Raw genomic sequence first — 107,713 nt, 5'->3', positions numbered from 1 at the left:
TAAATATGTAAATATGATGAATTGTTTCTCTTTGGAATTTCTGATTTCAGTTGACTTTAACTGGAACCTGATAAACGAATCTCTTAAGGGAAGACTCTTAGTTAGAAATAATTTTATTGAAGATTTTTTTAGCATTTCATTGCTGTAGATGACTGAATTTGGGTTGGGTTGTTTTCGTTTTTAATTTCTGCTTTGGTTATGCTGTGTGGTCAGAGGACATCTTGTGGGAGTGCATTCTCTCCTATCACTTGAGACCAAGTATTGAGCATAGATCATCAGGCTGTTTTGTTTTGTGTTTTTTTAACTTCTGGTGAAGTAAACATGCTTGTAGGTTCACATTCCAATGTACTTGATCATCAGAAGTACACATTTTGAGCAGAGTGTTCTTGCGTATTTCATTTGCAGACAGCTAATTTATAATTACCCTGAACAACTCTTCGGTGCTGCTGGTGTCATGGCTATTGAGCATGCAGATTTTGCAGGTGTGGAACGCCTAGCTCTTGTCACAGGTATGGAAAAAGACGTTAATTTCTAGTAAGTATAATTACCATTCTTGTATTTATTGAGCATTACTGTGCCATGAATTGTTGAGAATAAGAAACCTCTTAAAGAATAAGACTATATACTAAAGGGGAGGGGAAATCCGTACACCCACACACACTGAATTATACCTTTAATTTAGTTATATTTGTTTCAAGAATTGTGCTGCCATTGCTTGCATGTGGAGATCAGATGATAACTTTATAGAGGTGACTCTCCCCTCTTAACCATGTGAATCTTAATGGCAAGTGCCTTTACCTACCATCTTGCTGGCTGGTCCCATTATTATAACTGTAGGTAGTTTTCTCTTAGAAATGCTTGGTACTCAAAAGCTTCTCAGATTCTGGATTTTCGGGGATGTGAATGAAATATTTGATCATGCATAGTAAGATAACTTGGAATAAGACTCAATTCTAAACAATGAATTCATTTTTATTAGATACGAATGCCTCATAAACAGTGAAGATATTTTAGACAGTAGTTTGGGCCGACTTGCATTTTCACTGGTCCATTGCATTGACTCAGGATTTTCTACTTCTGTCATTTTCATTTTTAAAAAGTTGCACATTTATGTTTCAGTTTACGAATGTTTAAGGTGTGTACTAATTTATATATGTGCAAGGTTTGCCATGGCTGGAGAGTGTTGTAATATGAGCAGCAGGGCTGCATCCCCGGCACCCAGCCGCCCGCATGGCTAGCTTATTCCCCGAAATAATTACACAGAAACTGTATTCTTTTTTATATTTATTTATTATGTATACAATATTCTGTCTGTGTGTCTGCAGCCAGAAGAGGGCATCAGATCTCATTTCAGATGGTTGTGAGCCACCACGTGGTTGCTGGGAATTGAACTCAGGACCTTTGGAAGAGCAGGCAGTGCTCTTAACCTCTGAGCCATCTCTCCAGCCCCCAGAAACTGTATTCTTTTAAACACTGCCTGGCCCATTAGTTCCAGCCTCTTATTGGTTAGCTCTTACATATTGATCTAACCCATTTCTAATATTCTGTGTAGCCCCACGAGCTGGCTTACCAGGGAGGATCTTAACCTGCATCTGTCTGGAGTGGGAGAATCATGGCCACTCACTGACTCGGATTCTTTCTCCCAGCATTCTATTCTGTCTACTCCGCCTATCTAAATTCTACCCTATCAGAGGCCAAGCAGTTTCTTTATTAATTAACCAATGAAAGCAACAGATAGAAAGATGGCCCTCCTCCATCAGGAGAGTTCTTTTTGTTGTAGTGTTTCAAGACTAGTTCTTTCTCACAAATACAAAGACTTCACTTTCTAGGAGTATTCTAAACAAATTTATACTTAAAAGAGGTGTGTTGAGTCTTAACTAGTCTGTTTGTTTTGCTGAATATTTAAACTCTGCCCCGTGTGAGGTAAAGGTACAGTGACCGTTAGTGAAGACTTTGTGCCTTTCAGGGTGAGGGAAGTATGTGCCTTGTGCTTTAATTTAAACATAGCTTTTCTGAGTTTTTAACTTTCTGAATGGTAAAAATGTTTAAATAGGTGAATCAGTCCAGTAACAGCCTCAGACTCTCAGAGATCCGCCTGCTTCTGCCTTCCTGGTGCTGGAATTAAAGGTGTGCAGCACCATGCCCTATAATGTGTTTCTTTTCATAGGTGGTGAGATTGCCTCCACCTTTGATCACCCAGAGCTGGTGAAGCTTGGAAGCTGCAAACTAATTGAAGAAGTCATGATTGGAGAAGACAAACTTATCCACTTTTCTGGGGTTGCCCTTGGTGAGTTGACTGTAAATTTTGGCATCTTGAAGCAAAAGAAAGGTTACTGTGGTACTAAAATGCATTCTATAGGCTGGTGAGATGGCTGTGGGTGAAGGTGTGTGATGACCTCATTTCTTCTCTGGAACCCACATGGTAGGAGAGAGCCAGTTTCCACCTGAGTACCATGCACACATGTACCTCCCACACATACATACATACAAAGATTAATAATTGAGGTGCATATATGTTATAAGGACAAATATAAATTTTGAGAGGGCCTATTTTATGTTTTGTTCCAGTGTCTCAAAGTCTTAAGTTGTTACTTGCTGTGCCTTTTTGAAATGTGTACATTTAGTAGATTTTTCTTGATAACTTAGGACACTTATGAACATGGATTTTTGCAGAGAAAGCCTTGCATGGTGGAAGACATCGGCTACCAAAACCCAATCATAGTCATCACTTACATAAATAATGGAATGCAAATGGTTATGTGGTCTGTGACTAGGTGGTAACTAACTTCTGAATGTTATATTTAATGTTAGGTGAGGCTTGTACCATTGTACTTCGTGGTGCCACTCAGCAAATTTTGGATGAAGCGGAGAGGTCTTTGCATGATGCCCTTTGTGTTCTTGCCCAAACTGTGAAAGATCCTAGGACAGTGTATGGAGGAGGTGAGCGTTTGGTTCCTTGATGTGTAATGTGACTTACAAATGGATGTATTGGCTCTTGTAGAAACCAATCATGTTAGCCTTTGATTTTAAAATGACAGATCTTAGGGACGTCAGCAATTCATAGTTCTGGAGATAGCAGACCACATAATAGTTTTTGGATTTTAATTTATAGGTTGTTCTGAGATGGTGATGGCTCATGCTGTGGCAAAACTTGCCAGTAAAACACCAGGAAAAGAAGCTGTAGCAATGGAGTCTTTTGCTAAAGCCTTGAGAATGGTAACTATGAAAAGGGATCTAAACATAATTTTCATGGAGTTGATTATTTTAAACTGAGTATATATTCTGCCCTAGACAAAAAAAAAAATGACATTTTCCTTGCTTTTTGCAAAGCTGAAGTCGTTCACGGTGTTGTAGTATATTTTGATTGTACATTTTATGCTTGGTTACAAACAGTTATTAAGAAAGAGATAACCAGTTATGGTGTACTTATCCAGACAATGACTGGTCGTTGGTGGTTATTTCTCATTTTATATTGTAGCTGCCAACCATCATAGCTGACAATGCAGGCTATGACAGTGCGGATCTGGTGGCACAGCTCCGAGCTGCTCACAGTGAAGGACGCACAACTGCTGGGCTGGGTAAGAAGTCAAGTGAACTTTTGTAATCACTGTTAAAATTAATTTTCTTCAATTAAAGAAAATGTTTATACACACAAACCATACGTATGTAATGCACTTGGTCATATTCCCCTTCCCTTTGTTCTCTTAACACCTTAACTCTTCCACTGAACCCATGTTCCCAAAGCCCTTTCCCTGCTTACGTGGGAGGAGGGTTATTTACTTGCATAAAGGCACCTTATCGGAGACTATACCCTGAAGAATATAACATCCTTCTCCGGCAGCCATTAACGGCCTATAGGGATGGAGTTAACAGTTGTGCAGGTGGCTGCCGCTGCTGTGCCATCACAGGCACACTGTCCGTGTCACAGCACTCCTCATTACCTGTGACTCCTACACGTTCTACCCTGTTCTGCGGCGCTCAGACCTGCATGGTCTGTTGAGGCTGAGCACTCAGCAGGCATCATTTTCTTTCTTTTCTTTTCTTTTCTTTTTTTTTTGTGGTTTTTCTGTGGTTTTGGAGCCTGTCCTGGAACTAGCTCTTGTAGACCAGGCTGGTCTCGAAGGCATCATTTTCTGTACCTTCACCAGTTGTGAGTCTCTGTACTAACTGACATCCACTGCACACCGAAGCTTTTCTGACAGCACTAATCTGTACATACAAACAAACGTGTAGACGGCAATTGGACATCATGTTTGTTTAGCAAGGCAACAGTAGTCAGTTCCCTCATCATTCGTTCAATAGGATTTTTTCTTTTCTTGTTTTTGTCTGTGTGTGTGTCTGTGTTTTTACAATTTTTTTTTTTTTTGGTTTTTCGAGACAGGGTTTCTCTGTGGCTTTGGAGCCTGTCCTGGAACTAGCTCTTGTAGACCAGGCTGGTCTCGAACTCACAGAGATCCGCCTGCCTCTGCCTCCCGAGTGCTGGGATTAAAGGTGTGCGCCACCATCGCCCGGCTTGTTTTTACAATTCTTATGCTAACTGTATCAAAGGTGGCAGTGCTAATTTTTATGATTAATGCTTTAATTTTGTATTCATGGCATTGTTGTAAGAGGTATAAAACTTCTCAAAAGATTAAGAGTTTGGTATTAGGATGTGAGTAGAGCTTATATTCTTAAGTGTAAACTCTTAGAACACAGTGTTAGTTTCTAATTTCATAACAGTCCACAGCTTTGAATGGAAACCTCTAGTATATAAATAAAGTAGTTAACAAGCTAACACATGTGGGCCTGATGCCTGGAAGCCCTTGGAAGCCAAAAGGCAGGAGATCCCCTGCAGCTAGAGACTGTTGTGAACCTTAACATGGGTGCTGGGAATGAAACCAGGCTCCTCTGGAAGAGCAGTTAGTGTTAACGGCAGAGCCGTCTCTCCTGCTCCCCTTTTTGTTGGGTCATGGTTTCACTGTGTTGCCTTCTCTAGCTGGAGCTTGTTGTGTAGACCAGACCAGTATTGAGCTCAGTTCCATCTGCCTCCCAAGTGCTGGGATTAAAGGGTGTGTGTGTACACAACTGTGTGTTCACATTCCACAGTACCAGATAGAGAGGTCAGGACAACTTGAAGAAGTTGGCTCTCGGTCCTGAGGATCAAACTCGGTGATAATGCAGGACCATTACCTATTAAGCCATTTTGTTAACTGTCCCTGTAAAAGTTTTTGTTTGATATCATTGCCCTCTGTTAATATAGATCATTAGTATTGACTTCCTGTACTCCCAGTGTTGGGTATTTGTGTGTATGTGGTTTTTTTTTTTTTTTAAATATTTATTATGTATACAGTTAGCCAGAAGAGGGCACCAGACCTCATTACAGATGGTTGTAAGCCATCATGTGGTTGCTGGGAATTGAACTCAGGACCTTTGGAAGAGCAGGCAACGCTCTTAGCCACTGAGCCATCTCTCCAGCCCCTGTGTATGTGTTTTAAATACATGTGTGCCCATGGGCACATTAGAAGAAGATGTTGCTTTCCACCTTGAGTCAGGGTCTCACTGAAGGTTTCCATTTTTGCTAGACTGAATGGTCAGGGAGCTCTTGATGAAGACAACATTGCGTCTCTTCCCCCTTTCCTCCCAGTCCTGGTTTTAGAGGCACCTGGCAGCTGTGCCCAGATGTTCTGTGTGCATATTGGGGATTCAAACTCAGATCCTTAGTTTTTCAGTGTGCAAACATTCACCCACTGAATCATATCCTTAGCCCAATTAAAAAATTTTAGGTGTATGTGTGTGTGTTACGGGAGTGTATATACATGCACCCTGAGAGAACAGAAGAGGTTGTGAGCTGCCCAACATGGGTGATAGGAACTGAATTCAGGCCGTTTTCAAGAACAGCAATCGCTCTTAACCACTGAGTAATTTGAGCCAGCCCCTACAATTTAAAAAAAACACATTTTTGAAGGTTTTCTTTGAATGCTTTTGTATCTGCTGACCATGCCAGGTAGTTAGGTACAGCAACAGGCTTAGTTTTATTACAAGTTATTAGAGACGATTTAATACCTTAAACTGTAATACTTTTTCAGATATGAAGGAAGGTACCATCGGAGACATGGCAACACTGGGTATAACAGAGAGCTTCCAAGTGAAGCGACAGGTTCTTTTGAGTGCGGCTGAAGCAGCAGAGGTGATTCTTCGTGTGGACAACATCATCAAAGCAGCACCGAGGTACAAGAGCCCTTGGCATCCTTAGGAAAGCTTGTGTGAGACAAAATCAGGGTGCATTATTTACTTGATAACCAACCACATTTAAAGGAACTGTCAATTTTTAGTAGAGTATTGTGCAAATTATCTAAAATATGGGATCACAGGAACGAGGCATGGACAGCCAGGGACACAAGGGGATTGGAAGTCACAGAGCAGCCAGGCTTATGAAGGTATCAGGGAGCTGTGGCTGCCTGGTGTCCTTTTACCAGGGTGAGTTCATGTTTTGCTTGCTGTCCTGGATGCACTCCACGTAGATGCATGTGGGTGGTTCTGGTTTTAGAGGTAGTCCTGCTGTGTAACCTGGGCTGGATTCGGATTTAGAATGCGCTTCCCTGAGCTTCACGTGCTGAGATTATAGGTGGTTGCCCCCCACATGGCTCACACAGGCATTCTCAAACACCCACTTCACAGGGCCATACTCTAGAAACTTACATGAAGTGCATCTGTCTGTTTTGCATTGCTCTGTCAAAAAGTCTGATGGAAGGTACGAAGGATTTATTTGAGTTCACAAATTTAGAAGTTTCAGTTCATACTTAACTGGTTCTGTTGCTCTTGGGTGGGAGGAGAGGAATGCCAAGTAAACATGTTCACCAAGATGCCAGGTGAACGGAATACTTAGGAAGAACAACCTGCCAAAATGACAATAGGTCAAGGAACAGTAACTCTTTAAAAACTGGACTTCAGGGTTGGAGAGATGATCTGCTTGCAGTTAAGAGCATTGGCTGTTCTTCCAGAGAGAGGTCCTGAGTTTAATTCCCAGCTTACAACCATCTCTAATGGGATCTGGCGCCCTCTTCTGGCATAAAGGTGTACATGCACATAAGTGAATCCCTTAAAAAAATGGACTTCAGCATCATTGGTTTTGACACGGTGTTAGTGGAGTGGCAGAGATCAGACTCATTCTGTAGTAAGTTTAGAAAAGTCAAGGGGAAATGGGGTAGATTGTGGTTTTGAGGGCTCGTGTGAAAGCAAAGAGGGAGTGTGGGTGCCTGTGACATCCAGATAGCTAAGTGAAAGAGTTTAGAATTACGCTTAAAATTCTCTAATTTTGAAACTTGTGAGAATTCCTGGAGATGCTGGTTTACTGTCCCTGAATCTGACATACCAGGGATTTTTAAAATACTCACTGTATTTCCCCATTATATAATTTTGAAATGCATTGTGTGTACATATACGTATATACATGCATAGATGCATATACTTCGTTAAAATTTTTTACGAACAGATATGACGTTAAAGAGTTCACTGATATTCCTGCTATCTCTTTGCAAAAGATTCTTTTTTTAGATATTTATTTATTTATTATGTATACGATATTCTGTCTGTGTGTATGTCTGCAGGCCAGAAGAGGGCACCAGACCTCATTACAGATGGTTGTGAGCCACCATGTGGTTGCTGGGAATTGAACTCAGGACCTTTGGAAGAGCAATGCTCTTAACCACTGAGCCATCTCTCCAGCCCCTGCAAAAGATTCTTATAGCGCCAATGACTGTATGGTCGCCAGAGAATTCGAGATATAAGCCATGATCATTGGCATACCAAGTCATAGTCTACCCAGTCTCTAGCTTTTCTGTTGGCAGTTGTGCTCCTGAGTAGGTTGTCATCCAGAAGCCCTGTGTGTTGTCATTCTATGGCTTTGTTTAATGCTGTCTGGCTAATTTGGTAAACTTTCTTGGTACATAGATTACTCAAAAACATGAATAAAGCCAAGTGATAGTATATTATTGGGGAGACTGAGTCAGGAGGATTGCATGTTCAAGTCTAGTCTTAGGGTACGCAGCGAGATCTGGTCTTCAGAGGAAAAAAAATGGCAAGTGGTGGTGGTATTGCACACTTTTAATCCTAACACTCAGGAGGCAGAGGCCACTGGATCTCTGTCAGTTCAAGGCCAGCCTGGTCTATATAGCAAGTTCGAGGACAGTCAGAGCTATTACAAAAAAAGAAAAGAAAGCAAAAACTAGATTAATCCTTTTTGGAGAGTGAATGCTTATTAAGTTGGAGGTCAAGTCCCTGTGGGAAATGGAGCTACAAAGATTTTAGTAAACAAAGGTTCTAGCTCTATTTGTAGTCAGTGGAAAACTAGTTAAAACCATACTTTTCGTTCTTTACTTTTCTTATTTGTATGATTTTTTTCCTTATAGGAAACGTGTCCCTGATCACCACCCCTGCTAGGCATTCCCATTGGCTGTTGATCTCTGGACCAGTCCGTAGCAGAGTTGTATTTGAAAGACTCAACCTTTTAAAGAAGACTGTGGAATCGATGTGTCCATGATAGTTTGAATATTTAGCTGACCTTTTGTTTAAACATGGGTCTAATTTATTTGCTATTTCATTTTGCATACAATTCAGTTGACTTACAAGTTCATTTCTCATACTGTGTATTAAAATAAAAATCCAGTTATTAACTCTTAATGTCTTACAGATCTGTATATATTCTGCTGGAAATCTACTTAAAAGAAATGACTGTATTTCAGTGTGGAGGTGTTTCAGCTTAATCAATTATTGACCTATTCTTTTTTTTTTTTAATTTTTATTTATTTATTATTTATACAGTGTTCTGTCTGCATGCCAGAAGAGGGAACCAGATCAAATTACAGGTGGTTGTGAGCCACCATATGGTTGCTGGGAATTGAACTCAGGACCTCTGGAAGAGCAGCCAGTGCTCTTAACCTCTGAGCCATCTCTCCAGCCCCCTTGACCTATGAAATAATTATTTTATGAAATAATTATTTTGATTATGCCCCCCGTCAGATTTAAACATGGATACATTAGTCTTTTGGCTTTGTGGAGGGGGCCATGTATATACTCAGTCATGTATAGCTTTTACTGCATATTAATTTGGAGTGGAAGTGCCATAAGGTATAGTACCGATTTAATTCTATGTAAGTACCCTTTCCTACTTACATTTCTACTTCTGTTCAAGTTTGAAAAAGTAATATTTAGCTGTCCGCCTCTCTGATACCTTAATAGGATAACATTCTCTTAGATAATGGGTTCAGTTAAACTTCATTATGGTTGTTTTGTTAGGGTTTTTGTTTTGGTCCCCATGTGGAGTGGGGCGTCTAGACGAAGGCATCTGATGTCAGCCTGTGCATACAGATACACAGGAAGTTCCTGCTTTGGAGGCAGGGGATATGTGCATGAACATTGCTTATGTATGTGTGTCACATGCATGCCTGATGCCTCAGGAGGTCAGAAGAGGACATGAGATTCGCTGAAACAGCTAAGTGGTTGTCAAGCACTGTGGGTGCTGGGACCTGAACCCTGGTTCTCTGCAAAAGCAGTTGGTCACTTAGTATCTCCAGCTCCTGTGTCTGTATGTTAATACCTGGAGTCTGTTAGGGGCTGACAGGATGGTTCAGTGAGCAAAGGTGCTTGCTGTCACGCTGAAGGACCTCAGTTTAATCCCTGGAGCCCACATGGCAGAAGGAGAGGACCAAGTCCTCTGGCCTCCATGTGTGAGTGGTGCCCAGCCCCAAATAAATAAAATACAAATAAGGCGTGTCAAAGAGTTGTTAAATGATTAATGTCACTGCGTAGAAAATGGTAAAAGTTTAGAACCCAATAAGGCCACACTGACTTACCTTGTGTGGTTGACTCAATTCCATGAGGACTGAACTGCTAATGGTTTAACACAGGTGCTGGCAGGATGTCGGGAGAGAAATCTGTTCTCTTCCCAGACATCTCAGCATCTTCAACTCTGCGAGATGTGTTTCTAAGTTTTGTTTTGTTTTGGTACATTGGGGTTTTGCCTGTATGTATATCTGTGTGAGGATGCCACATCTCCTGGAACTGGAGTTAACAGACAGTTGTGAATTGCTGTGTAGATGCTGGGAATTGAACCCGGGTCCTTTGAAAGAGCAGTCAGGGTGGCCAGTGCTCTTAACCACTGAACCATCTCTCCAGCCCCCCTTAATTAAGGTCTATTTTTTAATTGTGTATGGGCATGTGTGTACTTGAGTGCAGGTGCCCATGGAGGCCAGAGGAGTTGGGTCCCCCTAGAACTGAAGTCACAGGTGGTTGACTTGGGTGCTGGGAACCAAACTCGGTCCCCTTAACCACTGACCTGTCTACCCAGTGGCCATTTTCTGTATATGTGCCTTGCTTCTTCCATGGCTATTCTAATGGATTTGAGCAATACTTCCCTTTCCTGTGACCTCAGCTGATGGATTCCTGCTGCTGCTGTCAGTAGTGTCTGGATTCCTGCGGCCTTTTGTTCTTTATTCTCCAGTCATACTCTTGTTAAACCCGCCAGCGCGCGCCCATCCATGGTGAATACAGCTTTTACATCATCTTCCTAAATTCCCATTGGTGCATTTTACACCTAGAAGTGGGAACTTCTGTAGATCACAGTTACTATAGAACTTTAAAGTTCTAGCACAGACAAGGAAGGCAAACAACTTAAATCCCTGATTTTATTAATTTGTGCGAGGCAGAAGCCGTGGAGGAGCACTGCGGACTGGCTTTCTTATGACTGCACCCAGAACCGCCAGCCCACGGTGGCACCTTCCCCAGTGAGCTGGGTCCTCCCACATCAACTATGAATCAAGAAAATGCCCCATAAGCTTGCTACGTGCCGATTTGGTGGGGCATTTTCTACGCTGAAGGTTCCCTCTTCCCAGATGACTAGCTCGCGTCACATTGACAGCAAACTAGCCAGCACAGGTTGGTACCACAAGTTCTGGAAGAGTGAGGACAGACCAGTGGTTAAGAACTTGTCTAGCTTCACCCCCGTTTAAGAGATGGTCTGTAAGAGATTTCCCCAGGCCTTGGAGTGTCCTGACTTAAAAATTCAGGGGTGAAATAGTTAATATTTGGTGCTGCAGCCATTCTTCCTGATTTTGCTGATCTTAGCATCTCCTGGACCCTCAGAAGAGTTAAAAGAAATGTAACTACCATATAAAAGTGATGGAAAACCTACAGTGCAAACATTTGTAGGCAGCAAAACAAACTTATGTTTGTTGGAAGCTTCCTGATTGAGAAGAAAACCATTTGGCTGCAGTCCAAATGTTGGTAATTTAACATTGGATGCAGTACAGTTACTGAGACTTCAGGTCAGTTAGCTTCAACTCAAGCCTGCAGCTTAACGCCGGGGAAAACAGGCCTGTCCATCTCCAGAGCAAAGACTGGTCAGAAAGCAATCTGTAAAGTGCTATAGCAGGGGCTTGGAAGGCAAATTCCTGTTTGCAAATTGTGTTTAGCATCAGCCGAGTATATGGCTTCAATCACCCTGAATAAGACTTTGGAAAACAAGTATAAATGTACATGATTAAAGGCATCTTTGGTAGTCTGATCACTGGGCTGCAGGTGTACTGCATGGGGAGGTGGTGACAGGGACCTCTGATTTAACCAGCAGAGTGGCTGGAAGGATTCTGTCATTTCAGAACCGTGCTTGAGAAAGGTCATAATCCTCCATAGCTCTAAAAGTTCAATATATATGGTTTGTCCAGGTAGGATGGCAATTTGTGTTCTTGTGTTTTGGAAAGGTTATTAGATCATCCATGGACAGCCGTTTAGAGTTTATGTATCTGTAATAAAGTCTCAGTTTACATACTTCCATAAATAATGCTCCAAATACCTAGTTTGTAGACTGTCAAAAGACCCTATGAACAAAAACCCAAACAAATTGTGATCAAAGGCCAGAACTTCTGTCTACACATAAGAGACTTTCAATTGACCTTCTCCCAGTCAAACTTCAAGAGCTTGTTTCAGTTGGACTTTTACATTCTACCTTGACATAGTATGACTCTCTGGAAGCATGGCTTTGCTCCCGAGGACAGCCTGGACTCTGCCGGAATCACACGGCTGCACTGGGAAGAGAGGCTTGACTTTCCAGATGACAGTAAACTGAGCAGACCTTAGGTCAGACCTTATAGGGGAAATGAGTGGAACCGGCCAAGATGGGAGGGGCCTCAGACTCTCTGTTGGCTTTCCTGTAGGTGCTGGAAAAGTGAGGTCTTTGTAACAACAGCTTTCTTTGAATCAAGACTGATGAGGTAGAGGTGTTCTTTTCAGGAGCCAAATTAGTAACAGTACGTTGACATTATTCATGGTAAAGAAATAGGTATGTGGGAGGGGCTAAAGACAGACCACCTGAGCACTCTGATAGTTTTTGTTTTCTTTATTTTAACAAATACCACCCTTGAAGCACTCACCAACCTCACGGCCAGCCATTTCTGCATAGTGGAAGAGGCCCAAGGCCCTGGCCCGTCTTCCTCTTCAGTGTTTCAAAGTAGCTTATTTGAAGAAGCCGCTTCAGGAGTGGCAATCACTGGCTTCCAGGCCCTGCAGTCCACACCTTCCCCTAGGAAGAGGTGCAGCGGACCGGAAATGGTTTCTTCTCAGTATTCCTTTACTTGAGATGATCCGGGACTCCTTCCACTCTAATGAGAGGTCTTCAGTTGGGCCATCGTTAACTGGCTTACAACTGAGGCTCCTCAGGAGCTGGGAGGAAGAAGGGGAGCCGGTGGCTCTTGACTCTCTTCCTGGGCCAGTGCATATCGCCTAGCTTTTCTGAGCTGAGGCTCTGGCGTCTCATCTGCCCATCTCCCAACACGGCGCACCCCTTTGCCCACCTTGGGGGCATTTCTGCAAGGATTGTGGTCATAGATGACCAGTTTCAGATTAGTCAAGTGAGCCAGGCTGGGGAAGTAGCGGATACTGTTCCGGTCCACGTCGATCACCTCCAGGAAGGGCATGCGAAGCAGCACAGGGGGGAAATCAGCAAGCTGGTTGCCTGAGAGCCAGATGGTCCTGAGCTCTCGTAGGCGCCGGAGCTGGCCGGGCAGCAGTCTTAGGGCGTTGGACCCCGCATGCAGGGTCCTAAGGAGGCTCAGCTCACACACCACATCGGGCAGCTGGGTGAGGCAGTTGTCCTCCAACCACAGGGTACGGAGGTTCTGGAGCAGGCTGAGCTCATCCGGAAGGTCACAGAGTTTGTTATTGCCCAGGTAGAGGATGCAGAGCTGTTTCAAGGTGCACACCACCCGGGGAAGGGCTTTGAAGTTGTTGAAATCCAAGGCCAGGATCTGCAGGTTCTGCAGCTGCGCAAGGTCTGGAGGCAGGCTCTGGAGGTGGTTGTCGCTCAAGTAGAGCTTTACCAGCTCGGTGAAGGAGCACACATGGAGTGGGAAGCGACGCAGCTGGCTCCCGCTCAGATCCACCATCCGGTCCAGCGGCATCTCCCGGAGGTCTCCCACCACGTAATTCTGGCAGCGGTCCGTGGGGATGAAGGCCACTAGGGCCCGGATGGTGTTCCCCATGTGGAGCCCGCCGCCGAGCGAGCCTCTGCCCACCACCTCTGCCAAGGAGTGGGGCCGGCTCAGCTGACTGCATTGGATCCTTTGTACCCTCCCTTTATAACACGGAATTCTGTGACAAAGGCCAGTCACTTTGACAGTGAAAAGTGCTCCTGATAGCGACTTGAGTGTCTGGTGACAGGCCCAACAGACAGGCAAGGTCTGGGAGGCCATACCCAACTCATATTTGCCTTTAATCACTTAAGCCCTTTGTCTACTCTTTCTTGATTATTTTTCCTAATGGTAAAATACTGCGACAAAGGTGGAGAAGTAGAAAATGAAAAAAATACCCATATTTCCACTATGTAGATACAACTACAAATATTTGAACATATAGTCCTCCTTTTTGCTACAAATGAATGTTTTTTTAATTACACGTGAATAAAAAATAATCACATCGTGGAGTAGTTTATACTTGCAGGTATAAAGTATACAATTATTTTAAATACTTGCATAGTACTCCTTATGCGCATACAGTGAGTTAAACAGTTCTTTACCCTGGAGCAACAGGTGACTTATAACGTGTGGCTATTATTAAGGCCCCTTGTAAATACAGATGAAAGAGAAACAGGCTTGGGAGATAGCTCACCTATCTTGGCAGAGAGCTTACCCAACACGACCAAGGCCGTTTCCATCCTGTTCCAAAAGCAACAACATACCACTAGGTTTTCTACGACACGTCTTTGAAGGTGTTGAGTCAAAGGTCTCCATCCTGGAGATATTTTCTCCCTGTCGCCAACAAATCCAAATCAGGTCCCATAATCAGAAGCAATGGCTTTCGGTTTGTAGTTTCTTGTTTCTATAGTCATTCCTACCACTTAACATCTTTCCACACGTTAAAAAGGCATCTGTGAGCCAGGCATGGCGGTGCACACCTCTAATGCCAGCTTGATTTACAGAGTGAGTTCCAGCGAGGGCTACACAGAGAAACCCTGTTTTGACTCCTCCCATCCCCTCCAAAAAGGCACGTTTGAGTTGGGAGTGTAACCAGCCCAATGTTAGAATGCTTGCCTAGCAGAAGTGAGGCCCTGGGATCTGTCTCCAGGACTGCCAAAACAAAGACAAAAAGAATTCCTTTTGAAAAAAAAAAAAAAAGAAGGGAAAGGGGAGGCAGACTAACCTTCTAAAGCATAGATTAATTAGAATATAACCTTAGAGCCCAGTGACACATGCCTTCAACCCCAGGACTCTGGAGGCAGAGGCGGGTTGATGCTCTGGTCTACAGAGCGAGTTCCAGGACAGTTTCCAAAGCTACACAGAGAAACTGTATCAAAAATAAAAAAACAAACAAAACAAAAATCAACACACACACACACACAGAGAGAGAGAGAGAGAGAGAGAGAGAGAGAGAGAGAGAGAGAGACTATAACCTTAGGGTGCAATGTGCCAGAAGCTTTTAAATGTCCATTAAAGCTCTGTGCCTGTTTTCTATAATAGTGTCCCATTTAAAAAAGCAGCGAAGACCCAGAACATTGCAAGGACTGTTCAAGAATGAAGTTGTAGTAGTTTGGTTTGTTTTTGTTTTCATGAAACTGAGTTTTCATGAGACTAAGTTTCTCCATGTTGTGTAGCCCTGGCTGTCCTGGATCTCACACTTTAGACCAGGTTGGTCTTGAACTCACAGAGCTCTGCCTGCCTTTGTCTGCTGAGTGCTGGGATTAAAGGCGTGTGCCACCATCACCCAGCTGGGTGTGGTACTATGTAATTGGCCCCTGTGAACTCATAGGGAGTGGCACTATTAGGAGGTGTGGCCTGGTTGGAGGAGGTGTGTCACTGTGGGCTTCGAGGTCTCCTATGCTCAAGCTACATTGAGCTCAGTTGCTTCTTGTTGCCTGTGTGCCAAGATGTAGGACTCTCAGCTCCTTCTCCAGCACTGTCTGCCTACATGCCACCATCTCCTGTTATGATGATAATGGACGAAACCTCCAAACTGTAAGCCAGCCCAATTAAAAGTTTTTCTTTATAAGAGTTATCATGGTCTTGGTGTCTCTTCACAGCAATAGAAACCTTAAAACTAAGACAGAAATTGGTACCAGGGACTGGGGCATTTCTGGGATAGGCCTGACCATGTTTTTCTTTGGAATATGGGCTAATATGACTTAGAAAGGTAACCGGACACTTTAAGTGCTGCTTAGTGGGCCGTACTAGAAAGAGCATGGGGGACGGTGGTGCTGAGTGTGGTTTGATGAACTGTGGGGGGCCTGGCTCGAGAGGTTTTGGAGGAAAAGAATTTTAATATGTTGCCCAGAGAGCATGCTTGTGGTATTTTGATCATTCCTGTGGTATTTTGATAATGGTATTGAATTGGTAAGGAATGTGGCTGCCTTTGGCCCTTGTCTGAAAACTCTGTCTCCAGATAAACTGAAGAGTTTTGGATTCTTCTACTGGCAGAGGAAATCTAAAAACAGCCTCGTGTAGACTCTGTCCTGTGCTTATTAGTGTTAGCTCGATTAAAGATCTGTAATGGGAAGGAGTATTCTGAGCAAGTGAAAATATAAAATGTACAATTTGGGGAGAAAAGGGTTTATTCGACCTATACTTCTATCTTACTCTTTGCTATTGAAGAAAATGGGGGCAGGATCCTCGAGGCAGGAGTTGATGCAGAGGCTATGGAGGGGAGCAGCTGCTTTCTTATAGAACCCAGGACCACCAGCCCAGGGATGGTACCATCCACCATGGGCTGGGCCCTCCCCAATTTACCACTAATTGAGACAATGCCCTACAGCTGGATCTTGTGGAGACGTTTCCTCAACTAACGCTCTTTCCTCTCTGATGAGTGTAGCTTGTGTCAAGTTGATACACGAAATGGAGGGCCCTCAAGTTCTGAACACTGGGGGCTAGAGAGATGGCCCAAAGGTTAAGAGCACTTGCAACCCTTTCAGAGGACCCCTGTTCCGTGTCAGTCCTCATATCTGAAGGCTCCAATTCCCTTAAAACTCCAGCTCTGGGGGGTCCAGCACTCTCTTGACCTCTGTGGGAACCTAGGTGTATGTGTGACCTCATACACACACACACACACACACACACAAGATTAAAAAATGTATTAAATTAAAAACAAAAATCCTGATTACTGAAAATAGAGGCAAAAGTGTTTAATGTCTCCCTGACATGACTCTTGGTTGTTTTTTTTGTTTGTTTGTTTGTTTTTTGAGACAGGGTTTCTCTGTGGTTTTGGAGCCTGTCCTGGAACTAGCTCTTGTAGACCAGGCTGGTCTCGAACTCACAGAGATCCGCCTGCCTCTGCCTCCCGAGTGCTGGGATTAAAGGCGTGCGCCACCACCGCCTGGCGACTCTTGGTTGTTAAACAGGAAACACCCTCCTTCAAACTCTTCCGCATCCACTGGCCATATGTTGTCACCTGGGGTGACTTTCGAAGCCAGCAAGTTTGTGGAAATCGCATGTTAAAGCTGGCAGCACTTTGGGTCATTCTGGCTTTCTGGATAAATTCTGGGAACAGAACGGTTTCCTCCCCATAACCCTGTGCCTCACTCAGCAACCCATTGAATCTGGGTGAGTGGAAAGCAAATTAATCACACCATTGAGATCTCACCCATTATATTACAGGTAAAGAAATAAATCTATATAAATTAATTTGAAAAGATACTTGGGAGAAGTTGGGAAGAAAGCAAGCTAGGTTCAGAATAATTTTTGTGATTTCCAGCTATGAAAAATATACATGCATCCTTGCGTGAGTAAATATTTCTGTTAAGTAGCAGTGATTGTTTGTACGAAATCTTCCTGGAGATTTAGGATGACATGGGGACATTAACTTTTCCATTTACACCCTTTTGTGCTTTTTTTTTTAAGGGCATATATTGAAATTAAAACTTGGCTGGGCATGATTCCACCTGCAATCCTTGGGAGGCTGAGGCAGAAGAACTTCTGCAGACTTAGGGCCAACCCAGACCCCAACATCAATGTCCAGCCAGTTCGGTGTACAGAGTGAGATCCCATCTAAAATAACAGTAAAAAAAAATAATAAAAATAATAATATGTAAAACCAATCCAGAAAACAAAGAATCCACCCCCACCAGCTTGCTTGCTGTTCAAGAGCAGCTGGGCTGGTGGTCGGGCCTTAATCTCACACCAGTGACCCCTGACCCTCCTCCGACACCTTCCCTGTAACTGAGCCGCAGAGCCACGGGCCGGGAGCATCCATGCCTGTGTTCTACAGGGTGGCGTGGGGACCCTGTCATCTCTCATTTCCTACGCGCAGGATTACAACCAAAGCCGGTGTTTTGGGCCTTGCCAACCTTTGAATGTCAAGGGCTCTTATCTTGAGCCCTCCCCTTGCTTTGTGTCTTGGTGCTATTAAAGCACATCATCTCTTGACAAGCGCTGCCTTCGGCCTCTATATTTAGCCTAGCCGGTGGTGACCACAAATGGTCATGAGGCAGCTTCCCCGTGGTCCCCAGAAGTGATAACAATAGAAATATGGCTACTGGCTGGTTTACTGAGCATCTGCTAGGTGCTGAGCACGGTGCCAGGTACTTAAGAATGGCAGATAAAATTCCTACACAGGATAAGTGCTTACTCCACTTCTTCTAGATGAAACACGTGGCTTTGTAATGACATCATATACTGATTAACTACTTACGCTCTGATACAGGGAACCGGGGGCAAACAATGGGGGCCCTATTTTACAGAGGGCACCATTTCACATCGGTAAGGAATCTGTCCTTGGAGTCTTTGTTCCGATACACAGGGCTTCTGTTCTGCACAGTTAACGCCAGCCCGAGTCAAGGTGGGTGGCTCAGCATAAGCCCCCGGCTTTGCAAGTAGCCGGACTGCTGGTGTGTGTCTCTCACCCGTGGTAATGGCTGCTGCCCTGACCCTCGGCTGTCTCTTTTGCAGAACAGGCTTTGTTTTGGCTTTACCCTGCTTATCTACATCACTAGCAGCTGAATCCAGGACCCCGAAGGAGGATTCATCGGTCCTTGTCCCGCCCCAGCTGAAAAGCAAGGCTGGAGCTGAGTTTTCAGATTCAGTCGCAGGGAGTGGATGTTTTCCAGCCCCATGATTTGATTCACGAAGTGAGGAATTCCCAAAATATGAGTTGTGTGCTGACAGCCAGAAAGATCTACATGTGCCCTCCAGGTCTGGCCTGGGGTCCCCGTCCTCTTCCCGCGACTGTCTGATCCTGGGCAGAGAATTTTTTTGCCCTTGTCTATGGGATCACTGCGAACAGTTTAACTAAAGCAGACTTAATTAAGATGGAATGTGTTCCCCAGAGCTGGGACACGAGTGCCTTTCTAAACAGTCTTGCAGCGTGAAGAGGTCTTGAAAGGGAGGTTTATGAGGTTAAGACTCCAAAAGAATCCAGTCACTTTCAGTGTGATAACTGTATTAGCAGTTAGAAGAATGACTCACACGAAAAAAATGTGTGTCCCTTTAAACGTCACCAGTAAACACTGAAATAAAAGCTCTCCATCTGGGGCTGGAGAGATGGCCCAGTGGTTAAGAGCATTGGCTGCTCTTCCAGAGGCCCTGAGTTCAATTCCCAGCACACATGGTGGCTCACACCATCTGTAATGGGATCCCATCTGTAATGAGATCTGGTGCCCTCTTCCGGTCTGACCTAAAGACACACATGCAGATAGAACATTATATACATAATAAATAAATCTTAAAAAAAAAAAAAAGCTCTCCATCCAAACAGAGCTCTTGCTGGACCGGCATTTGATTAGTTTGATTCTATGATTTCCCCACCCATCCACCCTTGATTTTCTGAGAGGGTTTCTCTGAGTTCTGGCTATCCTGGAACTCACCCTGTAGACCAGGCTGGCTGGCTGCGAACTCACAAAGATCCTCCTGCCTATATCTCCCCAGTGCTGGGGTTAAAGGTGTGCACCATCACTGCCCAACTGATTCTGTTTTTAGAAGTATTTAAAAACAAAAGACTTTATGTTTTTACTGTATTCTATAAGTTAGATTTTGATGAGTTCAGAGGGATATTACCATTTTCTGCTCACAAGGTGGCAGTAGAATTTAGTGTTGAGAGCAAAGACAGCGGCTACTAAATACATGATTTATGATGAATCTGGGTATTGCCGTGTAGCTTTGGGAGCTACATCTTTGAGCCATCTGATGTACTAGGGTCCTCTGAAAGAGCCACAAGTGCCTGTCGCTGCTGTGCCCTCTCTACAGTCTCTTGCGTTAACTAGTGGCAACTTTATTCCTCTAACAGACAGTTGGTAACATTTGAATACTTTTGTTTGGCTGGTTTTGATACAGGGTCATGAGTGCTATACAGGTTGGAGCAAAATGCCCAGGTTCAATTGTTCCTTTTATGGTCAGCCTCCCAAGTAGAGGAGACAGTGTTGGTTGTCATTGACATTGGTATTTATTGGGGAGGGCCAGAGATGCTACTGAATGTTCTACAGTGTGCCACACAAACCCTGCCCTGAACTAAGAATTAGGGAGCCCCAATGTTTCTTGTTCTCAGGTTGAGCACCCTTCGCTCTCTGTGCCAGCGTGAGCCAGTCCTCTTCCTGGGGACTGGATCACCAAGTAGATTAAACAGTCAGGATTTTATATTCTTCAATGGGACAAATTATTAATAATCTCAGGGAAGATTTTCTTTACATTTAATACAGTGATTGGAATGGTGTTGAAATACTCCTCATTCAACCAGCCTTGTAAGAATTTCTGGGCCAACAAAATGGCTCCGTGGATAAAGTTGTCTGCTGCACAAGCCTGGGTTCAATCTCTGGAGCCCAGGTCAAGATGTAAGGAGAGAACCAGCTCCACAGAGTTGTTCTTTGATTTCCACATGTGTGACATAGAGCTTCATGACTACCCCACATCTAGAATATAATGATAATCATGATGATGATGATGATGATAATACAAAGAATAAGAGAAGCAATATCAACATAATTTCCTTTGTTGCAACTGATTGTACTTGTGCAAGCATTTGATCCCAGCTAACTAGCACTCAGTAGCTACAGACAGAGGTTGAAGATCTTGAGTTCAAGGCCAGCTTGGGCCAGTTTGTCTTAAAGCATCACACAAATTTTTAAAAGAGAATTTCCTTTGCCAGTCTTGCTGTTTCTAAAGCTTCCTCATAAGTGGTGGGTTGATGGCTTCATATTGTGAAGGAAGCCTTGGGTTCTGGGAAGTTTGAATTGACTGTGCGTCTTACAAAGTGTCCCTTGTCTCTGTCTCATGAAGTCCTCCTTCTCTATTTCCCCCCACAGGATTTATTTAATACAACTTATATCTAGAAGGCATTATTACATTTTTTTTTTTTCGAGACAGGGTTTCTCTGTGGTTTTGGAGCCTGTCCCGGAACTAGCTCTTGTAGACCAGGCTGGTCTCGAACTCACAGAGATCCGCCTGCCTCTGCCTCCCGAGTGCTGGGATTAAAGGCGTGCGCCACCACCGCCCGGCGGCATTATTACATTTTGCACTGGAGAATGAACTCAGGGTCTTGGACATCTTAGTAAGCGCTTTACCACTGACCTAACTTTGGTGAAGCAGGGGCCCTGGAAGAGTTCATGGAATCTTTCCAGCTGTAGATATCCTCGCTCCGCACTTTTGCTTAGGGAATGTGTTATGTAGCAGGAAGACAAGGGAACAATTGTGTGACTGTTGTGAGTAGATTATAAGGCATCTGGGTGCATCTAGCTCGCAAATACCACAAACGAATGTGGACCCTTCAGAGTCTCAGTGTAAGCTAGCTGCCTTTTCATTTATCTATTGGGGAGGAGAGAGTTGCCATCAGTTCAATAGTACTCCACTTTAGGAGTCTGCTGGTTCTAGTCCTTGCTAAACACTGTCCACTTGAACTACCATCTAGGTGTGGGGTAGTGTAGTCGAAAGGGTCCTGGACTTGGAATCTGAAGATTTCTTTGAACTCTTTAAATTGCAGCATTTCCTTGTTTATCTTCCCGTGATGTCTTTCTCCTTATGTGGAGAGAAGAGGGTTGGATCTTGTGTCCCTAACAGTCACATGAAGCTTGGAAGTGTGAACCTCAGAGTTAACAAATGCAAGGCAAATTTTACCTGCAAATGGAAGGTCATGCTGGATAGTTTTATGTCCGCTTAACCCATGATGGGGTCATTGGGAAGGAGGGAGCCCCAGTTGAGAAAATACCCCTACAGATGGGACGGTAGGCAAGCTTGGAAAATGTCTTCTTAATTGTTATCAACAAGGGCCCAGTCTATTCTGTGTGGGGCCACCCATGGACCAGCGGTCCTGGGTCCTTTAAGAAAACAGGCTGAGCAAGCCAGGGGAAGCAAGCCAGTAAGCAGCATCTCTCCATGGCCTCTGCTTCAGCTCCTGCCTCCAGGTTCCTGCCCTGTTTGAGTTCCTGTCCTGACTTCCCTGAACAATGTTTTAGAAGTTGCTGAACAATGATTTAGAAGCCTAAGTCAAATGAACCTTTCCCTCCCCAAGTGGCTTTGGTCATGGTGTTGCATCAGCACAGTAGTAATCCTGACTAAGCTTAGAATAAGTGTGGGAGATGTCTTGATGATCAAGCTTGAGAAATACACTGTTGTTTGGATTTAATTCAGATTCTAGACCCTGAAGTTAAAATTAACAAAGTCGCAGCCCACTTTGGTTTTGCATACCTCCCTGCCACAAGACATTTAGAGGGACCGACATGACAAACAGAAAGGGACTGTGTGGGCTCTGTGCTCACAAAAGCTTGAGTTTTAACATCAACTCTGCACTTGACTAGGACCGGGGAACATCTCATAACTTTGGTTTCCTTATCTACCAAATTGGGCTTGGCCTAAGGTCATGAAGATAGTGGGTTCAAAGTATCTCACACACGGAAGCTATTTTGTGTTATTCTCCTTTTATTATTAGTGTTATCATCAGATGTGGGGAAGGGATTATTCCAGGAAATCACTGGATGCCCAAATGGCTGGGTCTGAGCCAACTCTTGGGGTGGTGTCTCTCATTCCTACAGCCTCCTAGCTTCCAGATTGGTTTCAGAAAATCTTAACGCTTCTCTGGTCAATGCTATACCCTTTTGTCTCATCACCTGTTCCCTACGGCCTCTCCTGGTTATGATGTAAAGGTGCATGATTTTCCTTTTAGTCTCTTGTAACATGATTAATAAAAACCCAGGGACTGATATTGGGGTTCAACTTGAAGGTCAGAAAAACAAAACAACCAGTCACTGGCTCTTACCTCTACCTCAGACCGAAATGGCGATCCTGCCTCCAAGAACCTCAGAATGAGACTGTGAGAGCTGTCTCCTTCCATTTTATATTCTTCTCTAGTGCTCAGATTAAAGGCATGCACCACCAGTCAGTTTCTGTGACAAACTAGAGTGGCTGCTGGGATTAAAGGTGTGTGTCACCACTGCCTGGTCTGTAAGGATGATCAGTGTGACTGTTTTACTCTCTAATCTTCAGGCAAGTTTTTATTTATTAATATACAAATGAAATATCACTATAGTCTCTGGTATAGTTTGGATTTGATGTGGTCTCTTAGAGGTTCATCATTAAGAGGTTGGTCACCAGCCTGTGGTGCTATTGTGGCGATGTAGGATCTTTAGGGACCTGAGACCTACTGGGAAGGTTAAGTTAATAGAGTACAAGCTCTGGAAAAGACTATCTCCAGTCTCTAACACTCTGTTTCTAGCTGGTCTTGCTTTTATTCACCATGGATGTTGTTAGGATGTTTTTTCTACACTGAAGGCCCAAAAGATATGGGACCAATATGTCACAGACTGAAACCTCTGAAACTCTGCTTAAATACACTTTTCTCCTTTAAACTGATTTTTCTTGAGCTGATTATCACAGCTACTATGTGGAGGCCCAAAAATGTGAGCCTGTTTCCACCTTGACCAAAGGTCAGAGAGTTTCAACTTACCTCTATTCCTTCAAGGTTATTGTGTTTCTACCTCAAACAAAGGTCCCACCTAGATTCAGTTCAGAGAGTTCTGGTCTCTCAAGGTTATTGTCAACAGGTGTGGCTAATATCCAGACCTTGTATTTCAGGATATTTCAGGAATAGAGAAGTAAGTAGATATCTTTCTTTCTTTCTTTCTTTTTTTTGTTTTTTGTTTTTTGTTTTTGTTTTTCGAGACAGGGTTTCTCTGTGGCTTTGGAGCCTGTCCTGGAACTAGCTCTGTAGACCAGACTGGTCTCGAACTCACAGAATCCGCCTGCCTCTGCCTCCCGAGTGCTGGGATTAAAGGCGTGTGCCACCATTAGATATGTTTCTACCTCAAACAAAAGTCTCAGGATCCAACTAAGGTTCCAGTTTCCTTAAGGAGATAACATTGGATTCCACTCAGGGAGTGGTTTGCCTACAGAATTTTTTAGTCTAGGGCATGAGCAGGACTTGTTTTGTTCTAGCAACAGACTGTTTAACTATAAATGTAGGCTGTGACTTTCAACTGGTCTGTTCATTCCCTTGTATCATGTTAATGCATTTTTTTTTTTTTAAATCTTACTCCTACCTTTTGGGGTCAGGGTATTTTAAGCAATTGGAAATTAAATGTGGGTGATTTCAGTATTCACTGGAACTTTCTCCTGTTACTATTCTATCTTTTCTGTTTTATTCTTTTTACATCTTTGTATTCTTTACTGATATTTCTAACCCCCATGCACCTACCCCGGCAAGTGCTATTTTTGTCGAGGCTGGTCCCCAACACCACAGAGAACTAGCATGGTTTCCTATATTGATGTTTGCTTCTTTTATAGCAAAATTTGTTTTCTATTGACTTTCAATGGTATTCTTAGAGAAGTTAGAAAGTTGCTACTATCTGAACAGTAAGTGTTATGGTTTAAGTAAAATCAGCGCTGTCCCCCTAGTGGCTGCAGCAGGCAGCAGGTCCTGAGACCATGGCAGGCCATGAAGGCAGAGATGCGCTATGTAGGGAAAGTGGGTATTTATTTAGTGGGTTATGAAAGGGAAGGGAAAGGGGAGAAGGGGGAAGAGGAGAGAGAGAGAGAGAGAGAGAGAGAGAGAGAGAGAGAGAGAGAGAGAAGAGAGAGAGAGAGGTGGGGGAAGGTAAGAAGTGGGGAGAGGGGAGAGAGGCAGAAGCTGCCTCTTCTGAGAGAGAGAGAGAGAGAGAGAGAGAGAGAGAGAGAGAGAGAGAGAGAGAGAAAGGAAGAGAGTTCAGACCAGAAGCAGAAGGAAGATCCACCTGCCTCGGTGGACAGGGTAGAGAGTAGGTGGTGCTTGTCTCTTAAAGGGACAGGACAGACCATTACATTTCCATCTCTTTTTTATAATAAAAAGGCGGGAGGCTAGGCACAACAGGTTAAAGGAATTGGGGTGACGGATTCTCAAGACTGTTTTCTGCTTATTTGTGGGCATCATCTTGGGGATGAACCTGAGAAAACTGGGTGCTGGTCACATCCTGGCATAGCTGGTATCTTTGTTCCTGTCTCTGTTTGTGGTATATAAATGTCTGGTGTCTCTTATACCTGTTTAAGGTTTTGGCAGAACAGAGGACAAAGTTAACTTTAAGAAAAAAAAAATATAGGACCAGGGAATTGAGAGGGGACTATCTGACCTGTTTAAGGTGGATCCTTCATTCGGCTCCCTAGAACTCACAAGAGTTCTTTGGGTTTGTGAAAACATAAGTTTATATCAGAATGACTGTGACAGATATTTTTTGCATAATGAAAGTATTTTTAAGACTATCGAAGAAGCGTGAGAGAGAAATTTGATTAACTTGTATTTGTCCTCACACCTTTATAACTTGTAGGATTTGTGTTTACTGAAATTTGTTCGGTGAGGTTGTCTTTTTAAACTGACAAAACCTCTCAACTGTCAAACTGCATCAGAGATCTTTGAGAAGGATCATGACACCAGTGAAATTACCTAGTGCAAGTGAGAAGGAAACACAGAACACGCAACAAACCCACTTAGGAGTTTATGGGGGGGGGGGGTGTATACAGGCCTGGTGAGGTCGATGCGCAGAGAGAGAGAGAGAGAGAGCTGAAGATGGAGCATCCAGCTTTTAAGGGCTGCCTAGTGCATGCACACAGGGGAATTACATGGTTATGTCATATGCAGATGACGGAGTGCATGCATCCCCCCAAGGGCTCACATAGCTGTGTCACACATAGGTGATGCAACCATGCCACACATGGGTCACACAAGAGGGCTTGTCCGCACATGTGTGACCCTGGAACCTGGAAGTGTCAGCCATATTGTGGCTGAAATCATAACAGTAAGTACCTTGCAATGTTCTATACTTCTCTCTCTTCCTGGGGCCTAAAGCCATGTTCCACAGAATTCCCTAGCTGACCCTTTTTTTCTTTTTGTTTGTTTGTTTGGTTTTTTTGGAGAGTGGTCCAGAAAACTTAGGACAAAACCTACCTGTTCCTTAATCAGAAGCATAGGCTTGGAAAGAACACCTCTGTCTAAAAATAGGGCGGCCAGAGTGGAGACTTCTCTGGCTGACAAGACCTTTCCTGGGGCTTTGTGATGAGCCTGCTGATAATGCTTTTTGTCCCCAGTGTCCAGATGAGTCACAGCTGCCTTTCTGGTCAGAAGGGCCTGGGGGTGCTGGCCGCAGGACACACTTCAGGTATTCGTCATCAATTAATTGCCACATTTGAGACAGGACAGTCTCCAGCAGCCCTGGATAGCAAGCTGCTGTGTATCATTAGTTTAACAACCTCCCTGTTCAGTGTTCTCTCTCTCTCTCTCATACACACACACATTTTTCTTTCTCTCTCTCTCTCTCATACACACACATTTTTCTTTTAAGTTAGTTCTATCAGAAGTTGGCCCTTCCACCCTTCTAGTACATCCTATGGCTTTTGAAAAGCATGTTATGGTATGTCACGCACCATTACGGTACCATACACAGTGCTGATGCCCTAACCCATCCTCCCCACTTCATCAATTACTCCCACCCGGCAACTGGTCTTCACTATCTCCATAGTCTTACCCTTTTAACAATATCATGCAGTTGGAATTTTAAAGGATGCCTGTCACTTTTTTTTAAAAAGATTTATTTATTATAGATTTATTTATTATATATACAACATTCCTTCCATGTATGCTCGCATGCCAGAAGAGGGCACCAGATCTCATTATAGATGGCTGTGAGCCACCATGTGGTTGCTGGGAATTGAACTCGGGACCTTTGGAAGAGCAGGCAGTGCTCTTAACCTCTGAGCCATCTCTCCAGCCCCCTGTCTGTCACTTTTCAGACTGGCCTTTTCCACTCAGAAATGTGATGTATGCCCCCTGCATGTTGTCTCCCAGCTTGATAGCTCATCAGTTCTCTCCCCTCCCTCACTTCCCCGCACTGAGTGGATACTGTTTGGATGTACCCACAGCTATTGATTCGCTCCCCTACGGAGTGGCATCCTAGCTACTTCCAAATTTTGGCAGTCACTAATAAAGCTGTTACAAACATAAATAGTCACCTGCCGGTATGTGTGCACATGTGTGTGTTTGTGTGTGTGTGTACATCAGTGTTTGATTTATTTGGGTAAATACTGAAGAACATGGATCGATGGATTGTACAGGAGTACAGTTGACTTTCAAAGGGCCTACCCATCTCCCAAACTCTCTTCTACAGTGGCTGTACCGTGTCCCCCCCAGCGCATACACTAAAATGGGATGATACAAAGATTGCCATGGCCCCTGTGCAGACTGGCCGTCCCATTCACATCCCCTCTAGCCCTGAGGGAGACCTTCAGACATTCCCCAACATTTGATGTGGTCGAGTGTTAGATTTTTGATCCTGTCTTTGCCGTTTACAAGGGTTTCATTGTTGTTTTAACGCTTGCGATTGAACCCAAGGCCTTTGTGCACACCAGGCAAGCGCTCTACCACACAGCTGCATACCAGCTTCTGATGATCTCAGCTGGGTCATTGACATGTCTTGGTTTCCCTAGTGTGTGAAACACAGAATCAGCAGCACCTCCATCCATTTCGAACAGGTCCAGTTTACACACACCTGATAAACATTATTATGACACAGGTTAGATGGAAACACTTGAGATTCTTGGCAAAAATGATGTTTGCTTTGGGCCTAGATCCCATGGTTATTTTTAATGACAATAGCTGACTTCATGCCATTCGCCACGCTGAGAGCTTTTTATACCACAGCATTTGAACACTCCCAGGTTGCTCTTTAGGTGCTAGTACCATCCTCTGCTTTCAGATGAAGATGAGAGGGCTAACACCTTGTGAAGGAAGAGGCTCTGGGACTGAGTTTCAGCATCATGGCTCCCCTCCATGTGGTCATAATTCTGCGTTGACTGTAGTGGAGTCCTTGCTGTGTTCCTGAGAAGCAGTTCAGGGAAAAGGGGAGCAGGCCAGCAGGAGGCAGGATCGGGAGAGCTCCCCAGGCTTACTTTTAGGTCTCAAGCCCAGGACAATAGGCTAACTGAGGTGTCTATTTAACTCATCAAAGCAGAAGTGGCTGTCTGGTTCTCCTAACATTACTCAGTCCCTACCTTTAGGGTAGAGGGGAGGGAATGCAAGCAACCCTAAGCTTCTCCATCACAGGGCTCAGCAAGCCCTGAGCCTGAGGCTTGGCAGTTTAGGAACTCCTGCTGGAAGTGATCCAGCCCCATGTCCTCAGCTGCCCTTTCTGGAACTCCTGCCTAAAGAGCAGCGCCTCAGACAGGCTCTGTGACCTGTCCCACATGACCTGCCCCAAACAATCTCCTTACTAACCCTGGCTCTCTCTGGGCAATGCCCCGAGGCAGGCTGGGATGCCAACGAAGGACTGGCATAAACTCCAGGTCAGGCTGCCCTGGATGTCCCAGGAAACACCTGCTGCTGGAAATGCGAATCTGTGAAATCAGAAAAGAACATGGGTCAAACGGGAGGTACTTGGTGGAAAGTATCTTTCTTGGGCTGGAGAGATGGCTCAGTGGTTAGGGGCACTGGCTGCTTTTCCAGAGGACTGGGTTCGATTCCCAGCATCCACACAGAAGCTCACAACTGTCTATAACTCCAGGCCCAGGAGACCCAGCATCCTCTTCTGCAGGCACCAGGCATGAATGTGGTACACATACATATAAACAGGTGAACTACTCATACACATAAAGCAAAATATTTTTAAGTATTTGAGAGGGGACTGGATGTTCAGAGGAGAGCAATCTGTGAAATGTGAACTTCAGGACGGCAAACTTCATAGAATTTGTGTCTGAGTAAGATTTTGAGTACACATTTGGATCGTGGTAATGGATCGTGGTTATCAACATCAAAACAATCACTACTGGATTGGGGATGGATGGCTTGGCTCCAATAGAGAAGGAAAGAAAGTTAGTCCTATGACCAGCAGGGGGCACTTCTGGCCCCGGGAGTCCACCATAGCTCATGCTTTTCTAGACTAGACCCTCAGTGTCCCATTCATGCCACGAACAGGATGGCGGAGTTGCCCATGCAGATCCTTGTACCTGGTTTAGATTCCAGAAGACACGGGATGGGACTGTGCACCCTGTGCTTGTGTTCTGGATGTCCCCGGCGACTTTGGCGAGCCAAGGAGTCTCAGAGTTTGTCTCTATCTGAGTTGTACTGCATGTTTTGCTGAGATGCAGCCTAGTGGGGTGTGCAAAAATTGCATGGGTAGGTGATTTTCACTTTGGGTAATGGAAGGTGGATCGCTACAGAGAATTGCCTGGAGGCTGGAGGCCAAATCTCAGGGTCCTGATGAGAAGGCTAAAGATAAATTTACCAAGAAGATGCGGAGATTTCTGTGTTTTGATCTAGAATAACACTAGCTTTCTGGGCAGCCCTTGGGATAATTCTGAGTCCAGTGATTGGACTTCTGTTGGCTCCACACTAAGCCAGTACCCATCGAGAGAGCTCAAACACAGGCATAGGCCTGCCTCTTCCATTTGGTACTTGTTGGCATTCAGTTTCTTCACCAACCTCTGGTCTCCCACCTCCTTTAGAAGCTTTTTTTTTTTTTAAATTTATTTATTTATTATGTATACAATGTTCTGTCTGTGTGTATGCCTGCAGGCCAGAAGAGGAGGGCACCAGACCTCATTACAGATGGTTGTGAGCCACCATGTGGTTGCTGGGAATTGAACTCAGGACCTTTGGAAGAACAGGCAATGTTCTTAACCACTGAGCCATCTCTACAGCCCCTAGAAGCTGTTTTCTAAGTAGTGAGTGGGTCAGGATTTTTTCTTTCCAAGCATTTCCCCTTTGTCCTAACATTGTACCAGCCTTAGCTTAGCTGCTTGTTCTCCCTTTGTGTACCGACCTGTGCAATAGCTTAGAAAAGTAGGACTGGCTTCAAAAGGTCCCCAGCATTTTAGGTCTACTCTTTGGAGTCCCTGTTTTCAGTGCCAGATGCTCTAGAACTGACTTCAGAGTGATGGGTGTAAATAGCACGGTGGCTCCTGGCTGTCCTGGTTCATGGCAAGAGACAGCCAGCCTGCTGGGTACCACGAACACCAGCTGTGACCCAGCTAACTTAAGTGAAAAGACTCGAGTTTCCCCAGTCAAAGTGACGCAGCCATGACATGCCGTTCCTGGGTTGTCTTTGACCCGATGTCTCTGCAAGGCCAGCTGCCAATAGGCCTGGACAGGAGGGCCTGTGTCTTAAATGGTTCCCACTGTCCTTGAGCCAGGGAGAGTAAAATGCTTATAACCCCAGCATTTAAGAGGTGGTAGCAAAGCTTTGAGTTTGAGGCAACTCTGGGCTACATAGCAAGTTACTGTCTCAAATGACCAAGAGCTTGAGATGTAGTTTCCTGGTAACACGTGTGAGGTAACATAGTTTTGCTCACTGGCCTCACAAAACACTTGCGCACAAGACATTAATAGATGCTTTGACAAGAATATAAGCAGCTAGGCAGTGGTGGTGCATGCCTTTAATCCCGGCACTCAGGAGAATCTCTGAGTTTGAGGCCAGTCTGGCCTACAGAGTTTCAGGATAGCCGGGGCTACAAGAGGAACCCTGTCTTTAAAAAAGCAATGTAAGCAAACAAAGGTCTGTACACTGAGCCAACTGACACGGGAGCCAAACAGGACTGGGGAGAAGGAAAGACACGGACATACTTGTGAACAGTATGTTATTCACTGACACCCTGAGAAGAGGGTGGTGCATCAGTGAGGGGTTTGGGACAGGGGCTTCCTGGGCCCTGGATGCTCAGTGTTGCTGTCTAATGCTTCACGGTGACTATGAGAGGAAGAGCAACAGCTGACGTCATTCAGGACATCCCGTGTCCTTCTCTTGCAAGTGCTGGGGAAATCCTTGCGTTTATCTTCAGTTGGGAGGTAAATGAATACTCTCCTATCCACTGGACCGAGCTTCTTCTACAAATCCCTTTCCATTAAAAAAAAAAAAAAAAGGCGAAAAACAAGTTTATCTAGATAAGAGCTATGAAAACTGGGCAGGGGGCTGGAACATTTGTCTGTTAATGATCTAGCAGTTTCTTAGGACAAATTATTTTTTATAATTAATTAATCAATTTATTTATTTATTAAATATTTCTGCCTCCTCCCCGCCACCGCCTCACATTTCCCTCCCCCTCCCCCAATCAAGTCCCCCTCCATCAGCCCTAAGAGCAATCAGGGTTCCCTGCCCTGTGGGAAGTCCAAGGACCACCCACCTCCATCCAGGTCTAGTAAGGTGAACATCCAAACTGCCTAGGCTCCCACCAAGCCAGTATGTGCAGTAGGATCAAAAACCCATTGCCATTGTTCTTGAGTTCTCAGTAGTCCTCATTGTCCGCTTTGTTCAGCGAGTTCGGTTTTGTCCCATGCTTTTTCAGACCAGGGCCAGCTGGCCTTGGTGAGTTCCCGATAGAACATCCCCATTGTCTCAGTGTGTGGGTGCACCCCTCGCGGTCCTGAGTTCCTTGCTCGTGCTCTCTCTTTAGGACAAATTCTTAACTAACATTTGGCCTACTAAGAACATGGCGTTTAAATGCTCTCCTACATAGCCATCCACAGAATTATTCGAGTGTGCGTGGGGATCAAATCCAATGTCTATTTGTTCTCTCGAGTTCTATTCTTTCTCTAGCTCCTCTCTAACCACTAATCTCTTTAATGGTTTCTGTTGTTTGTTTGTTTTTTAATCTGTACCTCCTTTTAGCCTAAATCAGGTTTTTATGCCTGGATGTTTGGGGTCAGACACCCGTGGAGTCTGTCCTGCGTGTCTCAGGGTGTTCAGCGACATCTCTGTCCTCTGTCACTGAGTGCCAGTAACACTTGTCACCACAAGTGATGAACAAAAATGTCTCTCAACACCGCCCAGTGCATCCTGGGTACAAGATCACAACTGGTTGAGAGTCACTAACCTAGACAAAGAACTTGGAACAGGACAGTATTTTTGCACAAAATCAATTTTAGAAATGTCTTGTGCCATCTCTCTTAAGCAAATTAGAGGCTCAGAGAAGAGGGTTCCATGGAACTATCATGGAACTATCAGATGGAACCCACCTAGGGCATGAGACAGATCTGGGCCCATTTTCTAAATTTATTTGGAAACAAAGAGGGTCAAACAAAAATTTAATCTCTGGTCTGAGTCAACTGAGTGTTTGTAGGGAATCCCCTTCATTTTGTATTTGCCACAGCCAGGGATGTGGGACAGCTGGAAGGAGGCTCAGAGCATGGTGAAGGATTCAAGCTTGATTACAGTTCTGAAGCTTTGCCAGTAGATTGGGGGTCTTTTGAATTTCGATAAGATTTGAAGTCAAAGAATCTTGGTATTGTTCAATTGGTTCTTTTAATTCAGTGGCTATATCAACGGGAAAACTATCCTAAAAATTCGGTTCACAAAACTAAGAAAAAAAATGTGGAAAAACTTGAGGTACCTGCCTGGGATGATTCAGTCAAAAAACAAACAAACCAAACAGTCACACAGAACAATCTGAGGTTCCCAACTTTTCTCTTTGACTCTAATAAAAACTAGAAAACCTTCTAGCGAACAGTTCATTTTGTACATGATGATTGAAAGGACATGGATCTGTTTAATTTTCTGCCGCCTGCCTTATTTATGTATGTATGTATGTATGTATTTATTTATTATGTATACAATATTCTGTCTGTGTGTATGCCTGCAGGCCAGAGGAGGGTACCAGACCTCATTACAGATGGTTGTGGGCCACCATGTGGTTGCTGGGAATTGAACTCAGGACCTTTGGAAGTGCAGGCAATGCTCTTAACCTCTGAGCCATCTCTCCAGCCCCTGCCTTTTTCTTTTCCAAAGTTTTTTTTTTTTTTTTTTTTTTTTTTTCTGTTTGCTCGTTTTGGTTTGGATTTTAGAGGTAAGATCTTGCTATATAGCCCCAGCTGGTCAAGAACACATCGTGTAGACCTGGTTGACTTTGACCTTTTAGTTCTGCCTCGGCCTCTTGAGTGCTGGGAGTACAGGCATGTGCCACCACACCTGACTTTGTTCGGGCTTTTGAAGCTACTCAGCGGCAATTCATAGATTTTTCTTAGTACTGATGGTAAGTTTTATATTTTTCCATTTCATGTTATAGTGATAAAGAATACATTTCTATGTTTTCTATCACTTGGCTGAACGAGGCTGAAAGTGAATGCCTGGAGTAATGGAAGCGAAGGACTGGCTAGACAAGACAGTAAAGAAGGGGAGAAGAGAGGCTGGGGAGATGGCTCAGAGGTTAAGAGCACTGGCTGCTCTTCCAGAGGTCCCAAGTTCAATTCCCAGCAACCACATGGTGGCTCACAACCATCTATGATGAAATATGGTGCTCTCTTCTGGTGTGTAGGCATACATGTAGGCAGAATGCTATATACATAATAAATACATAATTTTTTTTTAAAGAAGGGGGGAGGAAAACCAGAGGCTAGGCAGTTCTAAATGCTTGGACAGGAGAGGAACAGTTGGTGAGCTTTAACTGCATTAAAACTGAACCCCAGAGTCAGGGCAGAGCTGTCTCTAGGAGTAGGGAGGAAAAACACAAGGGCCAGGCTTCACTGTTCACCCTACCATGTAGATTATGTTAACACATGACTAGGATCAGGCTGTTCTTGGATTGGTCAAACCCTGAAGACAATGCCACAGAGACCTATGACTGTTTGTCTGAAAGGATTTTCTAGAGCTCAGGAGAAAATGATTCAGGCAGGTGAAAAAAATCAGGCACAAGAGAATAAATCCTTTTATTTTTGCAGCCTTGGCCATGCAGGATAAAGACTAGAATGGAAAATCTCCTCCTTTGGGCTCTTTGAGCAAGTCATAATTCAGTTTTCAGCGTGAGGAGAAAAATGGGACACCATCCCAAAATTTGAAGAAATATTGAATAACTTAGAGAATTCTCTGGAATGAGGGCGGATAAGAGATGCACAGGAATAGATAAATGAACACCTTCCCATTTCTCCATAAACTATTCTTCTGTGTAGAGTTGACAACTGAGGATTTAAGGATAAAAACTGATTATGCTTCAAAAACAGCTAAGTAGAAACTTATTTATACTTGAGCAAACAGAGCCAGAGGCAGATGGAGGGGACTTATATTGAAGCACTCAAAAAAAGTGTCTGAAGACAATGGTGACTGGGGAAAGGTTGGGACTCTGGTCTTTTAGAAACACCGTGGGGCTTGTGTCCATCTATCTGTCTGTCCGTGATGGTTTGTGGATTACAGCCCTTTCTTGGGCGCTAACGGTATGGACCAACGTAGAGAACCACTCACGTGCAGCACGTCTTCCGATAGCAAACCATTTTCGTCCTTGAAGAAAAGCCCCTGCTGAGAATCGAGGTCTTGTGTTAATGTGGTCGGTCACTGTAACCCAACACACCAGGACTCCAAAGCGGGGGAAGAAAAAAGAGGCTCCCGCCAGCTTCTACAGTGAAAGGAGAGGACCATGGCAAGGGCTCAAAGACATAAAGCTCTGCTCTCCTCTGTGACTGGAAACTGTTTTGGGCAGGGAGAATTCAGATAGGTTCCGAGGCTGAAGAGGTTTGGCACAAACCTGTGACTAGCCACCTTGGAGCGTCCTCTAGAATTTGGGGCAAATTGCTAGCAGATTCACAGCCTTACAGTGGCATGGTGAGGAAGTGTGAGCCCAGCTATGTGAGTTCAGGAAAATGAGTTCTCCATTGCTTCTAATTTCATCTTTAAAATGGCGCTAAGGGTATGTCGGTCCCATGGGAATCCTTCAAGGATTGGGAACTCACATGTGAAGCATTGAGACAGTCGACCAAGCCACATGTCAAGTTCCATTATATGACACATGGGTAAGATGGCACCCAGAAAGGCCACACTTTTCAAAGCCGGGAGCTTGCAAAACATAACGTAAGAACTTCTGAAAGGAAGCTGGCAACAGTGTGTTGTCATCACGCAGTCATGGACCCTGTAGTCCACTCAGCTCTAACATCCTACATCATATAAAACAACCCAGCAGACTCAGTAACTGGTCCCATGCTGTGGCATAATTGGGATGTTTTTGCTTAAGACTGTGTGTGAGTTCAATAGAGTGAAACCGTGTCATCCTTTTGGGGATGGAGCAGTTGGCTATGCGGATTTCAGACCCTCTTAGACTCAGTCTTCTCCAGTGTCCAAGACGAAAGAGCGGAAGCAGCAGGTCTGAGATGGTGGGTACCATCGGCACACACGCACCTCTTTCTGCAAGGCTGGGATGCGTTAGATTCCTGTACCGGGCTTTACCAATGTCTCGTAGTTTGAACACTGTGACAGAGAGTAAGCAACAGAGTTGAAAAGAGGAGATTTATATAACCTGGAAAGAGGGACAGATCAGAGTCACTGGAGGAGCTAGACTAAGGAAAAGGGCAGAAGAAAGATGGGAGAGAATAAAGATGAAGAGAGAAAAATGAAGACAATAGAAAGAGTCACAGAAGAGAGACAGAACTTTCTGATGCTCAGGATGCATAGGAGCTCAGGAAAGATGGCAACAATAGTTACAGAAAGTGTGGTTGCATGGGCAGGAAGCTTCGGTTAACAGCCCTAAGTAGAAAGGGTCTCTGGGCATGGCATGGTCTGCCTTGTCTCTGCAGCTAAAGAAAGAGAGGTGTGGGATGGAACCAGGAAAGAAATGGGACCTTTTGTGTCTGGGCCTTCGCTTCTAGAGGATTAGACTATGATCTGTATGGTCCTTTCCAAAGCTAAGCATGTATGGATGTATAAGCCATGAACATTTATATGAGATCCCATATTTGATTATGATAATTCATTTTGGGCCATACAACTTCCGTGAAAGTCCTTTGGCGTTAGACAATGTGGTTGCATTTGAGTTTTGCAGGACCATAATGCCCTTCAGAGTTCTAAGCTTGTACAGTATGATTATTTTTCTAAATACTGGCCAGCTCCTGGGGGCTGTCCCCAAGCTGGTACTGACAGCTATGTAGAGGAGGAAGGGGAGCTAGAACCAGGTCCTGGGGCGCTGCGGCGTTCCCTTAGGTGATTCTTCAGGGTGCTCGTTGTTAAACTCCAGGATGTCTGTTTCCTTAGTGTCCAAGTTTTCCATTAAGAACAGGATGTCAGGAGAGACCCCAGAGCTAGCCCTGGGACGGATTACGCTGGTCTCTGAGGATGTTCCCGTGTCAGGTAAGAGAGCTGCTCCGGGGCTCATAGGATCTGGACCTAAGTTTCCCAAGGAGGTGTGCCTGGACTCCCGTAACTCTGGAAGGCTCCACCTTTGGGGGAATCTGTCATCACACGGATCTTCCTCAAACGTAAACAAGTCTCCTTTAGTACTGGCTGAAGCAGCCTGGGGATTGCGGTCCCCAGATGGCGTCGCCTTCCCTGAGGGGTCTTCCTGCTGCTCCGTCCTGCTAGGTTGCACCCCAGTGAATTCGAGGCTCAAGATGGAGGCAGCAGAGTCCTGGTCATGGCTATCTGACGAGGACCCAGGTGCTTCAGCCGCTGTGATCAGGACCTCAGGGACCTGGGGAATTTTGGTAGGGGAGGCCCTCACACTGGACTGCGGGGTCAGGCTTTGCAAAGTGCTGGTGCGGCTGGTCTCCCTGATGGTGGACAGTTCGCCCATGCTGGAATGCAGTTTAGGGTTGCCCTCTAGGGAGTGGGATTGCTTCCGGGTGGGAGAGGCTCGGTGGGGATTTCTCGGAGGCACGTCCAACAGATCCCGAGCTGGGCTGGGCGGGAAGAACATGGAGCTGTCGCTGGCTTGCCTGCCGAAAGTCCTCCTCCTGGGGCTGCCGGGGTGCTCGTGGGTACTCAGGAAGCGCTTGACTCTCCTCATCACCGAGCGCCGGTGGCCGTGCTTCTCATAGTTCCATAGCCAGTCCTCCTCGGGGAACTCGGACCCGGACAGCCTGAAGCACGTGACAAAAGACAGAGTGGCGGCATGACTGAATTTTGGGCGGTCTCAAAGTTAAGAGGCCACTTACGGAGACTGCTATTTTACACACCCAAAGTGATAACCGAGGAATGTAAAAGGCAAGAATGTACGAGCACGTGTTCCATTAAGGATAAAGAGGCGACTTCGAACGTCTAGTAGACTCTAGGAAATTCCGCTGAATAGAAGTCCCCTCCCCCTTATCGCTGGGTGCTACATTCCAAGATCTCCAGTGGATTCCCAGACAGCACCAGACCATAGATGGTAACGCCCTTTCCACCTTAGCTAAACACGTACTAACCGCGCGGCTATCACTTTATTTATCTATTTAGAAACAGACTCTCCTGTATTCCAGCTCGCCTCAAACTTGCAATATTGCCTAGGATGAGTTAAACTTCTGGTCCTTTTCTCTCCACTTCCCATTTTGGGATTTATAGGCTGGTGCTACTGTACTTGGCTATGCGGCTATAACTTGCTTTTTAATTAATCTTTTAATTGTGCTGCCTGTGTGAAAGTGTGGGCACACATGTGCCATGGCATGCTTGTAGAATGACCTCTGGTGGGGGAGTCATTCTCTCCCTCCACCACGTGGGTCCCAGGGCTCCAACTCAGATCATTGGGCTTGCATGGCCAGTGCTCTTACCAGCTGAGCCATCTTGCCCATCCAGCCATAGCTTTGGTAGCATCAAGCATGTCAGCAAAACCAGCATGGGTTATTTTTCCATTCTTAACAATATCCTGAGTCGCATTCTTGTCCATATTTAAAAAACTTAGCATATTTTTTTTTATTAATCAAGGCTTTCATTTTTCACTCAAGGGAACATTTTACAGCTTCTCTTAGACACAGCCAGACACTACCAGCATCACTACTCTTGTGTGTTAAACAGATTCATAAATTAAGGTACCCCTGAGCACAAGCATTGGATGCAGCGCCTGTTGGTCGGAGGAGGACTGTGTTGGCTCGTAAGTGAGGGGCAGGTAGGGCAAGCACACAGATGCCCTGGATAAAGACGGATGCACAGCTCAGGTGAGAAAAAGCGTGATGGCTCATAATATAGCACACCGTTCAGAATGGCACGCGATTTAAAAATCTATGAACTGCTTGCTCCTGCAACCTTCTGCTTAATATTTTTGGACTATGGTTGAGTCTGTGTAACTGCAATCTGTGGAAATAAACCGGCAGAACAGAGGGGATTTCTGTACACTTAGAAAAAGGATGAAAATGAAAGAATAACACCATAACGTTAGGATGAAAATAGTTTTATCCATACGGATTCCCTCCCAGAGTGTTGGTGACTGGCAGGGCCCAGATCACACTTTGAAAATTACTGATCTAGGTACTTGAATGTTATTATGTTCTGTACAAAACCTGTGTTCTTTTGTTTTTACTAGAGTTGAAATAAAGACAGATTTCCCCAGGTCCCATCATTCCCCTCACTCTATAAAAAAATAATATGACATAGCTAATGGTATGGGAGGTCCTTCTGTCTATGTGTTGTTTTTATTGGTTAATGAATAAAGAACTGGCTTGGCCTATAGCATGGGAGGAGGAAGGCAGAGTTAGAGAGACGCCATGGAGCCACCAAGACAGATGCTGGGAATTTTACATAGTAAGCTACAGCCACGTGGCAATATACAGATTAATAGAAATGGGTTAAATTAATATGTAAGAGTTAGTTAATAAGAAGCTAGAGCTAACGGGCCAAGCAATGATTTAAATAATACAGTTTCTGTGTGATTATTTCGGGTCTGAGCAGCCGGGAACCAACAAGCAGCTCCTCCAACAAACAGCTAAACTCTAGAGACTGTCAGAACCAGTGGGACGGCTCAGTGGAATGAGTGCTTGCTTCATAAATCTGACAACCTGAATGTGACCCCAAGAATCCAAGCAAAGGTGAAAGGAGAGAACAGACCTATAAAGTTTCTTCTGACATCCACACCTGTGCCATTGCATATGCGACTTGGCATGTGTTCTCACCCTCCCCCACCCCATAAATGCAAAAGAGAGGGGACGCAAACGACAGCTAATGCTCATTTCACTATCATGATAAAGATGTCAGTTCATGTTGCTATTGTTACCAACACTTTATGGACAGGTTATTAAGGTCCGGGAGATTCACTGTGCCTGACTAGCAGGGAGGCCAATGCTTTCTGTTTACTTTCTCCTTTGGTATAAAACCTGCCACCCAGGTATCACACGACACGCTAGAGCCCAGAACTGAGACATGTCTCCTGAAAGCTCTGCATCTCTGCGACTCAGTTTGGACTTGAGAGGAGAAGTCTGCCTGCCATGGAAAGAAGATGCGGAGGTGGGCTGGACTCTCCCTGTGATTGGGGTCCCTGGTAGGTTTGAAGGATTTGCCGTGGCTAAGGATTTTCCACTGAAATGCTGACATTTAATGAGTTTACCCTTTTTAATCTCCTTCAAGGCTTAAATAAAATGAGCCAACAAGGCAACGAGGCCCCTTGGGCAGTGAGGTCTACTCCTTCCTCAGATTCCAGGGTTGTCCCACACCTCTGTCCACTTCAGCCTTAATGGGGGTTTGGACAACAACTTTTTTTTTTTTTTTGGTATTTCGAGACAGGGTTTCTCTGTGGTTTTGGAGTCTATCCTGGAACTAGCTCTTGTAGACCAGGCTGGTCTCGAACTCACAGAGATCCGCCTGCCTCTGCCTCCCGAGTGCAGGGATTAAAGGCGTGCGCCACCACCGCCCGGCTGGACAACAACTTAAACACTTGTCCTGAAATGCCAGTCGTTCATGCTGGCCTAGGGAGCATCAGCAACCCTGCTGTGCCAGTCCAGGGCTGGTGATCATATCCATGGTGACAAGATATCTTATGCCAGGCGCGTTTTCTGTGACATAAAGGAAAAGGCTGGTAGAACGCAGGTGGAACCAGGAAAGTGCAAAGAGAACCACCAAAAAAAAAAAAAATGTGTTTCTGTGGTTACGAATAAAAGATGCATGAGACGATCACCCAGCTAAATGTCCCGGGATGGTGCCCGATTACAGCCCCGTGCTGTTATTCTGAAGCCCAGCAGTGTCCTTGGCTACCGGATAGTCTCCTGACCCTCCCTCCAGAGCGGGTGCAGATCCTGTTACATCGCCTTGGGAGATGCAGACTCATGCTTCGGTGGCCCCAGTGACCCTGCTCATTGGGTTTCATTAGGTCAGCTCCCAGGACCTCATTAGTCACACTTCACAGCCATCTATTTAGCCGGGGAGGACACCATGGAGTGGCAAGCACAGTTGCTCACTAGGGCTGCCACGCTGGAGGTCCTCGGAGACGTGAGGTCAGGCTGGCACTTTCTCTTTATAGGACAGGCATATGCCCTCTACTTGGGACATTGACTATTTATTTTGGGTTGTCTCCCTTAACTACATATAAGGTACCCTACCTGGTAAGAGGGACATGGTCTTCTAGGGAAAAAAAAAAAACACAAAAAACATCTGTAGTAATATTATTTCAAAACTTTGTGACGCAGAAGGAAAAAGCAAACAAAATAAAAAAACTGGGCCAGCGAGATGGCTCAGTGGATAAAGGCATTTGCTGCCTATCTGGATTGAGTTTGAACTCTGGAACCTATGCGGTAGGAGAGAATAGGTATTGGTAACTTATCCTCTGATACTTTCCTGCCTCCTAAGACTGTGGTGTGGACACACGAGGTTCATCTGCTAGACTGTATTGCTAAATTTACCGAGCCTCTACATTGAAGAATCTGCTGCATCATAGACCTTATTACCTACAATTTTAAAGGAGGGAGATGGTATGCATACAAATATTTACGTTTGAAATGAAGTTTTGGTGCTGGCAAGTTTTCTACAGAGAACTCAAACTGCACAGATGAAGAAGGAATGGGGCATTCCATGCCAAAGCAGTGACTCAGACAAATGAGGTAGCGGGAATTAGCAAGCTTTTTAGTTGGTGGGAAATGGGATGGTGTTGGTCACGACTGGGATGATCATCTTGGGGTATGCTATGAGGGTTTGGACTTTGTCCTCCTGGCTGAAATTGTGTGGTTTGGAATTGCCTGCACGGGAAAGGCTACGTGAACAGCAGTGTCGATGAATGCATAGGGTACGAAACACGCTTTAGAAATGTCCCGCACTTCCAGCCTGAAGCTGGACCTTTGGAAGGACACTTGAGGTTTCACAAATCTCGTGATGAAGTAAGAAGTGTCCTCAGGTCTTTGTGCCAGGATGAAGCTGGAGCACAACTCCCCGGGGTTAGGGAATGAATGACCTTTCTTCTGAGTGCTGGCGCCAAAGACTGTCGCTGCCACTCAGCGCCTGTCCTCCTCTCTCTCACAGTCATGGTTTTCATGGGTTTTGATGTTCTTGTGTTTCTGATATATAGAAACTCAGCTTAAGAACAGAATGCCCTGAAGATCAAAGTGGATATCAAAAAACTGAGACAAAGCCCAGGGCACGTTAGGCTGTTCTTGATCTCACTATGCAGAGAGACTTCAAACTGAACCTCTTGCCTCCACCTCCCAAGTACGGGGATAACCCCATCACGCCTGGTTGATGGTGTGTGGGGCACCGAGCACACGGGCACCCTTGTTTAATTTTTAAAGTGTATTTTTAGTACATGCCAGAGGTGCAGAAATAGTAGCACTTAAACAATCATAGCCAGAGCCTTACAGGAGAGGACAGGAGCGCTCTCATTACGTGACCCTGTGTTTGGGACAGCCAGTTTGTGTTTTGGAACTCATTTGGACTGAGACAGATGGGTAGAGACAGGACATGCACGGGAACTGCCATGGAGCCACTAGATTCCAGAGGTGGAAAGGGAGCCTTGTTTCAACAGCAGGACGAATGACTCGGGGGGGGGGGGGGCTTGAGAGTCAGGATGCTGCTGCCCAGGCTGATACTAGCAGTGCATCGTCGGGAGACTCGCGGGGCTCTCCGTGACTTAGCATCACACACGGTAAACTGATAGTGGCGACATTTCCCCTGCCTTCCAGGATGCTTGGGGGATGAAAAGTTTGGCGTGCATCAGAGGGCTCTGAAGAACAGAAGGTCTGAAAAGGATCCTGCCAATCACTGGCAGCTCTCAGAAGCAGTCCCCAGGTGCCCGAGGAAGCGATAATGATCACCTGAAAGTCCTTTTTCTTCTTTGAAAGAGTTCTTTAAAAACTGTCACGGCAGCTGGGAGCTTCCCCAGACAGTTAAAAAACCTTGGCTAGGACTACTTAGCAGGTATTGAACAGTAACACCAGGGCATTGGGTGTGCGGGGAGTGGAAGGGCTGGCAGAAGCTGGGAATTTCAGGGATGGGACCCAGGGCTGACTGCATGGCAGGAGTTAGAGATGCAGATAGCACTGGTCCGCCCTGGCCTTTCAGCCTCGTGTCTGTGCCATTCGTTAGACACTGCTAACTCCATTAAGTCACCCATACAACACATGGGAAGGAGAAAGGTGTCCCATACAGTCTGCTTCTGAAAGAGAGAGGAAGGGTAGGAGGGAAAGCGTGCGGCGGGGCCGATGATGCTCGTTGGAGCTGTTTTCATATCCAGTGTTGAAAAAGGATGGATAGCAAAACCCAGTGTTTCAAAACATCTGTTGAACACCCACACACAAGACCATCAGCCACAGAGCTAAGGGTGAGCAGTGGGGACTGCTCAGAAGCCTGTTCAGGGTGCAGAACAGTCACACACACACACACACACACACACACACACACACACACACAACTATAACAAGGAAGAAGCAAGAGCCTGGCTTCCAAAGACCACATGACTTAGAAGACTTAATGTAGTTTTGTTTGTTTGTTTTTCAAATCAACTCTGTCCTCACTAGTGTAATGACGTCATTAATTACACAGCTGTCTACACTAGTGTAGTGATTTAATTAAGAACAGAGCTTCGGAAAGATGGAAGGACAAACCCCACCATGCTGACTATTCTTCGTCCACTTTCGAAGTGGTGTTTTGACAATTTAAATTCAAACAGCAAAAAGTCATCTTAACACAACTGATGCAAGGAGTGGAGAAGAATGATCTTAAATATGATGAGTTCTGCTTTTTTCATGTCAGCTTTATTATTTTAAATCTGCAGTGCTCTCAAAGTTGGGGGCTACACCGGCAAGAGCTGGTGATTTGCCTGAGTACCTGTCAGGGCACAGGCATGTGCAGAGGAACAGTTGAGACCTGGGCAACAGAGGTACCGAACCCATTAGAGTGGAACGCTCTTTATTTTTGACCTTACTTGTGGTAGAATGACAGTCAAAGCTGCAATTGCAGATTTACAAACAGACAAGTAACTTTCACGCTGAGCTGGGAGGCAAGGGGCTAAGGATTATGCAGACATTTCATTTTTTTTTTTTTTTTTTTTTTTTTTTTTTTTTTTTTTCGAGACAGGGTTTCTCTGTGGTTTTGGAGCCTGTCCTGGAACTAGCTCTTGTAGACCAGGCTGGTCTCGAACTCACAGAGATCCACCTGCCTCTGCCTCCCGAGTGCTGGGATTAAAGGCGTGCGCCACCACCGCCCGGCTATGCAGACATTTCAATGACCGGAATGTTATGACCACCCAGACTTCCCTCTGCTCCATTCTGGCGGACAGTTCCTAGGAGCAGAGGATCTTGGGAGGCATTTAGACTGGCAACTGCACTAGAGCCTTGACCTTCCCATCACCCTTTGTGGCCTATTTGAGAGTTCAGAGCAGGATTTATGACAAATTTGGTGTACCACACCTTCCCGAGGCATATCTAATTTCACGCTACCACTTAGACTACAGCCAAGCCCTCTCTCTGAGCACACTGTATTCTGTAGATGTTCTCTTGGAAAAGAGATCTGTGCCATGTACACCTCTGATACCATTTAAAGGTAAGGACTGAGCAGCAAGGTGACCCCACGCTGGCAGACAGAGAATCCCAAGCTCTAAAATGATGAACTTAGTGTACATCCATCTCCTTGGGAGACCTGCCTCTCCTGCCTTCCTGGTACAATTAAGGGGAAGAAAATCAATGTGCCAAGAGTACATTTTGTAGAAGTTAGTGACTTAGAAGTTGGGCTATTTTTAAGTGGTTCATAACACGAGCATGCAATCGTGTATACCAGACTATGTATTTTCTTATAAGGCTAAAATAAACTATTTGAGCATAGTGGACTAAGTAAGACAAGATTACTGAAATACCAGTCTGGAAATAAAAGATCTTACCTTTAGTAAGATCTTTGTTTGCTGCGATATGCGTTTTCATGTATTTGAACTAGTATAATCTATTGCACCATCTTGAATACTTTCTATATATTCAGTGCATGCGTGTATAGTTATACAGTGGGGATTATAGTATGGCAAACATGCTTAGAAGTTTTATCATACAGACAGGTAAGCAAGAGTCATCATTTTCAACACAGTGGTTTAGTTTCCCAGTACCCAATACATCTTAAATTCTTCCATTCCTAACTAGAAGGAATTCTTAGCAGCACACTGAGCTATTTTCCTCTCTATTTAATCATCTAAAAGTGAACTCACAGAAAGACGCGTTACTTGATTTTCCAAGCTGAGAAGCTCGCTAGGTGACCATGAACTCTGTGACTGAGAAGCTCGCTAGGTGACCATGAACTGTGACTGAGAAGGAACTGGGAAGGCCGACAGGGGCAAGCAGCAGGCAACTGCCCTTCATCAAGGCTGAGCAATAGGCTGGGGTAAGGAGGACCTTAATGGCCTGGAAGGATGGGCGGGTCCAGCCTCGGAAGCAAGCCTGTTTTACTGTGGGCATCCTTCTCTAGGCTGGTGGCCACCTACACAAGTCTCCAGGTGCCCGACTCTCTGTCATCGCTTACCACAACTCCTGACAACCCACTTTCAGGCATTCCTTGCTTTGACTTTTGAAGGGCTTTGAGCTTCAGACGCCCCTTCTGAAGGGGAGTGCCACGATTCATTACTTAAGAGGATTTGGAGTTGTCTGACCGAGAGCATAGCTTTACAGGATAGAGGTTAGATATCTGACGTGGGGAGTCAGGAGCCTGCGCAGTGCTGGAGCAGAGAGGGCACTCGGGCAACAATGGGGCATGCACTTGCTACACAACCACAGACCTGTACAAGGTAAAAGCCAGCCCACAAGACCTGTACAGGATAAAGCCAGCCTGAATTCTAGCACAAATGAAGGGGAGGTGTGCTTTTAAGGCCCTTCCCCTACTGTTGAGCTAGGAGAGAGAGAGACTTTTTTTTTTTTTTTTGAGGCTGTGGCCACTGACAGGTTTCCCATGTTCTACTGCGTATATTGGCAGCATTAATTAGATGTTGAAGGGAAGGGGGTGGGGAAAGCAGAAGGAGGAGAGGGAAAGAAAAAGAAATAATAATGAGGCTGGGAGATACATTTTTGGGGCGACATTGGGGGAAGTTGGAGAGGAAAATGGAAGGTGGATATGATCATATTTCATTGAACATATGTGTGGAACTCAGCTTAGAGATGGCCTCCAAGGTCATTCACAGCTGCCCCAGAAATGTGTATAACTGTGGGTAAAGGTACCTGCGGCATAAGCCAGATGACCTAAGTGACCTTGGAAACCCACACAGAGGCAGATTGAGAGAACTGACTGTACCAAGTTACCCTCTGACCTCCGGGTGCACAGCACGGCTCATGTCTCCTCTATCATATACATAGGCATACATAATACACATCATACATTTTTAAACGTTCTCCTAAATATCAAAGTTTAAAAAAAAAAAACCATGCTTACCCCATTTGGATTGTTGAGCCCAGAAATGAGGGTATGCAATAATCAGCCGCTGCCAGTGTGTAGGGGGGCCGAGCGGCAGAATCATCCCAATAAATATCCTTCTTCATCTTGGGCAGGCTCATGTGCATCTCATCGACAGCTAAGAGGGAGACCTAAAACCGTTGTCGTAGTGTTAGAGCAGCATAGATGGGTGGGGGGTTTGCGGCAGGCGGAAGCGAGCTTGAGAACTACGGGTCACTGAGCGAGTATACAAAGGCCCAAAGACAGACGTGCTACGGTGAGGCCGCCGCAGGAACATGTATGTGTTCTTCTCTGCTCAAAACCTCTGGGCAATGGTGTAAGTGGAGTGTGGAGCTGTCCAGTCTTCGTGCACCTCCTGGTCACCCTTTGTTTACATGCCCTGGCCTGGAGCTTCATGTCATCATCTGCAAGGTTCCTCTCTCTTGGTTTCTCAGTTACAGTATTGCCTTGGTGGCTCCCGGATAGCCGCCATTCAACACCATAGAGCACAGAGAGGTGGACGCTCTCAGTTCTCCCGACTATAACCGACAAACACACCTCTGTCTCCCACTACTTCTTGTATGCCCTATCTTCCTCTTCTCTCTCTCCTTCCTTCCTTCTTTGAAACAGGCTCTCAGCACGTATCTCAGGCCACCCTAGAACTTGTAATTCTTCTTTCCCAGGCTCCCAAGTGCTGAAATTACAGACTACGCCACCAGGCCTGGCTAAAGTAGTGTATCAACAGACCTGTATCACGGTGACAACCTCTCTGTCTTGGCTTAGGTAGAGTGACAAATAAACCATTAAGCCTCTGGGAATCCAGTTTTGACAGAGAGAGGGAAACATTATGCTTCTTCCCCGACAGACTGGCAGGGCTTCAAACAGATGGATGGGGTAAAGCCCTCAGACAGAGGTTCTGAAGGCAGCCCTCCCTAGAAAGAGAATTCCCTCATGCCTTTATGAGCCTTTATTAACAGCACTGCTTCGGGGTAAGGGGCTCCATTCATGGCTGCAGATGTGAGGAAGAAACCAATGCAGCCTCAGCTCCTACCTCACACAACTGATTACTGGGGTCTGGTGGGTTATGTTTAGGAATTCACAGTGGATTATGTCTGGATATCATTTTATGTCACTGTTAATCTCTCCCAATGACAAATCAAAGTAGGTAAGAAAATGAATTATAATATCGCTCTGTACTAAACGGAAGAGGACAGACGGTGCCAACAAAAATTCACAGAGAAAATCATCTTGACTTAATGGCGCTGGAAATGAGACCCAGGACATTTTAGGTTCCCGAAAGAAACAATGCAGTGCGTGATCAGCTTCTTCCATGATTGGCTAAAGTTCTCAGGTCCGGAGTTGGGCGGTGGTGGCGCACGCCTTTAATCCCAGCACTCGGGAGGCAGAGGCAGGCGGATCTCTGTGAGTTCGAGGCCAGCCTGGTCTACAAGAGCTAGTTCCAGGACAGGCTACACAGAGAAACCCTGTCTCGAAAATCCAAAATCAAAACAAACCAAAACAAAAAACCCTCACGCCCAGGAGCCTGTACCCAGAATCTATTACATGTGATTTATCGTTATTGATCACAGAGGACAGAAACGTTCCTCACCTGCAGGTTTCTGTCAATGCACCAGTTTGTTTCAAAATCATCATCGTCTTCACCAAAAGGGTTGATCAGTTGCTCGGCAACCTGCAGTCGAGAACACAGTGCGTGTGAAGACAGAGAAGGAATCTGAGGTTGACCCCTGCTTCAGCTATCCCTTCCATGTCACTTTTGTAATACACATCCTCCAGGGCAGCGGGCCGCTCTCCAGATATTGATCATCCAGAAAGCCCCTTCATGGGCATGCTCTCCAGATGGACCCGTCTGCTCATCTAGACAACGCTGCCTCACCCCAGGGAAGCCAGGAGCTTCGCGGAGCCAAAGGAAACTGAGTACTGAAGACCATTAACTACACGCAAGGCATATATTATATCATCTGAGCTTTTGAGAAGCCTGTAAAGGCCCAGTTGATAACATGAGGCTAAATGGCAATGAAGGACAAAACGATGAGACATGAACAATTATGCCCAATAGCCAGCTACGAGACATAACTGCTAAATGACTGCACCTGAGAGCTGGAACTGGAGGCTAGTTTAGTTTTACATTAAAGATTCACCCTTACCTAATAGTTCTGTTCTCCTTTGAACCATTTAGCCACTTTCTGACCATGACATCTAACTTTTGGTCTATACTAAATATTCATACCATGTTTTTGGATGGAATAGCCTTTTAAATGAGAGGCTTAGATGTCAAATATAACCTCTTTGAACAGTTTTCTTTTTTCTTTTCTTTTTTTTTTTAACTTGTGAATGTGTGTGTATGTGTGTGGTGGAGGGAGTATTGGTTCCAGATGGGAAGAAAATTTTTAAGTGAACAAAATAAAGGTATCGTTTGATTAGTTTCTAGATCCTGAGATCATTTGGTGAAAACTTTACCCATTTGGGGTTGGGGAGATGTCTCAGTGGGTAAGGATGCTTAAGCAGCAAACACAGGGGCCTGAGTTCAAACCCCCAACACCCAAGTGAAAAGCCAGGCGTGGGTATAGGGATGGATACAGGTAGACTCTGAGAATTCCTGGTCCAGGTAGCCTAGTGAAACGAGAAGCTTCCTATCGAGGAAAAACCCTGTCTCAAGGCAATATGGGAGGGAGGGAGGGAGGGAGGGAGGGAGGGAGGGAGGGAGGGAGGGAGGAAGAAGAAGAAGAAGAGAGAAGGAGGAGAAGGAAGAAGAGAAACTCTCAACTTTGTGCTTTGGCCTGTACATACATTCAGAAGGGTATATACCCTGCAAACTCACATGTGTATCACACACACACAGAGTCACATGAAATTAAAAATAAAGACCAAAGGCACTTTACCCTCTTGGCTTTCAGGATTTAAGTTAAACCACTAAGCTGCTATTTCCAACCTCCGGCGTGTATGAGACTCACTCCAGAGATTCAACAGGACAGAAATAAGCAAGCAAAACAAAAGAAAGCAAACTTCACCTCCAGTAAAACAGATACCTGGGTCCCTCCCCAGACACTCACACTCAGAGCGAGGCTGAGTTCAGGCGGCAGTAGGAGAACTTAGTGCATGGCCAGGGTGGAGAACCAGAGAACTGCAGAGGAGCTAGCTTGGATACAGGAGTCCTGCATTAGTGAGCCTCCTGGCAGTAGCTATGAAAGTCCTTCATTGTGTGGTGACAGGCTATCTTTTTTTTTTTTTGCTTTTTCAAGACAGGGTTTCTCTGTGGTTTTGGAGCCTGTCCTGGAACCAGGCTGGTCTCGAACTCACAGAGATCCGCCTGCCTCTGCCTCCCAAGTGCTGGGATTAAAGGCGTGTGCCACCACTGCCCGGCATTGCCTGGGGTTTTGCTTAAATGGAATAGGCCATTGTTTCAGTCCTGAAAATATTTTTGTTATGTTCATACTTTTCACATTTATTGCATCGGTCTTGTATATATTATTGCAGCCTGTATTTAGTAGTCATAATGACACATCTGTGTATTGAATATGTCATGAAGATGACTTTACTGGAGCACCATTTGCAGTAAGAAAAGTCAAGGTGTCTTTTCTACACTTTGGATAGACTTGTTCTTTGCAAATGGAGACACAGTCCACTTGCGTGGGAACGGCACTTTTATTACGCTGGCTTATCTTGAACAGGCCACACTTGTGTCTTTTCATGTTTGGCCTTTGAAAAACAGTTTACAGCCGGGCAGTGGTGGCGCATGCCTTTAATCCCAGCACTCGGGAGGCAGAGGCAGGTGGATCTCTGTGAGTTTGAGATCAGCCTGGCCTACAAGAGCTAGTTCCAGGACAGGCTCCTAAGCTACAGGGAAACTGTGTCTCAAAGGGGAAAAAAAAAAAGAAAGCAGTTTATAGAGGAAAGGAATTTAGACACTTCACCAAAAAAGGAGCCATGAACCTCTTTATGGCTCAGCCAAGCATTTTATATGCAAACAAAGCAGTCAGACAGTTACTGAGTTCTGCAGGATGAAGAGGGAAGAGACAAAACAAGCCAGAAAGGAACAGCATGACAGGAGAGTCGAGCATTTGGATCAACTGTGGCGACTGTATGTTGATAAAGTAAAGCCCATTTTTCCCTCTGAGAGAGTCAGCCATCTCTCTTGCTCTTTCTCACTCCGAGAAAGCGGGTAAAAAATACGAATCACTGTCATCTGCTTAAAAATATTTTTGCCATTTAAAGGACATGCTGCTCGACATTGGAGTATAATTTAAAGTGCCAACATACTTATGAAGCGTCAAACCAACAAGAGAACCAGTATTTGCAGGGGAATGTGTCCCAACCCTAGGGCCTGACCATAGGTTGCTGCTTTGGAAGGCCAAGTGGTTGGAAATTCTGTTTTGTTAGACTCCTTGAAAGTATTGCTGGGTTTCACTTTACTTGAGGAAACTGTTGCTTTTGACCTTTTTTTTTTTTTCCTGTCACATACTTCAAGGGGTGGAGAGTCAAGCTTCTGATATATACACACTGACATCTCAGAGGCTTGGGATTGGTGGCGGTCGGGGGAACAAACACGGTTCCATACACGTGACTGGATGAGCTGTCCTCACGGCTTTGGCATGCTTTTAGATTCCTGGTAAACTGCATGTCACTGCTAATCCTGATGTTTCTGCTTTTAATCCCGATGAGCTTCGTTTCTGAACATGGAATGTAGTTAACGCGTGGGACAGCTAGTGGAACTCAGGGGATTGCTTATGATTCACGGAGTGGAGCAGAACCGGGCTTCTATTACGGTATTAAAGCTCAGGTCTGCTCCCAAAGACTGATGTTTCCCCCGTCGTTTCCTCTGCCCAGCTGTGCCTAAAAACCAGCACGGGTGCAGCTGTTACTTTAATTACATTACTTCAGCCTAATGGGTGCACACAGAGACTTGAAGAAAAATCAATATCTGTGAGAGAAATGCCCTTCTCTTCTCTTCGCGTGATGAACTGCTGCACCCAAGCCTCTCTACCCAGAACTTTAATCTTGATGGAGAAGCAACCACATCTCTGAGCTATTACACCATCATGTCTACCTTTGAGTTATGCATGAATGATTTGCCAAAGACTCAACAGAAGAGAGTTTGGAACAAAGGGGGGTTCCAGCATGCCTTGAGCACCAAGACGGTGGACTACCTTGAGCCATCCCGCGTAGAAGAAGAACTGGAGGAGGGTGAATATCGGAATGTACAGATCTAAGTCATGGCCCGTGTAGCCTTTGGTGGGATCCAGGAACTGCCGTCCAATGAGGCACGCGAAGAAGAACGTGTAGACAGCAAGGGTGACAACCTGGGACAGAGGGAGACCCGAGGGAGGGGTCAGTGCTAGCTGCCCACAGAAACTATGCTGCGAAGTGGGCGGCGGGGGGGGGGGAGGGTGTGAAAGCCACATGCATGGGATGTGGGGCGATAACTCGGTCAATAACGTACTGGTAGCACACGCATGGGGCACCCGAGTCCTATTAGAAGCACCCGTATAAAACGACAGGAGTGGTGGCTTGTTCCTGTAACCCCAATTCTGGGGAAGGGGTGAAGATAAGTAGATCCTGGGGCCTCACTGGCCGGCAAGTTTAAATGAAAGATGGCACGTAATAGGTCTCAGTTAGCAATCTTATCTCTAAGTAAATAAATCAATAAAGTGAATGGCTTCAGAGGAGTGACACCCAAGATCGACCTCAGATTCCCACCCTCTGGTCCCCGCCACCACCACAATCACATGCACAGTATTTGGTACCTGTGTGTAAACCAGCGGAATGCCAACCCAGTCATAGCCAAATAAGAGGCTGCACCAGGAGCGGTACCGATTCATCTCCTAAGCCCAAAACATGAAAACACACTTTACTCAAACGATGACCACAGTTATAAACATGAGCTGGGATTCAGAACCCGGGCACGCTATTGATGAACATGGCAGTAAATGCTAAGGCCAACTTTGTAAGTTGTCCCCAAGGCTCCTCTGAAAGGAAAGTCCTGAGAATGAAAAAGGAAGCCAGGCATTTTAATCCCAGCACTGGGGAGGCAGGCGGAGCTCTGTGAGTTCGAGGCCAGCCTGCTCTACAGAGTGAGTTCCAAGATAGGCTCCAAAGCTACAGAGAAACCCTGTATCAAAAAACAACAACAGGAAAAAAAAAAAGAGTAAAAGAAAATGATACCATAGAGCGGTTTGTAAAAAGGAAAGAAAAATGATGAGGACATTTGGGCATAATTTTATAAATATAAAAATACAAATATTTGCCAGGCGGTGGTGGCGCACGCCTTTAATCCCAGCACTCGGGAGGCAGAGGCAGGTGGATCTCTGTGAGTTCGAGGCCAGCCTGGTCTACAAGAGCTAGTTCCAGGACAGGAACCAAAAAGCTACGGAGAAACCCTGTCTCGAAAATCCAAAAAAAAAAAAAAGCAAATATTTTCATAAATATTTTTACAAATCTTCTTATCTTCTTAAGAAAAGGTAGAATGTTATAAAGATAAACTTGTTTTTCTAATCCACACTCTTCAACGTATAGACTGCCCCCAAATGTTCAAAAGGAGCTAAGAAGGTTAATATTTAAAATAAGTAATTACTGGTTATTTTGGTATAAATTTGGCAAGCATTTTTTTATCTCCTTAAAAACATTCTTATGACAGATATTAGAAAAGACATATGAATACATGCTAAGCCTTCTGCCTAGCAAACTGGGACTTTAAAATGCTCCGATCGACAGAAAAATCTATCTGTAACAGGGAGGATGGAGAGTCATCGATCTCTTGCCTTATCCATATGAGACTGAATCTAATATTACCTCAATTTGGAAGCCATTTACTCATTTTAGCCTCATCCAAGCCAGAGACCATCAGGGCTGTCACAGCAGATTTTCCGCGTATACATTTCTCTGATGAATCCCGAGACCTTTTTCTTTAATTGTTTTTATTGAGCTATACATTTCCCCGCTCTCCTTCCTTCTTCTCCCCTTCTACCCTCTCCCGTGACCCCGATGCTCCCAATTTACTCAGGCAATCTTGTCTTTTATTCAGCAAGACATTGTTTTGTTCCCTGGAGCAACAAAAAGGCTGATTTAAGGTTAGAGTATTCAAATCTGGGTGGAAAGGTTAAAGTTTATTCTTCCTTAGGATTTTAGTCTGGGTGCTGGGGGTTCATCCCATCACCAAGAAAGAAAACTAAGAATTTTAATACAGAATCCTTACGCAAGCAGTCGCAAAGGCCTGTGGGCAATGTGCCTCTTCAGAGTCTTTGGCAATCCTGGCTTTACCATTTCCCTACAAGCCTCTCACAGAATATGCAGTGCCGACAGTAGACGCTTCCAAGGAGCCTGAGCTCACCTTGCTCACTCTCTGTTCAACACACTGTGGGTTTCCCACTGTCTTCCTAGCTCCGCAGAATCTGGAGTGATGAGGGCAGACCTCTGGTCTGACCTCTTACATCCAGGGTCCTGGAGTTCTAATTAGCATTTTCTCGTGGCTTACTAAATACTTACGGTCATCAATGATTGAAGGTCGACGCTGTCCCTGATTCTGCCTTCATTCCGGGCTTTGGTGGCAAGATTTCCAAACCAAATGAAGGGGACCCAGTATTTCAGATGTGGTGATTTGAGGTGGTCGAATAATTTCCTTTCGTCTGCTGTCATAAAACCTTTACACAAAATAACAAAAGGGATGTTATACACGCTTAGTTAAGCCTAATGCATTATCATAATTTTAGTATTCTGGGGTAGCGGAGGGTGCTAAAGAAATATTCTTGGCCGGGCGGTGGTGGCGCACGCCTTTAATCCCAGCACTTGGGAGGCAGAGGCAGGTGGATCTCTGTGAGTTCGAGACCAGCCTGGTCTACAAGAGCTAGCTCCAGGACCGGCTCCAAAACCACAGAGAAACCCTGTCTCGAAAAACCAAAAAAAAAAAAAATATTCTTGTCTCCAATGGTTTATATTTGTGCTAGAGATGAAGAGTTTTGCTCGAGTTGTGTGCATGGACATACACAAAATGCATACACATTGTATCTTGATATTTGAAGCAATGCATCATCTTGGCAATCTGATGATAAAGGTAAGAAAGGGGACACATGAGTCTGGGACACAGATTCTTAAAATGCGAGGCACAGCCCCCTTTGGGGTCACATAGCTGAATGTGGGTTGTGAACTATTGGTAACAGATTTTTGAACATACAATAACCACAAGTTAATTCAAGATCAAACGTATAATGAATCCGAGGTGTTGCTAGCCACATACACCCGTGCCATATCAAGTGACTCACTGTGCCTTGGTTCTGAACACACAACATGTGCACTTTGCACTGAGCGTAACTTGCTGCCACACAACACCGACAGACACGGCCTCGAGCATCTCGGCTCAGAGTTGAGACTATTTTGTGCTAGAAGTGGCAATGCCTTCACGAGCCACATAGAGCATTCTGCTCTTATGGAAACATAATGGTTTAATTACAGAAAGCAAAAACAATATTTTCCTATTTGAATGAACTGTATTACATTAGAGTGTTTGATTTTAAAATTGCCATTTGAATCGTTGATTTGTTTCATTTTTTTAAATGTTAAATAAATTTGTCTCTGGATTAGTACAGAATTTCCAATCATGCATTTCCTCCTGCATGGTTCCCACGGCTGTGCCTCCCGCCTTCTCCATCAGTATTTGAGATGGCCCTAGACATGCTTCTGCTGTTTTATGCTATATATTTATTAGAAGTGGCATTCTAATAAATTTGATGATTACAAAATCAGAATATCAATAACTCTGAAAAAAGCCAAAGATGTCATGCACTACCAAATATTTGACCAATAATTAATTATGCATATAAAAATAAATAAGCACATCGTCTCATTTATATGCAAGTTTGCTTTTCTTTGAAAGAAAACAATTTTACTTTATTTATATGGATGTTATCTGTGGGTATACATATGTATAGATGCGAGTTTGCATAGTGTCCAGATCCCATGGAACTGTAGTTACAAGTGCTTGTGAGCTCGTAGCAAGAGTTGTGCGTGATTCCCACGGCTGTGCCTCCCACCTTCTCCATCAGCATCCTTCTCCATTGCATGCCCTTCTGCGTGATTCCCACGGCTGTGCCTCTTGCCTTCTCTGTCAGCATCCTGCTCCATCGCATGCCCTTCTGCGAAGCCATCTCTCATTCCTCCTTCTCCCTCCCACGGATTTCTCTAATCTAAAGCTTCCATGGGGCCCTCTGTCTTGACGTGGAGTACAGTGACATTGTACATAAAGGAAAGGCAAGGACCACATTTGTCTTTTTAGTCCCCACGCTACTTTGCACAAATTTTTGAAACGTGTGCGATGAGCTCGGGTTTCCAGAGACCTCCCTGACCCTCAGCGTTTTCCTCTGTAATAATACCTGCTTTACGACGATGATACTGGGGCTAGACTCAGCGGTAGAGCGCTTGCCTATCATGTTGGAAGCCAGCATCGCACGTCAGAAAGGCACACGAGGTGGGGGGGGGTGTTACCTGAGATGCTAAACATACATGAAGAGTTTAGCACACTTAGTGCTGGGGAATAGTGTATCTTTGATGCTGTATCTGGGTCCCTCCTTCACTCCCCCTCTCCCCGCACAAGGAAAGGAGAGGAACAAGGTGGCAGGTTTATTTAATAAAAGAACATTGAAGGAGGTTTTATTCTTACTGTTTTTAATTATGTGTGTCCTTGCGTGTGTGTGCAGGTGCTCTCCAAAGCCAGAGGCGTCAGACACCCAGCCTCGTGGAATCGAGCACCTAATAGATTCTTGGATTTTACATTCATGGCTAGCCATTGTTGGATTAGTTGGAATATAGACGATAAGTTATTACAATAAATTCCCTATATATGTGTGAGTGTATATACATATATATGTATGTGTGTATGTATCTATGTGTGCATGTATATATATATATATATATATATATATATATATTCATTCCATAAATTAGTCTGTGACCCTAACTAATTTATTGTATGATGGAGATAATCTGCTTTTTCTTTTAAAAACGGGCTTACAGAGCATGACTAAATGCTATTATAGGAAGTTAGCCTCGGGTTATGAATATCTTTGTTCTGTAACCAGTGAAATTTTCCCTTCTTTGTGGAACATGTGTCTTGGGGCAACCTGGATCGGCGTTCCAAGGCCCTCACCACTCCTATTCGGCTCAAGAAACTGTCTCTTGTGTTTTATCAAACAGTTAACAGATGAACTTGGCTTTTCTTCACTTCGGGCATAAAGGCTTGCCACAGCTGTCCCTCCTTTAACTGGAAGCCTGTCTTAGCTACTCCATATCAATTGTCTGACACTTAGATTCTTGGGATTTAGAGTGCAATTCTAGAATCAAAAAAGAAAAAAAAAAAAGAAAGAAAGATGACCACACTTACAGACTGGCTGCAGTTTCTGTAATTTGGCCAGGGAACAACTTTGTGTCTGGCTATTTTTTATTCAGGATCACGTTGTGCTAGCAAGTCCTTTCTTGGCATCTAAGCAGAAAGTAAATATGCAGGACGAGGCCTTGGTTAGCGCCAGTGCTAAAGCCAGAGCCGGGCCCTGCACTCCGGGAAGGACATTTATGGATGGGAAGGCTCATGTAAAGGAAAGAAAGCTGGCAATTTTCAAGTTTTACCTCAGCCCAAAGGTATTGATAATTTAACAGGTTCTAGGGGAGATGAACGAAGCAGCAGAGCTTAGAGCATCGTCCCCGAGTACACAGACAGGATGATTCCAGGCATCGGAAGTCACCCGATTTCGGAAATCAAATTGATGGTCAATTGAGAGAAAAGGTCTAGACTGGGTGGTGGTTCAAATCCATTTAAGGGGTGCTAGTTATGAAGTGGAATGTTATCTTCATCAGCCTTTCGGGGCATTGTGGTAGGCACTGATGCCTTAAAATTTATAAAAATTTTATTCTCCTCACATCTAAGGCAAATTAATTACAGTTATTGCTGTGCTGTACTATAGTTTAATGGCATTACAAATTAATTGCAATTCGGCTGCTCTACCACCATCCTGTGGCCATACGTCTCTCTCCTTCAGGCCCTGCGTCTGGTTTGGCAAAGCTACTGCATCTACCTAGAACGTCTCTCACAATCTCTTTTCTTTCTGACTGGTTTAGCTCTGCCCAGTGATTTTCACATCATTTGTGTGCAAAACAACTTGAATATGTCTAATTATATTAGACTTATTAAATCATAATGTTCTTTAATATATCTAATCAGGGCAAGATACCCATATACCCATCCTTTGAGCGGGATGCTTGTACTGACTTCACTTGAGCTGTAGTTTGATGGAGCAGGATTTGCTAGAGGAAGGCAAATTTGTCATGCCCCTAAGCCAAAAGACTAATCAAATCCATTAGCAGGCAAGATCCCTGCCATCACAGATCTGCCGGCTGCAGAGTTGGCCTGTTTGTCCTCTGGTTGAAGCAGAGGCAGGTGCCTTTGGCCTTCCAGAGAGGCTCCGTTAGCAGAGGAACCACAGCTCCAAGCTCAAAGACAAGGGTGGGTGTGATGCCAGTTCTTCCTCTAAGAGAAAGCTGTGTTTTCAGCATCTTGGGACAACTTTTTCAAGCAGAGTTCAACGTCTCTGACTCATTTCCAAATGCATACAGCAGAGACAGCGCTTCAACTAGAGATGCCCTTTAAATACAATGGGAGAGGCTTAGGGATCCCTGAAATTGAGGAGGTGCAAAGTGAGATGGAGACAGAGCTAGAATCAAGTCACGGTATTGTTGTGCAGGGCAACGCATCAGACCATGAGACATGTGTGGTTCAAAAATAATTGTCATTTCTTCTACATTATGTTTACTGGGTACTATGCAAGATAGTATTGTCTCCACTCTATCCTGAGTCCTCCCCATTTAATCCCACTCAACATAATTCTCAGAAGTTTTTTAAAAATGATTTAAGAACATTAACCCAACAATGAGTTACAGCCCATTGATCAAAAACCTGGAATAGGATACAACCAAGTAAAATCAGCTTTTGGGGTGGCAATACTGACTGAAGAACTATTCTGTTATTTCCCCGAAATGACCAAAATATCTGTAGGTCACCCATCTCTCCATCTGGAAGTGGATATTCCATTTGGCAGGTCACTGTATAAAATACAATGACACACGTGCACACACACACACACACGAAATAACATACACACAATTAGCGTTTTTAACTCCTTGCCTAAGTGGGTGCCCTTGAGTTTCATTGACGTAACAGATCTGAGGCCATCTGCAATTGCCCTGAGTTTCAGGTCAGCCTGGGTTACCTAATGAGTTCCAGGCTAACCCAGACTACACTGCAGGGTTCTGTTTCAAAACAAACAAGCAAGCAAACAGATAGACAACAAGTACAAAAAGAGCCTGGCTCCGCATGGTGGCACACACCTGGGACCCATGGTAAAATCCTGGCTTACAACAACAACAACAACAACAACAACAAAAATCTCTTGACAATTCAATGACAGGGATCCCACTTTCAGAAATACTGGGCAGATAGATTGTCCTCGGTCACGGACCTGGGAGGCTGTCGACTGGTGGCAGCCAGGTCAAGGAGGGCCAGTTCCGCCTTGCACTTTGCCTCCTGAGTGGAGCAAGAAGTGCACCTGGTGAGCCAGGTTTCCCCCACAGGATGACATTCTGTCTGCTCGGGCTCATCAGATGACAATACAGGAATGTCTGACTCAGCCTCCAAAGGTTCGGCCAATGGCGGAAGCTGGTGCAGGCGTGAATTCCACTGTCCCTTTGGCCATCTCTCCTCCTAACACAGGACACCAAGACACTTAAACAGTCCAGGGAGCCCGAGAACCAGGAACACGCCCAAGAAAATGACAGCAAGCTGAAGGGCAGGGATAAATATACAAAATCCAAGGGGCTAGCCTTGTGGCCAGCGCACCTTAAATCAGGGTTTCTACTCAACAGTCACTCGGCAGCCCAGTGCTCACTTGTGTTTTATGCCATCCATGTGAGGCAGACTGAAACCTCCAGGGCAGTCTCACCAGGCTCCACCAGTCTCAGGAAAAGGCCCGGGGACTTTGGTTAAGGTTCCAGGGCTTTGAGAAAAAAGCAAATGAGCCAGGTGGTGGTGGCGCACGCCTTTAATCCCAGCACTCGGGAGACAGAGGCAGGGGCAGGCAGATCTCTGTGAGTGCGAGGTCAGCCTGGTCTACAGAGGGCCAGAACTGTTACACAGAAAACCTCTATCACGAACCTCACTCCCACCCTAGCCTCTGCTGCTGCCAAAAAGAAAAACAAAAATAAAAGCCACCCCTGTCTTTAAGGTTATCATGTTTAAATCGTTCTTACTAACTGAGCACCAAAGGAAGACCTTCGCTTCAGAGGAAGAGAGAGAAATACAATATAGAGACATGAAGTTCAGTCATAACTTGTCTCTGAAAATCATTAGTGTGGGACAAAACTTATGGTAACTGCTACTGATCCTTGAGCGGGGCCATTATATCCTTGCTTAGGTTAATGTTCCCTCTGCTCAGCCCAGTGCCTGGTACATGCTACGTGTTCAACTTTATTTTTACTTAAAAAAAGATTTATCTATGTATTTGTTTATCTATTTATCTAGATATTCATATAAATTCTTGCTTATATGTTTGTATGTGCCCCATGTGCATGTCTGGTGCCCACGGACACCAGAAGAGGACGCTGGATTCTCTAGGGAGATCTAGCGTTACTGACAGTTGTGAGCCGCCACGTGGTGTCGAGAATCAAACTTGGGTCCTCCAAAAGAACAGCAAGCGCTCTTAATCACCAAGCCATCTTTCCATTCTCTTATTTTTTAATTAATCAACTTGTTAATTAATTAGCTTTCAGACAGGCTCTCATGTGCCTAAGGCGGGCCTCAAACTCACGATGTAGTGGAAGACAACCTGGAACCCCCCGTTTGTCTCTGCTTGCCCAGGGCTGGGATTACAGGCACAAGCCTCCGTGTCTGACTTCTTCAGTGCCGGAATGAGATCCAGAGCTTTGCCCAGGCAGGGCGGGCTCTCTATCAATCAGCTGTGTTCCCGGCCTCAGGAAACTTCACAGAATGGGCAAATGCCCGCTAGTCATTGGCAACTCCGCCACTGGTTCTCTCAGAGTATGCCTGTAATGTTCTATTTCCGTCTTTACGCTTCTGATGAGCAGCGTTGATGAGAACTATTTTCTTCTCTGATACTTGTGAAGTGTTAAGTGAAAGATTTGGATTCAGCTTGGTTCTAAAATATAAACAATCAACAAAGGTCATGGCCCAGGTTAGCGAAGATCCAGGATTATGCACTTGACTTGGAGTGAGTGACATTTTCCAGGGCAGGTGATTTGAATGACTAGAATTTTTCCGGAACAAGTTTAGCGTCAACAGGCAAAATAGCAGAGCCTCTCTTGCAATCCCTCTGATAAATACCGGACAGTCCACACTTCAGGGGCTTTTCAGCGGAATTGACTTATTTTGAGTTCAATTTTAGTATAAGCAGAAGTAGAAAGCTTTTTATTTTTAATTTGAGAATTTAACCTGAGATGACTACAAATTAGATATATTTTTCTCAAAGCATGCAGCATGGTTCTCCTACGCCTCAGAATGATAGAATGTGACTGTTTAACTTCAAAACAAAGGAGGTTCAGAGACCAGCGGCAGGGAAGGGCCTGGCGTGTCTGGCTCCAGCCTAAGCTTTGGTGAACATGAGGAAGCTGCTCCATGCTCCCACCCTCTTCACCTGCCTCCTCCTGCCCCGCATGGAGGCTGTGCAGGAAAGGGCCCTTGCGAAGCTTTGGGGGAAGAGCTTTAGAGGGCATGGACTTAAATCTCAGTATCTCCCAGCCTGTGATTCGGGGCTCCTTACCACTGTCTAGAGGAGCATGTTAGATACACTGACCTCTTTCAGCATTGGCTTTAACAGTGGCTGATGTATACTCAACTTCTAAAGACATAACTTTTTCTTAGAGTGATTTTAAGTAGGGTAGTCAGTAGCTGAGGTGTGAATGTGTGTGTTTATATGTGTGTTTGTGTATATGCTTGTATGTATGTGTGTTTGTGTGTATGTATGTGTGTTTATATATGTGTCTGCATGTATGTTTGTATGTATGTGTGTTTATATATGTGTCTGCATGTATGTTTGTATGTGTGTGTGTTTATATGTGTGTGTATTTGTGTTTGTGTGTATGTATATATTTGTATATATGTGTGCATATATGTGTTTGCATGTTTATATGTGCTTATGTGTGTGTTTGTGTGTATGTGTTTATATGTGTGTATTTGTATATTTGTATGTATGTGTATATGTGTGTTTGTATGTTTATATGTGTTTATGTGTATGTTTGCATGTGTGTTTATATTTGTGTATTTGTGTGTTTGCATGTATGTGTATCTTTGTATGTATGTGTGTTTATATTTGTGTTTGTGTGTATGTGTATGTTTGTATGTTTTATATGTGTGTTTATGTGTGTATGTATGTGTGTGCATGTGTATATGTGGGAGGGAGTGTGTGTGTCCTCAGCATCACCCCACTTATTTTGCCCTTACAATGCAGGGTAGTGGCATAGTTATGAGTCCTGTATCCCCTTAGGCAGGAGTAGGTGCCCTGGCTCTAGACTCAGGACATCTGCCAAACGTTTTCCACCATCTCCAACTTTCTATTCTTCCCAGAACCCTTGGCACAGGCAGAAAGCAGTCAGGGAGTAGCGGAGGCGTGTGTCCAGTGGCACAACTTATAACAGGGCCTGGATGAGACTGAGTCAGCCCTCTGGATGGGGAAGGAGCCAGACACTGCGTGAGTCAGCACTGCCACGGACAGAGCGTGCTGGCTAGGGCAGCAGGAAATGCCGGGCTCTGGGGCCATTCCTCTGCAGCTCGGTGGCCACCTGACACACGGGCCTGAGATCATGTACGCGTTGTGCACATGTTTACATTCCTCTGAGCATAACCCGTGTCCTCTGCCTTTTCTACAAAAAGCGCATGGAAACTAAAGAACAACCCTTTCCCCTTTTACTTTTGTTTTGTCTTTGAGGTGTGCTCTTGCTAAGTGGTCCTGTCTGGTCAGGAACCTGCTCGGGTTGGCCTCGAACTTGAGACAATCCATTCGCCACAGCCTCCGGGATAGACCCCTGCCTCCGGATAAACAAGGCCTTTTAATGAAGGTTATGAGTCATGGTCTTAAGGGCTCTGAGAAAGATTTTGAGCTCCATTCAATCCCTCTTAGTGTCTGACTCTTTCAGCCAATGCAAAGAAACTAAAAATTTTAAGCCAGAACTATGCTTGCTATGCACAAACAAGTGACTCAAACTTACTGCCCGAGGGCACACCTTTGAACTCTGCAGTCACTGGTAAACGCACAATCTGAATCTACTCTATCTTCATTGTTGGTACTTTGTTAGTAATAAGGACTCTCTCTCTCCTCAGGAGACCCCCCCCCCCCCCCGAATCAGAAAACGAGGTGTTTCTGCTGCTTGTTTGGTTTTGTTTTTAACGCATTCCTTAAAAGAGTCGGGACTTTCCAACGTCAGTGTGTGGACAATGACTCGGAGCCAAGAGTGGAGAGGCACACTTTGGATCCCTGCCCCAGGGAGGCTGAGGCAGGAGGAGTACCAAGGCAGGCGAGTCTGGGACACATGACAAGAGTGTCTTATACAAAGAGGAAGGAGAGACATGGAAACGTGTTTTACTGAAGGGGTCTCAGCAGCACTTCTAAAGGCTCAGGTTTTTTGATCCAGGAGATTCAAAGTGGGGTCCTGGACAACGCACTTTAAATGAACACTCAAGATGCCGAGTGCCGCAGGAAGGTTCACAGCTAGTAATTACCCGCCTCCTGGGGCGTGGCCTTACACTAGGTACCTGGACGTCGCTGCGGAGTCCGCCCCTTCTCTCCTCCCCTCTGGTTCCCGATTTCTCATTGGTTTGTTTTGAATCCCAACTCCATCCACCGTTCAAGCAGAGAATCATGATTTGTAAGTTTTCCCCCTAAATAAATAACTATCTATCTCTCAGTTCTGAGCTAGAGTGGGACGCTTCTTTTAAGCGTCAGATCTTTCTGCCATCAGCCGAGGTCTGTGGCTCTGTGAACTGGGGTTCCAGACACACGACTCTGAATGCATGCCAGTGAATGAATGACTCTCATTTTTCAGATTCCCTTGGAGTGGTAAGGGTATGGAGAGTGGGGAGAGAAGTAAAATCCAACACCCCTGATACCTTAGAAAGGAAAAATCTTAGTTGCTTGTGCATGTCAGCCATTTGCACAAGTGTGTTAACACACGCAAAGAAAACAAAGTCACACCAATCTCCTACTACCTGGTTTGCTCACTTGCCTGCGGACCCAGGTCCAGTTCAGTCCTGGCAGCTAAGGACTGACCGGAGGCCCCAAAGTCTTCTCTATTGCTGGCTGGCCTGGCTCCTCTGGACACTCATTTAATACAGAGCTCACACTAAGAGGGTGTGATTTGTTTTAAGAAAGAGGCTGAGCAGAGCCGGGATGTGTCAGAACTGGAGAAGCGGCACTTTGGTTCATCCTAACTTTCCTTGCTTGCTTTTCTACTTTTCTTCAGAGCAAGTCATTCTTAATATCTTTATTCCTTGAGTATTAGAGTAAGAAACTGAAGTTTCCCAGGAGTGTTTCAGGTTAGTTATCCTGAAGCAGTAACCTATCTTTACCTTCGGAGGACAGCGGGCAGTTAATTTGGCTTTGGTTCCTGGTGTTCAATACAATACACCTGTGTACCTGCCAGGCTACAAACTTCTGCCTGGATCCTCCACTGATTTCTTGTACCCCGCAACTTTCTCACATAGCACCCTTGCTTTCTTTCTCCACCCCAACTTTCTCAATCTCATGGTGAAAATAGATCAAAAATACCCGGGATGTTGTGGATTCAAGGAGACTTTCAAAGTGACCAAAACGCTGTGCTATGCTGTTCTAGACGGTTCCTTTATGAGAATGACATAGTATTTGCCAGGTGCTAGGAATTGCTCAGATCACTTTGTGACCATTGACTTACTTAGTTCTCATAGTGAACCTACAAAGTATGTAACATAGATGTTAGCATAAGCCCATTTTATAGATGAGGAAGCTGAGGCACAGAAAGGCTAAGTACCTAAACTATGTCATGTTACCAGTGAATAGTGGAGTCAGAATTCCAACCCTTAGTTATTATCTACGTCTCTCATAAAACCCCCACATACCACACATGTGCGTGCTCACACACACACACACAAAATAACAAGGCCAACAAATCAAAAAACAAACATAGCCAGGTGGTGGTGGCACACGCCTTTAATCCCAGCACTTAGAAGGCAGAGGCAGGTGAATCCCTATGAGTTCGAGGCCAGCCTGGTCTACAGAGCAAGTTCCGAGACAGGCTCCAAAGCTACAGAGAAACCCTGTCTCAAAAAAGAAAAAATCTCCCTCCCAAACCCCCAAACAATAACAACAACAAAACAACAATATTCTTCTTAGAAGAAAGAGGAAACTGGAGATTACAATTTGATTTGAGATTGTAGCCTAAATGAAGGCAGAGCTCTCTGAGTGCTCAGATCATCGACACGGGCCAAGAGTGACTTCACTTAATCCTCACGCCACTGAAGGCTGGTTTTACAGCTTCTTTGTTAAATATTTACATAGCCCAGAGCTCCATCCTTCACATGTGACTCCTTTTCAGCACACTAGATCCAAGAAACCATATAAAGCCCTAAAGAGACAGATCCATACCAAGAGAGCCTTTGACCACCACATCTGGGGAGGGTTTACCTGGATAAAAACTGACATGCAGATTCCTTCCAGAATTGACTTTGCCTCCAAACACATACATCATCATGATGCTCCTGAACCTGGACTTTAATTCTGCTCCTTTCACTAACCAGCTATGTGATTCAGGACAGCTTGAAATCTCTTTAAATTCTTTACTGTTTTCATGACGTCTTGAGACAATTGAAATAGTTATAAACTAGGCACGTGGCTCACGTCTGTAATCCTCCCCCCCCCCAACCACGACCAGGGAGGCTAAGGCTGGAGGATTACAGTGAGTTCAAGGTCAGCCTGGGCTACACAATGATAACTTGTCTCAAAAACAAAAGTTACAACAGAAAACAAGGCAAAGAAAAAAACTCAGAATAAAATAAAAACAATCACCATACGGTCCTGGAAAAGTGTAAGGTAAAACATAGGAAAGGTTGCTTTAATGACTGTGACTACCATCATTGCTCTTATCTCAAGGCGTCTTGACTTGCGGCTACTTCTCTCCTCTGCCTCCCAAGTACACTTCTTGAGGGCAGGAATCATACCTTCCTCATCTTTGCCCTTTAAGAATTCTGGCACACAGGAGACAATCCACAAACATTTCTTGAAGGAATACACTTAGGTACTTCCTAGAGTATTTTGGTGGTTCCTACGTCTGCTAGACACCCTATCTTGAGCCCACGAGAAGAAAGCGTGCACCGTACCTGCCTCGACCACGTGGTCCATGGTCGGAAACCTTTTGTATACCGCTGTGCTAACCGAGCGGAAGATGAGCAGGGAGGTCAGATTGACGTAGCGCATCAGTGTCCTTCTGAGCAGGCGTCCATGCTGGTCGCTCCCGTGGACACTGCTGGAGATGAGGAACATGAGCCTGTCCGGCCAAGGCAGATTCACAAACTGGTTCCACCATCGGTTTACTACCAGAGTCACATAGAACCCTGCGGGATAACCAGAAGCCATCATGCACTTTCCCACAGGAGACATCTCCACGGACACACTCTCAGCAGACTTTTTAGCCTTTTTAGGGGTTCGAGATCTGGAAGGATTGCATCATCCAAACCTTACGGTCTTGCCCTCCAAGAGGGGAGGAAATGTCGTAGGTGCCTGGCAAGGTCAGGGCACCCAGTAAGCGGGGATTAGAACTGTAATATTGGCTGCAAAAATGGAGGGTTAGTGGAGAGAAAGCTTTTTCCGAAAGCAGATTATGACCTCAAACTGTTCGATGTTAATTTAGCGGAAGCAGCCCTGAAGGCAAACCTTAGGGACCGGCCGTGTGCCATTGCAAGCGGCGGCTCTACCCCGCATGCCGCTCAGCCCGGAAGCACCCTCATGCAGTCCTGTGTCATCTAACGGAGACAGCTGTGTGGCTGCATTCTGCGTGGGACCTATACTTACCAAGCACAAAGGTTACTGGAATTTGTTCAGCATATCTGTCACAGTAAATTGATAATTTTTCAAAGTAACGTTTTTGGGCTCCTGTAAGTAACAATCTGGAGCAAAAATAAAACGCACAGCCCTTTACGATATGGCACGTCCGCACCTGCGCTGCAGGCGACATCAAGTGCAAACAGTTAAGCACAAATAATCTCAGGTTGGTTTGTTTTTGCTCAAAGGAACTCTATGATTTTGTTCCTTTGTCCTTAAACGGATGTGTCTCCAATGTTTTTTAAAATTGCTTTGTGCTTCAAGTATTCAAGTTTTTAAGCACATAAGTCTGTCGGCTGTTAAATAAAGAATTTATTAACCATTCTTTTTGTTTCTTAAAACTTTATAATTTTGAAGTTTTATATAATTTGATTCATTGGATTTTGGAGAAAGATATGTTACAAAGGAGTTTTTTTTTTCTTTTTTTTTTTCTTTTTTTTTTTTTTTTGTACTGAGATTTGGCTAGGGCAGCACAGGTGCCAGGCAGACAATCTCACTGAATTCCAGCCCGATCTTTTCTATTTTATTTTCGAGACAGGGTCTCACTTAAGTGGCCCAAGCTGGCTTGAGTAGGTCTTGAACGTGTAATTCTCCTGCCTCAGCCACCCAAGTAGCTGGGGTTACTGGCTAGCCCACCAGACCTGGTTTCCGCTTTTCAATTATTCATCAGAATGCTTAAAAGAGAGAGAGTATTGATTTGGTGTCTCAGAGTTGTTAAGTCATTATTGATTAACAGCATTAGACATCTTGATCTTAATCCAGAAGGTGTTAATTAATTAAATTAAGTAAAATAACATGTTCTGGATTGTGCAAACCCCATGTCAAGTAATATTATAATTCTTTACTTAAACACCCATAATTATTTGGAATATAAATAAAGCTGATTTAATCTTGAAGGTAGAAACGTGATTACCTTGGGCCATTGCTTCAAAACTTTTCTTGTAGATCTGACTTAACCTCCCCAAACTCATTTTCTGAGATTGCTAAACGCACCTGCCCATAACGAGACCGTTATGTCTTAGGGAGGAAATTCAGAACCCAAAGAAATCTCTTAAGTCAGGCTAATAATGATTACCAAAATGTGGGGAGAGAAGCCACATACAAATCTGCATAGATCAAAAGTGCAGTCATTTGAAGGATAAAGAAATCTAAGGGAAGATTCATCCGAATAAGTACTGAAAGTTCCTTTGGGTATAATATCAACAGAGAAGCAGAGGAGCAATGTCCAACCAAGGGGCTGCAGGTGGAACTCAGTCTGAAATTGGCACTGGTGAAGAAAGAGCTTGGGGTCCCGGGCTGTGTGGAGGTCCTGTCTCGGCTTTGGACGAGGTGACAGAGTTCGTGGAATCAGGGAAAATGGCGAGAGAGGCACCGACTGGACTCACAGGCCTGTGAGGGTCATGCTGGTGACAAGTCACAGACAAAGTGGCCTTTTGATTCTGGATTTTCTATTCTAAAACTTAGAAATGGTCAAAGAGTATTTAGAGTAGAAAGTGTAGCTCTTAGGGTCAGTTGGGCCCAGCCCGGGCACGGCACAGGGCTGCCGTAGATGTAGGCCAGGTGCATTGCCAAGGCTCTAGAAATCGCAGTTTTTTCAATTTATGGTGTTGTAGAGATAAAAAAAAATTATATAAATAATTTTTAAAGCATATGTCTTCAAACATAGCACCAAAATGGGTGGTATTAATACTAACTGGCCAAAGAAAGATGAATAGTAGACACAGAAATTTTCTTATCTAGAAAAATACCACAGAGATCATTCTATCAAATTCCTCCAAACTGGAAGAGGCAGAATCAAAGTCTATCGTAGGCACAAGAACGAACTCTGCTTATGTTTCCCACAGGTCTGCTCGACTTTCTTGATTTATTAATCTAACAGTTCTTGGTAAATCCTGATGATAGAAAGGATCTACTTGGGCTGGAGAGATGGCTCGGTGGTTAGGAACACTGGCTGCTCTTCCAGAGGGCCGGGGTTCAATTCCCAGCACCCAGATGGTGGCTCACAACTGTCTGTAACTCCAGTTCCAGGGGACCTGACACCCTCGCACAGACATACATGCAGGCAAAAAACACCAATACACATGAAATAAATAAAATTTAAAAAATCTACTTTTTCAAGAATTTACAATGAGACTTTTGAAAAAGAAGGAGAAGCCAAGTTAGAGTGATTGTTATAAATGTAGACACTCTGATTTTTCAAAAGACAAAAATCTGTGTAGACTTTCGCAGGGGAGGGGTATGAGTTTGATATTGGTGCAAAAGTTGAGACCCCAGGGGGCATTTTTGGCAACACAGCAACTGTTCTCAGGGCTTTGTCTATTCTAAGCCGCAGTAGCAACAGTCAAATCACATTAGTAAGAATAAACTAATGAGACAGCTGTCCTGGAACACTGCTTGCTAATCTGTCATATTCTGAAGGTTTGTGTGTCACGTGACGAAACTGTTGGGATAGTATATAAGATATCTGAAAAATATTAGAAGTCTCTAAGGACATTTGGCGAAATGTAGTCTTGTGATTTTTACCTTGGCGTTTTTTTTTTTTTGTTTGTTTGTTTTGGTTACTTTGAACTGGGGGCTGAACCTAGGACCTAACATCTATCATTCTACCACTGAGCTAAATCCCCAGCCCCACAAAATCCATCCTAGCAGGTACACTTGTTTGGAATAATAGTGTTTTATTTGGGGGACAGGGTCTCTTGTAACGCTAGTAGGCAGGGATTATCTTGAACTTTGGATTCTCCTGTCTCCACCTCCTCCATACTGGGATTACAGGGTTGTGCCAGCATGCCTGGCTTTACGTGATACTAGAGAAAGAAGCCAGGACTTTGTCCAGGCTAGGCAAGCACTCTACCACCTGAGCTAGCTACATCCTCGGCCCTAGCATGGAGGTTTTGTCAGGTAACAAAGTAGTCGCTCACGTTTTTGCTTGGGCAATGGTCAGCCAGCAAAGCGAGCATCCCTTTCCTGGATGGAGTTTAGTGGCTGCAAGGAAGGATGGAGATGAGATGATGACTCAGTTTGTTCATCTGTGGTAGAAGAAAAAAATCCATTTCTAGCTAAAGTGGAGATGCAGCCTCAAAACCTCACATTTTCCTATTTCCGCTTCCTCCAACGATTCAACTTTAGTTTAATGATCCATAAAGCTTCTGATGAAATTTTATTAAGACTGCAATTTTCAGTTGTTGAGAGGCGGATATGCTAGACCTCAAAGTGTCTCTCAACCTGACATGAGCACATCTTGACATTATAAAGAACAAATACCTCCTTTTGTGACAGTGACATCCTGAAATCGGAAGACATAAGAGAACAGATTTTTCTTCGGGCCTTAGTTCTTTTGTCGAGGCACTGGTAAAGTTTGAGTCCACTATCCTGGGTCAGAGCTTACCATCCAGACTAAAGGAAGGAAAGCTGCCTGGTAAATTCTATTCCCCCATATGTTAGCTCCATATGGAGCTGCAACGAGCTGTCAGGCCATAAGTCCAGACTCTGAATAACATCGTTGAGAGAAGCATGAAAATATTTGTCTGTGGGCTTTGCCATTAATCATCACACGATGAGGGTGTAGGTATAAATCTTTCAATTTACGCCCAAAACAGAATGGCTGACATCTGATCAGGACCAGTTCCTGTGGGGCTGGAATGCGAGCCCCTTGTCTCTGTCGGTTGCTTACTTCTAATACATGGTTAGGTGTGGATTAAAATACTGTGTCCCGAAGAGAAAATGACAGAGAAGTTCATGCAGAGGGAGAGGTTACATAATGCGAAGGCCAGCGGCAACCAAGGGGATCCGACTTTTGAGACTATTCTTACATAACATCTGAGGACCGGTTAAGGAGACATGCAAAGCGAAAGTACCTGTACACCAAACTGATTGCTGTGTAAAGAAGGGCAAAAACAACAAATTCCCTGTATAGGAGTTTGTAGATGCTGCCTCTCCACTTGAGGAGCAACCTATGAAATCCAAAAAAGGTGGCATTTGCTACTTTACTGGAGTAAGTGACAGTCATCTCGGATACTTTTGTTCTAGAAGAACAAGAAGACAAAAACATGGGTGAAAAATACGGTTGACGTCAGCACTGACATGCACGCGCTTTTTCTAATCAAAGGAGACTAAAGCCGGCAACTGATTAGCAGACCCACCCTCCCCGCTTTCCCCCACTCCCTTTTATAGTTTAGAACTCATAGAACCACCACCTCACCGTCTAGAATCTCAGTACTAAACCTTGAAGTGCAGAAGGGGAGGAAGATGGTTTCCGGAAAGAGTGTTCTTAAAAGCCCCGAGATTTCTGTAATTGTTAAATCTTATTTTAGAGTCTATAGCTATCGCTCAATAAATACCGAATTAACCCATGCAGTATACGAGACACATCGCAATGCTGTTTCTTCTTAACAGTAAGAGGATTTAGGAAACTTGTTTGCAAAACTGATGCTTTTTGAAATCGGTGGCCATACTCATTGGTCGGGGCCGTGTCCGCAAAATCTGTAAAGAGGTATTGCGTTCATCTTTAAACTTCCTAAGAGGAAAAAGCCACGGCCCACTTCTTTGAAAGCAGGAGCTATTGTGAGGAAGAAGCCGGGCCCTTGGAGCACTTTCGCTGATGGGTGACTATGACTGGTCTTACTGGGTGGGATGTGAGTGTCTACGTGGCCTCCGGATGCACAGTTGGAATTCTGTCCCTTTCAAAAGGAGAACATGTGCTGAGAAACCCTGCAGTTAAAATGCTGCATGTTCCCTTCGGAAAGTCTCAGCCAGATCCTTAAAGGTTTTCTGCTCAGAGATGAACAAAATGAGTCTTTTTTTTTTTTTAAAGATGGTGACCTTGAATGTGGTAGTTAGCCAAGGATGACCTTGAGCTTAGGGTTCACCTTTTGAGTGTGGGGGGGGGAGCACTCCACCAACTGAGCTCCATCCCCAGAGAGTCAATGATCTAGGACTCCTTATACTGGAACTGGATCTGTGCCATGGATGCAGTCAGGATGAGGATGGACCCCGATGCCTGGTTTTCCCTGAGCTCTGCTTTGCCGTTGCTTCTCACTGAGATGTGTTATTCAACTTTGAGCTATCTCAAAGCTGATATATATATATATATCTTGCTCAGCTACTGGCTAGCATAGGTCACATGTGGATGAAATGAGATTTCTTTAAAATATGAACTTTTCTCCAATGGAACTATGAGGCGCTTCTCACAGAGTGACTTAGACTGAGAACATGTAGTTTTTAAGTCAAATTATAAAACACACACCACACAAAATCCATGGAATATTTTTCCTATAGAGCAACCTGTACCAGACATTCTATCACAAGTAAGAAAATGTTTGGTTCAGATAGGTACACACCCAACTGTAACTTCTCTATATTCTCCAAGGAAATAAGAGCTGGCCGCTGTATACACAGCAGCAACAACAGCAAAATCGCTGATTTACTCTTCACCACTATTGATTTTAGTTAAAAACCAAACCAAGGCCTTTTGCCTAAGTCAGTGGCCCTACAAAAGATTGGGACGCCTGCCACAAAACACGCGTTCCTCTTCCATCGCTCCCTCGTTGCCTGAGGAGAGCACAGATTCACAGAGAGGGACACAGCAAACGAAACCAAATGTCATCAGCTGCTCACCGGGCAGGTTGGGTTGAATAACAGTCTCTAGCCACCTTTCCCTTCTTCTGTTCGCTCCTCCACCCTTCTATTTAGGCTCTGACAAGACTCTGGAACCCACAGAGCGCCAAGGTCACCACTCAAGTGCAGTAACCCGACGGCGCACTAACCTGCTTCTTCCGAGTCTCCCACGGAAAGAGAATCTTCAAATGTCAGGCTCTCCCTGAAGAGGCGCCTTCAGATCGCTGCTCGGCTTGCACCCTTCACTCGTGGACCGGCAGGTTTCCGCCTGTCCTCTGGCTGCCGTGAGGTTCCGGCTAGTAGCGAGTCCGGGGTTAAATGTTTTTCCACTTGCAGAGACCTGTTTATGCCAGTTTGCCCACTGGTGACAGTTATAGCTGGGAACAAACAGAAGTGACAGCTGCTGATGCTGCTTTTTTTTACTCTATAATTATAACTCCACCTGCCGCCCAAAGTACCCCTGTGAACGAGTCTTCGGTGGCGACGTGAAGACGTTGGGCTGTTTAAGTCCCGTAAGATTCATTTCAGCTCTGGCTCGGGATCAAGGAAGAAAGTATTTTACTGAAAACTTCTGGACATACTCCAGTCGCCAAAGAGGGAGATTAGGGCAGCCTTTTTGTGCATGAAATGAAGAATAAATTCTTATGAAGCCACACTCTGGGGCAGACAGGAATGTAAACAAGAATCCTGTTTGTCTGAGAGTAATTGAGACTGTTCTCCCTTTAAAAGCAACACGTGTGTGTGTGTGTGTGTGTGTGCATGTGTACCTAGGGTGTATGCATATTTGTATGCATGTGTGTGTTATGTATGTGATACGTATGTGATATGCATGTGTGTGCATGCAGGTAAGCACACGCACGTATGTATATTTGTGGGTGTGTGAATGTTATGTATGTGGTATGCATGTGTATCTAGGGGGTGTGTGTTTGTGTATAGTATATGTGTGTGGTGTATTGTGGGGTGAATGTTTTAGAAGTTCACAGAGAATTATGATATGTGATAATGTGGTTTAGTGAAAAACCACGTGGGTTTACCATGTTTTCGCCAAGGTTAACAAGGAAAACTTTAATTTATTTGAGTGGTTACTTTCGGATTGAGAACAATGCATATTTTCTTCCTTAAAAGGGAATGTTCACCCAAGTTCCTTAGGTGGTAGAATAATTAATCTGAAGGCCATTTCCTGGAACCTTTTCAGCTTTCTGAAGTAACTTGTGTGCCTGTCATTGCGCTGTGAGCTTAAGGAGAATAATAGGAAAAAGTGTTTGTTTTTGTAGAGAAACACGGAGAATAAAATATCTGAACAATCAAGACTAGGCTATGCCTGGTGGGTCATGCCTGTAATTCTATCACTTGGGAAGCTGAAAGGAGACTTGCCATGAGTTCAAGCCTAGCCTGGGCAATTCTGTAAATTCCAGGACAACCTCGGCTAATAAATTAGACTCTGTCTCAAAAAAACAAACCAAACAAACAAATGGATAAATCCCCCCTAAATCCCTTAAGAATGTATAACATGGAAGAAATCCATATAACTAAAAAATTAAAGAATTATTAAATTGTAAGTGCATTTGACCAACGTTGTTAAACTGAAAATGCTTTACAGTCCTAACAGTTGTAGGTGTTTTTCACTTCTCTGCCCTTATTACCTTGTTTCTAACTTCATTCCTGTAGGTAATGAATATTCATTTATAATTGTGTGCTAACTGACCGCACCACTGGGGCTCCAACTGCTGATATTGGATATTACTATTGTTTGATTATCACTTTTCCTCACTATTTCCCAGCTGTGAGTATCTTGGGGAATTTGTGAATATGCAGAAAGGTAGACACAGTATTTCACATCTTATATGTGGGCTGTCATGAAAAGTGGTTGGATAGACCTGCAATGGCACTTACAAAGGCTTTCAGGACTGGTGAGCCCTGGGAAGCGTAAGTTTATTTAAACCCTCATGTGTACAAAAGAGAAACGGTGCAGGCTCTCTATCTCCCTGCTGCACCTCCTAATAGGTGTATCGTGGTCCCCCAAACTCAGTCTATTTTGCAGCAGTCGTAACTGAGAACCAGGAGACCAGCGAGCTTTGCCGGGCAGCACAAGCATTGTTACTGGGTGCTCGGTAAACACCATCACGGCTCCCATCAGGCTGTGGTTTTTCTGTTATGGAGCATCAAGAACAGATAGATGGAGTAGGCCATCCCTACGTAAACTAGTCATGGGACACAGACGGATAGACACGACTACAGTCAAAACTTAAAGAAAACAAAACGCCATAAACAAAGTTTTAGTGCTTAAAAACTCATATGGAAGCTGGGTGGTGGTGGCGCACGCCTTTAATCCCAGACTCGGGTGCAGAGGCAGGCGGATCTCTGTGAGTGTGATGCCAGCCTGGTCTACAGAGAGAGTTCCAGGACAACCAGGGCTACACAGAGAAAACCCTGTTTCGGAAGGAAAAAAAAAAAAGAAAAGAAAAGAAAAAAAAAAGAAAAGGAAAAGAAAACCCTCATATGGTTATTTTCTACTGTCCATCAGTTTTGCTTTGAGACAGAGCCTCTCAGTGGTCTAGAACTTTCCCAGTAGACCAGGCTGACTGGCCCCAGGGAGCCACATGTCTCCACCTCTCTAGCCCTGGGATTACGAACATGAGACATCATACCCAGCATACCCAGCATTTTTATGTGGACGCTTGTGATCGAACTCTGCACTTCCAAGGCGATCACGCCACTGACCGGGTCATATCCCCACCTGGGGTTAAATCATTTTCTCATCAATGTTTCGGTTCAGTTGATTTATGAACTGTATACAGTGATTCTTATTCCTATAGGGTAAAGTTTTTTTTGAGCCCCTTAGGTGGTAAGATTCCCGAGAACTCACGCCCTATTCCAACTTGGGTTTTCCTGGGTTGGGGCTTCTTTAATGGCTTTTCTACGGCTCTAAACCAGGCTTGGGAAGCCATGTGGCACTGCTGGGGTGTAATATTTCTGATACACGCGCCGTTACCTGGGGAACTCTGCCCCATCCCCAGCCAAAGGTGATGGAAAACCTCCTCAAGCAGGCTCTCTCTTGGATCTCGGGGAGCAAAAGTGAGCCCCCAGAACTAGCAATACTGCTGCATGTTACAAATTTTCAGCTTTAAACCCAGAGGAGACTGGATATTTGAGGAGTCATCAGACTTCCCGGGCGGAGACTAAATGCCAACTCAACAAAACAGAAAGGCATTAGTTCAAGCTCTGAAGGTGATCTCTGTTGAAATGGACGCGATGGAAACCTGGTTCTATTTTAGAAATGAAAGCTCTGAGTCTAGAGAATTATGGCTTACAGTGCTGAAAACATATCCTGCGCTCAATAATCAATGCCATTTCTTAATGGCTCTGCTCAAACATATTCCAGATTGCTAGAGGGAAAAAGAATTACAGCATAGAATCAATTATAAATCAGTTCAATTTCACACACACACACACACACACACACACACACACACACACACACACCCAACAACAACCCCAAACTCAGTAAACCCAAGTATATTGTTTATTCTGAACAGCTATGAGATTCTGTTACTTCACAACCAGTGTTTGGAAATCATATTATTGTGTAGGTCAAGGAAAGGTACGGGGAAATATCACCCTGAAATAAGAGGATTAGCCAGGTGTGCTGACACAGACATGTCGTTTCAGCAATCGAGAGATGGAACACTGAAGGTCAGGGGCACAAGGCCAGTTGTCTCCAGCAGGTCACGAGTTCAAGGCCGGTCTGGACTATGTGTGACCCCGGTTCAAAAAACAAGTACAATGGTGGGATACAGGTGGAGATGAAAAGCTTTCGTTGCTTCTGGTTTCCTAATTTGGTTGATGGAACATTTTTCAGACACCCTTTTAGGTTTTGTACCTCGTCATAGTTCCTGCTGGGGAGGCTCCTGGATTTGGACTAAAGGAGTCAAAGAGAAACTTTAGGTTTTACCTCATATAAACTGTATTTTAAAGGTAACATCCATATTTTAATATTTCATTGGCTTTTTATATAATATATTCTGATTAAATTCTTTCAAACCCCCAACTTCTCCTAGATGCTCCCCACATCTACCTTCGTGTTCTTATCTCTCTCAGAAAAAAAGCAAAAAACCCTAAAATCAAACCTACAAAACAAAACAGAAGCACACACAAACACATGGAGTCCGTTTTGTTAGCCAGCTACTCCTGATAGCCAGCTACTCCTGAGCGTGGGGTCTATCTCTGCGTGTGGTTGACGTCCCCAGGGACACTCTGTTGGAGAAAACTGGTTTTCTCTTTCCCAGTAGTTAGACATTGCAAGTAGCTTCTTGGCTAGGGGTGACTTTTGGCCACTTTCCCTTCTCAGTGCTGCCATTTTGTTTTATTGCTATGACACAATACTTGACCAAAGACAAAGACAGAAGGAAGTGTTTGTTGTGGCTTTCAGTTCCACAGGAGACAGTTCCTGACCACAGGGTAGCAGCCGCAGCAGGAGCAGGAAGCAACTGGTTGATTTCACCCCCAGGCAGGGAGGAGAGAATGGAATGCCCACACTCAGTTAATTGAGCTCCCTGTATGCAGTCTAGGACCCCAGTCTGTGGAACAGCACGTAGGTCTCCTCACCTCAGCTAACCTGATCTAGAAACCGCCTCACAGAAATGGTCAGAGATTTGTTCTTTTTTTTTATTTTCGAGACAGGGTTTCTCCGTAGCTTTTGGTTCCTGTCCTGGAACTAGCTCTTGTAGACCAGGCTGGCCTCGAACTCACAGAGATCCACCTGCCTCTGCCTCCCGAGTGCTGGGATTAAAGGCATGCGCCACCACCGCCTGGCCCAGAGATTTGTTCTTGTGCTGGTTCTAAATTCCGCGAAGTGGAAACAGTTACCCATCACATTTTCCAGGCTGATACCTTCAGCTAAACTCAACCTTCTCTCACCTCTGCGGTGGTCAAAATGAGAACAGCCTCCTCCAGACTCATGCGTTTGAATACTCGGTCCTCAGGTGGAACTGTCTGGGAAATTTTAGTGTGGTCTTGTTGGAGGAAGTATATCAGTAAGGGCAGGCTTTGAGATTTCAAAAAACTCTTGACATTCATATTCTCTCTCTCTCTCTCTCTCTCTGTATGTATGTGTGTGTGTCTATCTGTGTATGGATTGAGATGTAGGCTCTTAGCTCCTGTCCCAGGGCCAGGCCTGCCTGTCACCATGTTCCCCACAATGATAGTCATAGACTCTAACCCTCAGAAGCTATAAGCTCCAACACACGCTTTCCTTTCCCGGTTGCCGTGGTCGTGGTGTCTTGCCACAGCAATAGAAAAGTAAGACAAACTCAACTTGGGTTTGATGCTCCTGTGCTTCAGATTGGGCCCTCCCTCTGCTTCCTGCTTCCACTACTAACTTCATTAATATATAACAAAATTGCAGGTAAATTTACATTTTGCCCTTGGCAATTCCATTTCCAGGGACCCTAAGTATACCTACAAACGGCAGGGGTAGGGACCCCCCCCCCCAGGGAGCCAGAAGTCAAGTTGACTTTGGGTCTTTAACCTGTTACTGGTTAGATGTGTGGTCTCAATAGCTTTGTCACAAAACACCATATTAGTCCACAAAGCCAGAATGTTTACAGATTAAGAACCTGTTATGACTGGATCAAACTAGACCTGATGGGATATGAGGTAGTCACAGAGATGACAAGCAGGCCAGGGGATTGTTGCTAAGGAAAAGACTCATCTTGGAAAATGACCAGGGGAAGCCCCCAGAATCAGCTCAGATGTTAGCATGCCTTGGGAAAATCTAGACTGTTGCTCTCAGATGCGTTTTAAAAAATCACCGTTTTGGAGGTCACACAGTTGCACCTAACTCTGCTTGCTCTGGGCGAGCGCTGCTACAGATGATGTCTTGAGTAGGTGAATTCTGCAACCGGCTATTTTCTTTGTAGAGACCAGAAAGCTGTTTTGGTTTTGGCTTGTGAGCCCAGCCTTCATTGGGTTGAGCCGTATTTCCAGCCCCAAAGTTATTTTTGCTAAAAAACAAAAACAAAACAAACCACCACCACCAACAACAACAACAAAAATCCCACTTACTTTGGGGCTTAGAGAGAGAGGGCTTAGTAGTTAATATCAGAGGATCTGAGCTTGGTTCCCAGCACTCACAAGGCAGATCACAACCATTCCATGAGATCTGATGCCCTCTTCTGGCCTCTGTGGGCACTGCATGCACATATAGGCAAAATACTCATACACACAAAGCAAAAGTAAATTAATCTTACACACACTCACATGCAGTCACACAATGCACAGACATTCATGCACACATAGACACACACACTCTGTCTTACACCACACACACACACACACACACACACACACACACACACACACAGTGACTCCACGATGGTGTCTACTTATATCTAGTGGGCCCTAAAATGAGATGAAAAGTATATCTCATTTCTGTCCCCAAATTGTGTCTATCCCCTTAAACTTTGGGCCACATTTTACTTTCCTTTTCACGTTGGTCATTGAAAATGTTTTGTTCAAGGCTATAGTGCAGGGTGAGCTGGGCCTGCCACCAGGATGTGTTTCTTCTACTTCTTTCCTGGTGCTTTCTCTCCAACACAGGGTACCTAGAGCCGTTCAGCCTTTGCAAGGTCAGGATGTTGATGCAAACAAAGGTAGCTCAGCAGTTCCTCCGTTTAGTTGAGTGCCCACTGTGCTGCAGATCTCAAGGCTAGAATACCTGTGTACAAGAAGGAAAACATCTTTTGAAATCATGCCTATGACCAACAGACAACAGACAATTACCAAACTTCAGTCCACTCCCGAAAAAAAGAATCAATAAAAACCTGTTGCTCCCTTTGAGAAGCAAGTTGTCCGTCTATTTCTTTGATGACTGTTAGCTCCCATTTGCTCAGGAGCCAAACTTTCAATAAAGCCTTGCTTCTCTCGTTCATAATATATATATGGCTTTGTCTCCTTTGTGATGTCCCCATGCCATAAGAGCACACTGTCTGGTCATAATAAAAAATGCATATGTGCCAACTCATTCAGTGTAGCACGGTTTGTAATTGCAGAACGCTGGAAAGAAATACTAGATTCCCATATGTAGGAGAGTGGTTGATTAAAGTGGTGCATTAGGTAGATGAGACGCATGTGGCTATAAAAAGGAACAACAGAGATCCTTATAAATCTGTATGATTTACAGGGTATACTTGCAGCCGGGGGGAAAGTGCCAAGAATCACTTATAGCAAATAAATACATGATGAGATCCTTGACATCATTTTTTCCTCCTTCCCCTTCAGCTGTAAGGGTGATGATGCTTTTCCAGGTGATCCCCCAATTCATGGTAGACCACAACCGCAAGCTGAAATAAAACCCTCTCATCCTCAAGTTGCTTTTTGGTCATGACTTAAGTCAAGAAGAGTCAAACTGGGGTGTGAGGAGGGGGTCATATATTGTAAATAATAAATAAATAAATATTTAGGCATTATTAGACATAAAACTTTGTATGTTTTGAGCTTTGTATTGTGACTTTCTTAGGTAGAACAGTTGGAAAACATAGCTCGTAGTTCCCAAAGATTTGCCTGATTTCACATGATGTTAATACCTTACCAACAGGTACACTGACTGATCAGAGCAGGAGGCTCACTTTGACTGTATGCTGTTTGTCTGTTCCTAGCATGGAACCCAGGGTCTCGCACATGCTAGGTACACACTCTACCAGTAAGCTGCATCCCCAACCCTGGTCAACTCTGTTATTAACCTGGCAACTTTATCTAACTCTACCGTTTACCTCATAAATATCCTAGCTAGACCGAGATCCAGCAACCATCTCTTTGCTCTCTTTTCCTACCTGCAACAACCCATAGCCTTTCTCTCCTTGACTCTTGAAAGGCACTGGTCCGACGTCCTGTCAGCTCTGGAATGTGGTGTTCTGATGATAGAACCCAATGCTCGGGGCATAAAACCCTGCACACAAATATTACACTCCAGCTAGCTAGTTCTCATGATGGAGCAGTTCACCTTGTAGTTGGGAGTGGGTCTTGGTCCACTTAGGACAATCCTAGACTGCTTCAGACAATGAGCTCTGGATCTCTTCCTGGAATATCGGGTGCACGATGTGCCGAGTTGACTGGCACAACCACTGGCGATAACAGGCAGTTACCTCAACCTCTTCCACTGTGTTTTCATTCTTTTTGTTTGTTTGTTTTTTCAAGACAGGGTTTCTCTGTAGCTTTGGAGCTTGTCCTGAAACTAGCTCTTGTAGACCAAACTGGCCTCAAACTCACAGAGATCCCCCTGCCTCTGCTTCCCAAGTGCTGGGATTAAAGGCGTGTGCCACCACGCCCCGCCCGTGTTTTCATTCTTGTGTACAACCCGCGTCTTCACAGAACTAGTTCTCAAGAGCTAGACGGAGTCAGGAGCGTCCAAGACCGGGTGCCGCTTCCCTTTGAATATGTTTAAACTACCACACAGAGAGCTTGCTGGGAGTCTTTGGATTCCGTGAACCTGGAGAGCTGAGAACTCTCCACGACGCTGATGCTGAGGTTCATAGCTTTCAAATTATGTTTGACTTCCGGTGTTAGCTTTGTCTTCATGTTTCTCCAAATAGTCTCTCCATTTCTTGAAAAATACTGCTATTGTTCTAATAAAATGACATATTGTGAAAGTTCACACAGTATAAAAAAAAGAAGGATGAGAAACTCCAAATTCTAACACTCAATGATAATTATTGACTTTGGGAGTGTGTGTGTGTGTGTGTGTGTGGTGTGACTGGACACATTCCATGCCGAGGTATGCATGTATGCATGCAGTTTCCACAAATGAGATCTCATTACACCTTATGGTAACTCAATCTTTCTTTTCTTTCTTTCATTAAAGCACAGATACTTACTTTTGTTTCCCAGTTTTTGAAAGGCAACAAATAACAGCAAACCATATATCTTATCACCATTACCTTTCACGAATTCTATATCTATGGATTTTTTATTTAGTCTAGACAGGGAGATTAGATCTGGCTGCCCAGCCGTCTAAAGGGTTTCTTGGTTGCTTCTCAAAGACGACATCTGAGCGGAGAGCGCGGATTCAGTGGCAATTACCCTCTCAGGTTTGCTGTCAGTAGCTCCTGTAGCAGTAAGAGACGGCGAGAAAACACCATTTCCGAACCTAAACGTTAAAATAACCAGGCCATGAGATTTTAATTACAAAGTGTCATTGTGTTAAAGCTCTCTCCTTTCTCTCCGCTGGCTAAAAAATGCAAAGCAACAGTTGTTCAGGTGAGGTGATACGTGTTGTCATGGTACAGGACTTACTTGTAGATATGGGATCTCAAGTCTACAAGGGGGGATGCCATCCATGGCCCATCAGGTTTTTCTCTGAAGATGACCTAAAATGCAGGAACCAATGGGGAAAAAGGAACAAGCCCCTTTTAGGATTTTAGAAGCAAGTTTGACAAATTGTCTGATAGAGTAAAAAAGCTCTTTTCATGTAGAAAAAAAAATCGTGAGGTGGTAGCAAGCTGTTGTGTCATTAAACAGCAAATGGTGACCTGTGTGCTGCACACCCTTCATGTCCTACAGACCCCTAAGTTCCCCTGTTAGCGTCAACTTGGGTCGTCACTCCCCTAGAGCAATGGTTTGACCAGCATCATGTGCATATTTCTTTTGTGGTTCCTTTAAGGTTTGAGGTCATGTATTTCGTTATTTTGGGGTCATCCTGGTTCTCCTCCAGGAGCTAATAAGAACTATGAGCGCCTCTCTTTCAGAAAGTACACATTCGCCAACCTCATTGTTTTGTGATTCATTGAGTGTCCCACCTCACCCTCAGAGTTCATCTTGGACCTGCTAAGGACCCGTGAGCCCTAAATTAACAGCCTCTACTTAGTGTTGTTTCCAAGACTTGTAAATTTTTAATGGCCGTTAAGCTATCTAGTATTAATTGCCCATTGTGTGAAGCACCTATATGCCTTTCTGGTCTTCCAATTAGTGTGTCATACTGCAGTTTAGAGACAGTTCTCAAGGTTTAGTGATAAATATTAGTAATCAGATCACATAAACTTTAATTGACTATCCAGAGGCTAAGATGATCTGGGGGCACAAAACAATGTTTTTCTGTTGCATTATAGTCTTTCAGGAAGTTTTATAAGTCAATAAGTCTCATGAGGTCAGACATTTCATAAGGCAGAAGGGATGGGGGAGGGGGTATGTGTCTGGCTCCAATCATTCTACAAAAAGATTCTGAGTAACAGCTGCGTGCCAGGCCTGGCCTGAGGAGCTTGGAATAGGGGCTGGTGAGATGGCTCAGAGCTTAAAAGCACTGGCTGCTCTTTCGGAGATCCTGAGTTCAATTCCCAGTAACCACATAGTGTCTCACAACCATCCGTAATGAGATCTGGGGCCCTCTTCTGGCTTTAGGCGCTTGAAATATACAGATGAATAAGAATTCACCCCCAATTTCAAGGAATTCACTATCTAGAGGAGATAGGTACACAGGTTGTTATCAGGCAGGGAGAGTTACAGGCTGTGGAATTGAGTATCACTAACAGAGAGGGGATTGAGGGGAGCTGCAGGCTGAGTGGACAGACACCTTCCCTGAGGTGACGGTAAACCTGCCCTTCACACAGCCATTCTCCATCCAACACACTCAGTCTCCTCCTCCGCCCCACATCGTTCATTTCCTAGGACTCCCTAATACTAACTTGAAACTCAGCTATTTCTGGGACAGTTTAAAGGAGTCTAGGAAGCTAACGTGTACCCAAAACCAACCAAACAAACAAATACCCATGCTTTGACCCTGAGAAAAAGGCCTCAGAATACATCCAGCCATATAGTTCGACTGTTTGATGATTCTCTTTCCTCCTGCAGATTTGGAAACATAAGAACCACACTGATCACTCCAACCACAGGTCACACTTCTATATGTAGATAAGGAGATTTCCTGGTGTCCAGTAGTGTGCGTGCGTGCGTGTGTGTGTGTGTGTTTATTATAGTCATAAAGGACCTGATTATCTCTCAGAAACTTGTTCTTGTGTCTGTTTTCATTATTATTATTCTCTGTGTGTGTATGTGTGTGGCATGTGTAATGTGTATGTGCATAGTATTTCTGGTGTGTGTGTATTGTGTGGCATATGTGTACATGTGTGCACGTGTGTGTATGTGTGTAGTATTTGTGAGGTGTGTGTATGTATGTATTGTGTGTGGTGTGTAGCATATGTGTGTATTATGTGTGATGTGTGTGTGGTGTGTATATGTGTGTGGTATGTGTGATGTGTGTATATATGTATATGTGTGTGGTGTGTATGTGTGTGTGCACACAGCTTTTGGTTCAGCCTAACTCAAGAGATCAGCCATTTCTTTCTTTGTGCCATAGTCCCGGGGGCTCCTCAGTAGCTTGACTTTGGTTTTGAAGTGGGTGAGTCTGACCTGTTCCTTTCATCTTCCCACAAGTCTGAATTTCTTACTTTTTCCTCCCTGTCTGTCATCTGCTCACTGTCTGAACTTCTCACCTCTGGGTTGCTGTTGACGGGTAGCATTTTTCTAGATCTCCACGTTTGCGATAATCTTTGGTTTCTGCCTTCCTGCTTCTCTGACCTAGGCTCCTGGGACCCTCCACAAGACCACCTATGTAGGTTTTTTTTCTTGTATTTAGGAAGAAAGAGGAAGAGGTGAGTGACTGCCCCCTCTCCCCGCCTCCCCTCGAGTCTTATTTCTTAAGGGCGGTACTCACTAAAGAATTTTAGTCATACTGATTTCCCCTAGGATCCCAAGGCAATCTTTCCCAGGAAAGATTGATTTTTAAGAGAAAAGTATTCAGAGTGCATGTCCTCTTTAAAATGAAAGCAGGTTGATAATATATCGTTTAATACATATATTAAATATTAATTCTCAATCAGTCACGAGGCATTGAGGCCAAGTGCTCAAGCTGTCAAGAGGAAGCTCACTGGTTCTTAAACAGCACAAAGGATGGGACTGTATCGTCTGCCATCGTTCCCGCTGCTCTTCTGCGACAAATGCTCATTTTTCCCTAAGACTCCTGGATACAAAGGAAGCCATTTAAAAAGCTCTGTAACATTCTGTGTTGTTCACTCGGTACTGTCAAAAATTGTTTGTGTCTAAAGTTACTTAATTTTGGGTTTTATAATGTAAAATGTGACTTACCTCCCTAAACTTTTTATATCTCATTGAAGCATCATGATTTTCAAATTTGGTTTATATCTATAGGAAGAGATCATATTTTTTAAAAGTGTCACATCTTTATAATCTTCAGTTTTCTCGATCAAGGGATGCGGAAGTAGGTTGTCATCCTCATAAAGCTGTCAAGAAGCCCACAAAGACAGACAGCGGCATCACACACCAGCCTGACTCAACAGTTTCCTCTTGGCAGGCAACCGTTCGTTGTGTACTTTGTGCCTTGGCTATTAAAACCCAGACAGATGGACGTGGAGCCTGTTCGCTCACCCTTTGCTAATCCGACGCTTTTTCCTGAAGCTAGACATTTAAACACGCAGGAGAAGGAAGAAGTCGATTAAAATAGCAACTGGCCCAGGTGAGAGACATCTTAGCTAACTGCACGGACCTCCAGCAACGCCAGAGCGGCTGTTTCATATGAAAATGCTAAAAAGATAAAAGCATGAGCTTGAATTATTCTTTGTATTTTTTTAAATTAACATATGTGGGGTGGGGTGGTGGGGGCGCACACGACACAGCACATTTGTGGAGATCAGAAGACAACCTCTACGTGTTGATTCTTGCCACTCTACCTTGCCTGAGGCTGGGTCTCTTCGCCCCAGGCCTGCAGGCACACCAGGCTTCTGTGGCTTCTGTGGCTTCTGTGGCTTTGGTGGCAAGCACTTTAACCAATGAGTGGTTTCCCTAGCTCGCTCTTCTTTTTTTCTCTCTCTCCTTCCTTCCTCCCTCCTTTCCTTCCTTCCTTATTTATTATTATTATTATTTTTAAGATTCTGTGGGGAGCAGAGGAGCCCCGAAAGGGAAGTCCTGAGAGAAGGTGTGCTGTTGGCCTGGACCTGGACATGTCAGGGTCCTCAGAGCCTCTGACCCACGAAGGAATTGGCAAAGCTACCCCCAAGTCCCCCGGGGGAGACTCAAAAGAAAATGGATGGCAGAGTCTTCCTCTGGTTCACGTGTGACTGTTGATAGTGCCTTCAGCAAATGTCACCATAGTTTTCTCCCCTTAGAAATTTACAGCCTGCTTCCCTACAGAGGCTGCTTCAGATGAGCTAAACCTGCCTCCTTGATCCAGTAAAGCCTACCTCCTTGTCTGTCTGTATGGAATAACCCCGCCTCCTTGATCCAGTAAACCCCACCTCCTTGTTTGTCTGTAATAACCCTCTCCCTTGTCTGAATGTAGTAAACCTGCCTCCTTGTCCGTCTGTGGGTAATAACCCCACCTGTAGTGACATTTCATTGTATTTTAATAAATAAAACTTGCCTGAGAATCAGAAAAGTAAAACGGCCACACTGGCCAGCCTTACAGACCGACAGCAATAATACACACCTTTATTCCCAGTAACCACACTATCTTAGAAAGCAGGGGGAAGTGGTGTGTATGCCCTTAATCCCAGCCCTAGAGAGGATAAGATGGGAGGGGATGAGACAGCTCTCAGGCTCATTCTCATTCTAAGATTCCTGGAGGCAGGATCGTCATTTTGGACTGAGGTGGAGGTAGGAGCCAGTGGCTGGCTGCTTTGTTTTTCTGACCTTCAGGTTGAACCTCAAATTCTCACTCTGAGTTTTTAGTAATGGTGCTTCACCCACCTCTTTGTCTGTTTGTAATAACCACGCCTCCTTGTCTGTCTGTTTGAAATAAGCCCACCCTTTTGTTCAACTGTATGCGATACCTTGTGTTTCTGTTCAACTGTGTATAATAGCCAATGTTTAGAACCCAGCTGGTCTGGACCACCCAACCCCAGCTTTCTGCCTTTGTGTCCATATGTCTGTCTGTCTGTCTTTTTCTCATTTCCTCACTGTCTCAGTCAGGTCTGTCTTTAGAAACGTGCTGAGCATGGCAAGATTTATTTATTTTTATTTTATATCTATGGGTATTTTTACTGCATGTATATCTATGCACCACATACGAGCTGGACCCATGAGGCCACACCGGGTTCTCTGGAATATACATATATTGTATTTATAGATGGTTGTTAGCCACCTGCAGGTGCTGGGAATCAAACCTGGATTCTCTACAAGAATAAGGGCTCTTAAGCATTGAGTTACCTCTGTAGTTCCTCCTTCCCTCCCTCATTCTTTCCTTCCTTAGAACTTTTTCACAAATATAATTTATACTTTTAGTGACAATTACTGCTCACAAATTATATGAAAAAGTAATTTGTGGAGTAGAAAATACCATTAGTTATAACCCGTATAAGGGAAATAGCTGACTTCTCTAGAAACCAAGAAAGGCACCCAAACATATGCTCTGCTTCTTATCTGAAAGCCTCCTGTCCGGAAAGGATCATGATTACTGTTGATACGCAAACTGAACCTTCTGGAAGGCAAACTTTTAATACATAGCAAGTACCTTAAATATGTTCTAGCAGATTTAGGGGTGCAGATTTAGGAACCTAGCTGTAGGAAATGAAAACGAACCTTCAAAAGAAATTTTAGTATGAAATTGTTCAGTGTGGACATTTTCATTGTTCCCTGTAAACTCTTAGAAGATGAAAGCCGCCGAAGGCTGTAACTAGGAACCCTTAGGTAAACACGGCATCCCCATGCAATAATTAGTGTGCAGTTATTTAAAATTATACTTATAAGTGGTTTATAATGGAATGGGGAAATGCATATTACATAACAAGTGGAAACTAGAATCCATTTAATATACAGTGTGACAACAGCTAAGGCCAGAGCCATGGTGGCACACTCCTCTAACCTCAGGCTCTAGAGGCAGAGGCAGGCAGATCTCGGCGAGTTGGAGTTCAGCTCGGTCTGCAGCAAGTTCCAGGCTAGCCAGGGTTACATTGTGAGACCTGTTTCAACAACAATGTAAAAATAAAACAGCTACCCGGTACCAACTAAGTAAAAAATAAAAAGTTATTCGAATACAAATATTTGGGGGACCATTACACTAGAATGCTAACCGACAGCTAGTTTGAGGTTCTCGCAGGGGAACACAGCAGAAAAGCTAAATGAACCCTTGCAACGTAATTGTGGGTACATTTCCCCACTATTTCTCTATATTTAAAAACGTCCATAATGCGTGTATGTTCTTTTACATTAAAAAGAGCAGCACCTTGTACGTTACAACTCTGCTGCTAGCATCTCCACGCCTGCTGCAGTAAGATGCAAGGAAAAGATGCATCCGAGAATATTCCACACCACACCGCTTTAGGGGGTTCATGTGATCACTAAATATCACACTATTTATAACAATGGCCAGTTGATTTCTACATGTTAAGAAAGCGTTACAAAATTTAAAGCCTTACAAAAGGATGAGATAGTGCTTTCTGAAAAGATTTTTTACATTTTATTAATTTGCTTGTGCGTGCTGTCTCCTCTGTGTGTGTGTGTGTGTGTGTGTGCGTGAGTGGCCAGCACATCTGTAGAAATCAAAGGACAACTCGTGTGAGTTCATTCTGGTTCTTTCCTCCTGTAACTTTGTTCCGGGGATCAAACTCGGCTCATCAGAGTTGGTGGCCAAAGCTCTTTCCACCTGAGCCATGTTCCCAACCCTGTTAAAGGATTTTGTTAAAACGACATTCTCTTGACCTGTCTTTGTGCCGTTTGTTTTCTTAGCTAGCTTCTCCAGGCAAGTAAAATTTCATTACACAATTTCCCAGGAATTTTTCTGTATAGAGTAACATACAGCTAATACTCAAACTGGTACCTTTACCAAGAGCACATCAAGGAAGCAAAGCACTCTAAGGTTTAGTCAGACTTTACGTTTTAAAAACCTCTCATTTCTGGAGCAATACTATCTCTGGGCTTGCCCGGAGCTCGCCTCCCTCCCTCCCACTTGTCACGCCGCTGTGTTGTTCTAGGGATCCTCTCTTTCCTCTCAGGATTATCTTGGTTTAGATGGCAAGTTACACACTCTCTTCAAACAGTCTCAGAGCTGGTGGAAGATCTAGATGCTACCTCCTGAGTGGAGGTGTGACTGGAGTGAGGGCCACTTGGCTCCTAGCAGCCGGTGTGCAGGGCAAAGAAGCAGTTGCCCAGGGAGGGACAGAAAGCATCCTGGATGCCAACACGCCTGGACCTAGGGGCTGCGTTCCTTGGCTTCACCGGTCATGTTACCTGAAAGTGATTCCGACAGCATTGATTCTACCTGGAGGTAGAAAAGAAAGTCTTTCTGGTTGATTCGATACACATGCGCCGTCTGCCCTGGGAGATCTTTTCCACTGGTGTCTGTGGAAGCCCAGCCTTCCCACTGTCATCAAACAAAATATTCTCAAGATAACTGAAAGGCTTCTGGAGACAACAGCTCAGACCTACCAGGAAGCAGCACGCCTGAGCAGGGAGAAAGGGCATCATGATGGCTGCTTATCCAGTTGGGCCACCCTGGACAAAAGACCTTGCTTGAGGGTTGGCCTTTTGGGCAGCAAAGGGGAATAGAACTGGCTTGCCCATCCCTTGGACTTGTACTATGGGATGTAAAACAGTCACCATATGAGAAGAGCTCCGCAAAGACAAAAGCCCTGCAAACACCTCGCTCTCAGTGTTGTGAAGTTATTAAAATACAATCACACACGAGCTTGCGCTTACAGCTCCATCTTGGGATGTGGTGAGCAAGTCCTGGGCAAGTCGACACAAACGACATGTGGATGGCTGGCGACAGGGAGGAGCGGACGGAAACGGGCTGGCTGATCATCAGAGCCATTCGGAGAGGGTTTAGAAAAATAGATTTGTGGGTCCCAGGGGGTTATGGCCATAGAAAAGTGTGGCTAAATATTTTTTTAAAGTGCTTAAAATTTCTTCACGTCATATGCCATATTTTAATAAAGGGAAATGGATATATAACTGGGTATAGCTATTAGCCTATTGACAAGAAAAAACTAGAGAGTCGCACAAGGAAATTGCCAACAGGGTTATGTGAAGGAAAGGGACTTTTTGCCTTTGGATTCTAATTATTTGTTTGAGAGCTAAATTATAATGCAGATCTTATAGAGACATCTGCGCCTTCTGGCCCCGGCTTTTCTATTGTCTCTATTTCCTGCGCTGCCAAATAGTTAGATTAGCCTCACCTCTTTCCTAAGCATTATTAGCATGCCAGAGTTGTTTGCTGTGCCCCTTGCGAGCAAACCTGCTGAAACTCACCCCTTTAAGGTCCGCTGCAGTTCACATCCTCGGGGGGGGGGGGCTCAGATGCCAGCTCACAGTGACCTCCCCGAGGCTGCTATCTGACACTCTTAACTGGCTTTGCATGCTCCTATTTGGATGTCTGCTTTACACCAGGTTTCTGGAACTTTCCTGCACATGTTATCTGCATACCAGGGTGCTTAGGGGGATAATTGCTGACATGGTTAGAGCCATCGAGTAGAAAACTACAGGTAAGCTGTTGGAAGTGCTCCCCTCCTCCATGGAAAGTGGTCCTTGTCTCTAAAAGGGATAGAGTTGGGGTAATCCTGGCTCCAAATTGAGTTTAGGTAAATTACTTAATACCCCCAAGCCTTCATACTCCCCCTTTCCTTTGATTGAAATTAGTTTTTTTCCTCACATGTTGTATCCCCCTTATTGCTTCTCCTCCCTCTATTTCTCCCAGTTCCTCCTCACCTCTCCTCTCATCCAGATCTGTCCCTTTCTATCTCTTATAAGAAAACAACAGACTTCTAAGGTAAAACAGAAACTAACACATTGGAATAGTACAAAACAAACAGAAGAAAAAGAGTTCAAGAAAAGGCACAAGAAATGGATAGAGATGTAGAGACTCACTGGTTTGCAGACTCAGGAATCCCTTAAAAACATTAAACTGGGCTGGGCGGTGGTGGCGCGTGCACACCTTTAATACCAGAATTTGGGAGGCAGAGGCAGTAGAATCTCAGTGAGTTCGAGGCCAGCCTGGTTGACAAGAGCTAATTTCAGGACAGGATCCAAAGCTACAGAGAATCGCTGTCAAAAAAACAAAATAAAAAACAAACCAAAAACAAACAAACAAACAAAAAATCCCAAACCAAACTACTAAACTGGAAGTCATTATATAGAAGCAAAGACCCATGCAGACCCTGTGTGTGCCTCAGTCTCTGAGTTCGTATGTGTGCTAATCCTGCTGACAGAGGGCCTTGCTTTCCTGGTGTTCTCCATTCCCTCTGGCTTTTACATTCTTTCTGCCTGGGTTCCCTGAGCTCTGAGCAGGAGGAATTTGAAGGAGACAAACCATTTAGGGTTGAACATTTCAAGATCTCTCTGCATAATGTCTTTCTGTGGGTCTCTGTATTTGTTCCCTTCTACAGCAAGAGAAAGCTTCTCTGATGATGGCCAAGCAAGGCACTGATCTGAGTATAACAAGACGTTATTAAGAAGAATTTTATTGCCGTGTTCTTTTACTAGAACAGTAGTATTTGCCTTTGCCCTAGATCCCTGGCCTGTCTGGTTTCAGGTTCATGGTCACCCAAGCAGTGTGAGGTATGGGTTCCATCAGTGGTGCGGGCCTAAGACAGATCAGATATTGGTTGGTTACTCCCACAAGCTTTGTGGAGTGTGGTAGACTTGTGCGTGAAGTGTGAATGCAGATGAAGGTGGCTAGATTTATGGGTTCTAGCAAAAGAGTGTGGGACTCAGTGAACCACACCTAAAGAACATGAAATCCCCTGTGAGCACAGCAAGAAATCTGGGAAGGAAGCTGCTAAATAGGATACGAATAAACAAGAACTTAAGAGTGAATGAAAGGAGCCGGGCGATGGTGGCGCACGCTTTTAATCCCAGCACTCGGGAGGCAGAGGCAGGTCAATCTCTGTGAGTTCGAGGCCAGCCTGGTCTACAGACCTAGTTCCAGGACAGGCTCCAAAGCCACAGAGAAACCCTGTCTCGAAAAACAAAAAACAACAACAACAACAACAAAAAAAAAACAAAAAACAAAACAAACAAACAAAAAAAGAGTGAATGAAAGGAGGTGGGTTGTGCTTTTCAGAACTGGCCTTACTAGGAAACTAAGGTTCCGGTGTCTGCGGCTCCTGTTTTACCTAACCCATTGCTCCCTAGTTTTAGAAAATAATCTCATGGTAGTGGACACTGTTTTGACAGTTGCCTCGTGAGTCCCATCTCTCAGACCACTTCCCGACCCACGGTACCAGAATCATCCATGCTACATAAACAAACACCATTTGCCATGTCAACCCTTCCTCTCTCCCAGATCCAGTTTAAAGCTAAGTTTTGAAGCTTCTTATGTGGAGAGTCAGACCATGGGTTAAGTCATTGAGCCTTGATGGAGGGTCCTACAATGACAGCTCTCGCCTGTAGACACTGCTCCTTTGGACCCCACCCATCCCCGCCGTTCTCCACTGAAGACTTGTCAAATTCTGCTGCCGAGTTTTGACGTCTTGTTGGCGCTCTTCAAGCACCAACTGCATTCTACCAAGAGCAGATTACACTTTCTTTTGGGTTTGGTTGTATCTAGACATAAGACAATGGCAGAAGAGTCTGTCTGTTCCAACAGTCATTACTTGCCATCTTTGGTGTACTGTAACAGGATAGGGATTTAACCTGTTTCATGGTCCATTTTGTTTCCTTCCTTCCTTCCTTCCTTCCTTCCTTCCTTCCTTCCTTCCTTCCTTCCTTCCTCCCTCCCTCCCTCCCTCCCTCCCTCCCTCCCTCCCTCCCTTCCTTATTTATTCATATATGTGTGTGTTCTGTCTTCATGCACACAAGAGGCAGTCAGATCCCATTATAGATGGTTGTGAGCCATCATGTGGTTGGTGGGTTTGAACTCAGGACCTCTGGAAGAGCAGTCGAGTGCTCTTAATCACTGAGCTATCTCTCCAGCCCCTTCTTACCTTTCTTTGTAGCCTTAAACTTTTTGGGTAAGAAGTAATACCAACCATATTTTCTGGGCTTTCTTCATACCCCTTTACTTAACTTCCTACTAGGCATGTAATATGTATAATACACAAATTGCAGGTCAAGATGAATGAACCAATCACTTCAAGAAATGTTTGCTGAGATCCTACTATGTATGAATGTTAGGAGTTGAGAATATGAAGGTAAGATGAATACTATCTCATGATCCCTGCTGAGACATGTGACATAAGAACTTATTCACACACACGTGTGTGTATGTATGTGTGTGTATATGTATTTACGTAAGTATGTGTGTGTGTTAATGTGTATGTGGGTTGTCAGGATTCTTTGAAGGCAGCTAATATAATAACTCACTTAAAGTGTGAACATATTTATGATCTGAGGAGCCAAAATCTTTGGGTGTAGGGATCCCCAGAGCTGCCTAACACATCATAGTTCTGTTTCTTTGGAATTGCCCCTCATTCGTCCAAGAGGGCAAAGGAAAGAGCCAACAAAACTGGGGTTTCTAGCAAGGAAGAAGGGTGTGTGTGTACACATGCATGGGGCGCATAAGTGTACGTCTGTGTGTGCATGTACACATGCATGAGGCGCACGAGTGTATGTCTGTGTGTGCATGTACACATGCATGAGGTGCATGAGTGTACATCTGTGTGCGTGTGTGCACAAGCATGAGGTGCACAAGTGTATGTCTGTGTGTGTGCACATGCATGAGGCACACAAGTGTATGTCTGTGTGTGCATGTACACATGCATGAGGCACACGAGGGTATATCTGTGTGTGTGTACACATGCATGGGGCACACAAGTGTATGTCTGTATGTGCATGTACACATGCATGAGGCACACGAGTGTATATCTGTGTGTGTGTGTGCATGTACACATGCATGGGGCACATGAGTGTACATCTCTGTGTGTGCACATGCATGAGGTGCACGAGTGTATGTCTGTGTGTGCATGTACACATGCATGGGGCGCACGAGTGTACGTCTGTGTGTGCGTATGTACACATGCATGGGGCGCACTAGTGTACGTTTGTGTGTGCGTGTGTGCAGGGGAGGAAGATCAACTGCCATACCCAAATAAAAGAGCTTAGGAATCTCAGAGACCAATGTCCCTGAGAAATGCCTTTGTTTAAGGCTATGTTCAAGTCCACAGTCAAGAAACATGCACCGTACTAGGTCATTGCAAAGGCATTTAACTATCACTGTTTAATAAAATACACAGCACAAAGCATGTTTAATTTTTTTTTTAAAGCAGCAGGTAGGCACTGTTGGGGAACGTTGAGTGCCTCTCCCATTTCTGTGTACACGCACGTACACTCATTATTGTACACATCCTCAATACTTAGCTTGCTTGTGGTCTTAGCCTGGTTCATCTGGGTTGAGGAATGAGCAAGAATCAAGGATTATTTTGTTCCACTTTATTTGGGAAAAAGCAAGTGAGGCCGGTGAGGGAGCCTTGAAAGATGGAAGTGATGCAAGAAAGACAGGAAGCGATGGGATGTGTGGTTGTGCTGGCCAGTTTTACCAGGGGCCTGGCAAGGACTCGGCAGGGGTTCAGCAGATGTGCCTACTTCTCTGGCCGGATTCTTCTGGAAAAGGTGCAAGAAGAAATCCCACTTCGGTGTAGGTCTCCTCAAGGTCAGAGGGAGGGGCTTTTTCTTGGTTTCTCCTGCTTCTGATTTCCCATTGGCCCAGCCTCTTCCCACTGGTAGTTCATATTTCCAGGCCTTGGCAGTCACCTGCTCCATCCAAATTTGGAAATGAGAGGGACTTATTGATGCTGATAGCACCAGTGTGCCTGTAGCCCAGAGTTACAACTCAAACTGCAGCTAGCTGAGGGAGCTCAACAAAGCCCAGGGGCTGCAGGAAGGGGACACTCAGGGTGTTGGTGTGCCCTTCAAGATAAATACTGTATCCAAAACATTTATTTAAAACATGGAAGCCGGACGTAGTGGTGCATGCCTTTAATCCCAGCACTCAGAAGGCAGAGGCAGGCAGATCTCTGTGAGTTCGAGGCCAGTTGTGAACAGAGAATTCCAGGACAGCCAGGACTGCTAAAAAAAGAAAACCTGGGGCTGGAGAGATGGCTCAGTGGTTAAGAGCATTGCCTTGCTCTTCCAAAAGTCCTGAGTTCAATTCCCAGCAACCACATGGTGGCTCACAACCATCTGCAATGAGGTCTGGTGCCCTCTTCAAGCCTGCAGGCATACATGCGGACAAAATATTATATACATAATAAATAAACAAATAAATAAATATTTAAAAAAAGAAAACCTGTCTTGAAAAAAAAACAAACAAAAAACAAAACAAATAAAATAGAAAAAGAAATATAGACAGAAAGACAGAAAGAAGTTTTGTAAAAACAGAATATTGGGAACCTTGTTCTATTTGCTTTCCTGGTGAAAGCAGAAACAAAAACCTGTAGCCACTTTTCCGTATCAGTGTTCTATGATTTGTTTAAAGGCGTGCTCCTTTAAACAAATGCCTAGGATTCCAGAGATATGCCAGAATCCCTTGCCCTTTCCTATTGATGGGCATTCAGGTTGTTCTCGAATGCAGGAACACGGCTTACTGGGAGGACAAATTCAAAGTGCTAAGGCGAATTCGGAACGAAAGTCATTATTGAAAACCAGGCGCACACCTGCCTGGCGCTTCAGTGACCCGTGTCTGCGACTGCATTCATTATGCCCCGTCGCATCTTGCCTGCGGGCTGGCAGTTTGAGCTTGCCAAATGGACTTCTGTAACTTTGATAAGCTTTGCTGCGCTCCCAGGAGGCTTCCCACTCAGAGAGGAGATTATTTCTCGGTTTCGCATTTGCCCAAAGCCCTTTCCATTTGAGTTATTTTGTCAGGGGATAACTATCTTGCATAAGTAAAGGAATGAACTATGAATTCTGGCTGCTGGGTCTGAAGTTTGGGGGCCCTGTCATCTAGGCGGGTGAAATTAGTCACGGTGGCAGAGATGAGGACAAGGGGAGGCAGGTGACAGTGTGCTTTTCTGCATAATATTCATCTGTAAGGAAAACACGGGAAACTTTATGTCCTCAATATTAAATAAACAAACCCCTTCAGGTTTCAGGCATGTTTTTAGAAGAGAATTTCTTTCTTAATCTTGTATTTGCATCTTGTTAACAACATGACATTTTGACAGTTTTGAACTTCATGACCCCTCATGGCGAACAACAGGAATTCTTCTTGATTTTCCTGTTTTCTAGACATCTTTTCTTCCTTGGTCTCCAAAGCTTTCACGCCTCTTCTCTGCCTCTCCTCTTCTTCCACTAAAAATGACATTTTTGGTTTTTTTCGAGACAGGGTTTCTCTGTGGTTTTGGAGTCTGTCCTGGAACTAGCTCTTGTAGACCAGGCTGGTCTCGAACTCACAGAGATCCACCTGCCTCTGCCTCCCGAGTGCTGGGATTAAAGGCGTGCGCCACCACCGCCCGGCAAAATGACATTTTTGAAAGTGCATTTTTCCTGACTTTAATAATCTCCCTCAATTTGAAACTTAACTGATCCCAGGTAGCAATTGTATTATAATTAGTCTTTATTCTAGTGCCCTCCTGACTCATTTTTTCCAGAAGAGCTTAATAACACAGTATGGTGGTTTGAAGAAAATTGCCCTCATAGGCTCCTATGGAGTGGCACTATTAGGAGGTGTGGCTTTGTTGGAGTAGGTGTGGCCTTGTTGGAGCAAGCACATCACTAGGGGTGGGCTTTGAGGTTTCAGAAGCTCAAGCCAGGCCCAGTTGCCTTCTCTTTCTGTGGCTGGCACGTCAGTGTGTAGAACTCTCAGCTCCTTCTTCAGCACCACGTCTGTCTGCACATCGTCAGGCTTCCCGCCATGACATATGGACTAAACCTCTGAACTCTAAGTCAGCCCCAACTGAATGTTTTTCTTTATAAGAACTGCAGTGTTCATGGTGTCATACACAGCAACAGAAACCCTAACTAAGGCACATAGTAGGTCTGTTGGGAAAGAAAAGCAAACTCTACATGAACTTGTTTAAAAATATACTGACTGGTTTAAGTAGAGAAGCCAAAGGTACAGTGTAACCTTAAAGGTGCTCAACTCTGATGAAGTAAGTCTGAGACTGTTTAAAAATTTTTTTAAAAAAATACAATTTTAACATTTATCTTTTAATTATAATATTCTAATATTGGGGAATATATTTTGTGACTTTTTTGTTTGTTTTTGTTTTTAAATATTTATTTATTATTTATACAGTATTCTGTCTGATTGTATGCCTGAAGGCCAGAAGAGGGCACCAGTCCTCATTACAGATGGTTGTGAGCACCATGTGGTTGCTGGGAATTGAACTCAGGACCTTTGGAAGAGCAGGCAGTGCTCTTAACCGCTGAGCCATCTCTCCAGCCCTATTTTGTGACTTTTTAAGGGTAGAACAATTTAATGTAACAAACTGAAGAAATCATATACCACTGATCTACACCCCTACCCCTATTTTTTACTGATTATAAACCTTATCTCCTGGATTCAGTAACTGTCTAAAATTGATTATTATTCTGTTTGTTTGTCTGTCTCTCTACGTAGTCCTGGCTGTCCTGGAACTCACTGTGTAGACCAGGCTGGCCTCAACCTCACTGAGATCCACCTGTCTCTGCCTCCTGAGTGCTGGGATTAAAGGCGTGCGCTACTATACCAGGCTTAAAAATCTAAACAGCTCAGAACTTTGATATTCTTAGAGTCTGTATTTGGGGCTATTTTTATCCCTACCATGCTGGGATGGAGGCTTTGCTGTGTAAGCAAGAGGACCTGGGTTCCTATCCCCAGCATTCCTTTAGAGCCAGGTGTTGCAGTATCTGTCTATAGCCCAGTACAGAGGGGAGGGGTAGAAACAGGCGGATCCTGAGGGCTTGCTGGCCAGCCAGTCTAGCTTGAAATGGTGAGCTTCATGTTGGGTGAGAGAAAGTATGGCAGGGAGGACTAAACGGCCCCTGACCGCTACCTCTGGTCTCCGTGAGTGAGCGCATCAGCAAGGTCACCCACCCGCATGTGCACACACCGGCACCGCACACATATACAAACAAGTAACTAGAAACAGAATGCTGCTCTTTGATGTATCAAAGCTTTATAAACCACCACCTGTATTTTGCATGGTTTTCTGGAGGGATGGAACCAACCTGGTGTGTGCAGGTGTGTGTGCGTGCCTGTGTGTGTGTGCATTACAAAAGAGGACTCACTGGACTGGCTTACATGATAGGAGTTGGGTAGGCCAGCATGAGCCATCTCCACTCTGGAGCCTGAGAGTCTTGTAGTTTCACTCTCTGTGAAACTGGAAGCCTCAGCCTTTCCAGTTTGGTGCTGAAGGTCTAGAAAATTCCTGGAGAGTGGGTAATCTTCATTTCAGGATAGAAAGCTGAAGAACCTGAAGTGTGATGCTGGCAGAAGTTGGCACAGGTGGCGCAGCAGCAGCAGCAGGACCAGCAGCAGCAGCAGCAGCAGCAGCAGCAGCAGCAGCAGCAGCAGCAGCAGCAGCAGCAATAGATACACCCACCTACAAGAAGAGAGGTAGCCAAGCAACCCCGCCTTTTTCTCTGCCTCTCCTGTTGCCCCCTCTGAGCGCAGGGCATCTTCCCTCAGTTCATTCTTTCTGAGAATGCCCCTACAGACTCACCCAGGGGCATGGCTCTTAGTTGATACCAGGTCCCCATCCAGTTGACAGTCAAGATTATCACATCACCTTACACTTCTCATTCCCGAGTTCGCGCTACACCAGCTCAAGGCTAGCACACGTATTTCAGTCTGTATAGTCTTGTAAAGAGGTATAAAATTTCTATGTGATATACTCTGAAATGTTAAAAAACAGTTCACCGAGCCCCACCACCACTTCTGAGAACCCTCAAAGATCCAGAGACAGCCCTCTTGGGATGGGAGGTGCATCCTTAGACAGGGCTAATGTACAGGGGCCTCTGATGGCATTAGCGTCATGATCTTGTACCCTGCCTAATCCTACTGACTGTTTGCTACCTGTGTCTTCACAAAGTGGACAAAGACATTCACTAATTATCGCTCAGTTTCTGAGTTGCTGGTAGAGACAGGAAGGAGTCCTGGGCGTGGTCCTGTAGCTCCTGCAGGCTGGCTTCATCCCATCCGAAGGGGTCAGTCCTGTCAAGTGACCTGCTCCACGCAGCTCTGTATCCTGGAGCAGATGGAGGAAGAGGCAGGGTTGCCTGCCCATTTCTGCTTCAGCTGAGTGTGCCTGCCACTGGTGCTTGGCCATCGCCTGGGTGTGATTATGTCTTGTTGCCCAGAGTTATTTTTCTAGTAGCTTTTCTTTTCTTTTTAAGGGCTAATAGAAGCAATGGCGACTGGATGGCTCTGTAGTTAAAACCCTTTGCCTGTTGTCTTTCTCCTTGGAAGACAGTTTGGCCAGACATCCAGTCTGGCATGCCCACTTTCTTCTTGCATCTTATATTGCTCTGATGCCTTCATGGTAGGAGAATTCCTGTGCAGAAATCTTAAGCCAGCCTGACAGCTTCCCCTTGAAAAATGACATGATTGTTGAGAAATCTCCCTGGAGGATTTTCTCTGTAGTCAGGAGCCATGGTAGATAAAAGAGCTCTTATTTGAGGCACACCCTTTCAATGAAGATATGCATTCTTTTTTTTCAAATTATAAATTTATTTCTTTGTTTTATTATTTTGGATCTTTTTCTTTGGGACATCAGTTAGACATTTCATACAAAGACTTCTTTGACAAGACTTCTTCCTGCTTGGTTGGCATCAGCCATCAGGTAGGCTGAGATGAGTTCACACAAAGGAGGAAGAAGGGGTCCCCACCCCCACTTCATACCCCGCAGGTGGCTTTCTTCTGAGGCTCAACTGCTGATTGTACTGCTGATTTCCGCGCTACACAGGGCTTCCTGCCCCACCAGGCTGGACAAAGCAAGGTCAAGCAAGATTATGTCATATTCAGGATACCTGTCCTCCGTGATGGCTTCAAGTTCCTAAAGATGCAACCAGCTTATGGCAGGTCTGTTCATAATGTGTTAACCAGCAAAAAGCCTGGTGAAGCCTTCCATTTGTTGCTGAGGGGAGAGCGGGAGGTCACTTACTTGAGAGTCTTGAATTATTATTATTATTGTTGTTATTATTATTATTATTATTTTTCAAGACAGGGTTTCTCTGTGTAGTCCTTGCTGTCCTGGAACTTGCTTTGTAGACCAGGCTGGCCTCGAACTCACCTGCCTCTGCCTCCTAAGTGCTGAGATTAAACGCGTGTGCCACCATGTCCGCTGAATCTTGAAATCTTTTTTTTTTTTTTTTTTTTGGTTTTTCGAGACAGGGTTTCTCTGTGGCTTTGAAGCCTGTCCTGGAACTAGCTCTGTAGATCAGGCTGGTCTCGAACTCACAGAGATCCACCTGCCTCTGCCTCCCGAGTGCTGGGATTAAAGGCGTGCGCCACCATCGCCCGGCTTGAATCTTGAATTCTTAATGGTTGGAGAAGAGTCCACATATAAATACTCTGAGGTTGTCCTCATCAATCCATTCCATAAAACTGTCAGAACTCCAGCGCCCAGACTATCACGAACCCAGTCCACATGCGCAAAGGGAAGCGTGGGCAGACATCTGCAGATACTCCGCCTTGGGGAACCAAAATTTCCGTCGCCTATTGGTGGCTCTCAGGATGCAGTTCTCGCTGGCTCCACTGTACCTGCTCACATAAGTGATGTTTGTCAAACTCACGCCCAATAAGCAGTTTAGGAGAGTAAACAAAAAGACTTGTCTGTTTTCTGTGTGTTATTAATCCTTTTAACTCTACTAAGTTTCTTTTCTTTCTTCGGTTCCCTTCTAATTTTGTTTTCCTGTGGTTTTTTTTTCTTTTTATGTTTTTCTACTGCTTACTCTTTCAAATCTGTTCATCTTATGTTTCACCATCTCCTGTTACTTGATCATGTCTTTTTGTGATTCCACACATTTATGCTTTATGGTCTTTTTATAGAACGGTTGCGTCACCACCCCAGCCGACCCCCTGATCCGAGAAAAAACAATTTTCAAAAATTTCATCCTGCTGCATATAAAGGTTACTCGTGTGTTGTTTTACTCTGTGCTGGTCTCTTGTCTTGGGGCTATGACTGCACACCAGACAGAGCCATCCTAAGGAAAGAGGATTCATTATAATGTCCCCAGTTGGCAGGAATGTGGGCCGTCGTGTGGGCTCGGAGGCTCTGTCTTTGGCAGTGCTTGTTCACGTCGTGGCAAATTCAGAAGCAAAGAGCTGTACTGTAGCACGAATAATAAAAACCCAGAGACAAAAATTGGAGTTTAACCTGCAAACCAGAAAAGCAAAGTAACCAAGCCACTAGAGAATTCTTACCTCTACCAAGGCGGGGCGACCGCAGACTCAGCAGACCAAGTCTCTCTCTTTCTCCTCCCATTTTACATTCCCTCTAGTGCTGGTATTAAAGGTGTGTGACTCCCCCCTAGGACTGGGATTAAAGGTGTGAGCTGCCACCACTTGGATTTGTTTCTGCATTGATCTTGTGTAGCCCAGGGTAGCCTTGAACTCACAGAGCTCCATCTGCCTCTGTCTCCCAAATCCTGGGATTAAAGGTGTGTGTCACCTGACCTCTAGTGGCTTTAGCTTTGCCTCTGGTCTTCAGGCAAGATTTATTTATTAAATACAAATAATATACTGCTATACTGTGCCACCCTCCCCACCCAACAGTGACCCATATCCTCCAGGCCCCACTGCCGGAAGGTTCTCTGCTTTCTCTCAACAGCGCCCCCAGATGGAAACCAAGGGAATCTGCAAGGGAAATTTCACTCTCAAACCAGAACATATTCCTTTCCCCCAAATTTTCATTCAAGTATCTTTCATTCAATCAACATATATTGGCAATATTTTCTGTTTCTCATCATTAAACCAAGGCAGTTTTTCTACACCTGTTATTTGCAGAAGTTTCCGCTGAGTGGGTGCTCTTACAGCCCCAAGTTATAAAAGAAAGATGGGGCTTCACTCCCTCCAGAAGTTTCTTACTTTCTGGGCTTTCTACCCATCCTCTATAGTTTTACTTTTTTGATTGACAGGCATTTCATTCTTGAGCAAAACTCTCAGGCCAGAAGTTACTCTTTTCCTTGTGTGGTCTAGCTGAGACTTCTTGCTGCTAAGATCTCTCTCTCTCTCTCTCTCTCTCTCTCTCTCTCTCTCTCTCTGCTCTTTTTCTCCCACACAACTTTTTTGCATCTCAGCTGCTTTCTTTAACATTCATCCGTGATCTGGAAGCTGGACAGCATAATGGTGTCCTAGTCTGTGAGATTAAAAAGAAATGTTTCTGAATCTCAAGAAATGGGAAATAGGTTTTCCCCCCTTAGCACTTAAATGATTTCTAAATATGAAGAAACAGGAACACATTCAGTCATTTTCATACCAGGACTCCTCTTTAATGCTTCAGAATAGTGGTATCTACATTTTAGGAAAAGTCAGAAATCTAAATGCATGCAGCCTGTAAACGGAGATTTCTCTACTGCCCCCCAGTTCCCAAATAACCACTCAGAGGCTTATATTAACTATAAATGTTTGGCCAATGGCTCAGGCTGATTGCTAGCTAGCTCTTACATTTAAATTAACCCATATTTCTTATCTACACTTTGCCACATGGTTTGTGGCTAATTACCTCATTTTCCACATGTCTTGCTCTCTTGGTGGCTGCCTGGCATCTCCCTGACTTTGCTCTTCTTCACCTGTATCCGCTTGGATTTGCCTCCCACCTGTCTCTGTCTTGCCTTATCATAGACCAAAGCAGCTTTATTTATCAAACAATGAGAACAACACATATTCACAGCATACAGGACCCTACAGCAGCAGCCTAAATTTGTCAGCTATTCGAAATTATGGATTTTAAAAATTAATTCATTATCATTTTATGTTAATAATAATAACTATTATTTTTTTTGAGACAGGGTTTCTCTGTGTAGCTCTGGCTGTCTTGGAACTCACTCTGTAGAGTAGGCTGGCCTCGAACTCATAGAGATCTGCTAGCCTTTGCCTCCCGAGTACTGGGACTAAAGACATGAGCCACCACCAACCTGGTTAAAATGATGGATTTTTAGAATAAATAAAGTCCTTCAAAATGGTTTGTCTACCATGTTTATAAAAATATGGTAATATAGCCTATCAAATCAAGGGTGACTCACAGCTTTTGGCTCATTCTTACTTAAAGCCTACTAATTATAATACATTGAAAATTATAGGATCTCAAAAAATAGATCAATTATGTTTATATTTACTTATTTACTCATTATAAAATACTAGGCTTCACAATATTCATCCATTTCCCACATTTTTCCTCAATGTCAGATCCTAGAATCTTCTGGGTCACTTGGGTATTGAGTTGGATTCCTGGTAGCAAACTGGGGTGAGAGCCCATTCCATACAGCCCCAAGTATCCACTTATCTGGGAAAAACTGTTTACATGGGTACTCATAAAACTTGCCAGGTGGTGGTGATGCACGCTTTTAATACCAGCATTCAGGAGGCAGAGGCAGATGGATCTCTGTGAGTTCAAGGGCAGCTTGGTCTACAGAGCAACTTCCAAGACAGCTATGACTGTTATGCAGGGTAACCCTGTCTCAAGAAACAAAGCAAAAACAAACGAACAACAACAAACCCCCAGAAACTTGCTGACTAATTTGAACTACGTTAGTGACAATGCAGCTATGTCCCCAACTAAACACTTTGTTAAGCTGTCTCAACTGTGTCCACATGAAGGATAGCTGAATTTTGACTTTTTTTTTTTTTTTTTTTTGGTTTTTTGAGACAGGGTTTCTCTGTGGTTTTGGAGCCTGTCCTGGAACTAGCTCTTGTAGACCAGGCTGGTCTCGAACTCACAGAGATCCTCCTGCCTCTGCCTCCCGAGTGCTGGGATTAAAGGCGTGCGCCACCACCGCCCGGCGAATTTTGACTTTTTTTTTGTTGTTTTTGCCTGGATTTTAGTATTGCTATGAAAGAAATCCACGTGGACTAAAATTTAGGACAATTTTGTGTTTCACATGCTACTTCTCAAGTTCCAACTAGATCTTTGATAGAACGGCCCCTTTGCAGATCCGTGAGGTTAAATTCCTTTTGCAACCACCGTGTACACACTGGAGAGGCAGCTAGTGATTCAACACATCGTCAGGTTTTTGTATCAAAAACAGCTGCAGAAACTTGAAGTATGATTCATGTTCGTCAGGATGTGTCTCTTCTGAAATCTGCTCTGTATTTCTAGAGAAATAGGCTAACTCTTCAGAATTCACAATTCCCTTAAGCTCTGGTTCAGTCCTCATGCCTACTTTAAGGCTAGCATTTTCTCATCCCGAAACAAAAGCCCCTTTCCTCCTGTGGTTCCAAGTTCAGTGTATTCTGCTGTTTCATCAGGACAGCACAAAAGTAAATTCCAGAGCCGGGCGATGGTGGCACACGCCTTTAATCCCAGCACTCGGGAGGCAGAGGCAGGCGGATCTCTGTGAGTTCGAGACCAGCCTGGTCTGCAGAGCTAGTTCCAGGACAGGCTCCAAAGCCACAGAGAAACTCTGTCTCGAAAAAACCAAAAAAAAAAAAAAAAAAAAAAAAAAAAGTAAATTCCCTTGGGCCCCTACATGTTGGATAAGTTGTGCCTGTGGGAATATTCTTCAATTCCCCAAAGCCCTTGACCTTGAAATATCTCATTAACAAGATCGTGCAGATCTAGGATGCTGACTGCATTAAAATCAAGTCAAACTGCACACATTGCTTAGTCTTTGCCCTAACTGGAAACCGTTAGGAGCACGGGCATGAAGAGCATTGACAGCTGTAACTCCTGCTCTACCTGAGGAAGAGGCCCTTTCAGTGTGCTAATGGCAAAATGGCTGACCAAGAACGTAAGGATCACCAGAACACAGCTTCTGTCTTCAAAGGTACTGGAGCATCCCTCCCCCCTTCTATGGCAGGTATGGAGCCTTTCCAAGTGGCTCACATTTCCGGCTGGCATCGGTAGTTTTTGTGATGTCTCTATCTCCTCCTGAATCAGGATCAGGAAGATCTAACTGACCATCACTGTGTGCTGATGTTTTGTTCTATAGATTGGCAATATGGAACATGTGTTGTAAATAAAAATTAAAAATATCATTGTGTAAATATGTGTATGTGCAAGGGTGACAATGACTCTCAAATTTCTTTTTCCCAAGCTGGAAATTCCCCACGTAAAGGAAACAGGAAGATGTTTCTTATTGTCAAGGGGCGGGAATGAAAAAGCCCTGCTCACATTTGTGAGAGACAGACAAGATCCTGTCTGGAGCACATTTCATTTTACAGTCACCTTTTTTTGAAGGTCTGTGGCTCTTCTGAGTCCTCTTAGGCTTCTCTTCCCACTTGTACTTGTTCCACCAGCCAACTCCTCTAATTGCTCATCATCTCAGAGAACACAGAGAGCCTTTACACTTGCAGCATCTTTGCTCTTTGTCTCACATCAGCTCTGCTGCTCTTGTCCTAAGCATCGCCCAGATGGTGAGCTAGAGAATACTAGCTACCTCTGATACTGGTTCTCTCTCCTTCCCTCCCTCCCTCCCTCCCTCCCTCCCTCCCTCCCTCCCTCCCTCTCTTCTCCCTTCCCTTTCTCCTCTCCCTCCCTCTCCTCTCTCTTTCTCCTCTCCTCCCTCCCTCCCTCCCTCCCTCCCTCCCTCCCTCCCTCCCTCCCTCCCTCCCTCCCTCTCTTTCATTCTGGTTTAGTGCTAGCAGATGTTTAGCTAGGCACAAAGCTACCCAGCAGAGACTATACTTGGTCAATACCATTTATAAGTGACCTTAAATCAAAGGCTGTGTTCTTTTTTGCCACTACTTCCTGTTCTGCTGGCTAGGAAAGGGGTGTGATTATTGGAGCCTGAACAGCTATTATGGATCATAAAGCAGAAGTCGCTTGTTCAGTAGATGAAGTCATAAGACAGGAGTTACTGCCTATCAGATGTCTGCCATATTAACTTTGGAATGACTGCAGGTGTGTGAGAAGTAGGTATCTTATTTGGTTTGATTTATGTGCTTTTTCTTACAAGAAAAAATAATACCTTTCCCCACCTTTGATACAGGATCTTTTATGTAGCTCAGGCTGTCCTTGAACTCACAATTCTCTCGCCTTAGCCTTGAGAGTGCTGGCATTACAAGCACACACCACTTTGCTTGGCTCATAAAAAACGTAACGGGCCAGTAAGATGGCTCCGTAGCCGAAGGTGCTTGCCACAAAACTGATGCCCCGAGTTCAATCCCTGAAACCCACATTGTGAAAGAAGAGACCAGACTCCTGAATGACTTCTCTGACCTCCACACACGTCACAGCACACACCACTCCACTTCTATAAATAAAGATGTAAAACAATATAAAAAAGGCTATTTTCTGGTAGCCAGTAACAGTACTCCACTCAAAGCTATATCGAGCAAAATTGGGGAATTATTTTAAGCATTTGGAGGGTGTAAGGAAACTAAATTCAGTGAAACCAGGAAGTGCTCTCACTGTGGTACAGAGTAAATACATATTTTCCTAATGTATGACTCAGAGAAAGAGAGAGAGGCTAATTACCAACATTTTTTTTTTTAAATGAATAGAACTTGTTAAAGTGATTATTTTTTCAGGAAATCACAGTTTAGAACCTAAGGTCTTTGTTAAGCCTTTCAGCCCTCCCGATTCCTCATTTCCATTTTCTCACACCAGGAAAGTGTTCTCAAATGCAGACTTGTCTATATTTGTGTATGCGTCCAGCTTCCAGCTGTTAGAGGAGTTTCCAGAGCACATTTCTTTCTTGTACTCTTGACTCTAAGGCCAGAACCATGTGGCCGAAGCTGCCATGTTCTTTTGCTTCCTGGAAATGGAACATGGCCCCCTCAGTCAAATACATTTTCCCTCACTGCTTAAACTTGGCTGTCCTGGAACTCACTCTGTAGACCAGGCTGGTCTGGAACTCAGAGCTCTACCTGCCTTTGCCAACTGAGTGCTGAGATTAATAGCAAGAACCACCACCACTGCTTGGCCTAAGCTTTTCTCTAATTCCTTTTCACAAGTTGGAAGCTTGTCTGGGTGAGGTCTTACACCGATGTCACCACTCCCTTTATTTCATTCAGGATAAGATTTTTCTTTATTTTTTTTTTTATTTTATTTATTTATTTTTTTTTATCTCCTTGAGCATTGAACTTGACTCCATTATACTTCTTGGTGTTACTTTTCTCCCAAACTGGACATTTTGTATTTTTCCTTGCTTAGCTTTCTCCTTTTCATTATAGATCTGCCTAAGAGTAGCCACTAATGAGCCGGGCGGTGGTGGCGCACGCCTTTAATCCCAGCACTCGGGAGGCAGAGGCAGGCGGATCTCTGTGAGTTCGAGGCCAGCCTGGTCTACAAGAGCTAGTTCCAGGACAGGAACCAAAGAAAAGCTACGGAGAAACCCTGTCTCCAAAATTTAAAAAAAAAAAAAAAGAGGGGGTTGGAGAGATGGCTCAGAGGTTAAGAGCACTGACTGCTCTTCCAAAGGTCCTGAGTTCAATTCCCAGCAACCACATGGTGGCTCACAACCATCTGTAATGGGGTCTGGTGCCCTCTTCTGGCCTGCAGGGGTACACACAGACAGAATATTGTATACATAATAAATAAATATTTAAAAAAAAAAAGAAGTGTCAGCTTAAAAAAAAAAAAAAAGAGTAGCCATTAATAACCAAGCAACACAGTCAATACTAGGCTGTTTTGAAATCTCCTCTGACAATGCCATTAATCTAAAATTCTTCACTTTAGCCTCAGGCAATTTTTTTGGACAAAGGTAGTTTCCATCAAAATGTCATGAAAACCAATTTCTAGGCCACTTATTAATACTCTTTTCCTCTTGAGCCAGGATGTTATAATCTACGTGGCTTCCAGCACCACTGTCTTCCATGCTCCTACTAGGGTGACCCGCTAAGCCCTGCTTAAAGCATTCAACTGCTTTCCTGATCCAAAGTCCCAAAGTCCACATCCCACCAGCAGGTCAGGCCTGTCGATACTTTACTCCTGGCACCAGCTTCTTTTTTTTATATATATATATTTATTTATTTATTCTGTCTGTGTGTGTCTGAAGGCCAGAAGAGGGCGCCAGACCTCTTTACAGATGGTTGTGAGCCACCATGTGGTTGCTGGGAATTGAACTCAGGACCTTTGGAAGAGCAGGCAATGCTCTTAACCACTGAGCCATCTCTCCAGCCCCCTGGCACCAACTTCTGTCTTAGTCTGTGTTCTGTTGCTATGAAGAGACACCATTACCATGGCAACTCTCATAAAAGAAAATATTGAAATGGGGCTGGCTCACAGGTTCAGAGGTTTAGTCCATTGCTGTTAAGGCAGGGAGTCTGGTGGCATGCAGGCAGACGTCGCTGGAGAAGTAGCTGAGAGTTCTAAATCTGGATCCACAGGCAGCAGGAAGAGAGAAACACAGGACCTAGGTTGGGCTCTTGAAATCACAAAACTTACCCTTAGGGACACACTTCCTCTATCAAGGCCACACTCCTTCCAACAAGGCCAGACCTCCTAAGCCCTGTCAAGTAGCTCTACTCCCCAATAAGCAAGCATTCGAATCTGTGAGCCTATGGGGCCATTCCTATTCAAACCACCATAAGCTCTCTACTCATTTTCAAACTGTGCTAGAGTTTGCTATCCAAGACTGTAGAGAGTCTTGTGGCCAGTTGATATGCACGTAGGTCACTGTGAGATTCAAACAGACCGGTATTCCCGTTTTCTGTAGACCCATGATCCATGATGTCTTGAGTCTTATTCTGAGTAAACTAGAGAGTTCATCTTCCAAAGAGTGCTCTTTGCTTGTGTGTCATGTCCTCTTCCTACATTTAGAGAGCTCTCTGGCTCCAGGCCGTGTGCTTACTCTAAGACACAGTCTAAAGAGAAAAGAGAGGAATCTCCAGTAACGGTTGGTGTGGAACGTGCAAGGGTTAAAGTTTTATGGGACACAGGGAAGGACAATGAACTAGTAATAGGGTTAGGGAATGGTTTACAAAGGAACTGGAGTCTGGGTTAAGTAATGAAAGACTACACGGGATAGAAGTGTGTGTGTGTGTGTGTGTGTGTTTGGTGGCGTGTGTGTTTGGTGCTGTGTGTGTTTCTGTCTAGCAGGTGCAGAGACGGAAAGCAATAAACAGATAATGACACAACATAAGGGAGGGTGAGGAGTCTAGGAATGATGGAAGCCTCATGTGAGGAGAAAAGTGAAGACTTCGGGAATTAGAATGGATAAGAATTGGTAATATATTGGAGATGATTTATTAAATAGTAAATGACTTTCTAGGTTTCTGTTGGATTGTAGGAGGGCTATATTCCCCGACACTCTGTTGCGCAGTCCACTGATCTCATATATTAAACCATTTAAACTCTGAAAACCTCTGTGAGCTAGGCCTTCTTACAACTGTCTTTTAGTGAGAGGGCTGGCTTGACTGTAGAGGAACGCGCTCAAAGTCACAGAGGTCAGAAGGTGGCTGGTCACAGGAGCCACACACACAACCTACTTTTTGTTATCACCTCCTAGATATACTCAACCCAGAAAGACAGCCCCTTTCTCTGAGTATCACAACATTGACCTATTACCAGGAATGATTGTTCCCCTCCCCTTCTAT

At 44.5% G+C, this 107,713-nt stretch overlaps 3 protein-coding genes across 6 annotated transcripts in view; 1 reads left to right on the top strand and 2 right to left on the bottom strand.

Moving 5' to 3' along the window:
- The window catches only part of Cct2 (chaperonin containing TCP1 subunit 2), a 17,622-nt gene extending 8,942 nt beyond the window's left edge, over window positions 1-8,680 (top strand). Inside the window, exons 10-16 of the mRNA XM_057758243.1 lie at window positions 406-509; window positions 2,168-2,287; window positions 2,812-2,940; window positions 3,113-3,216; window positions 3,479-3,578; window positions 6,066-6,207; window positions 8,388-8,680. Coding sequence (XP_057614226.1) covers window positions 406-509; window positions 2,168-2,287; window positions 2,812-2,940; window positions 3,113-3,216; window positions 3,479-3,578; window positions 6,066-6,207; window positions 8,388-8,418 — 730 coding nt within the window. The 3' untranslated portion in view covers window positions 8,419-8,680. The remainder of the gene's footprint in view (window positions 1-405; window positions 510-2,167; window positions 2,288-2,811; window positions 2,941-3,112; window positions 3,217-3,478; window positions 3,579-6,065; window positions 6,208-8,387) is intronic.
- Window positions 8,681-12,404: 3,724 nt separating this feature from the next.
- On the bottom strand, window positions 12,405-14,378 carry Lrrc10 (leucine rich repeat containing 10). The gene has a single exon (XM_057758104.1). It carries the CDS (start codon window positions 13,716-13,718, stop codon window positions 12,684-12,686), a length of 1,035 nt encoding a protein of 344 aa, XP_057614087.1. The 5' UTR covers window positions 13,719-14,378; the 3' UTR covers window positions 12,405-12,683.
- Window positions 14,379-33,602: 19,224 nt separating this feature from the next.
- Best3 (bestrophin 3) lies at window positions 33,603-71,662 on the bottom strand. Of its 4 annotated transcripts, XM_057758261.1 has the most exons (10): window positions 71,310-71,325; window positions 69,402-69,569; window positions 65,518-65,612; window positions 64,827-65,060; window positions 52,916-53,070; window positions 51,178-51,255; window positions 50,581-50,733; window positions 47,025-47,105; window positions 45,416-45,567; window positions 33,603-36,708 (listed from the first exon to the last, which is right to left on the bottom strand). In XM_057758261.1, the coding sequence occupies exons 2-10, from the start codon at window positions 69,551-69,553 to the stop codon at window positions 35,796-35,798; spliced, it is 2,013 nt and encodes a 670-aa protein (XP_057614244.1). In that variant the 5' UTR covers window positions 69,554-69,569; window positions 71,310-71,325; the 3' UTR covers window positions 33,603-35,795. The 4 variants fall into 4 exon arrangements, with proteins under 4 accessions (XP_057614244.1, XP_057614245.1, XP_057614247.1 ...); XM_057758262.1 differs by lacking the exons at window positions 65,518-65,612; window positions 69,402-69,569 and having other exon boundaries at window positions 71,310-71,662; XM_057758264.1 differs by lacking the exons at window positions 65,518-65,612; window positions 69,402-69,569; window positions 71,310-71,325 and adding an exon at window positions 71,161-71,202.
- Window positions 71,663-107,713: the final 36,051 nt, after the last annotated feature.

Source organism: Chionomys nivalis, chromosome 25 (assembly GCF_950005125.1).
Source record: "Chionomys nivalis chromosome 25, mChiNiv1.1, whole genome shotgun sequence".
NCBI classification, from domain to species: domain Eukaryota; kingdom Metazoa; phylum Chordata; class Mammalia; order Rodentia; family Cricetidae; genus Chionomys; species Chionomys nivalis.
The sequence above is the reverse complement of the archived record's forward strand: the minus strand, read 5'-3'. Positions and strand labels throughout refer to the sequence as shown.

Excerpts from the sequence above, each read along its gene's own strand:
- Lrrc10 (XM_057758104.1), bottom strand. The coding sequence starts at position 13,718 with ATGGCCTCCCAGACCTTGCCTGTCTGTTGGGCCTGTCACCAGACACTC.
- Best3 (XM_057758261.1), bottom strand. The coding sequence starts at position 69,553 with ATGACTGTCACTTACTCCAGTAAAGTAGCAAATGCCACCTTTTTTGGA. Across the intron at positions 53,071-64,826 it reads GGACCACGTGGTCGAGGCAG|GTTTTATGACAGCAGACGAA; the intron begins GTACGGTGCACG and ends TTTTGTGTAAAG. Across the intron at positions 36,709-45,415 it reads GGCTCAACAATCCAAATGGG|GCTGTCCGGGTCCGAGTTCC; the intron begins GTAAGCATGGTT and ends CACGTGCTTCAG.